This window comes from Barbatula barbatula, assembly GCF_947034865.1.
Source record: "Barbatula barbatula genome assembly, chromosome: 5".
NCBI lineage: Eukaryota > Metazoa > Chordata > Actinopteri > Cypriniformes > Nemacheilidae > Barbatula > Barbatula barbatula.
Window position 1 is genome coordinate 16,900,965 of NC_136769.1, and position 144,179 is coordinate 17,045,143.

At 38.8% G+C, this 144,179-nt stretch overlaps 5 protein-coding genes across 6 annotated transcripts; 4 read left to right on the forward strand and 1 right to left on the reverse strand.

Moving 5' to 3' along the window:
* The first annotated feature begins 6,055 nt into the window (after positions 1 to 6,055).
* tmem184a (transmembrane protein 184a) lies at positions 6,056 to 21,448 on the forward strand. Its single transcript, XM_079457567.1, has 9 exons — positions 6,056 to 6,573; positions 7,181 to 7,429; positions 12,516 to 12,681; positions 13,940 to 14,030; positions 14,283 to 14,358; positions 15,470 to 15,561; positions 15,672 to 15,841; positions 17,363 to 17,560; positions 19,941 to 21,448. The coding sequence occupies exons 2-9, from the start codon at positions 7,181 to 7,183 to the stop codon at positions 20,186 to 20,188; spliced, it is 1,290 nt and encodes a 429-aa protein (XP_079313693.1). The 5' UTR covers positions 6,056 to 6,573; the 3' UTR covers positions 20,189 to 21,448.
* mafk (v-maf avian musculoaponeurotic fibrosarcoma oncogene homolog K) lies at positions 21,345 to 36,454 on the reverse strand. Its single transcript, XM_079457568.1, has 3 exons — positions 36,262 to 36,454; positions 26,555 to 26,632; positions 21,345 to 25,422 (listed from the first exon to the last, which is right to left on the reverse strand). The coding sequence occupies exons 2-3, from the start codon at positions 26,588 to 26,590 to the stop codon at positions 24,994 to 24,996; spliced, it is 465 nt and encodes a 154-aa protein (XP_079313694.1). The 5' UTR covers positions 26,591 to 26,632; positions 36,262 to 36,454; the 3' UTR covers positions 21,345 to 24,993.
* A 3,315-nt stretch (positions 36,455 to 39,769) lies between these two features.
* ints1 (integrator complex subunit 1) lies at positions 39,770 to 61,513 on the forward strand. Of its 2 annotated transcripts, none has more exons than XM_079456535.1 (48): positions 39,770 to 39,889; positions 40,258 to 40,345; positions 40,438 to 40,725; positions 41,100 to 41,296; positions 41,463 to 41,600; positions 41,680 to 41,839; positions 41,917 to 42,022; positions 42,109 to 42,295; positions 42,975 to 43,120; positions 43,225 to 43,366; positions 43,870 to 44,046; positions 44,128 to 44,236; positions 44,319 to 44,439; positions 44,550 to 44,627; positions 44,714 to 44,871; positions 45,122 to 45,218; positions 45,433 to 45,524; positions 45,623 to 45,683; positions 45,771 to 45,968; positions 46,063 to 46,192; positions 46,277 to 46,456; positions 47,288 to 47,437; positions 47,515 to 47,694; positions 47,779 to 47,883; positions 48,046 to 48,213; positions 48,288 to 48,399; positions 48,479 to 48,637; positions 49,665 to 49,811; positions 49,911 to 50,009; positions 50,103 to 50,227; positions 50,325 to 50,582; positions 50,665 to 50,824; positions 50,970 to 51,101; positions 52,316 to 52,496; positions 53,275 to 53,398; positions 54,147 to 54,277; positions 54,353 to 54,440; positions 55,982 to 56,229; positions 58,013 to 58,142; positions 58,236 to 58,369; positions 58,847 to 59,039; positions 59,265 to 59,386; positions 59,491 to 59,600; positions 59,702 to 59,815; positions 60,103 to 60,173; positions 60,250 to 60,341; positions 60,422 to 60,531; positions 61,230 to 61,513. In XM_079456535.1, exons 2-48 carry the CDS (start codon positions 40,291 to 40,293, stop codon positions 61,343 to 61,345), a joined length of 6,579 nt encoding a protein of 2,192 aa, XP_079312661.1. In that variant the 5' UTR covers positions 39,770 to 39,889; positions 40,258 to 40,290; the 3' UTR covers positions 61,346 to 61,513. The 2 variants fall into 2 exon arrangements, with proteins under 2 accessions (XP_079312661.1, XP_079312660.1); XM_079456534.1 differs by having other exon boundaries at positions 59,699 to 59,815; positions 61,230 to 61,499.
* Positions 61,514 to 69,967: 8,454 nt separating this feature from the next.
* On the forward strand, positions 69,968 to 74,381 carry LOC306894658 (uncharacterized protein). The gene is made up of 3 exons (XM_079457373.1): positions 69,968 to 70,432; positions 71,764 to 71,921; positions 72,909 to 74,381. The coding sequence occupies exons 1-3, from the start codon at positions 70,207 to 70,209 to the stop codon at positions 73,320 to 73,322; spliced, it is 798 nt and encodes a 265-aa protein (XP_079313499.1). The 5' UTR covers positions 69,968 to 70,206; the 3' UTR covers positions 73,323 to 74,381.
* A 1,181-nt stretch (positions 74,382 to 75,562) lies between these two features.
* On the forward strand, positions 75,563 to 88,241 carry micall2a (mical-like 2a). The gene is made up of 18 exons (XM_079456557.1): positions 75,563 to 75,925; positions 76,772 to 76,820; positions 79,066 to 79,207; positions 79,886 to 80,217; positions 80,487 to 80,617; positions 81,172 to 81,675; positions 81,818 to 82,011; positions 82,629 to 82,704; positions 84,091 to 84,203; positions 84,279 to 84,347; positions 84,428 to 84,529; positions 84,791 to 84,825; positions 84,915 to 85,038; positions 85,968 to 86,070; positions 86,155 to 86,228; positions 86,710 to 86,824; positions 86,978 to 87,024; positions 87,126 to 88,241. The coding sequence occupies exons 1-18, from the start codon at positions 75,783 to 75,785 to the stop codon at positions 87,239 to 87,241; spliced, it is 2,469 nt and encodes an 822-aa protein (XP_079312683.1). The 5' UTR covers positions 75,563 to 75,782; the 3' UTR covers positions 87,242 to 88,241.
* Positions 88,242 to 144,179: the final 55,938 nt, after the last annotated feature.

Consider the following 144,179-nt stretch of genomic DNA (forward strand, 5'->3'; position numbering starts at 1 on the left):
CAATATGTTCCTTTGTAATACTCATATGTACCTTTTGGCTACAAATATGCACTTTTTAGGTACAAATGCATACTTTTTGAAAGGGTTCTGCCCCAGTGACAAAATGGTAGATAAATTCTTTCTGACAGATACACCTATTATTATGCCCATCCATATTATAAAATGTCTGCAATGTCTACAAATGATTCTCATTTTCACTAAAACATTAAAGAATAAGCAAAGTTGCAGCAACAATTACTCAAAAGCATTTTGTGTCTTTTTTTGTGTTTGATGTCTATCTTCAAATAATAGAAAATCTAATGAAAATATCTAATTTATATGTCTCCAGGCATTTATGATCACACATGGAGTGTTTCAAAATTCACAGGGTTCTATGGGCATTATGGGAAATTCGTACTCATGTGAATTATGTTTGAAAAAGACTACACTTCAGTCAGTGTGTTTAACTATCTACACACGCACATTATTTGAATGCTATTTGCAATGCAGCACAGCACTCTAGTGGTCACTTGGGGGATGTATATGTATTTCTGTTTAGTGTGTGTTCGTGTATGTTTGTGCGAGTGTGCCTTTGTTGGTACACTTACTTCTTGAATGAGCCCCTGACATAAGGCTCCAGATGGTAGAAGAGCAATTTTCATTACATGTATTGTTAAGCTCCACTCACATCATGAATCTAGCCTTACAGATCGACATGAATCAGATGCTAAGCGACTGAGACGGTGATGCCGCGGATGAACCATTGCATTGACTCTTTCTCAAAGAAGGCTGATGATGTATTTCATGTGACGTAGATGCACACGAATATGCGTATATGGCCATTTATGATAACACTCAAAGCAATAGGAAGGAAGTAACTATGGTAATTGTTGTGTGTTTCAACGACAACTTGAAATCAAAATTGACCCGATTTACTTCCTTAATGCACTTTACTGGTTTTATTGTGCATGAATCATCAGTGCATGTTATTTCACAGAAATAAATGTTTGTCTTTATAATCGTCCATTAAAATGTATTAATTTGCTCTGTCTACTGGCTGATGTTACAGAAAGGAATGGGAATCTAAAGAGTCCTGCTTAGCCATCCAAATTCGACTTAATGAATCTTAATAGTTTCTTAATTTCATTAATGATTCCTCTAGCATATTTGCGGAAGGAAATCGAGGTTGACTTCGCATTAATGGAAGAATGCAGACTAGTTTAAGAATTCAACATTTCTTTCTATCCACCGGTCATAAAAACGATTCCTTTAATATCCCAAATTTGCTCAAAAATGTATTTCGCTTTTAAGTAGTAAAATGGGTTGCAAATGCAGTTTTGTGTATGAGTGTTTGTTGGACTTCCAGATAGAGATGAATGCTGCAAAGGGTGGGTTGTCATATTAGTGGAACAGAAAGTAATCTGTGAGGTAACCGACCCATGGCAGGTCTCATTAACCCCTGGTGAGTGCACTCTTTCAAGTCAGTTTTTTTGGGGGGTAGGTTCAACAGATATATACCATGATGAAAAATAAAGTTACGAACACGTTACGAACATTATATGTAGCACAGTACACTAAATAATTCATAACTCTTATCAATTCAGTCCATGGAAATAATGCACAATATCATCAGACCTCTAACGGTTCAAAAGGGTGGCATCTGAGGCTAAGACTATGGACAGGCCAAAGTCAATAAAGAATGTATAGTATCTAACCTCCCCTATAACTTACTTATCCATGCAAGTTTACTTTGAATAAAGTTAACGGTTGATGTAAGTTTTTGTTAATGCATTGGATAATATCGCTGCTTTCCTTCTGAAACCTGGTGATTTTTATTTGTTTCCATCATTTGTTTCGCAAATATCTAACCAATAAAAAGTGCTTGTCAGTTTTGATAACACAGTATTTCATTGTTTAAAAAGTACAGTGTTTTTTCCAATTCCTAAAAAACAGCAACTTTGGACTACCGAGGTTTTGGAAGGATATCGATGATGAGCAACCCATTGTGTTGGAATGGATGGATGCCAAATGATACAAAACTATCAGTTTATGATTTCATTGGCGAAGACAATGTTCAAAGTCATACATCGATTGAATCCTGTGGCTCAGTGGTTAGATCATGGCGTTAGCAATGCCAAGGTCACTGGTTCAATCCCAAGGGTTTGCACATACAATCCATATAATAAGTCGCTTTGGATAATAGTCTCTCCCAAATGCATTAATGTAAATGATTAATTCAAATGTCCAGTAGCATGATTGACTCACTCATTAAACATGCACTTCCATTTAATCCCTTAGGGTTTAAACTTTATATTACAAAATTTACTTTTAAATGTTGGGAGATTTGGCTAGGTACCTTGATGTTTCCCATAGTCTTTTTTTATGTCAAATCAACATGAACAGTAATTAACAACATCACTAAAACAAAAAACTCAATTATCGCATTTGAAGCCACGTCTCCTAAACAGAATAATGGACGTCCATCATGTATGTATAATACTCTCGTCGTTACAATCCAGAGCTGAAATGAAAGAGTCTGAACAAAAGACTGCAGGTGGCAAAATATGAGACTAATGCTGAGAATAAAATGTACTTCTAATGAAATCCTGTCATCCAATCAAACCGCTCTTCCTGCTGTGGGAACAGAAAGAAGCCAAACGACATCCATAATTCCACCAGAACATTAAAGAGATATTAAAATGATAGGTCTCTGCTGTAGGAGGTGTTTCATGAACAATGAATGTCCTTGTTCTTTCATTTTCTATTGGGCATGATTGGCTTTCTGCCTGCTCCAACCTCATTTCTCCCTTTTCCTCCAGAGCACCTAAACCGATAAAGCTTCACACTGGTGCCTCTTTATAGCAGTTTGAAGAACAAATCACCTCTCAGCATGTTTATTGCATGCACGCCCATTTCACCTAATGCTAACAGCTGTGGGAATGATTACTTAATTTCACCGTAATGTCACTTTTGAGATTTGTTTTACCAAATGAGATTCACTTTAGATGATAGCAAAATATTGTTGGGCCATCATATTTCATTGCGCAAGACCTTTTGTGTTAAGAAAGAACAACTGGTGATCTGGACAGTATGTCACTACGCACGTGAGCCATACTGAAATAAGTATTTTTTATCATTACTTTTGGGGTTTAGGGAAACTGGTAGTTGCAGGAGATAATAGGATATAAATTGCTAGGAGAAAAATCTACTGAAAATTAGTTACAATAACATCGCATTACTGATATATTAATTATACAGACCTAATCCTTCAGTCACTTGCTATCTATCGATGTGGTCTGGGAGAGATAGAAAGAGAGGGAGAAAGAACGCTTCTTTTGCTGAGAGGGATTTAAAGAAACCTTGACACTTTTAGTCAACCTACTGACAAAAGTGCAAAGATGGCAATTTCTGATGTTTTTTTCTGATGTAAAAGCACTCTGCAAGACTAGTTCCAGCCTGAAACACAAAGAGCTCAGCAGCTTCAGTGAACATGGCACACATTGTCAAATGGACTAGACTCAGCAAAACTATGACACATACAAACAAGAACCACCGACGGGGCGAGGCAACAAGAGGATAAACTAGTTACTCAGACAAACAGAGGGCAATTATGAATATATTGAAATACATGTCTGCAAGATCTACAAATGTCTGTACGCTGTTTCTTAATCTAAATTTTTAGATGATGAAACCATGCACATTTTGCATATTGTTTCAGCGTGTTAAAGTCAGATAAAACATGCTGAGTGGCAAATGACTACTTCATAATTCAATAATGAAAAACATCTGCATTTACCTAAAGGCAAACACTTAAACTTACCAAAGAATATTATGATGCAAAACAGGCAATGCCAAAAAAACAGCGTGACTGGTAAAGTAGACACGTTTTATTCGATATAATAGATATTAAACTATGAAATGAACATACGACGTTTGTAAAGTTAATTAATAGGCCTTTATATGAAGAGTTTGGTTCCAAAAAGATATCACGCCGTTTACATTGTTTTTCAGCATTCCAATTAATATCCATCAAACTACAGTTGTTTTGTTTTAATTTAAGCAGTAATAACAAATAAATACAACTAACTAACATAATAAAACACAATAGAAACATGATAGCATAATAAAAAACATGATTTTTGAAAATTGAGTTCTCATTTTGGAACCAAACTCTTCTTATGTTATAACTTTATAACATAAAATAACATATATTTTAAATAAATCATATTATATACGTTATGGTAAATACATTCCCGTTATTTTATTACAGGTGCATTGGTATTTTGAGGTCTTTGTAGAATCTCACAATGTTGAGCATCAGCAGTAATCCAGTGACAGTGATATTTTTTATTTAAACGTTGTTATTAAAATTCCTTGATTATCTGCAACGTCAAAACTTTAATCGAAAGTAAACTCAACAGACTTCAACATCACATCTCAGTTCATGTGCGCAGCTGCAACACAAGCGCATGCGTTTATCCAGTCAGAAAATGCTCATTTAGTTGGACCCTTTAGTTCAGCCTAAATAAAACAATTTACGACTTTAATCTAACGGTGAGTAATTACCTATGTGTTTTAACAGTTTGTATGTGCTTAATACATTCTGTAGCGAGTTTTCTCTGTGTTATATCGGGGGATATCCGCTTGGCCTTTGATGCCTCGGCGTTTCCTTATCTTCTTTCCGCTTTTCAAAGCCAGACTCCAGTCACAGAATGCGGCCTACTCTGGTACAGCTCGGTACTTCGGCGTTAGCATACAGAGCTAACTGTGATACATTAATAACTCTGGAGCTAAATGCTAGATATGTATATTGTGTCTCATTTCTATTGGCTCTGTTGTTTTTAGATCTGCAATGCTGTTTGTGCTACTACACAGTTTATAACTTTATTTAATTTTACAGGTTGAAATAAACGATGGCTCCCCAACCTCTCATCAGATCAAACCAAGCCGAAAGAACAATAAACGGATTCCCGACTCAAGTTGTCTGCACAGAATTCAGCAACTATATTTTCATCGTTCTGACACAGTATGGAAAAATCGGGACACTTGTGTCTGTAACACCTGACACGAGGTCTGGTGACATCAGTGTACCCATGTACACTTCCAAAGTACTTTTAGGAAAAGATGAGGTAATTCAATACAAACAGCGGATGTGATTTTGTGGGATTATCATTAAATGGGAGATAAAGTAATTTAACCCATGACTTTAATCTTTGTTTCCTTACAGCCTTTTACACACGTCTACGCCAAGAATGTAGCAACGTTTGTTTCACAGGAATCTGGAAACCGGCCGGTTCTGTTGGGACTTTCACTCAAAGACAACGGCGCTGAAACTATGAAAACTATTAAAGATATGATCAAAAGCTGTCAAGTGTGGTAAACATGTCATATGTGGAGGTTATTTATGCTGTCCACGGACTAGTTTTAGACTAGGACAAGTGATGTACAAATTACCTTTTTGTACATAATCACTTGACAAGGTGATCTGTTGTTATGACTTACTGTGCCTTGTTTGAATGTTAGCTCCGAGTCATTTTCCCTCCGTCTTTGTCTAGTCCTCTGTCTCTGTGTAATGAACTGTAATATTATCAGATTAAAGTTATATTTTCTTAAATCTTATTTTAGTGGTGAATAACCTTCATCCCACATCAGAGCCTGACGCACTTTTCAGCGTCACGTGCCATATATACATATTTTGCAGTACACATGTTGCAGAAATATTATATCACGAAGTTTGGCTCATGCCAATATATGAAGAGTTTTGTTCTAAATGGAGATGCCCATTTTCAAAAATCATGGTTTTTATTGTGTAATAATGTTTTTATTGCGTCAGTTAGCAGTATTTGTTTAGTCATTATGGCTTATGCAGTTTGATTCCTATTTATTGGAATGCACAATAAAAAATAATGTTTTTTGTAAATATTGAAAAACGGAGTCATCTCATTTTGGAACCAAACACGTCATTTGTTTTTCATTTGCATTTACACGTTTTTTAGCTGCTTAAGATATTTTTGACATTTTACTGTGACACACACATCGCAATGAATTATTAAGGACATTTGTTCGTGTAGTACGTATACACCAGGCCATTCTATTGTACTACCTGTGACGTTTTGTCGACAGGTGCTTTTCGGTTCCTTTTGCGTCACGTGACCAAGGTCACATGACCTGGGTGTGCTATTGAAGGATAGACGGTACACCTGCCTAATTTGAGACGTACAAACGAACCTGTTGATGTTGAATTAGAGTTTTTAGGTAAAACAGCGTCGATGTACTTTAAACAAGAAGTTTATTACGATCAGTTAAGTTAGACTGAAGGCGGTTGACCGCGGAATAAGTTGACCCCACTTCGATCAGACCTGTCAATAGTAAAAGTAGGAAGTGAGTGGGACTCGGTGTCGTCGCGCGGCCATCTCTACCCAACGCTTCACGACTTACATTGATCTGTCTTTAAAGGTGATGCATGTCGTGTATTTGTATAAACCTCGGTGCGATGTACGGCGTTAAGTGACGTTTGGGATAAAGTCATTACATTCGGGCTGCGTTTGATCGCAGGAGGACCGAACTCACGCAGGTGTTGACACACGTACCAGGGTAAGCTTCACAAGTCATCTAAACCCATCTAGCCTTCCTGTTAAAATGGATAAACTTGACGGTTTATTAGTCTGAATAATTTATAATATTTACGTATTATACCTTTTTAGAGAAAATGTGTTTAGTTCTACAAGTTAAGAAGAAAATATCATTTAAAAAGATATGCTGTAATGGTGTGCGTCTCACGGGTTTATCTACTCTCGCAAACGCCGTGAACAGTTTACAAACAAACATAGTATGTCGTCACACTTTTTAAATGTAATATAGTAATACTACTTTGGTTTTATTTACTTATTTTTTTTCATGACTATACCAGTTACTGTAGAGTTAGTAAAGAACAGTAGCAATGTTGAAATAAAAAACGTTAGGAAATTGTTGTGTAACTGTGCCGTGATGGGCGTGAGAGGGTTTAAAATGCTTGTTTGTTTTTTCTCAGACCAGTAAATCTGTTAAATTTCATATAAATATAGGTTTCTATTATATTGAATATTATTGACATAAAAGAATTAAAATAACAATTACGTGATCATTTATTAAAGCTATGTGTCAATACATTAGATTATTTAAAAGTTATTATTATTTTTAAAGTTGTTGCTTTCTTCCACAGATGAATGACTCGAGTGAGGCTTTCAGTACGCTGTCAGTGGATTTGGATAAAAACATGAACGATTCAGCCTCTCCGTTGTCATACTCAATGCTAATGTCAAACACCACTGACACTTCTAACCTAACAGTCATCAGGACCGGTAATAGGACTGAAATCGTGGGGGATGACCAGCTCTTCCTCAACACCGCCACTGCTCAAGCTTTGTCTGGAATTTTCGTTTGGTCGGCGCTCCTCATCACGTGTCACCAGGTAGATCATTTAGCAGTTCATTTCATTTGAATGTATCTGAGCATTTTAAAGGCAGTGTTGCACATTCAACACGTTTTCCATGCCACAGTTTAGTACAGTAAATCTGAGCACTGCTGCTTTTAAACCAGTGCCAGCAGATACGTGTAAAAGCCTGTATGGGCAATAAGGTGAGCCACTAAATCTCAACATTACATGGAGAGGATTTGTGGCCTGGGAAAAGCTTGAGGCATAATAGCTCTGGTTCATTTGGAGCACACGCAAATAAAAGCAAATTGGAAGGGAGAGGGAAACACGAGCTGTTACGCACAGTCTCCACCCTCATACCTGACCGCAGGTTCACTATCGGCTGCAAACAGAGATAATGCCATGTGTATAAAGTCTATCTATACCCCACAGTCATAAAATGCAGCAGCATTAACTAACACTCCCTGTCTCTCCAATAGTTATCGATCATCAGAGATCAATAAATGCCTGCCTGTTTGCGTTGGGCAGCCATGCTTGTTTTCCTTGCTTTAAATGATCCATTATCCTTTCAGAGCACTGTTAGCTGTCCTTGACCAGCCTAAGGTAACTACAGTACTGACTGGTGCTGATAAGAGCGCAGTGTACACACAGAATATGGATTTGGTGGTCTCTGATGCTGTAATGCGGAGACACGTAACTGTTCTGCAATGTGCACTTTAGCTTTCGCTCAGTACTTTCATTGTAACAGAAATGTGTACTTTAAGAAATAATTAAGCTTCTTTTAAAGGAACAGTTTTCCCAAAAGTTTAATTCTGTCATCATTTACTCGCTCTCTAGTTCTTCCCAATCTGTAAACACTTCTTTGTTGTGACTTTGGGGGGGTGTCACTTTAACTATATCTGAACTTTTTCTTCAATCCTTGGTATTTCACATATTTGTGCTTGAAAAAGGAGATATGAATGCAGCAGGAAGTCTCTTGGCGGTGTCGCGGGTTCACATGTGTAAAGTGCAAACGGCTTTAGAAACCAACGTCTGTGCGCCCAACCCTTGTTTATACAGGAAGTTGTTTCACGGTTGATAAAAGAGCATCATTCACTAACCTTTACACCAGCTGTGCAAGTAAAAGCGATAAGGGTAGGCTGTCAGACTGTTCAATATTTTTTATGCTGAGGTTTGATCAGTTTTTTGTAGACATAAATGTGCTGATGGGTTTTGAAGTGCTAAGCTTGCGCTGTATTTCCTGGCTTTTTTTTCCATTTATTATAGATTAGAATATCCATTTCTGTGAATACAGCTGGCTGTGTTGCATGGCGAAGTACGAAGTAGTTTTAAGCTGTAATAAGTTAAAGATGAAATCAGTTGTTGTGTATACTTTATGTAACTGTCAGGTAAAGTTCATCTGCACAATGTGAATATACTCATCTTGCGTATCAAATTACCAATTTTATTAGCCGGCATTGTTCAGTTTCGTGGAAGGATGATATTGAATTTCCTCGCCTTTGCTGGTATGTTTTTGAATCTTTTTTTCATCACAGACTATATGACCCATGATGAAATGTAATATAGAATATGTTTCTCAAGCATCTATTATGTAATCGCACTGGGATTTTAGTGATGGGGAGCAGGGGTCAGAAACAATATTTCTTCAGCTCTGAATTGCAGTGCCCGCAATGTGCCCAGAGGACTTTGATTTGATTGCCCTCAAAGTGTGCGGCATACCAAAGCCAGTACCTCTGAAAATCGGCCCCTCTAAAGCAGCCGAACAATGTCGGAACGGTATATGGTGACTGGAAATGAGTCCCTGTGTAGTGATTTTCCTCTTCAAGCCATAATCAAGTCAAAACAGTGTGTTTTGTTTTGTCCCTCAGCATAACAGCGAAACGACTCATCCACCGCCACCTCATCCGTGGCTTCGCAAATAGCAGCCTGTGGAGGGTTGCGTGAGGCAACATATGTAAATCCTGAGGAGATTAAAGGAGCCCTCAGGATTGTTTTAGTATAGGTTCTCGGCTGCGCTACAAAAGATTCTCCCAGTGGAGTTGCTCTTGTGCTCCGCATACTAAAAGCAGAAATTGAGATTGCGTTACTAAAACACCCTGTTCTGAAGTTACTGATTTGCCTGCAAAACTTTCCCATCAGTGCCAGGAACTATCAAAGGAGTCTTTGAACACCGGCTATTTGAAACATAACTACCTTCTGGGCCAGCCCTTCTTAAATCGAAGTGAATTGTTATATATTGAATTGACAAGGTGCCAGCGGCGCTCCTGGGTCGACCTTTTTTTTCCATCACTCTTGTTTCTCCGAGCTTTATTGTCTTAAAGATGGTGCTGCCCCCAGTGATTCACTGGCCCTTCGTTTTGGGACCCCCGGAGCGCCAACAACAGTTCCTCTCATTCAGACAGGTTGTAATTAGTTTTGACTGGGTCTCTGTGACAGCCAGCGGACAGTCAATGGCCAGAGCCATTACTATGAGCACAGATCCATCTCATTGTTAAGTTCGCATTATAGAGTCTGGGACACAATGAACTTATTTCCCCTGCAGGCTGGGTGAAATGGAGGACATCAGTTCAGAGACCAACTCCCTTAGTTTTTCAAGAGCCCAAAAAAATACGTCAAGCTTCCACCCGTGGAATGAAGAACTCAAATAATGTGATTTTAAATGACTGATTGTCCAAGAGTTTGAAAGACACAGAATATTGAGCCCCCTCGCTAACGCAGTTTAAGGGACTTTAACGTTATGGATGGGCCTCACAAACTCCATAGTGCATTCAAAAATAGACTACACAATGGTTGGTTTTTCTGACTATTAAACCTGATTGGATTAGATGTGTTCAGAGCGGTTGTGAGTCCTCCTGTGACCTCAACCTGTCATCAGATGAATAAACGATAGCCATAAACAGCCTGCCCTTCATAAAGTATTACTTGGTGGAGAAATTGTGTTAAAACTGTGTTGATTTACTGTGTTCATTTGAAATGTTCTTGTCTTCACTAGTTTTTTCTGTGCTGTATGTAGACTTGCACCAGTATTCGGTAATAACATTTATTGTGACATGATATCCACAGCGTTGTTACTGGTTACCATTTCAGAATACTGTGATGCATTTTAGAGAACAGAAGAAAATAATTGTTTACGTGTTTCTGAAATCACAGTAGCTTACTTTTTATCGGAGAGTCAAGATTAGAAATGTTCTATCCTAACTCAAGGCTTGCTCAGGGCCGTACGCAGGATTTTAGAAATGCAGAGATCCAGCAGTTCAGTTTGTCCCAAATAAATAATGTTGACTTTCTTGATCTTTATGTGCATTTCAGGACATTTGGTGTGCCAATTAAAAAACAATAGCTACAACCATGTCTGTTTTATCATGTTTATCAGTGATGAAAGTAAACACATGGTCAGTTGATATTTTTATGCGAATAATACCATATTCAAATACTGTACAAAGAGCATTTTGTTCAAGTTAAATGACAGAGTTTTTAGTTTAAGTGAACAGTTTTTTTTATAAAAAATGGGTAAAGTTGTAATAATATAGAAACAGAAGTAAAGAACGAGAATTCATTCAAGTGATGCATTTCAAATGTTTGCAAATAATGTTGTCTAATCACAAACTACAAACACACCCACTGTCAAAGCCACTTTCAAGCCACAAAAGCGACTGCCAATAGCAACTCCTGCTTTCCTCATTTGAATGGACAGTAGTCCTCCCTTTCTATCATTTGATTGGCCAACTCAATCAGATTGACAGGGAAGACCTCTGTTAGACAGCTGAGGCACACCAGATCTGAGATCAGTGATCTAGATGTGTTCTACAATATTGGCTGCACTAAATACTATTGTCCTATAAGGCAATTGTTTCACGACTTCTATTACATACCATGGAAAAGCTACATCGGGACTGCAATGGTGGGTACGACCATGCCCTTGCTCATGGAGTATAACAAAAATATTAGTATAAACAAAAAATATGATCGGACGATTGTAATGGGGTTCCTAATATACCATTGTTGACAATAACTATGATATAAATTGTTAATTCTACACTTATTGTAAATAATTCAGCCCCACGATTTGGCCACAAAGGTTCCCTTCATTTGTATTTTGAGTTATTTTGGCCAAATAAAAGTCTTAAAAAGAATCCTAAAATTGATTTTATAGCATACATTTTTATTTTGAAAACCTTTTATTGGATATCACAATAAACTGTCTTTGTGAATCTTTTAAGTGTGAAACTGGTGAGAATATGATCTGGTGGGACAATCCTAGCATGTACATTTTTAAGGTCAAGTCTTTTTTATGCTAGTCTTATTTTAATGCAATGAATAAATGAAAAGCTACCTGGCATCAGTGTTGTTATTGATGAGAGTAAATATATCTGACTATTAAACCCTATATAAACAATATTGTGAAAATGTAATAGTCACATGCCACGCGTATATAATGTGTATCATTTATCATGTCTATTACATCCAGTATTTTAGTAGATAAAACACATTGAACGTGCCATACTGTCATCATTTACTCACCCTCTTGTCATTTCAAACCTGTATGACTGTATTTCTACTGCAGAACACAAAAGATGTTTTGAAAAATGTCGGTAACAGAACAGCACAGCCCCCTATTCACTTCTATTGTAACCAATGCAAGTGAATGGGGGGGGGGGGGAGTTAACAGCATTCTTCATAATACCTTTTTATGTTTTGCGGATGAAAGAAAGTCATACAAGTTTAAAATAAAGAGGGTGAGTTAATGATGAAAGAATTTTCATTTTGAAGGTGAACAACTACTATTCACTGTAGTTATACCGTACAGTCATAAGACAGTTGGACCTTTACACTGTACTTAATCAATTATTATCCATCTTAACTATATTGCAGTATATCAGTTCCTGTTATCAAACTCACTGCATGTGTACATTTTTTTCCAAACACCTGCTTCCATAACGGATGATACAGAATTTTGATCTTTTGATCTGCTGTGCGGCTTGTTGCCCAGGGCACACTCAAATCATTGCATTTCACTCTTTTTGCGTTAAAGTCAAATGTGTTGTCATTTATTATGAACTGCAAAACAGGCATGTGCAGCTGAGCCCTTTTCGTTTTGCTTAACAAAATCTTTATCTTTCAGATCTACTCGCACCTGAGGTCTTACACCGTACCCAATGAGCAGCGCTACATCATTCGCATCCTCTTCATCGTCCCCATCTATGCGTTTGACTCCTGGCTCAGCTTGCTGTTCATCAGTAATGTCCAGTATTACGTCTATTTCGACTCTGTTCGAGACTGCTATGAAGGTATAGTGAATCTGAGCCACCCTCCTCTTCCCATTACACCCTTTTCTTCTTTCCCACTGGGTGTAATATTACGCAAGGCCAGTGTCATGCTGGTGGGATGACGTGAGCTGTTGTTCGTAAGTCAGGCCTGCAGTCAGGGAGGAGGACGTGCTTCATATAAGTTGGGTGGCAGGTTTCAAAGACGTAAACCGATAGTGTAACTGAACAAGCCTGTTTGTTGTGTCACAGTAAACTATTAGGATGAAGAAAGACTGACAATGTCTCTTAAGATTTTTATGTGGTGAGACTTGAAGGACTATATTTTACATTTGTAAATAAAGCAAAACACACTCTGTAAGCAGTATGTCTGTTAAGGGCTTCTGTAGAAACAACATGGAGAATTCCCTATAAGGGGACCCGTGGTGTATGTAGATAGAAATAGCTCATTCTAAGGTGATAAAAACATAACACTTCATTACGTAAGCTCTTTATACACCTCTGAACACAGAAGAATAAGAAGAACAAGTGGTCATGTTTTCTTGAAGGCATTTTACTAAAAGATTTTTTTTCACGAGAGAGCCAAGGAACTGTATTTATATTTTATTTCTCATGGCACGAACCGATCGTTTGTTGTAAACACTGGAAGACAGTGAGATCTTACCTTCTCTAAGCTGTCCTTAAATAGCACCATACGATTAATGTGGTTTTGCTAAATGGAAAAGTTGCATGGTCAACAAATTTAATTGACAATATCACTTAAAATTGTATTTTCGATAATAAACATCCACTACAAACATATATTCATTTTAACCGTGAATGTGCAAACAAATAAAGCCTGGAACTACTCAGTGACAGATAAGGTGCCCATTTTTCAAGACATTGAGTATAAATCAATATAGAGGCAAGATTTGCAGCAGTCAAGTGTGGTTTTGTTAATTAATGATGTTAATTAATAACTTAACTCATTTAATGAAGTAATTTATTAAAAGTTTGCTTCTCCAGAATGTCTAGAAAAATAGCAAATACTAAGTCTGTCGTGATTTATTGGGAATAACTACAAGAATATTCGAAATAGATAGACACTCGCACCTATTTTAACAAAAGATGTACAATTTAATGTAAATGGGCTAAAATAGCTCCTATTGAGCTTGACCAGTCCTTTGTGCCGCAAGACAGAAGTCTGTGTTGCAATGTGTTTGAACCTCCAAAGGCAAATTTAGCAAAGGTAAGCTGTCATATGCGATTGACTTATGTTGAATTGTCTTTTTTGTGTAAACAGCGTTTGTCATCTACAACTTTTTGAGTCTGTCGTTTGAGTATCTTGGAGGAGAGAGCGCCATCATGTCGGAAATAAGGGGGAAGTCTATTGAGTGAGTGTCATTGCATCTGTTTTTAAGACTGAGTCCAGTTAAACTCTGTAGGTCACATCTCTTACCGTGTAGCTTTTCTTAAAGGAGGACTTCTATCTGGGATGTCAATTTTTCTTTTACTATATCCATCATCTAACTGTTACCATGACGGTTTAAAATTGAATACCATAAAGACATTTTTAAGGCTGTGCTCGAAGCAGAATTGTCAAAGTATCAAGAAATTGCTTCTTAAAAAACATTTATCCACTGTAGGTCCAGTTGTCTATATGGCACGTGCTGCCTTGGAGGAATAAGTTACTCCATTGGCTTCCTGAGGTTCTGCAAACAGGTTTGTTGCTTTAATCTGTCTCATAACTGTATGTCCTATTACCGCTGCAAGTCTAAACATATTATATATGTAAAAGCCTGTACAGTATAGAGTAAATTAGCATGACTTCTGACTCCTCGTGTTTGACCTACCTTATCCTGACCTGTTGAGAAGTGGCAGCTGTTATCATGGTAACGTCTGCTTTCCTGAAAAGCTCCAGCGGTTAAAGCGGGATTGAAAACAGTTGGAAGCAGGTGCAAGTGGCTCGATAATAAACGTAAAAATAGCTGTTTGCCGCCAGCCCTGCGCTGTCTGTGCAGCAGCTGAGGAACCCATTCGCACTTTGAGAATAATACTGATGGAAATTGGATTTGAGAGCACCATCCTGAAAAGGGTGAAAAGAATGTCAACTTTTCTATTGAAAGTGGAATTTCAAAACGCATCATTCTACGTGTGGCATTTTCAAAGAGCCATCTCACCGCGTATCAGACTGTAGCGGAGACAAAAGTCACTTTGATAATTTTGAGATGGATTTTCAGACCGACCTCTTCGATTTGAAAATTGAATTCCACATTGACGGATTAAGCAGCTGATTCACACTTGCTTTAAATGAAGTTGGGGAAAGTCTTCTCAGTGTTGTTATGAATGAGTGCATTTGACAATCATGTCGAACATTGTGTTGGTTATATAAGACACTTCCTGTCAGAATTAAATATGCATTATCCTGTTATTAAAATATAATGATTAGACAAACAAAACAGACTTGTTGAAATATGTCCTGTTGAAACAAGATGCTGGGTGGGACGTAAGGAATGGCTATAGGCTTTAGGTTACATCACTTTTGTGAACATGATTTAAAGGGATAGTTCACCCAATAATACAAATTCTGTCATCATTAACCTCAGATTGTTCCAAGAATGTATAAATTTCTCTGTTCTGCTAAACGCAAAGGAAGATATTTGGACAGTGCAACATGCATCATTAGTATGTTTACTAGATGTCTCAGAAGAGAGAAAGTTTTACTTTAAAAAAAAAAATGATTTAGTTGTTATACTTCGACAGTTGTTATACTAATTTACTTCGATTTGTTTTTTGAAATTCATTTGTTTCCATTACTAATGTCATCATCTAGGCCACGCTCCAGTTCTGTGTGGTGAAACCCATGATGGCCGTCATCACCATCTTCCTCCAGGCTTTTGGCAAATATCATGATGGAGATTTTAAGTGAGCTGCCCTTTCGTCCATGCGTTTAATCTCGTATCAACTTCCCATAATAACACATTAACCTTTATTTATATGACACGCATTGACTTGTAATGTTTATCTTTGTTTAGTGTAACAGGAGGTTACCTCTACATCACCATCATCTACAACATCTCTGTCAGTTTGGCTCTCTACGCCCTTTTCCTCTTCTACTTCGCCACCAGTGACCTGTTGAGACCTTATGAACCTGTGCTCAAGTTCCTCACCATCAAGTCTGTTATTTTCCTGTCGTTCTGGCAAGGTGAGTCATTCAGCAGACTATCAGAGCAGACTCCATAACTTATCATTTATAAAGAGAAAAAACAATGGTATGAGGCTGGGGGCCTCTGTTTTAGGGATGTTTCCCTGTATTAGGGATGTTCATATTGACCGTTTAACCATTTACCGATAGCAAAAAAATGTAAACCCTTTAAAAGGTCAAGTTAAATAATATTAATAATATTTCTTAATAATAATAATTAATAATATGTTTTCAAATAACTATTAAAACATATATGATTTAATAGTTATAAATGTTTCTGTGTGGTAAAAGAAAAATATGCTTAACATCTGTTAACTCGAGAGCATGCGACCAGATTTAAATGCCCTCTGAAACGTTTTCGAGACAGATTAAAATATGATCACGCAAACCACTTGACGAAACTGGACAAGTGTAATTCATCTGATTGTTCAGGCCACATTTGTCAGGGCTTAGCTCCTCCAAACGGAGTGCGTCCCTCGCAGCCTTGCTCAAGTTCGCCGTGTACATTCTCTGTCTTCCCGGCATGTCTACATCGCAGCAAAATGAAGCTCAACAAAGCAAAGCTAATAGCAGAGCTACTGCGAAGGAATGTCAGTACTAGCAATCCATTTATCCTTTACATAAACTTATCTCATGGATGCTTAGCATCGGCAGCCTCCTGTGTGTTTTGGAAAGGAGGAGAAAACTGCGCAACCCGTGGTTTCCCTGCCTTCTTTCAGACGTGATGTAAAACTATGAATGTGAATGTTTTTTATTTTGCGTGGGTAAAGCAGATTGGATTTATATCGGTTTAGCTAAAAGACGTTTATGCCCTCTTTGAATATTAATCCTGGCTGGTGGGAAGCAAATGAAACTTGCTTCCCGAGGTGTTATCTCTGCATTCCCAGGACCGTGCCATCTGAAAAGGTGTTTTTTGCCACGGGTCTAATTGTCTCCAGACTGTCCCCAAAATACATAAACATGTTACTTTATTAATTAAAAACTAGCCAAGCTTTGGATTGAGGTAGGCCTTCTATTTTTATTTGATGAAAACTTTGACAAAACGTAAACACAGAAGAACTGGCAAAGTTTATTTTATGCTTTGGATTTATATTATTTTTGTTTTTCTCCTTTGGCCAAAATGCTGCAGGTTCATGAAAATTTGATGTGTGTATGCGGGTGCTTTTGTTGATTTATTTGTTATGCTGCTATTTGCATGTTAAAGTATATCTGTGAAAGAAATGTTTGTATTTTTAACATGTGTCAAAGACCCTCGTCAACTGTAGCTGTGTCTCATTCGAAATCTGCGTCCTGCGGATGTCGCATGCAAAGGCTTATGCTGCAGCCAAACGCGACCTCTGGTGGACGCCTTCGAAATGAGACGCAGGCACACAACATGTAGTTTTACTTGTTTCCAATTTAATGTTAAAATCTTATCAGTTAACGGTTAAGGTTCGGATAAGGAATCTCGGCTTGGGAAATAAACTGAAATTAGCATCCCTACCCTGTATGAATTCAAGGATTGTTTGGTTGTGTTCCCAGGTATGGTTTTGGCTATTCTGGAGCGGTGTGGTGTGATCCCTGAAGCTCTGGTGATAGATGGACACGAAGTGGGTGCTGGCACAGTGGCGGCCGGCTGGCAGAACTTCATCATCTGCATTGAAATGTTCTTTGCCGCCATCGCCCTCCGCTACGCCTTCACCTCCAGCGTGTACCAGGAGAAGAAGAGTGAAGCACCAGGTTAGAATGATTACAAATCTGACACTTTCAAAAAGCACCATAAAACTTTGTAACTTGTTTTGCCGAAGAAACTTCAGAGGATCTTAGAAACATGTCTCGGTGAGCCTTCATGAGGCAACTGAAGGTTGTCTTCCTCAGGAGGGTTATGACTCAGAGCTCTGCTGCAATGCTCAACACGTAGAAAACATCAGTTTGAGAGAAACTCAGACCTGTGGCAGGTCAAATGGTGCCATTTCAATTTAAAACAAAGTCTTTTTTCCTGTATTTTGAAGAGAATAGTCTGAATAGAGTTTGTTCCTTACACAAAGCTGACGTGGATTCAGAAGTTGAATAGTATTGAAGATTATTTTTAGAGCGCTTATGTTCTTTTGTATACTGATAGCCCATGGCTACTGCTGTTTTTGTTTCATAGGAAAGAATCGCGCAAACATTCTGCTTGTGTTTACCCTCGTAGGTCACAAAGAACACAGTACAATACTGTGCAGGAAATACTGTTTCCTGAACATAGCCTGTGGGCTTAAACCTCACCTCCATATATATTAGTCATATTCTGCTGTCGCTGTCTTTAGATGGTGAAAAGCAGTTTTATTTCAATTACCACCAACCAAAGTCACTTCAGCGGCAAAATGTTAAAAGCTGCATTAGTTTTGTGCTCTGAGAGCGAATGCAAAATAACTCGCCTGCCAGTCAGATGTGCATGTTTCAAACCTTGTGTCATTTTGAATTGTTAATCTTCCGTCTCAGCGCCAGCTGGGAACATTGACACGTTGTACTTGACAGTGACAGGTAAATGTGTGAGGGGATCATAATTGGCTTTCAAACACCTCATCGTACTGCTGGTATACGAATGCGTGGCGGTCTTTTGTTTCGAGCGTCATTTAAAGGTGAGCTCAAAGGGTGAAGCGGCAATTGGTTTCATAACCTTTCGCCGTCGATAAAAGCTGAAGCTTGGATGGCAGAATACTCCTCTGAGACCGCAGAAAAGATATTTGGAAGAATGCTTGTAACCAAACGGTTTTTGGACCCCATTGACTACCATAATAGGAAAATTACAATGAGAGTTTGCTGTCCTACATTCTTCAAAATATTAAAATGATAAAGTAATTTTCCTTTGCAAACAGAGTCTTCTACCACACTAGAGTTTTAAGCGTTTTCCAAATGCTGCCTATCCACTCTGAAACGTGCTGAAACTGAATAGATCTATGCTGCGAAGTGAAACATAAGACTCTAGAGCCTGTGTGTGAGTGTGTGTTTGTTTACTTTCTTTATCACGGCAGAGAACAGAGACTTTTCAAATGGATGGAATGAGGCTGTGATGCTGCTTTGCGTAACACAAAACTAACATTTCCAAAGCGAAAGTGAAACCATCCTCGCGCTCCACTGTCAAACAACTGCAAGTTATTAAATATTCTTTCTTATAAAAGGCAATCTCAAGAATGCACAAACTTACATTCCGCTATCATACTGGAAGGCAGTCAAAACATGATGAGCACTTCTTGAGCTTCTTCTCCTCCCACATTATGTTGATTCCAAGTGTTTAACCTCTATCCTTAAAACCAGGTCCCAAAACACTTTCCTATTAACTCCGGTTTAAGTGCCACGTCTGACGCTTGCCAGAGCAATCCCACAGTTCTGGGCCAGTGTCTGAAAAACACAAATACCTACAAGCACGGTCTTAAACGGGAGTTTGTTCTCGCTCTTGTGGCGCCCTGCCATCATGTCTGGCCAATTTCTCATCCATCAACTACAGGCTAGATGCAGTTTGCTGAAACTCATATTGCAGTGTATCAGACTGTACTCTGTAGCCTCATTTAAGTCATTCTCGTCTGAGAAATGTCTAGAAACTCTTGGATTGTGATTATTATTTTTTCTTATTGCGTGCTGGCCAAACTCCTCCAGTAGATAAATGAAGCTGGAGAGTGGTTTGCAGACTGCGCCAGTCAAGCTAGTACGTTTTTGATTCCTAGTTTTTATTTGCAAATAGCTGGATTAGTCCTTGGTCAGTGCCCGTGGCAACATGTGTACAAAAGGTAAGGATAATGCTATGATGGCATTGTGTTGGAATGTCATTGGATACCATAGATTATGTAATCCAGACAAACACGCAACACAGAAAATATGATATGCTTTGTGTTGGTCTGCTCATCATGACAAATGTTCCCTTGAAGTTTGATAACATTTACCCAAGATCTAAAAAGGGCTTAAATGGTGACCACATTCTTTGCTTGTGATGTCATGGGTTTACATACAAGACATAGTTCCATCTACTAAAACCATTTTTATATATTTGTATACATCCCTCCCAAATCTAAAAGAAAAGATGCCATCGCAAGTATGCCACTTGTTATTTTACGCTTTGTCTATTGTTTTGTTTTGGCAGATAACGTAGCACCCATGCACAGTATCTCCAGCGGCCTGAAGGAAACCATAAACCCTGGTGACATGGTCCAGGACGCAATACACAACTTCTCACCGGCATATCAACAGTACGCTCAGCAGTCCACCCAGGAAGTTGTGCAGCCCAATGTGAACGGCAAAGCAGGAGTCGGCACTACTAGAGTCAGCACCACAAAGAGTTCCAAAAAATCGGACAAAGTGATGCTGATCGACACGGATGATGAGTTCTAGTTCTTCATCAATCCTGATCTTTTTATTTAATCCCCCGCAAAAAACATGACTCATTTTGACTTTAACAAAGACATTAATAATGTAAGTCTGATAATGATTCTTTAGCTCATAATGAACGCTTTCTAGAACGGTTAATTTCCCTCACTCTGCTCATTGTTTTGGATCTCCGATGTACCCCCGGATGATCCAGCCCGGTAATGGAGAGTCCCTTCTCATTCCAAACCATTCTTATGATGCATACCTGATAAATATCAGGCATCAGGAGCCGTTCAGACGGTGTTAATCTGGGTATGGCAATTTCGAAAGCCGTTATTGCATCTGCCCGTTTGAAGTATTTGCTCAGCAGCCCTTTGCTGGGTCTCACCACGAATCGAACCGGCTTTCACAGACTTTGAAACTCGCACTTCAAACTGTTGTCTGTGGCTCTTTTAATGCTTTGTATCAGTCGTGCCATGCAGACATCGATTGATTTGGAGACACATTCATTTTCACACCAAGCCTTCAAAGTGTGCAGGATCTGATGCAAAAAAGGTGATGATGCTGTCATCGTGTATTTAAATAGCAAATAAATCGTATTCGCCCATTGTGCGGATGGTTAAAACTTTAACTTATGATGTGGGGTTTTAATTGTACAGGTTTTAAAGGGGGACGTTAACATGTTAAATTATGTTTGGTTATCGACTGTTAACAATTAAAGGGCATTTTTATATTAGCCACATTACGTCATAAGCTACTGTACGATATGTTTCTCTGTACAGTCCTTTGGTGTTTTCGCATCATTTAGTGGTTAAAAGCTTTTATATACCATCAACGTTGTGTATTTAGTCAAGTATCACACAGAGTTATTGAAATGTGTATATATATATATTTACTACTTGCACACGGGTAAAGTCTTTTTCAGTCCTTCAAAAAGATGTAACGTGTTCTACAATTTGAAAATTACTTGTGGATTATGGTTATGTCTGAATACAAAATTGTTTTCATGATGCTGATATTCTGTTGATATATGTAAGGACCTGGTTGTGCTCTTCAAAGTCCACGTATATCCCCTATTGAAGCAATATTAGAAGGTGGCATTGCCTGACTCCTCAGTGTAACAAGACAGACTTGTGCCAATGATTGCTGCCTTATAAATGTGGATGAAGGAAATTATATAATAACATTTACTTTATATTTTGACAGATGACAGGTCAAGACATACAATGCATGTATAAAGATAACTGAACATTAGAACTATAGATAATAATAAATTCTAGAATTTATTCTATGAAGATGATTTCTAAACAAAACATGATTACATGAGAAAAGCTTTATTTAAAAGTACAAAACAAACACTGCAGACTTTTACAGGAATAATTTACCACCTTATTCAGCCAGAATGGAAAAAACAGAATGATTTTGTTTGTACATGAGGGTTTTTCATTTAAAGCAAACAAAAGATACGTAAATAAAATAATTTAGATGTTGAAAAAAATCTAAATAAATATCCAAGTTAATTAAGGAGGAGAATCATTAATATGATTAATCCAAGCCTATGCTTCGCTGCCTTTCATGTTGTCCATATATACATTTGCCATTTAATATAGAACGATTACAGCTGAGAGGCCTATCAAACAGGCAAACACGGTTGCGTATGGAAATATGGTTTTACAAACAACCACGCCCATTCATACAGTACTTAAAAGATGACGAGCTCAATGTTTAAAGGCACAATTTTTACTACAATTTACATTACTACTTCCCCCAATACCTTTACAGTTTCATCATAACATTGACAAATATAAAGTAACAATTTGGAGCAGCATACTTTATATGTCATGGAGACGTTTATAGGCAAGTGTGTTTTAAAGAGCATTGGTAAAAATTCCTATGTGCGTTCATGGTAAATAGCTTTTAAGGACTGACCTTGAGCACATATTATATACTTTGAAAAATAGATATATTCATGTGTAAAATATAGAATAATTTATCCTATTCAGCCCAAAGGGCCACATACAGCATACATAGAATAAAAGACAGAAAAAAGGTACCCACTTGAGAGACCACCTTCACTATCCAACTGTGTTAAGAGGAACGTTACCGCACTATTCGGAAATCAAGAAATGTCAACAGGCCTCAATCTAGCTGATCATGACATGATATTCCTGGTGTGGAGGTATCAGTAATGGCTGATCCTCCTTTATAAATTACATTTACAGCTATCGCTTTTCAAACTGGCCAAAGAAAAACTGGCAAAACCTTACAGAACAGTTTGTGTCTTTACCATTAAAGTGATAATTCATCCCAAAATGTATTATATCATAATTTACTCTCTCGTCATTTTAAACCTGTATGCCTTATTTCTACCACAGAACACAAAAGAAGATATTTCGAAGAACGTTGTAAACTGGCCCCCCATTCACTTTCATTGGTTTTGTGTCCATACAATAGAAGTGAGTCCAGTGCTGTTCGGTTAGCAACTTTCATCAAAAAATCTTCTTTTGTGTTCTGTGAAATAAAGAAAGTCATACAGGTTTGAAATGACTAGAGGGTGAGTAATGACATTTTTTGAATTAGGGCATTATGACCTGGCAACCGGAGGGCATTTCATTTACGATATAAATAAAAAGAATAAATGAATGAAGCACATAGACCCGGCTTTGGTGGCAGCTGAACAGAACATTGCAAAGCAAAACAGCAATGCCAATAGTCTAAAAAAGAGATAGCAGATCATCAGCTTTTGATCACAGCATTTGAAACAACACAGAAATGTCGCCACCAGATGTCAGTGAAAGCACAGAAAAAGCTGTTTTGTTCAGTCCTCTTACACAGAAAATCCATTCATTGTACAGCTTCCATAAAGAAGTGATTTGTAGCACTTCCTTTCAGGGGAAAACAATTCCACATAAGTATAATATAATGAAGTATCTCAACGAAACTGAGAATGTGGCCACATTATGAAACAAGGGAAATTTCTGGGGGGTTTTCTTCCTCTAAACGGAATTTGTGGCATTAAGGGAAGGTGAAGAAAGTAGTTTTAAAACTCTTTACGTCCAAAAAAAAGAGGATATGTGGTCACTTTTAAAACGAACAGCACATCATGTGTAACTGTGAAAGGACAAAACGGACATCTTGACGTGGTTTGAAATACTGACTGTAGGTTTGACCATTCACCAAAAACAATGCCATTGAAATTATGAATACTGAAATTAAATGTTTTTAAAATCTCAAAATAGAAATCTCTCTAAGCACATTCACTGTGAACACTAATAGTGTGCCGAGTGTATATAGATAATCTGGCCGTAGGGGCTTTTTTTCGCAGAACATGGCGTGTAAGAAAATGACTACATTGGAGTTAAATAAACCACTAAATCAAAGACAGTTGTGTGTTATTCTAGTTAGCTAAGAATTCCTGGATACATATAAAACAAAGACAAAGATCTAGATAGCGTTTGAGGATACGGAGACATGTACAGCACTTGTGGAGATATAAAAAGTGTGCTAATGGAACATCATGACCTCTAAAAGCCGGGGCTTGCAGTGGGCTTCCCAGCAGCACAACACTCTCCTAGTGTTTCCTGCTGTGGTAGAACAGTCATAACCACCAAGATAAAAAACAATCCTGACATCCTGATGAGTTTACTGAAAAACAGCATAAATGCTGTACATATTTTCCTTTTTACATGATGCACTATTGAACTGGTTTAACATGAGGCGTCAGGATTGTTCTTACCAAGAGTTTGTGTCAAAATATCAAATATTTGCGTTTCATAGACGTACATTTTGTCAGGGTTATCCACACCGGCAGTGGCACCTTTTCGTGACAGCAGTAGGAATGCTTTCTGATCGGACGGAATTTTCTAGTGAACCACGTCTGGAGCTTCAATTTGACATCTCAGTTCTGTAATATACAGGCTATATTTTCAACTGCATTTGTTTGCCAAGACAGCTCCTGTTATCGTTTTATCCAATATGGATTACCTACCATTTTATGGTGTCGTATAAAGACAGGAAAGGTCAGGAAAACAGTATATCTTTGAGATAGCTTACGGCACAGATGTGCCGTTTATAAGTCATCATCAACCTGTTATAAAAGACAAAAAACACCATCAAGTGCCCTTTTCCGACGACTCGCTTAGTCTGCGATTTCCATCAATAATATTTACAAATAATGTCAGTCTGCTTTGCAAATGCTTCATAGTATTATACTGTAATAAAACAGTAATATAAGTGCCATTTTCCTATTTAGAAATCTAATTTTCCGATAGTGAATTTCCTCCCGTTTATCAGTAACGTATAACGCTTCAGGATAAGGATTTAACCCTTGATACAGGTATCGCCCTCTGGTCTTTTACAATATCCGATAACCTTTTAAAGTAACATCGTCTTCTACCAGTGCTAACTATTTGAGATCATTTGGGATTTTTTAACTAATGCAACATTTAGTTCAGTTTCTGATATAAATGCAATATGCCACAGGCAATCTGAGCTGTCGGACCAGCGCTACCGTGGCAGGTTAAATCAAGTACTATCTCACACTTAAACAAGTGCGCATCTCTGCTAAGTCTCAGCCTGTTGAGAAGCGGAAAGAGCGGCTGGTGTGCCATGCCGGTGCCGGGAGTTTATAGCACAGTGCACAGACAATATAGATTATGTTGTGTGTATACGTGTGAGAGTGTAAAAAAGAGAGATATGAAACAAAACAGATGCAGCCTATGGTAGTCATTCACCCTCCCTTCAGTCTGATCACTAAGCTGCCAACAGGCCAGTCTGGGTATAAAGCCAGGTTGGACCAGAAGGAGCCGGATGGGAAGGGTCCATCATCACTATGAATGTGCCGAAAAGGGGGCGGAGCTGGGGCTGTGATTGGCGGACTTGACAATGGTGATGACGCTGGTGGTGGCCACCTTACCATGAGGCCCGCGGGTGACAGTCCGGGCAAAGCACTGCAAGGCCTCGTACTTGGCCCGGAGCGCATCGAGCTCCAGCCGCATGCTGGCGTTCTCACGGGCCAGCTTGTCCACTTCCTGTTGCAGCTCTATTTTTTGCCGTTCCAGCTCTTCTCTTTGCGTGACGCGCTTGATGCGGCAGCTGGCCGCGTAGCCGCGGTTCTTCAGCGTGCGGCGGCGCTGTTTCAGCTTGACCATGTCTTCCTTGGTCAACCCGCGCAGGTGCTGGTTGAGCTCCCGTACCGACATGCCCACCAGCTCGTCGTCGCTGAGTGCCGGGGCATTCTCGCCTGCCTCCTTCTTTAGCTGTGTTGTAATAAGCAATAAGATAATGTTTTTTTAATGAAAGTCTGTGCAGTTTTTAAATGTGAAAGGTTAAGGAAATATTAACTTAATTCTCTCATAATTTCCTTTTTTCTTGAGTTTCTTGAGTTGAACACAAACATTTTAATAAAAAATATATGTCACTTTGTGTATATATAGTCCCAAAATGTTGAATCTCTATAAGCATATATATAAACATTAGAAATTCAAATGACTCATCTGCTTGATCTGTTTGTTTTCTATAGCAAAATGACGGGTCAGTGGGAACGATAAAAACTGAGATTATTTAGCCAAACTGTAACCAAAGCAAATTACAATATTAATAAATAAAATATATGATGGATGTTTGTGGTTTAAGAAGCTTCAATATTATGGGACCTATATACAGTATGTATGTGATATTGTTATAAAAATAGTGTTTGTGGTCAACTGAAGGAAAAAAGTCATACATCTTGGATGGAACCAGAAAAGGAAATTATCATTTTTGGGTAACTATTCCTTTCAAACATTCACATTATACAATGGTTAGTCTGTTACATTAAAGTGAAGATCTGAAGAAGAAAAGTGGCATCATTATGACAATAAATACTTTAGTTATAAAAGAGCAAGGTTATTTAGTTTACTACAACTTAAACTTTTAAAACATTTCTATTTATTGAAATCAAATAAATGATCGACTGGTATGGAATATTGAAATCAAATTAAATATTGGAAAAACTAAAGGAAAATTTGAAATGTCTCAAAAATAAACTGAAAAATGTTTAAAGCAATAAAATTATAATAATAAGCAAAAAATGTAATAAAAGTTGTCTCTTACATAGCAACATAAAAAAACAATAAATCATTAAAAGACAAAAGCATAAATCTAAATTACTAAAACCTTAATTAAAATCAACACTAAAACTAAAAACTTATTTAAAATATTAATGAAATATTTAACTCGAAATAATAGTGCAGAAGTATGGTGTAACATGCAGTATATGGAGGAGCCATACAAGTGCTGTCTGGGGTTTTTATGTGTTTGTGAAAGTGAATATTAATAGATATAATACCAGTGTCCTGTAATGCGCTGTAGATAAATGAATCACGTTTATGAACAGTGACATGGTCTTACCTTTAAAGGTTTGTTTGCTTTAAAAAGAGTCGTCATGCCCTGCGTACAAGCAGCTAGTCAGAAATCCTCAAAATGTGTCTAAAACAAAATACCAAAAAGCATGCTTTACAAATCTTAGTTTGTCAATAAACACTTTTGTGTCATGAACATTGCACTGAAACTGCAGAGTAAAATGAAGTTACCGGGAATAAACAGCAGATGTCGCTAGAGCACTACAGCGCCACCTGTTTACTTGCTGATCTCGCGTTCTCACGATGTCGCTCACTTAGACCGTTACAAGACCGCAATATAGCAGCAGGTCAGCTCTCGGCGTGCGGCTGTGTCTGATCTCTCGTCTTAGCGGTTCATGGAAGGCTGTTTTTGCCGCTGCGCTATTTTTACAAAGGCCACGTTACGTTTCAGCAGCACAGCATCAGAATGCGTGAACTCTACTCGAGACCGCTGCCATGGAGACCCACGGCACATGGGTGAGGCGAGAACATGTCACGTGACCAGAAGAACGGTAAACACGCTCCATTCATAATTAGCTCGGTAACAAACACAGGAAGACCCCGCAAAAAAACTAGCTGAACTACAAACTAGCATTAAACTGAAGTAGACACTCTATCAAATAACAGTTAAGTTGATAAGTCAAGTATGAAACAAAAATGCGTCTGTTTATAACGTTAGTACTATATGAAAAGTGATAACTATTAACATTTCTAACGGTTTTTCTGAGAAAACAAAAGTGAAACCCAAACTTGCTACTACTAAGATCCTGTGATGTGATTAAAACTGAAATACATTACTAACTATTCTGGCTCCCCTTACAAAAATGAGAATTCAGTCATCATTTACTCGCACTCGTGTCATTTCAAACCCGTATGACTTTCTTCCTCAGAACACAAAACAAGATATTTTCAAGATTGTTGTTAACTGGACCCAATTCACTTGTCCATACATTTAGTCATTTAGCAGAGGCTTTTATCCAAAGCGACTTACAGATGAGATAAACAATAGAAGCAATTGGAACAATAAGGACAGTAAAAACTGTACTCGTGTAGCCCACTGCAGTATACAGAGCTAAGGATTTTTCGTGTAAGGATAGAAAGAGTAGAAAAGAAATAGAAATCCGTACTAATCAGTCAGGTTACTATAGAAGGGAATGGGGTCCACCAGTGGGCTACTGTTCGGTTACCAACTTTCTTCAAAATATCTTCTTTTGTGTTCTGCGGATGAAAGAAAGTCAGAACGTTTTGAAATGACATGATCATTTTTGGGTGAACTATCACTTAAAATACAACAAAAATGTGTAGACCACACACAAATGATGCGATGTTGAGTTTTACTCATGTCTAGTGACTGTTCTTTGCCCTTCAGTAAACGGAACATTCCAGTAGGTCTTCTGTCACATCACATGGGAACAGTTTCCCTTAAACGGTCACTGTTATATTTATGCTTTTAGACAATGTTCTTTATCAGGTTTAGGACTGTGGCTGAAAGGCTGGATCCTGTTACACTAGGCTTTCCTGGCTCATTTCATGTCCTTATTTAACTGTGCTTGTTATATTTAGCACAGAGTGCTGACACAAACCTCCAGTTGCCAGTGACACAATTTCAAGTGGAAATGTTCGAGCGACAACTCATTAAAAAGGAAAACAAGGGTGGAATTCCCAATGCAAGCTACTCTTTTACCTGCACGAGAGTGATTCTTTCTGTAGTTTAATCGTGTAATACGGAATGAAACATGCATTCCATATCTTTGGAGTTCAGATAGCCCACGTCTTATGTCTCCTGTCTGGTCATCTGGCCCTGAACTCTGCATACCGCAACCATTTTAAGTGTTTGTTTCATCCTGGTGGGAATACTTTGGTGTGGTTACATTAAGTATCACTGACAAGTGAGCAGATTCACTGCCTGTGGCATGATTGGTGAACTTTGAGTCATCCAGTGGAGTCCGTTTTAGTGAACCACACCGGACGTGCATCAGTTGCTGGTTTAAAGATTTTAGTAATGACAGGACAAAAGAGTATAGAACAGAGTAGTTGAAACCAAATGCCACCAAGAAAAAAAAAGATTACTCAAAGCTTGATTCATACCACCTGGCCCTTGATGTGAGGGTTACATGAACAGCCCCTCATTTTGTTTCTATAAAACTGGCAACAAGAAGAGTATGTAATTCATTCATAATTGAAAAAGTGAAGGCATATATTTAATTGTGAGCAAGCATGTCTGGGTTTTCAAAGCCATTCTTTAAAATAACTGATTGAATTACTTTTCTCTGTTGCCAGTCCTGGCAAACTTTGTTTGAAATTGAATCTGCACCGTTCCCATGTGTTATCTAAAACTGTGACAAACAACACAAGGCCAGCTCAGACAAAAAGAGCTTTCCTAGACAGCAACTTGGCTCAGAACGCCTGGTTTTAAAATGGCTGTGACAGGGAGACCCTGTCTTTCTTTCCAAGGAGGACCGTGGAATCAAGTTTAAAAAAACACTTCCCTCTCTATTCATGGGGCCTCCAGCCTTTCAGCTCTTTCTCACACACACACACACACACACACACACACACACACACTTCCTTGAACACTTCGGTACGTGGTCCCCCTCTCCATGTGCAGAGAGAACCGGGGTGAACTGACAGGGGCCCCCCTTTCCTGCTCAGCCCTCAGAGAGAGGAAAACCATAATGTCCCAAGGCCAGGTCCGTGTTTTCATGGTTTCCTGGGCACAGTTTATAGGATTGAATGCCACCTTTGATGCTTAAAGTTTGACAGCCAACCAAAAAAAATGAATCTGTGTTACAGAAAAGGTCCCTGTGGAAGCCACGATGGTGCATGAAGTGTGAATTACTAAGCCACATTCCACACACATGCTGAAACTGAGAAAAGCAAAGGGGCCCCTCTGTCAAAGAGCTGGACACTTAATACTACGCATTATGTGTGCTACTAATTCATTCTTTGTTACTACAACTATCTAAATATAACCAGATTCACTCCACTGTATATTTAAAACTATACGTATTATGGCATGCATATAAAAACACAGCAACAACACATTTTTCACGTAGAGGTTAAAAAGTAAAATAAGCAGGGATGCACTGGTGTGTACATTTTGTCAAATAATGAAAACTGATCATTCTTTATCCTTGGAAGCCAATAACCAATATACTGGCCGATATATAGTATTTAGAAGTCCTTCACCCCAAAATTCCTACTCGCCAAATTCTGTCATCATTTACTTACCCTTAGATTGTAACAAATCTGTATACATTTCTTGGTTCTGCTGAACACACTGGAAGATACTTGGAAGAATGTCAGATCTCATTCCCCATTGACTCCCATAGTATTTATTTTCACTAATATGGCAGTAAAAGGTGGGTGCGGTCTGACATGCTTCCAAATTTCTTGCTGTGCGTTGACAGCAGAAAACAAAATAACATTTACTGTACCAAGTCTACTTTTGCCTAAAGGTTCTTTAACTTTTGTCATTTAAACAAATGATAGATTCTTCCAGTACTGTACTGGATTTTAACTGAGCAGCATGCGCCTGATGTGGTACAAACAGGGGAAATAATCCATAATTTATCTGCTTTTAAATCGCCAATACAGATATGGCTGACATCATGCATCCTTAAAAAATAGCGCATTTAACTCAAGAAATAAATAAGATGATTAATACTTCATAAAGCCATGTGGCCATTAATCACCATAGTGCTGTATGCAGTCAAACTAAATTACATATTGTGCCTTCAACAGTGTAAGTTAAAAAAACATTTAAACAACCATCTGAAACATCTAAAAAACGGTCTGTCTTTGTGTATATTTTAACTAAATTCACTGGTTTACTAAATGACTGTTACGGAAAAGCCCCCCGTTTTTTTTACAAGCACAGCATTTTGACTGAGCAAGACAATACAGATAAATTTTCTTGTAAATGGTAGGGTGGTGGAAGCATCATTTTAAATATGTACAATATGTTCATAGGACAGGCTGAAGACTAAAATAGAAGTAATTTGAAGGAATAGTAATAATACTGTAAATAAACTCCCTTGTTTTCATGGGTAATGCTGTCTAGTCATATTGAAAGACTGAAAATCTTTTAACATGACTTGGGTAACACACCCCTAAATCACTGACTATAACAGCTTTATCTAAAGGGTGAACAAGGGAAGAACTGAAAGTATTCATGCAATCACAGTGTGAAGCTGTTCAGACATGTCAGTGCTATCATAGAGATGTTGGTCACGACACTGAATCCACATGTAAAAAAACATGTTTTCATTCATACAGGCAGATCAACTGTAAATTCATGCTTTGGCTTCTCCGATGAAGTGGAAAGAACTGCCTCTGTCAAACTGTTCAGCCAAACATTGTAACGTTTTCCATCTAATACAAACCATGATGCAAACTACAACAAATCTAGGCATCATATTACTTACGAATAATGACTTCCGTGACATCTGAACCCAATAAAACAAACAAGGCAGATCACTGACTGACTAAACCTCTGGCGCGCGCAAATAATGTTTACTAATGTCGAGGATGACGTTCGTTTTCGGCTCCCTATGCAATATGACTATGTAACCGCATATTTGAGCCTTGAGAACTTTCTCAGAAACAAATTACTAAGTACCTCCCCTCTTATGGAATTCAACGCCACAGTTGCAGTGTTAGCACATGTGAGAATATGAGATTCTCTTGTTTTAACCGTAGTGAAAAGAAGTGAATTCAGGCCTTGGGCTTGGCCAAACAAAACTTTGAAGCCAAGCATGCTTGTGTTCCAATGATAAATGGAGCCCTAGCTTGTCCTTGTTGTTTGCTTGCCTCTTTTGCTCCACTGGTTAAACTGTTTGTGCTCGGCACATAACAGACATGCTGCTCTACTTCACAGCCAGCTGCAACGTTCTTGTGCGAGCGAGCTGGAGAAAGCTTCGCTCAGGGACTCGGCTCTGTTTTTCCACAGGGAGGTGCGGAGCTCCGTCTCCTTTTGGTTCCAGCCCACTGTATTCCACAGTGTAGCTGCGCTTTCACAGGGATATTATGTAAAGGAAATGGAGAGCATAGCAGAGCCGTGAGTCATGGTGTTTACTGTTAAGAGTGAAGACGATCGGCAGGGAATCACACCCTCCCAAACTGAAGTTTCTTGGAAAATCCTGTTGTTTCGTGGGGCGGAAGGAAAAGTATGCGGAACCTTGGGAACGATTGGCGGTACCGCCGGAACTTTCTGTGGACTGGGAGGAGAAGCAACAATAACAGCAAAGCTGCTTTCCACCTGGGGACACAGAGATTCGGAGGAATGTCAAGTATGTGCAAAGCAAAGGCAAACCCGCCTAGGTTTTGTGGATTGAACGTGACCACCCACCACTCATTTTAAGGCATATCTGACGTTAAATCAGCTCTGCTAACACCACCCTAACAGTAAACAGGACAGACATGAGGATTGCGCAACTCAGAATCAAAACATCCAGTTACTCAAATGAGCTCTTGAGAATTAAGCACCAGACTGCTCTTTTAGTCCTCTTCCATCCAGAAACTGGTGAAGGGCAGGGTACAGTTTTGTGGTGCAGACTTTCCATTAGCTTTTGACTGATACAATATACACCAATGACATGTACTTCTAAAGAAATACATCACATGTACCAAAGACAGATACCTCACGTGACGTAATTGACAGAACGTTCCAGTGCACACAGAGACACCTGCCGCAGCAGACACAATGTCATAGTGTGTTCACACCAAGCGCGAATGAAGCGTTAAGAGCGAGTGATTTACATGTTAAGTCAATGCAAAGACACGATAGACCTACTTGCGGTGCGATTCGGGTGAGTTGAAAAATCTGAATGTTTGCGTTAACCAATCAGGAGCCTGCTCTAGTAGTGACGTGATGATGACATAGCGAGCGGAGGCAGAAATCTGAAACAACAATGAAGGACTGCGCCTCCGAAGGATCTGATGGACCCAGACACGGCGCCGAATGAGTCTATGTCTATCTTCAGCCTTCCATAGCACATACTGCGCAGCTACCCTCTCAACAAAATTCATGTCCGCCATTTCGCAATTAGACAGGAGCCGCCTGCCAGAAGCCCCTCCCATGATGCGAATTACGCGAGTAAACTCAAAATGTTCAAGCGTCCAACTACATGCGAATAGCGCGATTTACCGCGTTTGGTGTGAACACTTAGCAGTGTGGAAATATTTCAAAATCAATGATGACGACCCACGCATGGCAATCTGCACGCTTACGTCCTTGGTTTTTCCCTTTGGAGGTTATTGGACACTGTGAAATTTGGGGTTTGAGATTTTGTGATAAGCACATAAGAATGATTTCTTTTTCATAATATGAGTTGAAGTTGTTAAAAATAAAGATGCTGATATGTTCATTAGTCTCATTGTGTTTTGTTCTTAGAAAATTGCCACATAAAAACAAAACTGTACAACAGGCATCGGTAGCGGCGAGTACCAGGGAAAAATATCGGCACTCGTACTCGATCCTTAAAAAGTGGTATCGGTGCATCCCTACATGTGTGGGTTTCCTATATTTTCTCTGGCCCAGCCAAATAGTACACTCTAAAAATTGCTGGGTTATTTTCAATCCAGCGTTGGGTCAATAAAGGACAAACCCAGTCGTTGGGTAAATCATTCCATAACATATTTATACTTGACCAACAATTGGTTAAACAACCCAGTATTTTGAACTGAAACAACACAATTTGGGTTAATTTACCACCCAACGGTCAGGTTTGTCCATTTTTGTTCCAACACTGGGTTGAAAGTACCCCAGCATTTTTAAAGTGTATTCTTTTGGGATTGTTATCTACATTACATTTAAAGACTACTTCAAAATCAATATGACTTTGTTTCATGAAGATCAATGAAAGCGTCACAACATGGCTCTAAATCAAAAAAAACTGGCGTGCTTGTCACAAGAGTTGGGTTTGGAGTTCCCCTGTGTTTCATTTTGACTCATTAACTTACCAACTACCGCTGTCTCATTCACTTTCAAGACCCACTACCCTAACCACAGAGATCACTGTAAGAGTTGCACTTCTCCAAAAAGCGCAATCCAAACCACTGCTTTATTTGTCAACGATTTTGAATTATGCAATCTTAAGAGTTGAGAGTTGCTTGATACTACAACGGTGAACGCCGGAAACCAGATGTAACTCAGATCCGACATGTGACTAGCAAAACACTGATCTAAAAGTGTTTACTCACAGAGCATTGCTTAGTGACAGAGCACAAACGCCTGCCCTACTAGTGACCATCCCACGAGTCTATCTTATGACAGTGCAGCGCGTGCACTTCCCCTGGAATTCTAAATGCGGCAGGCAGACAACGTACTGGTTGTGGGAGGCTATCGCCACAGATACCTCAGCAAATCTGAGTCAGAATACCCCACAGACAAGGTCAAACAATCCCACATACAGTACAAAAAAGGAAGGCCAAATGAGGTTGGCCACCTCCAAAATTTTCCAAGCCATAGGTACAAAGGTCACACCAAAACGCAATACGTGCAGGAAGAAGTAATTATTCATGACTACTGTACATACATACAACCAATAATGGAGCAACATATGGGGGTGGTTTCCTGGACACTGTTTAAGGCTAGTCCCAGACTAATTTAAATGTTGGAGGTTCTTGATCGAAAACAACTTGCGTATTTTAAAATATATCAGTGCGATTGTTTTATCTCAAGATGTACACATGTTTCTTTGTCAAGTATGTTTTGAAAAACACTTTAAATATCCTAATTTAACCAAGTCCTGGTTAAGGCTAATCCCTGTCCAGGAAACCGCCCCAGGGAGGCCCAAATTTAGCTGAGCCAGCAACTGGTCGGCCCTTAACAGGCATTCCAGCAAATACAGTTACACTTCAGTCTGTTCCAAGGCAAAGCCTGGTGCTGATCTAGCAACACTTGATCTTCTGCTGACTCTTAAAAAACAAAGCCAAATTATTAAGTGGTCTAAAGCGGACCCTCACAAATGGATGGCAGGCTTTTTGGTAGTCTCCTTAAAAGGTCACGTTTTATATAGCAGTGGTTCTTAACTTTTTCATTGTAAGGCCCCCTTTGTGTAGGGTGCATTGCTTTGTGGCAATTCCAAATAAAGATTTATAATTAAACTAAAAACATATTTGATTATACAATAAGGGAACATCAACTCTTTTGATTCATGGTCTTGTTTCTGATGTCTGATTGAACGAAATTATTTGATACATTTCTATATTTCATAAAATGCCACAAAAAATCCCCCCCCCCCAGTTTGTAAACCACTGACATATAGACCAATGCATGTTCTCTTTAAAAATAGTACTACTAATAATACAAAAATACTTCTAGAATTTGATAGTCTTATTTAATTAACACTGCATATAGGAATTTATTGTTTGTCTGATATTTGACCTGTGTTTTGACTTCCATAACCTTTTATGTTTTACTTATAGTCAATGTTTTCTTGTACAGCTGCTTTGTAACAATGAAAATTGTAAAAAGCGCTATATAAATAAAGCTGGCTTGACTTGACTTCTCTTTAATTTGGTTTTATCACTTCAAATTAGTTCAGGACAGCTACTTTATTATCCATTGTGGAAATGAATCACATTATCCAGTTATGACTCATTGTTCCTGTGAGGGCGTAGCTCTACTGTTAACCTGCCAGAATAGTGGACAGAATAACTCTGATCCAATCACCTACACAACACAAAGATATATATACGTTGCTTTCCAAGCCATTGTTAGGTGCACTTTCAAACAATGGCAAAATATTCGATTGTGAACTTTATATAAATAATTATTTCTTATTAACTGTAAGTTTTGGATATAGCACTTTGCAAAATAATTATAATATTTTATTTCTAGGAACTATAAGCATTTTTGTAATACGCAAAGACTTCACAGCCAGGACTCCCACTGAGATATAAGGGAAGGCATGCCTTCTACAACTATAGGAACAAGGCATGGTCATATTAACTACACAAGGCGCGTTCACTGCGCCGTGCACTGAGGATTTGACATAACGTCATATTATTCTCGAAGCCTCGTGTTGATTAAAGAGCGCTAGAAAAGCATTTTCTCCGCGCGGCTCAGATGACTCGGGATCGTTATATAGTTGTTAGATGTCCCGGCTTGTCTTTCACTGTCTTTATACCCACACAGAGTGCCCTTTGTCCCAGAATTCCTAAATGCAGAACACGTGTTTTTTTCGTGTGTCGTAATATTAATTCTTTTAAAATTACCCGCAGTTAAAAAGCGAAATCGCATCGCTACGTTTTAATATAACGCTGTTTACATGTATAAAAGTGAAGGCTACTGCCTGCGACCACTTTTACTTATTCCCTTTAAAATAAAACAAAATTACGTATGTAAGCGATATTCACGCAATATACATTTGTAATGTACGTACATATAAAAGTGATCGTTTATACAAAGGCGGAAAACTTGAAGTTGTATTTGTAAGAAAATTCTGTTGTCATGTTGCAAAATTTAACACGTGTCCGTATCTTGATAGTTGTTTTTACAATCGAATGTTCGACACATCAAATGCAACTTTTTTTTTCAATGTAACTTTATAACTTCTTATTTAGCATAATTTAAAGAAAATGTATTCGCGCGCGCTTAGCTCAATAACGCGAATATCGTGGTCAGGCTGAATTCTTATCGGTCATCGTGAGAACATCAGCAATTTCAACAGGAATTTCAAAACATCTCTCAGAAAGGCTCGTACACTTTACCTTGTGAACGCAGAATTTCTGTCGGGAATGCGCAGAATCTCAGAAAAGTGTCCTTCGGTCAACAGGTTGAGCCTTGTCTCGCTCGGGATGCGCGTCCTGCAAGCAAAGCGAAATGTTACCCTGAACTAAATTAACTACAAAACAACAACAATGTATCAACATTCCACTCTCTGCTTCCGCAAGCACTGGCGTCACCGGCTCCTCGTGACCGCCCCCTCCATTCATGAAAATAACTTTATGCTGACGTCAGCCAGGCGGGAAACCAGGGGAGGCCAGAAATAGACGCAACTGGTGAATACTTTGGACGACAAAGTTATAATAATCGCTAAAATTACTTAATTAACAGAATGCAAAGGTTAGATCATACAATCCTCGTGCTACAAAAAGGGATTTCTGTCCTTGCTGGATTAGAAACATGGTTAATAAATATAGAAGTACAAATACAGAAGTCTACCAAAGTGTTTTTTTTTAGATGACAGGTCTGTTATCATATCTTATCTACACCAATGTACTTAATTTTTAAGTCTATTTGCAATGTATTTATCATAAATATGAGGTATGTCAAGAACAAGAATCTAAAGCGCCCTCTGTCTTCCGTTTCTCCTTTTTGCAAGTAGTTGGAGAAAAACTTACGAAGCAGATGCAAACACCTGCTATGGTCACACCTCATTTAGTACCACATGGAAAGCAACTGCTGTGTCAAAGTTAGACAATAAGCCTGTCATTCTGGGTGCTTGTATAAATCCTGCATTTATTTCTAGTCACTAGTTTTGGAAGCTGACTGATTGGACGTTTTACTGTATGTGTCACACAATAAATAAAAACATGATATAACAAAAAGACAAAGCAGGGACTTTATAAATTATTGTATGCATTTGGCAGATGATTTTATCCAAAGCACCCTGCAAAAATTGTGTTCCCCGGATCGAACCTGGACTGTGCTAATGGGTTACAGAAACATTACATATCGCTGCTGTCCTTCTGAAACCTTGTATCTCCATATGTTTTTGCCATAAATCATAAATAATAAAAACAGGGAATTTGTACATGCAAATTTTAGAAATACAGTGATGATTTATTGCATTTATTTGTTTATGTTATTTTGTTTATGTTCATTTTTATTTTTTAATGTTTGTGTAGATGACAGATTTAGTCCCATACATTGCTTATTCCTTCTCTGTCTCTGCCAGTGGATGACTTAATGCAAATATATTTTCCTCTGAGGCAGCATATGGGTTTAATGATATAAAAGTTACGGGAATCTGAGTGGCTTTTATTAAAGTTCCAGATCTGTATCACCAAGTGAATATAGAGTAAATACAATTATACAAAGCATCATCCTTCGTATAGTCTATAGAATTTTAGGAGGTACTGTGTGAGATGTGTATGCACAGGCACAATAAATAGTTTATAGATATTATACGTAAAGCACTAAAGTAAATTATGATGAAGTTTTGAAATTAGTTAAATTGTGTTACAAAAATATCAAATTACAAAAAAATCCCACACCCGATCTTTGGACCTTTTGTAAGGCAGCAAAGCAGCATAACCATTCATCTATATACACACCTAAAAAAGGACTGAAATCTAGCTCAAATAACACAAAAGAAGTGATGGACTGACATGCTTCCCGTGGGATCTGTGGGAAACCACCATGTGAAAGTCAAAAGAGAAATCTTTTTAAGTGGAACCACATCCTCATTTTCTTAAGCTTTCTTGCAGCTTACACTAAACTATAGACAGACCTGCCTTATTCTTATTAAAACTATTTGATTAAAGTTTAGACTTTATGACAATTTGTTAATGTTTTTTTTAATTGAACTATAGTTTCTTCTAAAGAAATCCACAATGGCAAAAAATGTTAATGTTGTCATTTGTTTGTAAACAGTTTGTAAAGTCGTGTTATATGTATGCAGATTGATGAGAACGGGTTGCATTACCAATTAACTAGTAGACAGAATCCACAAATATAGACTTTTTAAATCTTGATAAATAAGAGAAGTTTAATCCCACATGTCTAGTAGAGGCTTTGTAGACAAACAATGGTTCTTTGGAAAATACTTCTATGACACTAAAGTTATATTTGGTGGAATGACTAAGCGTGCCACTGACATCACTGAAAATATGTCTAATACGAAAAACAGTGGGTAGTGTTGTGTGGTGAACACGTTAATAAATCCTGCCTGTTGACTTGACGCAAATTAATCAGTATGCAATGAAAGAATCCATTAAAATAAATATTAATGTCTAGCGAAAACACTTGAGGTAAGGAAACAAGACATATTTTGTTTCTTCCATATACAACATTTTTGAGAGTTTTTATAAAGGACATCTGAAAGGCTTTTGGAGGAGCTTTTGATCACTATTAGAGGAATACATTTTAACAGTATACAGCAACTGTAACCAGGCACATGTGTACCTTCTTTGAAGAGAGCAGATTACAAGCATGTGTTGTTTTTGCTGAGTACCTTACAGTATGTGCTGTGTTTTATTTTCTGGGTGAAAGTTGTGTTTTCATTCGGCTAGCAGACTGGCAGAGTAATGTCTGTTTCCATCTCTGACATCATTCACAAAGTCAAGTTCCTTGGAAACATCATTCCCTGTAGTCTCCAAAGGACCAATAGAAATAGTGCCAAAAGGGGACATTTAATCACCTTGAGTATGTCTTTTAAGAAGAGATTTTGAGACAATTGTAAGCTTGTTTACATGCCTTGAGACAATCATGAACATTGATGAGTCAATTTTGCTATAATTTACAAATTTGCTCAAGACATTAGATTACATAATCAATTTATGGCGCAGATGACCATGGTGAAACAAAATCAAATGATCAATAAAAAAGTATTATGGCAGACTTTATTTAGGCTATTTTGTGCTGACTGCAAAAGGTTTATACTCGATATACTGTTTTGTTAAGCGAAATGGTTGTCAACAGCAAAGAATCCTAATAACACATTACAATTAGGTGTCTTTTATTATCATAAAACATACATTATTAATACATTAGCTAACAAGAACTAACAATGAGCACATTTAAACCATTTTAAGTTTTTGTTACATTTAGTAAATACAAAGCTAATTTTATTTCATGCTGTAATGTAACATATACAACCGCTAATTTAGTGTATGTTAAAATGAACATAAATGTGGTAAAAGTATTGTTCATTGTTATTTATTGCTCATTTCTAGCTCATGTTAATTCATGTAAACAAGTTAAATATTTTTGTATTCAAATGTTGTAGCTGGTTTTGCTTTTAGGATACATTATATTGTATTACAATTCATTTTAATAAAACAATAACATTATAATTCAGCTGACAATGACTATAATTATATAAAAGAAATGTAATAAAAGAAATGTAAAACAACTATTAGTTAAAAGTATTTTCTATCCAAACTATGCATCACTCAACAAACTCAAATTTGTATACTTCCGCATTTTTAAGTCGCTTTGGAGCAAACTGCTAAATGAGAAGAAATAAATGCATGAATCCATTCCCTTTGGTGCGAGCCTGTAGTTAGACTCCAGTGCTGCAGGTGGCGCTGCGGAGCGCATAATCTCTCACTGCAGCCGACGGTGAAACGCATTACACGGCTAATCATGTAGCAGAGCCTTTGGAAAACAGAGGTAGGTTTAAAAATGTAAAATATAAATTTACTCGTTTTACACTAGTGGTCTATTGTATGTCCTATACTGTAATATTATGCATCAGACGATTTTTTTAGCCAAAAAGTTCCGTATAGTATTCTATTGGTGTCTTGCTAATACATTAGCTGTCAAGACAATGTTGTAAAGACCAAACAGTTACAGTTTGTGCACAAATATTTAGTCTATTGAAATGGAGTTAAAGTAAGAAATCTAGATGGACGTAAATCATAAGTTGAATCATGCTTATTCATAGCAGGATTACTAAAGTGAATGCTGTGGGGACCGAAGATAAATAACAAAAGATATGTGTACAGTATAAGTTACGTGAATGTTTTTATGTCTTACAGTTTCACTAAGCTCGAGCTTGAAATTGTGTCACAATGAATAGGCCAAAACCGACAAGCATTAGGCGTCCTAGTAGTACCAAACCATCAGGTAAGTATTTTAACTGTGATTACATACAGTAAAACGCCATAGGTGAAGTAGCCCTGCATGAAGTGTCTTTATTGTCTTTTGATGTTCCTCAGGTCACCCACCTCCAGGGGATTTTATTGCCCTTGGATCGAAGAGTCAGAGCAGTGAGCCAAAAGCAATTCCAGCTCTTCTGAAACCGGCATCTACGGGTTTGCCTCCGGACCGCAAGAGAGAGCCACCCTCATCCCTGCCCTCATCCTCTAGCCTGTCCAGCCTATCCAAACGGCCAAAGCACTCTTCTACTCCACCCAGCGCCCTCGCACGCCTTGCTGAGGTGGCTGCTGTTGACAAAAGATCAATTTCTCCCTCCATCAAAGAGCCATCTGTAGTTCCTATTGAGGGTAAGAATAATGGAGAACTACATATTCTTTAAACTGCAGAGAATCTAAAGAATCTCATTTAAAGGGATAGTTCACCTGAAAATATCAATTCTGTAATATATTCCTCACCCTCAAGTTGTTCCAAACCTGTATACATTTCTTTGTGTGTTTGAACAAAGTCAATAGATAACATTATTTCAAATGTATTTATTTGTGTTCAACCAAACAAATCCTTTTATACAGGTTTGGAACGACTAGATGTGAGTAACTCCTAATTTTCATTCTTGGGTGAACTATCCCTTTAAGAGCTTTCATAATTTCCAGTTTCATCCATGGAAATATTTTAATCCAAATGTTTTGACAGTATTCAGATAACATGTTTGCTTGTGTTTCAGTCTCTCCTGCTGTTCTTCTGGATGAGATTGAGGCAGCTGAAGCAGAGGGTAATGATGACCGCATTGAGGGTGTTCTCTGTGGGGCCGTCAAACAATTGAAGATGAACCGGGCCAAGCCTGACATGACGCTCTACCTCAGCCTTATGTTCCTTGCCAAAATCAAGCCCAACGTTTTTGCAACTGAAGGTGTCATAGAGGTTGATAACATTTTTTCTTTTATAATATAAACATCTTTGAAGGTGCTACTGATAAGGGACCCCATTCAAAGATGGTGCTTTCAAGACCAAGGTCTGGAGCTCAATTCGCATGGAACACACAAACTGATCAAACATATATTTTGTACGTTTGTATGTCATTGTTTAGGCTCTCTGTAGTTTGCTACGCCGTGATGCCTCCATTAACTTCAAGGCCAAGGGAAACAACCTGGTGTCTGTTCTGGCCTGCAATCTGTTAATGGCCGCCTATGAGGAGGATGAAAACTGGCCTGAGATATTTGTCAAAGTGAGTGACAATGTCTGTGTCATATGTCGATATCAGCCTGATCATAGAATTGATTTACAGTCAATGTGTTGGTTATCAGGTTTACATTGAGGACTCGCTCGGTGAGCGTATATGGGTGGACAGTTCGCACTGTAAAACCTTCGTTGACAACATCCAGACCGCTTTCACAACCAATATGCCTCCTAAGAGTATGCTACTACAGACCGATACAGGGAGATCAGGGGGAGATCTCAGTGCAGGTTGGTGTCTGTGAGCCTGTTACTCTGTCAAAGCCTGGAATGTGTTTTACTAATAGTGTATATGTTCTGGATTTTAGGGAACAGCCCCCATCCTTCCACACCAGATGAAGATGAAGGTCAGACTGAGCTTTTAATTGCAGAGGAGAAACTCAGCCCAGAGGATGATGAACAGATCATGCCCAGGTATTGCGTCTGGTTTTGGTGTTTATATGTTTGGATGCTGCAGTTGGTGTTTGAAAGTTTGAGACTCTTGAACTATTTTGCTTCAGGTATGAGGATTTGGCTGAAAGTGTGGAGGAGTATGTTTTAGATGTTTTGAGGGACCAGCTGAACCGTAGACAGCCAATGGACAACGTGTCCAGGAACCTGTTGCGCCTTCTGACCGCAACGTGTGGCTACAAAGAGGTTCGTCTGATGGCTATCCAGAGACTTGAGATGTGGCTGCAGAATCCAAAGGTACATGAACATGCCAAATTGTGGAAAGGTTGATTTCTTTACTAATGTTTTCTGTTTATTTGTTTTGTTAAAAGATAGGGCTGTCAAAACGATTAATCATGATTAATTGCATCCAGAATACGAGTTTGTGTTTACAGAATACATGTGTGTGTGTTTATAAATACAAATTAATATTCAGAGTACACAGACATATATTATGTTAACACAAACTTTTATTCTGGATGCGATTAATTGTTAGACAGCCCTATTAGTAGACTTAATCAATTGAACAATATTTTATTCTTTTTTAGATTATTAACAGCCCTTATTATGTTGTTTTTCTTCGAATCAGTTTTCAAATCTGTTTATAAACAAATTGAATTGATTGTGATATCAACGTTAACCATATTATATCGAACAACCATTAGTCAAAATATCGACACTGTCAAACTGAAAGTGTGTTTATCCCAAACTTCTACTTTTGTAGTAAATAATTTTAACACTGTGTTGTCAAAGTTGAAAAGCTCTTTACAATATTTTCTGTTGGCTAAATATATGCGAAACCTACAGACAAACATAAAGGGTGACCGACAATAATGACTTATGACATATGAAAAATGTAGAAGGTTTCATTCAACACAGACAATATAAAACCACTGGTCTGATGATTTTGTTTGGTGTTGCTTGTGTTGTTGTCCAGCTGACTCGGCCAGCACAGGATCTTCTCATGTCTCTTTGTATGAACTGTAACACACACGGCTCAGATGATATGGAGGTCATATCAAACCTCATCAAGATCCGTCTCAAACCTAAAGTTCTCCTCAACCACTACATGCTGTGTGTCAGGTAAACATCACTTTTTCAGTCCCGTGTTCCTGAGTAGCTTAAAGGATATACAATATGTTATTTATTGTTTTTAAATTCACATTTGTCCATTGTTTTCTCTGCAGGGAGCTTTTGAATGCTCACAGAGATAATCTGGGCACCATGGTGAAGTTTGTGATTTTTAATGAGTTGTCAAATGCCAGAAATCCCAATAATATGCAAGTGCTCCATACACTCTTGCAGCACAGCCCAGAGCAGGCGCCCAAGGTAACTTTGTACTAATCCACCAACAACTGGAAACATTTAGTTAGCTTTGGTCATATGTCTTGATCATTTTCCATTTTTATTAAAAGGATGCTTCACCTAGAAATAAAACTTCTGTCATCATTTACTCACCCTTGCGTTATTCCAAATATGTATAAATGTCTTAATTTCCGATAAAAACAGAGAAAGATATTTGCACCCCATTGACTACCATAGTAGGAAAAATTACAATGGAAGTCAAATGTGACACAAAACAGTTTGCTCTCCTACATTCTTCAAAAGATCTTCTTTTGTGTTCATCAGAACAAAGACATTTACACAGATTTGGAATAACAAAGACAGAATTTTCATTTTTGCGTTCCTTTATGCTCCTTTAATAATCACAAAATCACAATAAATTCAACTTCTGAAAGTCATTATTACATTAGTTTAAGACCCCCTTAGGGGCTTCCCCTGTGTTGACACATTACAAAGTCAATATTCTTTGCCTTGTTTTTGTCTTCCAGTTTCTGGCTATGGTATTCCAGGACCTGCTGACCAACAAGGACGATTACCTGCGTGCTTCCCGTGCCTTGCTAAGAGAAATCATTAAACAAACCAAACACGAGATCAACTTCCAGTCCTTTTGTTTGGGCCTCATGCAGGAGAGAAAGGAGGCCAGTTATGTAGATATGGAGTTCAAAGTGAGCACTTCTTCTTGAGCTTCTGTGTGCACTTTAGGACACTTACGCAGACATGACTCTTATATTATTTTCTTGCTTTAGGAGCGCTTTGTTATCCAAGTGACAGATCTGCTGACAGTTTCAATGATGTTGGGCATCACTGCTCAGGTGAAAGAGGCTGGCATCGTCTGGGACAAAGGAGAGAAGAGGAGTAAGATCTCTCATTGACTTTTCATGTGTCACATGGTGGGAACTGTTACACTCATAAGGATCCACACGTGTCTTTGTTTCAGACCTGGAGGTGCTGAGGGCATTTCAGAACCAGATTGCTGCTATCCAGAGAGACGCTGTGTGGTGGCTGCACTCTGTTGTTCCTACCATCAGCAAAGTCGGAGCAAAAGATTATGTCCACTGGTACGTATGGACCCCTATCCCAAAGGATTTTACTGGATGTTACCGGACACATGTATGTTCAATACTCAAAATGAATGACTTTTTTTTTACTGGTTTTGTTCTTCGGACAGCCTCCACAAGGTGCTTTTCACAGAGCAGCCTGAAACATATTACAAGTGGGATAACTGGCCACCTGAGAGTGAAAGAAAGTAAGAGATCATCTGTCTCTGAATTTTAGTAAATAATACACGCTTTTGTGTTCGACCTGAGCTCAGGCGTCTTGTTTCTTTGTTAGTTTCTTTCTCCGGCTGTGCTCTGAGGTTCCTCTGCTGGAGGACACACTGATGCGCATCTTGGTGATCGGTCTTTCACGGGATTTGCCGCTGGGCCCTGCCGATGCCATGGAACTGGCCGATCACCTGGTTAAAAGAGCCGCCGGAGTTCAGTCTGATGGTAAGATAATCCTGGTTGAGAAGAATGCATTTACGTATTTTACAATTAAAGTTACTGTGAACGTACTGTACTGTACACAGTACTGTACTGTGAACTGTCCAAATAAATGCAGCGCTCATGGCGCCAAACACTGATCAGCAGACACGGCCAAAGGCACGTCCTGTTTGAAGTTTTCTTCTGTTTGTGTGTACTTCAAACACGATAATGTGAACACAAATGGTCATGTGATGACGATTGCTGTTAATTGTAGACCTTGAGGTGTTACGGGTGGAGAGGATCCAACTGATAGACGCCGTGCTGAACCTCTGTACGTACCATCACCCTGAGAACATCCAGCTGCCATCAGGGTATGGCTTTTACCTTTCACCCACTTTATTCTGCTTTTCACTTGTGTTTCGCTATGCTGTGACTCAGCAGCGTTGTATTGCCAAATAATTACCGTGTGTCATGGGCTATTAGCATTGAAAGTTGTGGTTGGACTGATCCTGGCATCCATCACTGTGTTTGGCCGGAATGTTTTTAACTTAGGGGTGGTGAAATGACTTTAGTGTTCCATGTTAGGTATCAACCTCCAAATCTGGCCATTTCGACACTTTACTGGAAGGCCTGGCTCCTGCTTCTTGTGGTAGCAGCATTCAACCCACAGAAGATCGGTATGGGTGGATAATACGCAATGTTTGCATTTCACAATTCATCATATTAAGACCACCGGATTGCTGTGTGATGTTGATGTTATCGCTGATGGTTTTAGGTTTGGCAGCCTGGGATGGATATCCCTCTCTGAAAATGCTGATGGAGATGGTTATGACAAAGTTAGTGTTCTGCACGTGATCCGATTGAAACATGGCTGTCGTTACCTGTTTTTTTTTATTTTAGCTACTTTTCTTCTTTTTCATCAGTAACTACTCATACCCTCCATGCACGGTGGCTGACGAAGAGACCAAAACTGAGATGATCAACCGAGAGCTGCAGATCTCTCAGAAGGAGAGGCAGGAGATCTTGGCCTTTGAGAGCCACCTGGCTGCCGCCTCCACCAAGCAAACCATAACTGAGAGCAACAGCCTTCTGCTGTCCCAGCTCACCAGCCTCGACCCAAAGTATGACTCCCTGTTCATTTCTCTCGAGATTATCACTGAACGCATAAATGCAGGTTGGTGATACACACGTTCTTTGGTTTTCTTCTGTGTTCAGGGGCCCCCCACGAAGACCACCTCCTCAAATACTGGAGCAAGTGAAGAGCCTCAACCAGTCCCTGAGACTTGGCCATCTGCTGTGCCGAAGCCGCAGCCCTGACTTCCTGCTCAATATCATCCAGAGACAAGTAAACACACACACTCACTTGCATGTTTTTTCTTTATATAGAGTTGTGACTAATTGGTTAACGCTCATTTCTGATTTCATCCAGGCCTCCTCTCAGTCTATGCCATGGCTGGCTGATCTCGTCCAGTCTAGCGAAGGCTCCTTGGACGTGCTGCCTGTTCAGTGTCTGTGTGAATTCCTCCTCCACGATGCGGCCGATGATGCTTCTTCTGTTGATGATGAGGAGGAAGGAGAAAGCAAAGAGCAGAGAGCGAAGAAAAGACAGGTAAAGCTCAGGCTAACCTCACATTTCAGTTTTTTATCAATACCCTTCATATCAAGAATCACTTTTTATATAACTTTAAGAGTTAATAATAGTTTTTTTCTGCCCCATGCTAATTTAGTTAACTTGGAGTAGTTCACCTTCAAAATGAAAGTTCTGTCATTATTTACTCACCCTCTTGTCATTTCAAACCTGTATGACTTTATTTCTGCAGAAATACGGTTAAGGGATGATTAAATACCTAAATGCCTAAACGTATATACAGCAGCATCCACCTGCACTCGGCCGCAGGTGTAATTTAAGTTTAACCTTAAATTTCAGAATTCTGAATTACACCAATGTAGAGGGCTGTGTTTTATCTGTTTACATGCACAAATATTCACAACATCATTATTATGGCAATAAACTGTTTCCATCACCTTAATGCGCATTTCAACAAAGGTAAATTTAAGATAAAGTCCTGTACAATTTCTCTGATAATTCTGAGATTATCTTCCCATGTCTGTTTCCATTTAGGCTTTTTATGCACATTTTCAATACATCTAAATATTTGGATAGAAAAACCCTCAGAGATTGCACAATCCATTACTTCTCCCTCCTCACTATCTTGCCGGATCTGACACGGATCTGACACACCTCGGAACTAACAAATAAAGCACTGGCTAATCCGGTTATTTTTTTGCTACTGCACCTTTAAGAATTCTACAAGTAATTTATAGTGTCTAGGTGCACCTGAGGATGCTTTCATTTAACAATTACACAATCATCTTTCATAGGTTGCTTTTAAATTTATTATTTAAATTTATTATTTATCATGGTTTTCTCTTTTTACAGAGACAGCAGAAACAGAGGCAGCTGCTCGGGCGACTACAGGACCTGCTGTTGGGTCCTAAAGCTGATGAACAGACCACATGTGAGGTCCTGGATTATTTCCTACGCCGTCTCAGTTCTTCCCAGGTGGCCTCCAGAGTGCTGGCCATGAAGGTAATTCCCCCATTCACCAACTTTTGGTTCATTTAGATTTGTAGGATTGTGATAAACAAATGTGATGTTTGAATCAGGGTTTGTCTCTGGTGCTGACGGAGGGAGGCTTGAGGGATGGCGAGGAGAGAGATCAGCTCATGGAGGAAGACTCGAGAGATGCCGAGTTACTGCCAGGTTACCAGTGGCTCCTCCAGGACCTACCCAAACTGCCTCTGTTTGACAGCGTAAGAGGCTTGACCGCCAGTGCCCTGCAGCAGGTCAGTCTGTATATGCCACATGGTTTATGCTTATGCATGACGGTGTCAATCGATATTCATTGAGACGTTGATTTTTATTTACAGGCCATTCACGTGGAAACAGATCCTCAAACCATTAGTGCCTACTTGATCTACCTTTCCCAGCATGCACCGGTGGAGGAGCAGTCACACCACAATGATTTGGCCTTGGTGAGGTCATGTGATTTGAACACAACAGGATTTCTCATGCTAAATGAGTTCTCACTTGATTCACTCATGTGGCGCTCTACTGATCTCTCTATAAAATAACTTCTTGTCTCACTTCCTGCTTCCTCGGTCCTGGCTGGCATTTCCTCTCTGCATGTCCCTTAGGATGTGGCACGTCTGATAGTAGAGCGCTCCACCATAATGAACAGCCTGTTTTCCAAGCACTCCTGCAGGCCAGAGTCCGACGCCGTTCTCTCTGCTCTGATATCCATTTTCTCTACCTACATCCGACGTATGAGGAAGACTAAAGAGGGAGAGGACCTTTATAGCTGGGTAAGAAGAATTTAAGCTGGACGCACTTATTATTTTTGGTTTATGAAAAACATTATTCATATGTTACTCAACAGTCAGAGTCTCAGGATCAAGTGTTCTTGCGATGGACTTCAGGAGAAACGGCCACTATGCACATTCTGGTGGTCCATGCCATGGTCATCTTGCTCACTGTGGGACCCCCTAAAGGTCAGTGTCTCTATTCTGTTGGTGGGCTAGGCTGATGGATACTTTGTTTGATTTGTAGTAAATGTGTGTTGTTTTTCAGGGGAGATTGAGTTTTACACGTTGTTGGATACCTGGTTTCCTGACAAAAAGCCCCTTCCTACTGCTTTTCTGGTTGACACGTCTGAGGAGGCCCTTCTGCTGCCTGATTGGCTGAAGTTGAGAATGATCCGCTCCGAGGTGTCCCGATTGGTTGATGCGGGTATGAAGGATGCTAACGTATTTAAGAACAATGATGTCAAAAATAGAACGTAATTATATTACGTGCTATTATATTGATAAATTATAAGTTTAAATCTCTTGAGTTTTTCCTCAACCACAACATTGGATCCCATTGACTTCCGTTGTATAAATCAGATACATTTTTAGTGTAAATCAATTACAGACTTATTATTTTGGGGTAAACTATCCCTTTAAATTAGAGAAAGATTATTCCAAAATATCAGTAACACCAAATCAGTTTGAAATGAAAATCTGAAATGAAGAAATGAAATGAAGTTACTGAATATTTAAGAGTAAATATTTTGTGATTTTTAAGGTCCTACTTTGGTTTCTGGAGTTTCCATTAAGTGTATGTACATACACAGTGTAAAAACACTTATTAACGGCGTTATTATTACATTACTTCTTGACTGACTCTCAAATGATTCGTTCAGCGATTCATCTGTCTAATCCCCTCCTTTCTGTCAGCCTACTCTGATCTGATTGGTCAGATGGTCTGTGATTGGTCTACCGCGTGCAGTGTCTCAAATGGAACGTAGGCGAGCATTACACGGAGAGACACAAATCTGATGCGGAACTGAAAATAGAACGACAGACGACTCGTTCACGTGATTCAGAGTCGACTCCTTTTTTCCCAAGCCAATAACTTTGTCATTCGTTCACTTTCGGCTTTACAGTGTTGGAGACTGCTTACATTCACACATGGCAACATTACGCACGGCATGAAATGTAATTTTAAGGACATTGTAATCGTTACTCTTTCATTACTTATACATTGTAATTCGTTACTCTTGCTGTTTTGGATTCAAGCAATGGATTTGCTTTGGGTTGTAACATGCCATTGTGATTTCTTTTTTTTATATGGAAATATTCTCAGTTTTTACTCGGGTATTGTGGGTTGGGTATTAGACATTTTCAATGTGTTTTTAATTATTAAAGAACCAATTAGCTGGCACACAGACAGCAGTCATGTTTAACTCTATTTGTTTCTCTGACTCTTTCCGCAGCCCTTCAGGACCTGGAGCCTCAGCAGCTTCTGTTGTTCGTCCAGTCTTTCGGGATCCCCGTCTCCAGCATGAGCAAACTGCTACAGTATCTGGACCAGGCCGTATCCCATGATCCTCAGACACTGGAGCAGAACATTATGGATAAAAGTGAGCATGTTTTATTTCACTCTATGCCTCCACTGTCCCATCATTCTTTGTGTGTCAAATGATCTCGGATGTGTTTACATGTTAATGACTCTTCTGTAGACTACATGGCCCATCTTGTTGAGGTTCAGCATGAGAGAGGAGCAACAGGCGGACACACGTTTCATAGTTTGCTCAGTGCTTCACTTCCTCCACGCAGAGGTCAGCCTCTACACCTGTAGATTAGATGTTTTTACCATAAAGTGCCATCAGGGCTTATGTGATAATAATTTGATTTATTCAAATGTGTTACAGACAGTTCAGACGAGAACAAGGCTAAGGTTACTGTTGAAACACCTCATGGCTCTGTAAAGATGAGAGCGGTGAGTCAGGTGTCTGTCATCGGCCCTGATGACGATCTCGCAGCGATTCTACTACAGGTACACCATGTCATTCTGATCCGTGAATTATCTAGTTCTAGTCATAGACTTCCATCAAGTTGATTTTGATTTGTGGATTCTCTCTCTCGCCCTCAAGCTTTTTCCACTGCAGGTGGATCCACGTTGGCCTCCACCCCCGGTCCGGCCCTTGGCTTTAGCTCTGCAGCAGTCTTTGGCCAAAGAGGTGTTACGTGCACGGCAGGGTAACATCCAGCAAGCCGGCGGCGCTGCTGGACGACTCTTACAAGCCCTGGCAGCCCTTTTGAGTTCCACCCACGCTGGAGCTCTGGTCATGGCAATGCATCACAGCCACACAATCTCCTGCCCTCTACTGCGCCAGCTCCATCTCTACCAGGCATGAAATCTACATATTTACTTCATATTCATCGATACAGGTTCTTGATCTCCTGCTCATTCCCATCATTCTTCTCTTGTAGCGGTTGGTGTCTCAGGACGTCGGCTTCTCCACACTGTTCTTTAACGCCGTCATTCAGATGTTGACCTGGCTGGAGAGCTCAGCAGTAGAAACAGGACCACTCCAAAGCCTCCTGAAATCTCTGGCCGCTCAGTACTCTCACAAACATCGCATCACAGATGGTGAGTGGGTCTTTATCATGTTATATTATTAGATTTGATGAAAAAACAGCATTGTAACACCTCAAACTTGCAGCACAGAGCTGGCATATTGTAGTTTAATGTTCCAACTTTCTCTGTGATTGTGTGACTTTTTTTCCCCCATAAGTTCGTACAGGGTTTCTGCACTTGGCTGATGCTCTTGCATACAGACGTGACACTGAGGTTGCGATCAAGGGCATTATTGCATCATTGAAAGCTGGAGAGAGATGCAACGTTGAACCTGAACTCATAAGAAAAGGTATTTAAGTCACCATGTGTTTTTCAGGTGCCTTATGGTGATGAATTACATTTTGATCTTATAAAAAAGAATGTAAACCTGTGTTAATGTTATTACTAAATACTATTGTAAAGGCACAAACCATTTGTTTAAATGCTGTTTGGACAATTTTTACCAAAGGTTTTTTACCATACAAATGTCAATATTTATCCACAAATAATCCACAAAGGCCACACAGGTTGTAATATAAGCGAATCGTTATGTTTATGACGAACGTCAGCGACAGTACTGTCAGACGCAGGCTATATACTATACGTCAGTCTCCGAAATCACTCTCATTTTCATTCACTTCTTGATGTTCACTCAAATGTTATTAGCTTTATAGGGAATACTGAAGGACAGAAAACAAGGGAGCGGTTTCAGACACAACAGAAGTCTTCCTTTCCATGTAAATGAATTCATGTTTTACAATCTTTTATAGTAGTTCTCACTGTTTCGGTGCCATTCACATGAGTTGTGTGTAACTGACCTGAGAAATGGTGCAAAATGGTCATAAAAAACTAAATTAAGACTGTTTCGACACCAGACACACATTGTAAGTAGACCTCGGGCAAACAGAGAATCATAGAGGAAAACATATAATATGTCCCTTTTTAAATGCATTAGCCAAAGTTATTAACTTTAATAATAGCCCCTTTTACAACCACACACCGGGCTTTAAAAACAACATATGCCACGGAAAATATTTTCAAATCGTTTTTATTTGTAAAATATCCATGGCCAACGTAGGTCTGACAGACGAGGAGAGAGGGAAAGTGAGATATACAGTGTTAGTCGAGCTATGCGTGTTGGTTGCCAGCATTAGTCAGTCTCTCCGGAAGGCTGCGTCTGACTCATGGCCGGCATCGCCACTGCTGTCCTGAATGTGTTTCTCTTTATACGTTTTAATATGCCGCCCTAAAAACTCACTCAAAACAAAAACAACCACACACAGCAGGGCCACACATCAGAGCTTGTTTACGTCCAGCGACTGGGTTTAGTTTGAAAGAGACAGCATACCCTCATGAACGTTACTGTGGGGAGGGCTGGGGGCCAGGAGGGCGATTACTCGGAAATGAAGCATTAGGTGGTTCTCATTTTTGCAGTCTGTGATTGGCTTGTTTTTTATTCCTGGACCTGTGCGTGTTTTTCAAGAACACTCTGCATTCGATCAAAACAAACGTGTTTGTGTGTAGTGTTGCAGGGGCTGATGGAGATAAAGTCCCCGTATCTGGAGGAGCTGTTGTCCATGCTTATGACTGTCGGTACGGAGACCGGAGCCCCCGGTAACACAGCGGGCCCCGTCGCCATGGTGATCTCTCTCCTGCTGCAGGAAACAGAGGAGCGAGGGGTGAAAGTAGAGGTGGATTCCAAAATGTGAGTGTGATGAGTCACTTTGTCTCGTCACGGGGCCAACAACACTTTATAGGTTTCCTTACTGTGTGCTGGTGATACTGTTTCTAGGTGGGGATGGAACACAGTAAAAATTGATAAATGCTTTCTTTCGATCGCGCATACAACAGCACAAGTTACCATAGTGAGACCAAAAACAAATTAGTCTGGGTTTACTAGAGGATACTGGTTTTGCAGCAGGGCAACCTTGTCCACCCCTGTAGTTCCTTCATATTTGGTCTTATTTTAATGTTTTAAAGGAATATAACATCTAAAAAAAAGAAAATTATATTATTATTAACCCTCTTGTTATGTCTTATATTCTAGAAAGTCCTCTGAAGCTTCAATAGACCTAAAGATCTTATTTACTTCAATGCAAAAAAAGTCTAACTAAGCACAAAGAGTATAGAATCTAGATACAAAGAGGCGAAACTGGTGCTTTTTGGAAAAAAAGCACGACCACCGTTTTGGGGTGAAGATGGTTTATATGGTTTCTAGCGAGCCAAGGCTTTTGTCATCATGTATTATTATCATTCAGGTTGAATTTCTGCTTAATGTCACGGTGGCTAACACAAAACTAAGATATCTTTGTTTTCATGCTGAAGGACATAAAGTATTTACAAAAGTCACTCTGTAGAGCGGTTTGTCCGTTTAGGGCTACTCTATAACAACATTGCGACCTCCATGTATGTTATATTTTACTGACATTTATTGAGAACACGGTGCATTGTATGGGCTGATGAGCGTTTGTTCTCTCTGGCAGCTCTGAGGCAAAGAAACCTGGCTCGTGTTCAGGGCTGTTGGTGGATTGGCTGGAACTGCTTGACCCCGAGGTGACCTCTGTGTGCTCGGATCTTCAGCAGAAGCTGCTCTTTGCTCAAAACAAGGTAAAAAACGCATTCCAGAACTGTGACAATGTAAGTGGGTGTGGGCAGTGTTGTAGAAGTAGTGCGTTGTACTGATTCAACACACAGATGTTTGCGGGCCGCCTGATGCATGTTGTGCATTAAAATGGCAAAAACTTAATCTGATCTGGTATGGCAATTCGTAGGAGTCATGTGTATTTGTGCTATTTTATCTGAGAATACTGGTCTCAAACCTGATCACCTGTGCGGTATAGTCTGGTTTGTTTTCAGCATGGGTCATGGAATTTCTGGAATATCATGGAATAGGGAATTTTTTGTCTCTTTACATTTTAGTTTCCATTTATCAAAATATAATTTTCTATACTGTATTTTTAATCTTGGTTTCTTAAATTTTTTTGTGTAATGTTGTCTTTATCTTCAGGGCCATTTTATTCGCTTCCAGCTTGATACCTGGCAATCACTTAAGTCAAATGAAGTCACCTGTAGCTCTTAACTGAGCCAAAATGTCATTGCCTATAAAAACGACCTCTTCAAAGACAGGGTTTCATTCATTATAAATCATGGAAATTAAACTTTTTAGTCAGTAAAAGTCAGGGAATTTGACATTTGGCTTAGAGTGGGAACTCTGTTTGAGAGTTATATACACTGTCAGAATCGCTCTTAAACATCCTGTCCAAGCACGTCTTCCTCGCTAAACTTGTGGTTAAAATAAGCGGTAATGTGGACTTGACATTATGCTAATTGTTAACTTTCCCATTGTTTGTTTCAGGTTAAAGGCAGTTGTGTGAATGTGGCCCCCTCCTACAGGCCGTATCTGTTGGCCCTGCTCACACACCAGTCCAATTGGAGCACACTGCATCAGTGCATCAGCTCTTTGCTTAACAAAAACAGAGAGCAGAGGTGAGCGAATACATCCCGGCACTGTCATCTTTCCTATGCAAGACTTTACTTAAGTAAGTGTCATCTGTTCTCCAGGCTGGACCCAACCTCAGCTCTAGACTTTCTGTGGGCCTGCAGTCACATTCCTCGGATCTGGCAGGGGCGAGACCAGAAAACTCCTCAGGTTTGGCTGGACTTGCATTTTCCTCACTAAAAGATTTTTGTTCTGTGTAAACATACTTAAAATTCTACTTCAGTCCACACAGAAAATGGAAAAATATTTACAGTATTGATGTTACAACTACGAGCACTTTAAAAGGTGCCGTTTGTGATTGTTTTTTTTTTGGGGAGGATAAACCGACAGAAATGCTATATAATATACATATGTTTTTATTACCTTAGAATGAACTATTTCTATCTTCATACACCGTGGGTCCCCTTTCATGGAATTCATGGAAATGTTGTTTCTACAGTAGCGCTAAACCACGGGTCTTCAACCGGGGGGAACTGCAAGGGGTCCGCTAAATACTGTTTACTCACAGGCAACTTTTTTGTTCTAATGTAAATCGGATGATTTCAGAGTACGCAGGATAGGCGTTGTGTGCAAATAAAGTGCATTCACATATATTTTTGAACTTCTGTTGAAATTTGTTAAAGCTGTAAAGCGCTCTCCTTAGTCTTATATGATGGCCTGCAGAAATAACTGGTGAATTACGCGTGACAGCTGCGACATTGCTGATCCACGAGAAAGACAACGGAGCTCAGAATTATAGATCTGCAACTCGCAGAGAAGGGGGGAAAAAATTATTACACTTATTAAAAAGGTGCTTTTACAACAGAATGCATAATATCTGCACTGATTTCTTTCGCATCCAGAACCTCTATCTCCACTAGAATAGGCTTTGGGTCGGTCATCTCATTGAAGCCGTAATAAAAACTAAGGTTCAGGATTAGTAAATGTTTAACTGTCCATCTCACAGTAAAAGGACAACGATACTGCAAATCCCTTAAAATAATCAAAGAATCTATAATAACAATAAATATAATACACAGAAAAGTTTGTATGTGCAACAATAACATGCATAATAGTGCTAATTTTCCAAACCTTTTCCAATTTCGTTGTGCTTGTGCAATGACAATATAATGTCTTAACATAATATTGCTGTGACAATAAGGGTTGTTTCTATTTGAGTAGATCTGTTTATGCATTTAGTATAAGGGGGTCCGTGCTTCATGCATCTCTCATCTAAGGGGTCCTTGCCCCCGAAATAAGTTGAAGACGTACAGACAAACTGCTCTACAGAGTGCGTTTCGTAAATATGTTATCTCCCTCGCCAAAGAAGCAACAAAACATGACGACATCTTATTCCTGTGTCGGCCACCGTTGTGCATCGAAAGGGAGGGTGGAGTGAGCCGTTGGTTGCAATTCCCAACCTCACCGCTAGATGCCGCTAGATTTCATACACTGGACCTTTAATTTATATCAGAACCTGTTTTTTGTTACTTCTAGAGCTAAAGCAACTAATACAATTTTAAATAAGTTATTTTGTATGTAGGTTAGAAAACAAGTCATTGTAAAGGTTTTAAAAGTACAGCCTGTAATTTACAGTCATAATTTAGTTTTACATTTCACTTAGAGTCAGATCATGTAAAACTAAATTATGACTCTTTAAGCTGTTCACAGCAAAGTAAGAGGCTCTGTTGGTTGTGTGTATGTTTTCGCAGAAACGCACTGAGAAGTTTGTCTTGAAGCTGAGCCCTGAAGAGCTAATAAGTCTGGTGGATCTCATCCTGTCTGAGTCAGAACTGAACTGCCGTGACTCACCGACCTCCAAGAGCAATCTGGACCAGGTCTCCTGTTCTCTCCTTCAGTCCCGCCTGCCTCTGCTGCACAGCTGTCTTCACTCAGACTTCGACAATGTCAAGAAAGTCTCAGAGTATCTCATCAGTTGTGTTAAAAAGTGGGGAGACAGGTATGTCCTCTCAGTTCCATTTGGGAAATACATTCTTTGTTCAACAGGATCTGTCCTCATTACATGACCAGTGAGCACTTCCTTTTAACATTCACTTCAACTTTTGGAGCCACAGTTTAAGTGACAACAAAGTACACATGCTTTCTTTATTCCAATACAATTCAATTTCGTCTTTATTTCAGTTTCTTATTGGTTGTCTAGTTATAGAGACGGATACATCAGCTAGGTTGATGAAATGGTAGATTTTTTTTGCCGGCCTGCTTAAAAGTGATAGTTCACCCAAAAAATAAAATTCTCTCATTATTCCCTCACCCTCAAGTTTTTCCAAACCTTTATACGTTTATTTTTTCTGTTGAACACAGAGAAAGCTTTTTGGGGGAATGTTAGCCATTTTCAGTTCTGGGACATCATTGACTACCATAGTGAGAAAAACGACCATGGTTGTCAAAGGTGCTGTTTCCTTTAAATTCTTAAAAATATCTAGAAAGAAAGTTAAACACAATCTATGGTAGTGAATGATGTCCCAGAACTGAAAATTGCTCAAATTTATACAGATTTGGAACAAATTAAGGGTGTGGAAATGGTGACAGAATTTTCACTTTTGGGTGAACTATCCCTTTAACTGTCAATACAACACTGAATTAAAAATAAAATACTTTGACCTCCAACCTCTATTGGAGGTTACTCTATGTTCTTATCTTTACGCTGGTTAAGGACAAGTCAGCATTTACCATGAAATTAAGCTTGAATTTGTAAATCATTATTATAATATATTTTTATTTTGTAATCAAAATGATTATGGACTGCAGCTTTAAATTGACATAAAATAAGAATTTACACAAAATCAATTTAAATAAATAACCATCCTAGTCCTCCTGCCTTCATTACATTGTATTCACTTATTAACTATATTGGCATAATATAGATCATCGCCCAGACTGCTCCCTCTAAAAATCAGCCAATGAAAAACCACAAGCACAATAAATAAAAGATGCAACAAAGAGCACGGCCTTAAGCAGAGGTCAGTGTTTGCCCAATGCAACCAAACACACAGACATTCCTAACAGAAAAAACCCTGAACTTTTTTCCTAGAGGCCTCACATCAAACAACAGAAAAACACTCGCAGCGGGCACAATAGTGGGAGGAGCTGTAATTAGCTATTGTGGTGTGAAATGAGAGGCAGTTGAAGTCATTCACCGCTGTGATCTTCCAGAAAGCTCGGCGTAATATAATGAATGCAGGAGGATTAAGACTCCAGCTTTTCCTTTGGCTTTTGTTGTGAATCGCGGCTCAGACCAGGCTGTCAGACAGATCAGACTGCTTGTGCTTCATTTTATGAATGTGCCTTTGGTTATTAAACCCCCTTAATGAGGGGGAAAGCTTGGGAAAGGGTCAGACGAAGACATTGCAGTGTTTTTAAATGGAACTGAGCTGTCTGCTACACAGGGTAAAGTGTGTTTAGTGGGATAAACGCTTGTGTGTTTGTTGGGAGTTTTTCAATCTGTTGCTTGTGAACACAACAGCGGATTAACAGGCATAAACCACAATTAGGCAACAAAATGTGGTTAAACAGCCCTCCGCTTGATTGAACAAGCAGTTGTGAGCGCCTCTCGAGTGTTCTTCAGTGGCTAATAACATGATGGCCTTGTTGTAAACCATCATCACTGCTTTTCCCTAGTTACGCCATGCAAATGTCTCAAGGGCTGTAGCGGGACTTTTTGTACCTTAGTGTTTGTGGTATTCTGATAAAATGACAGTAAAATGTGGTCCATCCGTTTTCAGTATAATGAGTAAGAGGTGTCAGACGCTGCTACTGCAGATCTACCTGCACTTTCCAGAGGTCATCCATCACGTCCGCCTACCAGAGGCCTCGCGGAGCGGAGAGGGAGCAGCCGACGGCAGCACCTGCAAGGTAACACATGCGCCATGTGACACCTGATATCATGAAGTTCCTGTTAACAGAGTTTGTGATGATTATAGTGGGTGTGTGTGGGTTTGTGTTCAGTTTGATGTTCTAGTGCATCGTCTCATCACCCTGCTAGCTGACACAGGAGACTCTAAATCTGCCGAGAACCGTGTGGCCGATGCTAATCTTGCCTGCAGGAAACTGGCCGTGTCCCACCCGGTGCTTCTGCTCAGGTTTGCTACGTGGCACCTTTTCAACAGTTAAAAAAAAAGATCTTTGAGCACACAGATCATACTTGGATTTTGTGTAGCACTTGGTTTTAAAGACATGAAACCTATTGCCATTTATAATTTCCAACACATCGTGACACATTTCCGAGTTGAATTAAATATTCAATAGGTAATAATTGTTGGCAGATTGATATATATATATATATATATATATATATAAAAGAATGACTTTCATTTTTAAATGTTTTCATTATCAGGTCAAATGTCAATCTGCCATCAATGAACTCGGAAATGTGTCACGTTGTGGTGGAAATGATGAATACCAATAGGTTTCATATTATATACATTATAAAAAGGCTTTACAAACAAGCACTGGTAAATTGTGCACAGTAAGATGAAGTACATTTCAAAGTAAATCCTCGTCTGTTCTTGTCTTCTGTGTTTTCTCTAAAAGTGTAATAGAGTGATGTGTGTTTTCAGACACCTGTCCATGATTGCTGCTCTTCTGCATGGCCGCGTCCATCTGAACATGCATGAGATCAGGCAACAGAACCACGTCACCTTCTTCAGTGATGTTCTGGCTATCCTGGAGCTGCTGCAGCCGCTGGTTTTCCATTCTGACCACCAGAGGGCACTGCAGGACTGTCTGCTGTCCTTCATCAAAGTCCTACAGGTAAAGCAAGCCTTCACACTAAATGGAATATAAACCACCATAATTAAATCGAAAATATACATTTGTTTAATGCTTGTAATTAGGTATTTTGCTTTTTTTACATTTCTCTGGGATTAAATATATTTTTAGTTTAATCTTTGCTAATATACTCTAAGCATATCATATCCTTTACTTATCCACTGAAAATATTAAACCGAGCATAAATCTGAAACAATTTTCTTGCAGAACTTTAAAAGATCATCCCGTTTGCCGATCATAAATAGATTCGTACATTTCATCCAGAGATACATTACCTACGATGCAGCATCTGCTGTGCCCTTCCTTCAGAAACACTCTGATGTTCTCCAGTAAGTTTTATTTGTGTGTTTTTGTTTTGCACTTTTTTTGGATTATTAGTCACCCTTTTTAGATCGTGAATGTAAATGTGCTCCTGGTGTTTTCACTCTTATAGGGGTCTGTCCACTGAGAATCCAGACCTGGCGCAGCTCAAGTCTTTGCTTGCTGGACTGACTCTGCCTGTAAAGTCTGGTTCCTCGGAGAGCGCTGCAGAGGACAGAGATGGTGATGAGTCGCACACTTTACATCACAAGGAAACAAACGTGTGATATATTATTTTCCAAAACCTCTGTCTCTTATACAGTATGTACTCATAAATTCAGCAGATGATTCGTCATCGGGTTCCCTCCCGCTGGTCAACATCACGTCCTCTATGCCTCTGACTGCAGCCGACATGACCAAATGCCTGAAGAAAATCTCTAGAGGAGAAGCTATTGAGGGTGAGATCTGTAAAACACTTCTTTAAACCATCTGTTTTGAGAGGGAAAAGGAATGGGTTGGTTCAAACCAGAAATAGAATTTTTCAGAAAAAGATTAAAAGAAAACTAAACAGAACTGGGAGAGCAACACTCTTTTTAGTAAAAATATATTTTTTTATAATTCATAAAATGTATTCATAGAATTGAAATTGTAAAATATATAGAATGTTTTTACTTATTTTTTATTTGAATATTTTACATTTACATTATTAATTATATCATATCAATAATGGTGTATTTTGTTCTAGATGTTTTCGAGGGATTGACGGAAGTGGACGAGAAATCCAAAAGGAATCCTGAAATTATTCAGTATTTTGTGGTTAGTACATGGCAGCATTGCACGCTTAAAAACAACAAGATTATACAGGTACATGTAATATGTCGTGTTTTATCAGAACGATCTTCAGAGGCTGATGAGTTCACCTGAGGAGGTGTGCCGTAACATGGCGTTCAGTCTGGCCCTGCGGTGTATCCAGAATATCCCCAGGTGACAGTCTTAGATTGTATGTTTATAGACGAAATGTATTACAACTACATTCTAACTCTTGTTATATTTGTTGACTCTAGCATGGCTGCTGAATTTCTGCCAACCTTCATGTACTGTCTGGGCAGCGGGAACTTTGATGTGGTGCAGACAGCCCTTAGGAACCTGCCGGAATATGTGCTGCTCTGTCAAGGTATTCTATCGAACTGTTGTGGGTGGATGTACTTTTGCTTCACTGACGTAATTGGCGTGGGTGGTTTTTTTCTGCGCAAACTGTACTTTGTGGATAGTTGTGTCCATCTTTTTTTTTTAAGTTTTAAACATTTATCCTAAAACAATGCATTGACCTATAGGCATGTGCTTGTTTTTAAAAAACTCATTCTATGGTAGTCGGCAGCATGCCACAGATGTTCTTGATAATGTTTAAGGTGTGTTGAACCTGGAATATTTTCTAAGGGTGTGGGTTTCTTTCGGACACAAATGTGACTGGGTCGACGTTAACTTCCGGTCTGTGTTTGTTGAACGGACTGGCTAGTGGCTAACAATATAACTTTATACGTTTATATTTTATTTAACTTATTTTATTGTACGATAAGTGTATTAAATAAACAATTTGTTGAATGGGTGGTGTAACTTTGTCGCATTTAAGTTTAGCCAAGTAACGGCACTTCTACTGATTAATACTGGCTAGAAATACTTTTAACCCGCTAGCTAGTGTACTTTCCCTTGCTTGTTATCAGAAATAATCTACAGGCACTCTATTATTTGCGGATGTGCACCGGAAGTCAAGTTTGGGCTCAAAAGAGTGCATGCGCACGCAGTAATGTTTGTTTATGTCGTTGCAGTGAAACTGTATCTAAAAGGAAACCTCTTTGCGTTTTGTCTTTCCAGAGCATGCTGATATTCTGCTCCACAAAGCATTTTTGGTGGGCATCTACGGTCAGATAGACACCAGTTCTATGATTGCAGAATCCATGAAGGTCTTGCGCATGGAAGCAACAACATAGACATCCGTTTTAACCTTTCGTTTTAACTCCGTGTCATGCGCTGTTGACACAATTCATCATCATTGATCAAAATTATGATAAAAATGTGCTGTTCCTCCGCTGGGAGTGTTTGTCATTTCTGTATCGCTTTAAATAATAAAACCATGAAACCATAAAAAGCATCGAATCTAGTTTTTCTGTTTGCTTTTAACCAGCGTGCCATAACACCTACTGTAAGACTGTTGTTGTTTCTTATCTAAAAATAACTTTCTATAAGACAATCCGGGAAGGCTGTACTCTTTCCCCGCATGCTGAAATGAGGGTTTCAGACCCCCTCTTCCATCGCATTTTATTCCTAACAGATCTCAACTATGCTACGAATGCTTTGATAGACTTCAATTTACCATGAAAGTGCAAGTTGTTCATGTCCAGTGTCACTGATTTCATCTGAAAGCCTCTGCGAGATCGAAGAAGAGCGCGCCGTCATGCGCGCATCGCTCTCAGGAGCGGCTAAATTAAGCGTGGCGGTAATTGTTCAATCATACCGACCAAAGCTCTGTGTGTGGAGGGGGCATGAGGGCAGTTTGTTTCGAGCAGGTCGCTAAGAGTGAGTGTGTGGGTGTCTGGTTACCCTGGGCTCCGATGAAGCGGGTTTCTGTGTATTGTAGAAGGAGACCGGCGGACATGCCCGCACTGGTGATTGGGGAACGTTGTCCTCCGCCCCGACTGACAGCTCTCAGCGAGCGCAGCGAAGTCTGCCTGATGAAAGCCGTTTCGCGGTTTCATGCATGTTCTCCCCTCTGCTTTTAACATGTCATAAGTGGAATTTGGGGATGTTTGTGAAAACTGTCTCCTTTGATTTGTGGCTCCTCATTTCGAAAGAACAGAAAGACACCCATCCGTTTAACCTTCCCGATGATAAACGCTCAAATTTGACGGGAAACTTTTTCGACGCAAGGGTGCAAATTGTCTTCTCGGGTCTACTTAAATATCCCGCTAATTTCCTCAGAGAGACGGTGATGTTAGTCAATTCTCGCCGTCATCTGGATGCGCTTGATCGGTCATAATTGCACCTGTGAGGTGTCACGTAACGCGCATTTCTTTCACAAGCTCGGTTAGCGGAGTTTCATCGGCTCGCCCCAGATGCTTTAACCGCCTTTTGGTCAGATTCCCAAGGCAAGTTCTCATACTCTGGCTGGCACTGGGGCGGAACGGAGATGAGTGACAGAATGGGTTGGGCGGACTTGATGGCGTATCAGTGAGAAGTGAGTGTGATGAGTCACTGACATCAATAAGCGCTATATCATTTTCACGACATGTGCAATACAGCTGCACGCGTGTTGTGTTTATCGTTCGTTTATGTGAACTGGTATGCTTGTGCCGTTTTCTATTTTTGTGGGGTTTTTTAAGCTACCAGCCGTGACTAAATGTAACTATGCCAAAATTCCTATCGGGATGCCAATGTCAGATTTTATGGGAAACACCATTAAAGTAAAAAAAAAACTATAACTGAAATGCATTGTGTGAAAGCATCTGCCAGCCACTTATTCGTCCTCATGTCATTCAAAACTTGTATAGCCTACGACCCTTCATTCTGTGGAACACAAAAGAATATATTTTGAGAAATGGTTTTGTCTCAAGTGGAAGCCAATGAGGGATAATGTTGTTCTGTTACCAACAATTGCTCTTTTTCATGACATATCGAAATGCTCCCTGAACTCTTTGTAAGTCGATTTGGATAAAAGCGTCTGCTAAATTTACATTTAGGCATTTGGCAGACGCGTATCCAAAGCGATTTAGCATTATCCTATATATTTTACATAGGTATCTGCAATCCCTGGATGGAACCCACAACCTTGCGTTGTTAACGCAGGCCCACTGAGGAAAGTGACTAAATGCTAAATGACTAAATGTTAATGTAACAACAATTTCTTTAAAATATTTTCTCATCTTACTGCAGAATCAAGTCATACAGATTTGAAACGAGTTTGAGTAAATTATGAATAAAGTATATGATTTTAATCTATTAGCGATGCAAAATAAATAGTTTCAATTTTGAATTGGCATTTAAATGCAATACATTTCTTGATTTATGTTACATTTCAACATATTGCAGAAAGCTTTTGTTAACTTTTAATAAGGTTACACTGTAAAAAACTGACATTTCCTGGCGGCTGGGGCTCCAGAAATATTCTGTGATGTGGTTTTCTCAGTTTTTCTCTGTAATTTGACGTTTTTTGACCATATTAAATAATAGACTGTAAAATAAGAAAATTTTCCTGCAGCTGGGTTGCTAGAAAAATAGGCCTACCGTAAAAATAACACCTTAAATGTTTTTTCCTGTTTTTTTTGTTTATTTGCGGTATTTTCTGTAATTTAACTGTTTTGACCTTATTATAATAATACATGAAAATCTGTAAATAAAACTGTAAAAAAACCTAGGTTCTACAATTTTACAGTGTAGTTTCAAGGTCATATGACCCCAATATCGGTAATGGACTAGTTAAGGCTGCTGAAAAGTTTATTTTAGATACAAGGGACGTGAAAGAATTGTCAGGAAAACTACTTTTATACGTTGAAATCGGGGGAAGAAAGACAGATAGACAGTGGTTTGGACTATATCGGGTGTTTGTGACATGAATGATCAAATTATGCGTTAAAAAGCAATGTAATGCTGGGTTGACAACAAACGCAACAATCGCGTTCCACGCACTTTATTACTCGCGGGAAACGTTCGTAATTTTCGCATGAGTGACGCGATCTGACGGATATTTTCAACCTTCGCGGAATGCGCGTCAATCGCGCCGCCTGCCTCGAGTTCGTGTCTATTCGCGTCTTTGCATTGACTTTGTTTGTAATTTACTCGCGCCAAACGCTTAATTCGCTAGATCGCGTCACTCACGCGAAACTTTTAGCGCGAGTAATAAAGACCGTGTCCGCGAATGAAACCCGACAGCTTAAACAGTCACAAACATGTGATGATACGACTGAAGTGGTAAAGTAAAACAGCTCGATTGACATGCATCAAATGCTATTTTTTTACATTTAAGATCATAAATCGTTTTAACTTTGTTGGTTGTCCTCACCATTGCAGTTTATCTGTCTTTCCGGTTTTATTCCCACCTGTGCCTCGCTTTTGATTTCAACATGGCGGCTGCGTGAATCAGTAATAGGGTCTAAGATGCTTCCCTTATCAATGTGCTAAAATTGATTTTCAACTATTCAATTCTAAAGGCTAAAAAAAGTATCATTTTAATACGAAGGTAGATATCGACTTAAATATAGTTGGCAAAAACTACATAAAGCTCTGTGTGTAATTTCATTGTATGGAATTAAAAGGTTAAACCAATTGGCGTCTGTTAATAAATATGGCTAAACCTTTTCTAAAACTCTTTATATCCTTATCTTTATCCATTTTCCAATTCCATTTAAGAAACTGATCATCTAACTTCCTTTTTATGTCAGTTCCCCTCAAGTTAGTTACACTAACTTTGATAATCGAGTGTTCAAGTACATTTTGTTTTAATTTGGAACACTTAATCTATTGTTGTATAGTTTAAAACGTCTGCTGCGGGAGAGGTGGAGATGTGCCGGTACCTGCCCATGCACACCTGTCTGCTCTGTGTTCCTCAACAGCACCCTCGCCTTAGATCATCTCCTCTTCCTCCACGCATGAGTTGCGCCTGGCTAGCGTGGAAAAATGTGGACCGGCTCTCGCCTTCCTTTTCTCTGGCGCTTTGAAGTGTAAAGTGTGATTGCTTTTGGATCGCGGCCGTTCTCCTTGAAGGTTTTGACATGAAAAGCTGCCTGGGCTCTCAGGTTTATCCCATTGCAAGTGATCCTAAACCAATCAGCTCACTGCCTGAGAGATACAATTACTAAAGGAGTAGAAAGAAGCACTAAAGATATTTATCTTTAAACAGTGTTTTCCCTTTTACTGGAGATCACATTGTCATGTTATTGAATGGAAATCTGCTTATTTTACTAAACTATCTTAATAACCAGATTATGACCATTAATCTGACAAGTTTTCCTCATTTAAAGGGACAGTTCAGCCAAAAGTTAAAATTCTGTCATCATTTACTCACCCTCAAATTTTCCAAATCTGTATAAATGTCTTCTGTTCTGATGAACGCAGAGAAAGATGGTAGTCAACGGTGGCCGAGAACTATTTGGTTATAACAAGCATTCTTCCAAATATCTTTCTCTGTGTTCATCAAATCAAAGAAATTACACAGATTTGGAAGAATTTAAAGGTAATTCATGACAGAGTTTTGTTTCTTTTAAGTGAAGGCTTGTTTATGTGAAATGAGATTAAGCAAACAAAGTCATCCAGTTGTAACATTAGTCATAATGGATCTTCATTTTCACTTGCTCTTCGGACTTGTAAGTGTACAACGGTTATTCGTGTCTGCAAATTAAAGCACTTTCCCATGACTCATGGACATCATCCATCATGTTAAGCTGTTTCAGGTGTTGTGTATTCTTAAGTGTCACTCAAATGAGTATTAATGATATTATGCATTGTTCCCCATCTCTGGCATCTGAGAGCTTGTGCTGGCGTATCCTCTGTAGAATTTGGCAATGTCAAAGACCATGTGAGTTGACTTTTCTTTTGTAAAGAATTCTTAATTTAGTATTAAAGGGACAGTTCATCCAAAAATGAACATTCTGTCATCATTTACTCACCCTGGTGTAATTTTAATCATGCATTACTTTCTAAAGCAGATATTTTGAAGAAAGTTGGTAACCATACAACATTGACTTTATTGACTTCCAATGCATGGACACAAAACCACTAAGACAAAATATCTTCTTTTGTGTTTCAGAAGGTTTTGACCAACATGAGGGCAAATAAATCATGACAGAATTTTTATTTTAGGGTAAACTATCCCTTTAAAGACTTTATGTGTCGTTATGTGTAGTGGTTTATCCAATATAGTTCCATTTGTTTAGGAAAATGATATCAGAATATGAGCCATTCAATGTCTTTCTGTGAGTTTTAATCATTTTTTACGTGTTACACTTCCTCCATCAGTTAATGCAAGATGGATTTCCTGCTGCCGCAGAAGCAATTAACCTTCTAAATGATGATCCCACATCCAAAATTCATCAGTCAGGAATACCCATGCCACATTAAGAAAGTCACCTGCTCATTTACATGGGTAATGGCGTCTTAAATTAAAGAGCGTATCAAATAGTGTGTTGTGTTTTTATTGTTTGCTGTTGTTGCCGACCCATTTAGCCAGTCTATTTCCAATCTTGTTTCCCAATGATTTGCTTTCATTATGATTCTGAATTAAAACAATTGAGATAAGCAGCGTCATCCTCAGTGGGATTGTCACACTCTTGTTTCTTTGTCTACCTCACTTAAGAGGAATGAAATCTCAGTTGTCCTATATGCAACAGAGACACATTTCCCTGCCAAACATTATAGTCCTCAGTTGATAGGCTACCTTTAACTTGTTACAAAGCCTCTTGTGTATTTAAATTACTACAATATGATAGAGCTGTGAGCCTAAAAGATCAACATAGTCCTGCAAGAACTGCCGGTATTCTTGCTTCTCCTTCATTTATATTCAATACGGATTAAATTGGTGTTGGATAAACAATATATTTGAATCCTGTCAGTCTGTTGGTGCAAATGAATGCAGTATAAAGCATGTGCAAGTTTTTCATCATTCTAAAGGTATGAGGAAAGCAGGATGGTTAGGACTTAGATCCCTAGATGTTTTGACAGATGCCTGAAAAGTTTTTGTCCTGTTTTGTCCTTGTGGCCTACAAAGAGAGTGACTCACTCAACCCAGATCAGGCCAGCTGTGTGCCGTCAATGTTGGATGTGATCAAAGTTAGCAGGATTAGCGGTTAGCCGATGCTGGTGACAGCTCTTGAATCTCTCTGCAGTCGGATCTTATTAGCCTATAGAGCAGGTGAAGATGGTTGTGAGGTGAAATGTTCTTCAGAATTAATTGACACACCTGCGTTTTGTTCTTATGAAGATTCCTCTCATCCTGCAGCGACAGGAATGCAGATGTTGTGGGATGAGAGTGATTCTGTCAGCTTGAATTGGGAAATTCAGTTTTTAATCAGGTTTGTTATCATTTTAATTACAAGACAATTCTTAAGGGGGCAATACATTTGTAAATTGTGTTTTGATAAATAAAGTTATGCTAGTTGGAATTTAATCAAAGTTGTATTTTTCTGGTATAGAAGCATTGGATTTAATAACTATTCTCAAAGGTGACAGAAAGAGCATCACACGTATCCTGATAGCACACAAACATCTGGAAGACATCTATTTGATGTCTCCGTTGACATCTGCAGGATGTATTTTGGATTGTTCGTTCATTTGCAAAACGTCAATGAGACCTCTGCTGTCAGATGTTATATCGAAAATGTTTGTAAGATGTTTACGATTTAGAATGTATGTAAAACCACTCTTTCTAAGATATTCATCAGATGTTTTCCAGATTTCAAGATCTTTCGCAGACATCTTACCTGCTATCTGGGTCATCTGCAATACGTTTCTGGGATGTTTCATGTCAGATGTCATATATGCATTAAAAAGATGTTTGTATGATGTTTATGATTTGTATTGAAACCACTGGTCAAAACATAGCATTTTCCAAGAAGTGGCTAGTGGATGATTGATAACCAGTCATTTCAAAGTAACAAAAACTAGCAACGCTTCCAACTGAACTGCTTTTTTAAGTTTTTTTGATGATTTAGCATGTGTGTAAAATTTATTTTTTACACCATTTTTAGATTTGTACACAGCAGATGTTTTCCAAATCTCCAGATATTTGGCATACATCTTACAGACAGCAAATTTACAATAAATCCAATGATTAACAAATCTACAGGAAATTTTCGGCCAAGATAGTCAAAGTTGCTTCTTAGCCAGTGTCTGCCATGCTACGCATTTTATTTCTAAATGTGAAAGCTCAAATCAGACTAGCACTCACTGGACCAAGACAGTCCTGTGTTCGCATCAGTTTTGTGTTTAATATACAGCGACTGCAGACAGTTTATTTGACAAACTAAAACTAGCTGTGTAGTTAAACTGTGCCCAATGATCATACAATGTGACATTAAAAAGTAAAATAAACCACAGATTTATCACAGTCAACGTGTTTTTATTACATTAGATTAATTAACATTTGTCTTACCTTAGTTTTACTAAAAATGCCATTGTTATTTTACTACTATTTACCTCAGTAAATTTTTGGTAACAATGGTTTGACTAAACAAAAAATTGTTAAAAAAAAGAGAGGTAGCCATTCCGCTTATCGCTGGAGCTAGCTTGTTACTAGCTCCGTAAAAAAAGCCACTCTTTGTTAAAAACTGAAAAAAGCAGTTCAGTTGGAAGCGTTGCTAGTTTTTGTTACTTTGAAATGACTGGTTATCAATCATCCACTAGCCGCTTCTTGGAAAACGCTGTGTTTTGACCAGTCGTTTCAATACAAATCACGTCTCAACAATGCCATTGCACCTCCTTAAAAGTTGTATGATTCGTCACCACAATATCTGTTTATAAATGACTCACAATTTCCCTAACCTGTTGATGCTGTAGTGAATAGCTCTGCATTCCTCTCAAAGTGCGCTTTGGGTTTAGCTGGGAAAGTGATCTGTTTTCAAAGGCCAGATATCTGTGACCCAAATCCAATGTTAGTGAACTCTGTCCGGAGCTCGCAACTAAACAATACAGCTTGTTTAGACAGGTGATCTTATTCCTAAGAAGGCATCGAGTGAGATAACAGGTTTAGGCGTCTATTGGAACAAAGGCATGGGTTTTAATCCGACGGCAGAATTCCCAGTTGTTCTGTATTTCCGACACAAACGGTTTTGTCGAAGACGAGCATGTTGATTATGAAAACTCATCAAAGCTTTTCCTAAAGGATTTTTCATTCAGTCATGTTGTATCGTAAATGAATGTCACACAAACATCTAAATGCTGAAAATGGGCTTGTAAATGAATGTCAATTATGTGGCCCAATTAGTGTGATGTGTTTACTGTGTAAACAGAGGCTGTTTGTTTGTGCTCTCCACAGATTTCTGCTAAAGCTCTGTTTGTGCTGGGGTTTCTTATTGAACATTTCTCAGCTGCCAAACCTTTTGATTTTCCCTTAATGATTTAATATCCATCTGTTTTATCAGTGTGTTTTAATGACTAAACCTGACGATTATAGCAACAAAGCGCACGAACAGGTCTCGCCGGTGCTTGTACGTGCCTTTGAAAGCGTCCGCGGCTTTCTCCATTTCTTATCGCCACACTCCAATTCCAAACGTCAGGTTTGTCATATTAATAAGTGAACGAAGAAGCTGAAGAGTGCCTGGACTTGTCTATGGAACATTTCAGTATGACAGGCCTTTCTTTATCCCTCCCCAAATGGAAATGGGGGCTGTTACTCATTTGCTCCTTCAGAGGAGCTGAGGTGTAGATTAGAAGGCATTAGGTGTCACTATGGACAACTGCTGAAGAGTGATGCTGTGAGAAGCCTCTCTTAAATCAAGCGTGGAATCTGTGGTCTCTTATGATTGGGTGATTTCCTCGAACCCGGCTCTGTTTTACTTGGATGAGTGGTCATAGGTAAGTCACGTGATTTGGCGAGGGGGTGGGACACCCATGAAAGTGGAACTCACACCTGACTCAGGTGTGGAAAGTTGTCGGTGCTGTGGAGCATCATAAGTTCTCATGTCTTGCATCTGTGGACAATTCTGGTCTACTAAGAAGTTCTCTCCTAACTGGATTTCTTTTGATTTTCAAAAACTCATCAGCATCTCAAAGGACCGAAACACTAACCTTCGATATTTCTCTGCAGATTTTGATTTGCAGCTGAAATTTGTCCTGAAGGAGGGAGGATCTTTGCTGAATCTAGGCCATGTTTGGCACTGGGCATCTGGTTTCTCCTCTGTCTCCCGCCGTCTTCCACTCTTCGGCTGCACATTTCTTCCCGGCCTTCCCCAGCAGGTTAGGTTCACCGCAGATCTTCATCCCCGGTCCCTTGTTCAGCTTTGAGCTACTGCGCAGCTACCTGCAGCCTGAGCCCTGCAAGCAAGCTTTGCTGTTGGCCTCTCAGGCCTCAGGGCACCATGCTGAGAATATTGGTAAGCACATTGTAACCTTTGATAACCATTGCTACCATCTCAAATGGGCACATTTAGTTCCATATATTTCTATCCGTCTGAACAAGAAAAGCAAAATATACAGTTAATAATATACAGTTACTCTCAAATTTGAGAGTAAAATATACTCTTCAGTTAGAAAATAAGTAATAATTGAATATATTTTATACTGTTTATTATATAAACAGTATATACATGCAAATAGTTGTGTACGTATATAAAATTAAGAGACCATTTCAAAATAATTTTTAGTTTTCATCATTTATTATTTATAGGTATGTGTTTATTTGAAACTGTCGTTTTTGTTTCATTCTGTAAACAAAATGTCTCCCAAATGTCAAATATTTTTATTTATTTATTTGCAGAAAAATGAAAACTGGAGAAACATGTCAAAATAACAGAAAAGATGCCCTGTATTTTTTCAGACCTCAAATACTGCAAATTCACTTTCAAGCCATACAGCAATAATATTTCTACATGTACATAGGAAAAGTTCACAAATATTTTTTTATTTGATAACCTGGATTGTATCACAGTTTTAATGTGTCTTGTCATGCTGTCAGTCTTTCACATTGCTATTGGATGACTTTGTCACTCCTGAGGTTTGTTTTGGTTGAAATTCGAGGCTGGAATGACCACAATACATCCAGAAATGTCGATTACACTAAATTTGGAATGGTCTCTATTTTTTTAGGGGGGGGAAAGATGTGTGTGTGTATACACATATGTACTGTATATACAGTATATATATTAGTACATATGTAATGTATGCAAACACTATATGTACGGGGATAATGTACAGTCAATTAGTTTAGGTAAAAACTTTAATATGAGAGAGACAAGCACAGCCATGTCGGAAATTGGTGAATTATATAATGCCACAGCCATTATACAAAACATTTGGTGTGATTGACCACTATCAAGTATTCCAGAGAGCCGTGTAATAAAATGTAAATGAAATATTTGAAAGGATAACTAGCCGTTTTATATGTTAGTGCTGAAGAGAAAATTTATATTTGCCAAGGCATTCGGGTATCATGCTTTAAATAATCCATATGTGTAGCGTTCATTAAGGGACGCCGTTTATGAGTCATATTCTCTCATAATTATCCATACGCATTTAACAGTATTTAATAGGATTCTAAATGTTTACAAAGGATTGGCTAACAACTTGTAACTAACAATCAATTATCCGGCTCTGCTGAAGAGGGCTTAATGAACATTGCACTAATTATCCAATCTAGAGCCATTAGTTCCTTGTCAGTGGTAGCCTCTGGCAATTGTCTAATTGGTTGCTGTGATGTGGCTTCCAGATGAACCCCGGCCAGTGAAACAGCGGCGATCGCGGGCCAACTACAGCAGCTGGCAACTGGAAGAACTGGAGAAGGCCTTCGAAAGCACACACTACCCCGACGTCTTCATGAGAGAAGCCTTGGCCCTCAGACTGGACCTGATCGAGGCCAGAGTGCAGGTTGGGCATTGTGACATTCTAATTTAATATTGTAATGCACATAACAATATTATATTAAGATTATTATTTCACCAAATTAGCTGTGTCGACCTTAAAAAATGCTTTGTGTTGCCCCAGCCCAACATGTTGCAAGTTTGTTACCGAGCACATGTTGAACATTTCACACGTTTTGAGAGATGATTGCTACTTCCTAAAGTCGACTCATTTAATGTGTTCCCACTTTTCCATATTTATATGGTGCTACACTAATACTAATATTAATAGTATGAATACCATTACCAAAGCTAAAATTAATTCTTATACATATACTAAAGAACTTTGATGTAATACCTACTGCTAACAATAATGCAAGTCTTCACAAAATGTTGTAATATTTGCAGAATCGATATGAAGAAAATTTCATATATTTGCTTATTTAATATACATATAACATTTAAGATTTAAGATTCAATACAAATACAAAATATAAAAAGCCCAAAATTGCAGCATCTGCGGCTGATACAAAATTTGACATCTCAATCTTTTTGTGATTATTAATAATAATTTATATATATCTTAATAGGATAAATTATAAATATAAAGTTATTTTGCCCGATTAAAAGAGACATACAAAAATTAGTGCAAAAGCGAAGTGATTTTTGATAATGACGTTTTTGTATGAGGCATAAATGAGGAGTCAAATTGCTTATTGGAGCATCTGAATTTTAATAATATTCAATATGATCGATATTCTGTAATTTTATATCTTTAGCTAAATTATATTGATCATATTTAAAGGTGGCCTATTATGCAAAATTCACATTTACATGGTTTGAACACAGATGTGTGTCCCCAAGTATCCAGCCCATAATACTAAAAATCCACCTACTGTTTTTTTTAAATCCCCATCAGTCAAACACATTCTGAAAATGAGTTGGATACGATTTAAGCAGGTTTAAATATGATTTATCAATACATCAGCAATCTCCTTTTCCTTTGTTCCATCAGGTGTGGTTCCAAAACCGCAGGGCTAAAATGCGCAGACAGATGAAACTCCAAAGCCAGCCAGGTGAGCAGTGTAGCAGGCGTGACAGTGACAACAGAGCTGCTGACTCGTCCAGCAGGAACCCCGGAGGTCCAGAGCTCCACAGCAACAGCAGCAGCCCATGCTGGGAGAGGAAACAGGACAGAGGAAGCCCGACTTGGCCTAAACCCACCTCATCATCTATCCACAGCCCTGTGAGTAACATACAGGAGAGGTCGGAGGTGTCCAGTCCTGAGGACTTCCGCTGCTGTAGCATTGCCAAACTGAGGGCGAAGGCCAGGGATTATGAAGCGGAGATTCACAGCAGTGTGGCCAAAGCCAGCAGAGAGAGGCAACTGAAGACACAAGAATCTGCCACAGTCCTGGAAAGAGACTAGACAGATGTGACAGTATGCAGTATCACACCGGACCCGAGGATACATTCCAAATCCCTTTAAATAGATAATTTATTGTCATTTCAACATCATTTTGCTCGATACACAGCCATGACGGAGAAAAGCAAAACACAAATTACAAGGCTCTCCATTGTTTTCTTATCTGATCGTCACAACATCATTTATTATCTGTGAAGTCAATGTGTTCTATTTTTTGTTCAATTTTATTTGTCTGGTGGTGTTGCAAATGTGATGTAAGAGTGTATATAAGGCATTCTGCACGTTTGCCTTTGTTTTAAATAACTTCGCAAGAAATGCATATGAGAGGTGACAAATTATGAGAAGTTGTACTGTATTTTTTTGGTAGCATCTAAACTGGTTTCACTGAAGTCATGTCATTACATAAAACAATCCCCTAATTTCACATGATTTCCAACGGGGCTGGGAAAAACCTTTTGGTGGGTTGCAGATATAAAGTGGGTCTCTTTGCATGAAAAGTATTGCATTTAAACATATTTCATTAATATGATGACAAGGACAATAAAAAAAACTACTCCAGTATTTTGGTGGGTTCTGGAATGAAATGTTTAGGAACCACTGATTTAATGTCACTGAAAAAAGGAAAATAGCACACTACTGTACATAACTATTTGATGTTTCACAGTGTACATTGTATTTTTGTATTGTATCTGAGATGTTTTATCACATTTAACGCTTACATTTTAAAATTGAAACATCAATTTGTACAAATTCTGATGTTGTTTGCTTTAAAGTTTGTCTGCAAAGATCAACATTAATAAAAGTTTTTGTTACTTTGATACCAACATCTATCAGCTAGTGAACAGAAGGCGCTCAAAAGAGGAAATGCTTGATGATGTCATTGATGGCCAGCTCTTCAGCTATCCTGTTACCCGGTGTGGAAACACAGGATGTCTGCAAGCTGCCACAAGCCCTTTATAAACAATGAGAATGTCAGAAAAGTGCCTGCCCTTTTTTGACAAACATACAAAACACTTTTATTTGTATTCTTCAACAAAGGAATAAACTTTGTGTGCTGTGTCTATATTGTTTATATGTTTATTTGCTTGTTTTTTTAAAGGTATGTTTCGAAACCGTGTAAGATACAGCAATACTGGGGAAGGGTTGTTGCCAGATCAGAACAAAAGGACTTCTAAATTGTAAGAACCCTGCTGAAGTATTTGGACACAGCACCTGTTCCACGTCAAATCGATTTACTGTAAGCGGCCACCCAAAGGGTATTTCCTGTGGTCTCATAAGTTTGGCAGGGTCTGCATCAGTGCGTAACAAGCTTTGGTCATGCAATGTGCATGCAGTACAACTAATACCATTGACTTAAAAAGCCAGCAATTAGACTTGTGTTTAGTTCTCCTTAGAGTCACAGTAGAGTCAGAGTGCCCTCCTCTGGGCAGCAGGTAATGTGGCTTTTCAAAGCCTGATTTGTCTCAAGTAGGTCTATTTTTGACGGAACAGTATGGAAGTATATGCATGGAGATATTGTACATGTAAAATCAGGGGGATTTCTTTATTTTCAATTGTGAGAGTGTCTCCATACTATTTCTCCACCAGACTCGGGTTTCTATCTTTATGAAGTTCAATGTCAAGCTTTAAACAACCCCTCTTTCCCCATCCATCCACAACTTGATATGCTCACCATAGTGTAGGCCTTCCTAATTCAAATGTAAAACATCTGAAATTACAGTGAAAAACAATCTCTATCCGCTTTTGCAGACGAACTGTTCATTCTACACATGGTCACTCTGCTTTGCATCTCAGAAAAAAAGTGTTGTGTATTTGAAAGATAATGTTTATTACTTTAAACATAAGACATATTTTAGTTTCGTAATTGTTAAAGTTGCATGTCAGTTCTTTTTTTTCACAGGGCCTTCCTGTTATCATATGCACATGAGAAAACCCCTTTTGGAGGCCTTTGAAAACACTCACATCAAACAATACAAAAACTTAAAACTTACTGTTTTAAAATACCCCCCTGTGGTTTCATTAAAAATACATAGTAGTAGGTTTTTTTAACCGTTGTTAAACCAACACGCCTTTGTGTGCTATTCAAATAATACATGCTTCAAAAAATAACATTAAATAATAAATGAGTAAGTAAGTTAATAAGCAGACGTCCAACAAAGTAAATGAATCAATACAAAATAAACAAATAAAAGCAATTAGCGTTAATAATGTGTAATTTCAGGCCCCTCCTCCTGTATATCCACAGGTGCTGCTGCTGCTGCTCTGCTAAATGTGACCGACACTACAGTGAAGGACGCCAGCGACAAACTTCAGGTCCGTTTCAACTTTTTATTACGCTCATCTGGACTTCCTGCAATTCACCCGACGTGATTTCATCCACTGCCCTCGTCGTTATTTCTCCGAGCAAGCGACTCTTGTTTTCAGATCAAGTTTTAACGGTGTTTTTGTGCGCTCGTGGAGAGGATGGCGGCGATCAAGGCTTTGCAGCAGTGGTGTAAGATTCAATGCGATGGATACAGAGATGTGACCGTCAGCAACATGACAACATCATTCAGAGATGGACTGGCCTTCTGCGCTCTTATTCACAAGTTCAGACCTGACCTCGTGTAAGAGTCTCTTACTTCTGACTGTTGTCTATAATTATGTTTCGAAAACTGCTAAAATCGATAGTTTTAAGCCCAAAAAAGTTTATATTGTTTGAGCTTTATCGTGGTATTAATACTGGTCGGACAAATATTTACTATTTGTTCGTACACTGAGGGTTTTAAATGATGATAAAACGTATGTGGTTTGAATTTGGTCGCAAGTTATTATTATTATTATTATTATTATTAGCATTCGTGACACTATTAAACCTTCTGGCATTTATTTTAAAGAAATTATTTACAAATGTATTTAAAAACTGTTACTGAAGTAAATGTGTTTGACGCATCCATATTTTATGTGACGAGCTACACCTGTTGCTACTTGGTTACACCTGTGTAAAGTTGAGGGGCAGTGACATTATACTGTACAACTCCTGAAACATTATTAAAAGTAATAGAAGAATGACTAAGAAAAGTGCTATTATTTTGTGAAAAGGCCTGTTTACATTTGTTTGCCTATATGCAGTTAATGAAGTTCATAAATTGTGGATTAAGTGTCCAAATACATTCCAGAGACACCGCTGGAAAGGAATTATAATAACATCAGCGATGATAACTCTTGCGACCCTTCAGCTTTATAATATTTTAATATTGTATTTGCTTGTGACCTTTAGAATATGTTCATGTCTTCCTACATGGCAATTTCTAATGTAGATAAATGTAGTGTGTGTGTATATATATATATATATAGCCTGTATGTGTGTGTGCTTTTGTTGAACTTTGAAGAGCTTGATGCAGTCTCTGCATTGTGACAGTTATCAAGACTTATCTGTCTGTATACTGACTCACATCCTTGTTTTCTTTCAGAAACTTTGAGTCCCTCTCCAAGGACAATGTGTATTACAACAACCACTTGGTAAGTTGTTGAATGTAGGGAACTCTGAAAAAACCTAAGTGTCCCATAACGCGTTTTGTATCCGCATTTAGCTGCTTCCTGTATAAATACGCAGTTGTTTGTCTCATGATAATGCACACAACGAAGTTTTGCCCCAAGTTGTCATAACATTTGTTTTCCACATAATTGTTAATGGGTGTGCTTTGCTTTTCCTCTTTCTTTGGCAGCAAGTATTCATAGTCAACATGAACAATTATTGGTAGTTAAATTTTTTTTAAAGGTTGTGTTTCTAGGGAACGTCTAAATATACAGTTTCTTAAATAAAACTTCCATGTTTGGGGTCACTTGTTGCAGCCAGAGCTGTTAGCACAGTTTAGGGCTTTTCACACTGCACTTAACCCCTGGGGTTATCTTCATTCTAAACCCCGCTTTTAACCCGGGGTAAACGATCGTTTCACACTTGTAATTTTGAAGCAGGGTTATCCCTGCATTTTACCCGGATTGCAATGCCAATGTGTGAAAAAAAAGCAAAGCTTTTTTATCTGAGTAAGTTAAATCGGCTTTGGCTTAAAACGGCAAAAAAGGATGTGCGATGATTTTATTCAGTCAGTTTGACGCTGCAGTATTTATCCAATCATGACTGTTGACGTCACAAATAAGAATGTTAACCTGGGGTTTAGTGTTTTATAGTGTGAAAAATCAGGTTATGAATACTCAATGTTATCTCTTAACCCCTGGTAAATTAACCGTGAACCATGAATATCCCAGGATTCTGTTTACCTGGGGATAAGAACAACCCGGGGTAAGCTATTTCAGGTGTGAAAAAGCCCTTTTGTGTTTGAGATGTTTTTGGTGTATTATGTCTTTTGCTTCAAATGTACAAGAATTGACACGGGTGTCAGTTACTAAATTAAATAAAATATATTACGCTCATCTCTGATTGTGACTTTCTTCCGTAGAACACGATGGAAGAATTTTGTTAACCGGCACCCATTCGCTTGCATTCATTTTGTGTCCATACAATAGAAGTGATGGGTGCTGGCGCTTTCTGGTTATCACCATTCTTCAAATATCTCATGTGTTCTGCAGAATAAAGAGAATGTTACAGGTTTCAAATGACAAGAGGATGAGTAAACGATGACAGAAGTTTTATTTTTGGGGTAATCTATCCCTTTAAATAGGCACTAAATGTGTGTAGCGCGTTCATCAGTTTGCAGCTATATGGGTTTAAATGCCAAATTTAATTTCTGTTTTGTGTGTAGAGGACAATGCCTGACCAGGACTGGTGACCTAATTATTTTTCAGCCCAGAACGTGCTTCTGTGAGAATGAGGCATTGTGATGCGTCACAACTGGGACTTTTCTTATAATGATGAGCTCTTTCTTTCTCTGCGTCCTCTGAGACTTCAGATTTTAGGCTACACATTTGGAGATCTGTACCATACAACTTCTGTAGGCAGCATTAGGTTGTAGCTGGAACTTGAGTTTTGTGGTGTCTTTCCGGTGCTTGCATTATTTAGAAGGGTGATGGCCAGGCCACCTGATCCTCATCATCAAGATTAACTTACTTCTGTTCTACTACTGTCTTTACGAATGGCAGTTCATGGTGTGTTTGAATGTCAAAGGATGGGCCATTTCATTTTGCTGCTTTAACATTATCTGTAAATATAAACTGGATTTACAAATAAACGCTCAACACTGAGTGTACAGTATCTCTCCAGTGATGTGGGTCATTTAGAAACAGGAAGCTGCAGCTGCATCATGGAGGATATGCACCCCCCTCGGCTGTCCTGTAAAGTTTAATAAGTGTGTTCCGGTCAATCCCAAACAATGCTCTGGTATCCCCCCTTTCTGTCCTCTTTCACAGGCCAAACACAGGAAACATGCTACTCATTATGCGCTCCTGTCCAGACCTGCTTGATGTAGTGCCAGATCTTGCTGCGTACTGGCTTTTTCTATTTTTGACGACTCCTTTCTTTGTGCCTCGTCTGTGTTTACAGTTAATTGGGCAAGTGCCTTTCCCCAGAAAACCGTTGCCACAGCATGATATTGGTACCCTGGATAAATATCATGTGAGAGAATTTTGAGTGTCTTGACTCTTGACCAATGGTGCCGAGTACAAGATATTAAGATCTTAATGCTGTGCAATTAAGTGTGCTTATCTTATTTATCTCAACATCCTCAAGGTAGTGGTAGTGGTGGTGGTGGTAGTGGTCTTGTTGTTAGAGATGTAAATTTGATGGCATGTCTTTTGTGGTGTGCTTCAGGCATTCTGTGTGGCTGAGGAACACCTTGGAATTCCAGCTCTTCTGGATGCAGAGGACATGGTGGCTTTGCCTGTCCCAGACAGACTGAGCATCCTCACATATGTCTCACAATACTACAATTACTTCAATGGTCGCTCGCCAAGTAAGATTACATTCATCCATCACCTTGTAATATTCGGATTAAGGTGTTGTTTGAATTCTACACCAATTATAATAGAGTAAGAAGTAATTTGGTGGTAAAATATAGTCAATACACTGACAATACTATGAAAAATATATTTGTAAATTCTATTGGACACAAAGATATTTTGAAAAATGTAGGAAATCAAACCATTCTGTGACACTTTTGACTGCCATTGTCATTTTTCCTATGGTAATCAATGGGTTCCAAGCACTGTTTGGTTACAAGCACTCTTCCAAATATCTTTCTCTGTGTTCAACAGAACAAAGACATTTATAAAGATTTGCAACAACTCAAGTGTGAGTAAATGAAGACAGGATTTAGGTTTATGGATGAACTTTCACTTTAAGAACAAGTAACTTTTGCTTAAGTGAAATTGACTTTAATCATTTTGTTCTTTAAAATGGATAACTAGTATATCGCACACTAAGTGTAATTAAATATTATGAACGCTGAATTATGCGGTATGAAGCACTTTTTTTGGTGTTGTTCTGAAACCAGAACAAACAATGTAGTGGCTTTACCTTCAATGCATGCCTAAAATTAGCTTGCTACAGATTACAGTTGTGTTCCATTGAAACTGCTTGTATGCAAATCTCAACATAAGCATAGTTTAAAGACCTAAGTTTTTTTCTCCAGTCGGGGGTGTGGGAGGTGGTATCAAGCGCCACGCAGAGGTCTCAAAGGAGGTGCCATCAGAGAAGAAGAATCTGCCTGTGGTTGCCAAAAATCACAATTTCAAAACAAATACAGAGAATCATCCTCCTAAAACCGAAATGCCAAAAAATGTCAGAGACGACATTCCCAAGTCTCTTAACATCCACAAAACTGCTCCAGAGAAGCACGCTCCAGCTACTCCAGCACAGCAAGCTGGCACTGAATGGCACAAACGTCCAGGGACAAAATGTGTGCAGACATTGGTCACAGCACTCAGGGCAGGATCTACACAGTCACATAGAGATGCTGAGAAGGTATTGATTCAGTCTGCCTTTTAGATATTAATGTGTATGATGCAGCTGATGTTAATTTTTTTAAAAACCCTAAAGAATGGTGCCAAGGTTGCAGGTTCAAATATTAAGATTTGCATGTACTGATTAAATGTATATTTAGTTTAATAACGTCATAAGTGTTTGCTAGATGCCTAAATGTTAGGAAAATAAGTTTTAACAACGTTTTACCCAAAGGAAAATTTACTTTGAGGATTATTCACCATCATTTTCATTTATCTGCTCATTTACAGAAAACCATTTTGGTGGAGATGTCAAATAAAAGCGGCACTCTTAAAAGTGAATGTACAGTATGTGGAAATCATGTACATCTGGTCCAGAGACACCTGGTGGATGGCAAGCTTTACCATCGAAACTGCTTTAAGTGAGGGTTGCATGATATAAATGTAAATCACATTAATAAGTGTATATTCTGTCAGGTTCACTACCGTCAAAAATGATTGACAATTAGCATACGGTTTAGATTGACGGTATCGTTCTGTTCTGTGCAAAAACTCCCTGCCCATCCATGCAGCCAGCATGAATAAGAGTAGGGAGCAGTAAACAGAACGGAACGACATATGTCATTAGTTCTTGATGATGACATTTACTGTAAGTGTAACTCATTATGTAAAGTAATTGAGACTTATTAAAGGTAATAACAGAAGTCGAGTCATTATTGTAAATGTTAGGTGGAGTTGGGGATGGAGGAAGGTAATTTGCTCCTGAGCAATGCGTTAAGCTGCTGTTTAAATCGGAAGCTGTGATAGCGTCTTATTTCTATAGGTAGATGAGTATCTGCTGATGCGTGACTCTCGTGACCTGTCAGAATTAACTCCATATGCTTGTCTTTTAGTGACTATGGAATCAGTATGACTGCATGGGGTATGTTTCAACTGTCAGAATGTTAGACATTTAAAGATTTGTTTTTTTTAATAGATGTAGCGTATGCTATGGCACGTTGAAATCTGGTGCATTTAAATTGGAAGCGGAGCCTGGATCGCTGGTTTGCAGCATTCACAAACATGCACAAACTGCCTTCAACCCCACTGTGAAGTATTTTAAGAACAGCGGCATTACGCTTTCAGAGCCAACACCCAAATCTGAGACTGCAGGTCAGCCATCATCTCAGCGCTTCACCTCATTATTGTCTGCACCCATCAAGCCTGTGCCCAGACCAGCAAACCTCAGTTCAGCCACACAGTCATGGACTGCCTCCGCTCAACGGACTCAGGCGGCCCGGCAGAAGTTCTTCCAGTCCTGCGGCTCGGCAGCAGATCATCGCCCGACAGCGAGACAGCCCTCAGAAATCTCCACTGATCAGAATGCCAGTCTGACAGTGGTGGACCAAGACCGGACAAATGCTCCGATCAACAGGAAACAACCTGAAGGAAACAGCAATAACAACAACGCGCTGAATTCTGACATAGGAACACCGAGGCAGTGAGTGACTACATGTTAAACTTGATGTTTGTCATTGCGATTTTGTGTGTATATATATATATATATATAATTGTTTACATCCATTCGGGTCATGTACATGGTGCAAATGCTGATCGTAAAATGTTTGTATGGTTTCTTTCAGACTCATCACTTCTGAGTCCTCCAGCTGGAGGCAGGAGTTACACAGCAGAAGTGTGAGAGAAATAAAGTTAAATCAGCCCGCTCCATCCTCCCCTGCTATCAGCTGCAGCCTCAGCTCCAAGGAATCCCTCTACCGCAGTGCCATCAGCAAAGAACGAACCAAACCTCCATCCCTGCAGCTTTCCTCTGCCAAAGGTGCCGTTCGCTTCCTGATGACCTTTGCTTGTGCTTTTTAAAATGGTTTTTAAAGGTCACGTTGGAAATATTATAATAAAGATACGCAATATAGGAGATGTGAACAGAGGCAGGAAGTGTATAAATTAAACCATGGTGCGACATTCATTGTCACATTCTTAAACGGGTTTTCAATTGATTCCACATGAATAATAGTGAATCCTAAAGGGATTAATAAATGAAATTATTAATATTTCTGGCCATTGCAAACCTGTTTGTGCAGAACACAAAAGCAGATGTTTTAAACAATGTTTGTAACCAAACAACACTGGCCCCCATTGACTTGCATTTGTTTTGTGTCCATACAAAAGTCAATGGGGACCAACGGTTTTTCTGTTACCAGTTTTTTTAAATATCCTTTTGTGTTCTGCAGAAGAAAATCATACAGGTTTGAAACGACAAGACTGTGGGTAAATGACAATTGTCCCTTTGAAGGTGAATTATCATAAGACAATGGTTTCTGCTACAGTATCTTGTTGCATGCAGTGTGGTATTTTATCCATCTTATTAAATGCGATGGTTTTAAATAGCACTGTGATTGTTTTGGCCATAATGTCCCCCTCTCGTCTCCACTTCAGCCCAAGATGTTCAGAGCTGTGACGCCCTGGCCAACCGGAGATCAAAGCCGAAGGCTCCAAATGGACAAAGACTGAAGTAAGTTCGATCAGTCTAGTTATCTCTAATGCTGTCTAATCCACAAGGGGAAACCAGGCTGAGTCACTCGGGTGTGAGTTGCAATGACACTTGAGTACTGACAGTGGGGCCTTTCATGTATTTGTCCTCTAGCCTGCTGATGTCTCCAGCTTCCCCTTTAGTGTTTGACTGCCTCAGAGTGCATTCTCTCACTATGTCACCAATGCTCACCAGTCCCAAGGAGTGCTGCGCCTAAACAAGCCCCCACTGAAACGCTTTACTCTTACTTTGTTCAGACATTTTGTTTTGCTTGCATCTACTTTACTGTAAAAGGTGAGGCTTTGAGTTTATATTCATCGTTTTTGTTTGTTGCTGGTGATCTGTTGCTGCCTCTTTGGAGATTTATCTGTTTAATAGGGATAGTTCACCTAGTGTCATCATTTACTCGCCCTTTTGTCATTTCAAACCTACATGACTTTCTTTCTTCTGCAGAACATAAAAGATATTTTGAAGAATGTTGGTAACCGAACAACAGTGGTACCCATTCACTGGGAGTGGTTTCGTGTCTGCACATTAAGGGTCCGTTTACACGGAAACTGCCTTTTAGGGGACTGATAACGCAAACCTTTTAAAACTGGTTTCAAAGTGAAAGTTTCTGATAACAACAGTGTTCTCATTTCCGTGTAATCCCTGAAGTACGCAAGAATGAGAAAACGACATTGTGCGCATGCGTATTTGGTGTGGTATGCGCGTGTACACCCAAACACAACGAAGAAGAAACAAATACAACAATGGCGGATTACATGGGTTTTTTTGTGCTGCGCAATAGTTTGTTAACGCTTCTCCAGCAAAGTGTAGATTTACTACACCAGTGCTATAACCACCAGCAGAGACCTACAGCAAAATCTTAACATAGAAGGAAAAAGTTTGGAAATTACAAAGTTTCGCAATCTTGTTTGTTTGTATATGTGCGCACGCTTCTCTTCACTATGAATGAGGAGAAATGCAGCGCTCTGTATTGTATGGACTCTTTAGCAACGAAAGTTCGCCTTCCAATAAACCGTCAATCAATCGTCAGGGACTCTGGTATTTTTTCTTTACAAACTGGCGTTGCATTCGTAATACAGTGTTTGTCATTTTGCGGATCTGTGTAAAGGCGGAATGTTTTGATAACGTTGTCATGTGTACGTGAAACTTTTCAAAAACGCAAAAGAAAAACATTTCCGTTTTTCATCGTGTAAATGTGGCCTTAAAATATCATCTTTCGTGTTCTACAGAAGAAGGTCAAACAGGTTTGACTTGACAAGAGGGTTAGTAAATGACATATTTTGGGTGAATTGTCCCTTGTTGATTATGGGTGAAGGACTATGCTAGCCTCACGCCTGATGTGTTTATATATTTTTTAAGAACTGAAGAGTCTGTTGAAGGTGTCCTGTTGTCTCCTATAAAACAAGAAAGTGATTTAGATGACACCTGTTGTTCCAACCAACAAAAAACAAATAAACAACCCAGCACCTGTGGTAAGGCTTAACTTTTAAAAACCAATATAAATACATATGTAATTTATGTTTTAAGTTTATCAACTTGTTTTACAGGTTGGGTTGTGAACTCCTCTCCCGTTCAGACATTCAATCCTGTTGTCTCGTGTGTGGGACTGGCCTATGGTGGGTCTCCTGTGTTGTTTAAATCCATCATGGGACATTTGTGATTTTGGTTGAGGATAATTTGTCTCTTCTTTTCACAGGTTATAAAAGTGAATGTTCAATGTCCTCATGTGTTTCACCCTCTCAGTCTTGTCACAGACCTTCCTCTCCGACACAAGTTCCCCGCTGTCCGGCGAGCAGATGTAAGCAGCTTCTTTAAACAGATAAAAGCGGAAGTGTATCCAAAAGTTTTAGGCATGTTGTGTCTCCTTAATTTTTAATTGTGAATTAAGCAATGTGTTATGATGTCATGATGGACATGAAATGTATGAAAGACTCAAACTTATTTGTGCGTGAAAAATGGGAGATTGTCTGAAAATGTCATATATAAATGTAAGTTATGTATGTCATCTATTTAATAGTTTTGTTTTGTTCTTTTAAATATAACGGGAATGAAACATCAGCTGAAAATGGCTTGAATGAGACAAGATCACCCACTGTAAGTTCACAAGCTTACAATGATCTTACAGGAACATACATTTGCTTTGTGCTAAAAAACAAACAAACAAAAATGTTGTCTTTACTCAGATCAAATCCCACCACGTCCCAGCAGACCAGATCACCAAAGAATTGCAGGACATTGAGTTCAATCTGAATGATTTGGAGAATAAGGGCGTAGAATTGGAGTGGAGACTTCGCGTTTATGAGGAAGGTAAGGTATAAGGATAAAATTACATTTCTCATATCCCAGGATTCCTCTGCAGGGGTTTATTTGGAGGATTGTTGGCCAATCCAAACGAACTAATATAATACACAAGGTATTTCATAACTTCTGAAGTGCTGAATTTTTTTGACAATTTCTGGGGAAAAAAACTTTGGTCTGATCATTCTCTTCCTTTTGGTGCAGTTTGAGAGCGATCTCTCAGCTTTTGAACATCATGCTTTAGGTGACACGTTGTAGGTGTGTGTGTGTATGTGCGGTTCATGGAGTCGCGCACTCATTCCAAACCTGTTAGCTGAGGCCAGCCCCCTGAGAGTCCAAATTTCCGATGTAGCCTTTAGGGGAAGGCCGTGGCCAATAAAAGGGCTCTCGTTTCCAGCAGCCAGGGCCAAATGAGGCGAGGCGCAGGGGAAGCTCCCCATCATCCTGTGGGATGCTGGGAAGGGAATGGAGAAGAGGCGGCAGGCTGCTGCGAGAGCCTGCTAGCCGAATGGGGAAATGTCACCTGATTGGCTGTTTTCAAGGTCACAGTAATATCATCTCTAGACTCACTTCTCCAGTCACCTGTCTTGCTTCTAGCAGCAAGTGGGATTTGATAGATCCTAACTGCCTCTCGGTCCCACCAAAGCCACGACCACCACTTGATCAAATTACACAGACGCATGTGTGCGGCGTATGATTGTACTTGTATGTTTTTGTACCACCTCGAGGCAATGTCAATGGAAAACATGCTTTTTAGACAGTATTACAGCGCTCTATTAGGTGAAATATAGAATTCATCATAATAGCTCAAATGGAGGTTGAATGTTGGTATTTTGAGATGCTTGTCTCCAGAGCACTTTAAATTGCGGCTGGAGTGTCTAGATGTGAGCGATGCAATCACAACCTGTAGCGTCTTTTGACATTGGCCTGTTTTACAGAGGGTCACGGGGACCTTCTGATGGATCCCCTGATGGTCGACTGGTTTAACCTGATTCGGAAAAAACAAAGCTACATACGACGGGAGTCAGAGCTCATGTACATGTGAGTAACCTTTTTGCAAAAACATTTGCTTTGTAAACGTACATGTTTTGCATTATGCATTCAGTGCAACCAACATGTTTTAAGCATGAGGACGCAGGATCTGGAGGAACAGCAGCCGGGAGTGGAAGGAGAACTTAGGAGATTGATCAATAAACCAGGTAACCGTTAAATGTACAGATCATTCTTACATTTACTTAGTAGGCACTTTTATTCAAACCCAAATGAGAGCGTTTGCCATTTTATCTACATTTTCGCAGTTAGAAAGAGCAGGTCAGTGGCCCTCTAAATGCATATCTTAATAGAACATTTCTGTAACTGTGCTTAATTTTATGGAAATAAATGGTGTAACTTCACCCTGTTGCTATGGTAAATCTACATTATACACGAATTATGAATGTGATGCTAATTTATAGATGTCTTGTGACATGTGGAGGCAATTGTTTGACACTTCAGTGGTATGTCATATTGATAATAATTTTCATTATGTACGAAGCACTGTTTATTTCCAAAGCAATTATGTACATTTCATACACCATTTCATAAAGGGTTAAATGTCATCACCTTATTAGTTTAGATGTCTTGGTTGTATTTTTGCACTCTGGAGAAATGCAATTAAAAGAAACTCTTGTTTGACTGTAGAACATCTGAAGAGTCTGGTTGAGAAGAGGAGAGAGAACACGCTGTTGAACAGATTGATGGAGATTGTGAATGACAGGAATGCCATTGTTGAGGGACTTGAGGAGGACAGGATAAGGCGAGTCTTTGAATTAAAACCAACTATTATTTGACTATTAAAATTTCAACACGTTTTATTATTCCTACAAAGTGATTATCAAACCCTTTTCAAAGTTGCTTAAGCATTTACAATGTGTAAATAAATGTATGTTAATATTCGTCACATCTAAAGGGAGGGTGAGGAAGATCAGCAGTTGAATGAGATGATGCAAAGGCTGGGTGAGTGCTGTGCTTTTATTTTTATCTTGTGTGCTCTGAACTTGACTGAGCTTTATGTGCTATAAACGTAATTGAACGTTCTGTTCTCTGTGTCTGTGCAGGTCTTCAGATGTTTAAAAACAAACGCAAGTCATCGTTCTCAAAATTGTTTCGACGGAGGAGTAAAAAGCATCAGTTGGAGAGTGATGTTCAGAAGAGAGGAAGTGACGTCATCTAGATGTTCTGAATGAAGATGAATGTGTTGAAGTAAAGATGTTACCTCACATGGTTGCAAGGTGGGACTAGAATTAGGAGTGCACACGGTCGGTCAGTTTGACAGCAAAATAATGTTTTGCTTAAACACCGCTACCCTTTTGGCAATGTTCTGATTATTTCTCATGTCTTCATGTCTTTTTATTTATTTTGTTTCATATTTTTGTTTAGCAGTTTGGTCACATGTAAATGTTTTCTTTGTCTTGAATGGTTAGGGTTTAAACTAATTTTCAAATAATTATTCAAACTCTCACTTGTTTTGACATAAACCATACGTTTTTATTAATGGATTTATACACAGATGTTTAAAGTACTTGAATGTGTTTCCTGATCTCAAGAGCAACCCCCAGAAAGAGAAAAAAAAGTTTGTTTTAGCATTCTGTTACTGGTAATGCTCACCACTTCTGGTAATACTGTAGTGCCTGCAGTTTGCTGAAGGGGGCACTATGAGCTCACAGGCATCTGTGTTTCACTTCTCCAGTTTTTTATTTCATGTCACAGAATGCTAAATCAAACTGGAGATTAGCCAGCAGAGGATCTCGTGCTGGAAAGGCACGGATTGTTGGTTTTATTCCCTTTTTAAGTCCTCTTACCTAGTTCAATTAAATGCGTAGCTCATTTAACTAAAGAAATATTGTCCAAAGATGTCTTTTTCATGGTGTTTAAATATCAGTATATGGCTCACTGTTTGAAAACATACTGAAGGTGTTTTAAAAGTTTTAAAAAGTTCTCTTGAGAGATGCTTACACAGATGTGCTTGTATTTATTTTATATTTGCCTTCAAACTTCTTATTCAATAAATCCTAATGTAAGTTTTTATTGTATTATACTAAACTGCTTCAGATCTTTTATTCCGAAACTGTTTACTGTACTGCAAAGCAGTCTTGAAATTCAGAATGTGTACCTTTTTGTATGCATAAAAATCGTGAGGCCTAAAATGTTTGGTCCCACAAACCCAAGTACCCAAGATGTCGTCTTTGTTCCAATTTTGCAGTTGAATTCCCTCTCGTTCCAAATTAAAATACACCACGCATGCCACAGCGGCTGTAATTGTTGCTCACGCCTTAAAAAAACGTTTACATAGTTATCGTTTAACATGGGTTTTAATAAAATGCATTGCAATAATTTTCTGGCGTTTAATACCACGCCGCTGCTTAGTCCATCCATCCCCAATTTAAGATGCATGAAATTATGATCATGAACTTGGAACACCATCTCTCTCTAGCCGAGGATGATATTGGTGCAAAACGCCACGCGTGGTGCGGGTGACAGAGAGACTGAATACGTGTGATATTAGTTAATTAAAGCTTTGCGCCCCATCTCCTGCAAACGCTCGTACTCCTGCAATTAAGAATCAAAGGCGAGGGCTTAGTGTCAGGGGTGTCTAATACACGGTTTTAACAGGAATGGGACCTGATTCGCCAAGCTCCTAGCGACAAGCATTAACAACAGCCTCAAATTAGGCGGACATTAATATTCATAAGTAAAACAATCGGTCCCACCAATGACTGAAGACACAAAGCTCGCACCGCCTGTGTCCATCAAAAGATGCCATTAATGGTGGAGTGTTTAATGTATACGGCGAAATTGGAGACCGCTTGGGTTTGTTTTGTGGCACTGTTCAAAATCACCCTGCCAGCTCGACTGCGGCCTTCCTAACCTCGCATCTGTATCTCGCATAACCGAGTGGCATTTACATATTTGCTTGATCAAGGCCAGCTAAGCGTAGGTCAGTAATTAACTGGAAATGGATGTTTTCACAGTTCTGTTTGGGTGATGCAAGAATTGCACGCTAATGTGTCGCTCATTCGTGGTGCGTCTCTGCGTGGTGTGAGGCTTTTTAATTGTTTAACTAAAAGCATACGTTTCACTTATCTAGCATACATTATATTATAAAGGTTAAACTCTGCTTGTCCAGTGATAGACACTGTGTGCTTATCTGTTTGTTCTCTTTCTATTTGGGCTGTGTGTGTGTGTTGCAGTCGTTGCCAGTGTTTCTGCCACTCGCCCTGTAATTATGATCCTCAAGGTAATTTTATCAGCCTCATTAGCTCTGATGAGTAAACGAGAAGCGTGCTTCTAATTTATTAGCCATCCAGACTAGAGCCATGGCTCTCATCAGACAGATCATAATATTTGTATAGAGAAGCTGATGTATTCAGTGTATCATCAGACTGGAAAGCGGCTGGAATCCTTAATTGCATTGCAAACTGCTGGTTGATCGAAAAGAAACTGGTTCTGTCGTTTGCTGTACTGTTTAATCTAAAGCTAAACGTTGGATTGCGAAGTAAAACAGTTTTTTTTCATTTAAAGATGCGCTTGCTTGACTGCAATCTCACTTAGGGGTCACCATGTTTACTTTGTGCTTTTCATACTTTTCATACATTTTCTATTATCCGCTCCCACCTATTTGACTTGAATACATTTTTGTGCGGGCAAAATTCATTTTGTCTTTGTGTCATTTGTTGTGTTTAAAGAGAGAGTGTAATGTGCTCACGATTTCACTGTGCGAACATTCGCATTGAGTGGAAAATATGCACGCTGGCTACTGGGAATGAGATGGAAAGTGCATGACTGGGAGACTTGACAAGTGCAGCTTTTCATCCATCTCAAATGAATAATTTTCTCTTCCCTTAAACATCACTAATCCAACCATGTTATCAGCGCCAATGCAGGATTGCGCCCGGCTCTGCTCTGCGGCACAGCAACTTTTCCTTTACACGTTAGGCTCCTGCTCCTCACTGGCACGGAGACTTCCTGCTTTATCCTTTCCGCTGGTTTTGTGGATCAGTGGAATAGGGCCCACAACAGAAGTGATACATATGGAAACTCTTCTCAAATGCCAAAGTCTCTTTTCACCCGCAATCTAAGCTGGCTCACTAGATGTCCCGCGTTTGGCACACAACTCCTGACAGAGATATCACAGCCCTGTGCAGAACAGAATAGTGTCATTTTCATCTGGTATCACATGTTCGGTGAATGTTTGCAGGCTGGCTTGAAGATTTTTTTCCATCTTAAAGTATTTTAACTGAATATATTTAGCTTACCAAGAAGCAGGAATCCTGGGGCGGGAATCTGTTAATGCATTAAGTTGATATTCTCAGCATGAGTTCTTCTGTGACACTTTGTAGTTTTACCGTAGTGAACAGACGCTTTGATGGTATTCAATTAAATAAAAGCTGTTTAGATCTTGTAGCAGGATCTGCGATTTGTAATGAGACATTATTGAAAGGGTTTCGTAATGCTTATGACATGATAACCTCGGTTCCAGGTAACTTTCGAATGCCACATCATCTCGTCTTAAAACGATAGAGGAAGGTTTTAATTTTGTCATTTAGTGACATTTTAAGCCTTTTAACTGAACCCAGACAGGGATTTACAGTTCCCTCCCAAGAAAAATAATTTAGTTCTCTTCATAGGAAAATGAGGGAAGAGATTAAGAGGAACATGCTGCGTTAGATGAGAATATTTCACACTCGTATGCTTTAGGTGTAAAATTTCGTTGGGGACACACTAGACATTGTGGTGTCTACTATAGCTTTACCAAGTTAGCATTGCGTGAATCTCCAAAAATTCCTTTGGTGTAAGATGTTTTGATTTTCATAGTTACACTTTAAAAACCCATTCCTAGAAACCATTAAAATAAATTCTGTCAAAGATGTTTTGAAGAATGTTGGTGACTGGAAAATGGTAAAACTCATTGACATGCATTGGTTTTGTGTCCGTGCAATAGAAATGAATGTGTACTGCCATTGCTCAGTTACCAACATTCTTCAAAATATCTTGGGTTCTGCAGAATAAAGGGTCATACAGGCTTGAAATTATATAAGAGTTAGTGAGGGATGACCTCGAATTTACTTTTTGGGTGAACTATAACTTTTTTACCTCATTGGAGTCTTTGGGGCATAAAACAAAAGTAAAATAAGTTAAAGCATTCAAGCTAAACTCAGAACTAAAGGGTTAAAATAAATAATGCACAAACATTATAGACTTTAAAAAGGTTTTTTAACCTCCGTTTGGACAGCAGTATAATAGTTTCATTAGGAAAGGTCTTGAACTATAATCCCGATACTTGAACTATATTGTTTTTGAGCTGTAAAATACTCATGGATCGCAACAGAACAAGATAACTTGTTGTTTGTGTTTGGTTATAATATAAAACTATTTTTTATAAGTGTATATAAATGTAATATATTTTATATTTTTCATTGATTTTCGATTTTATTGAATTAAAGTGAAACTACTCGACCGTTAATGATTCTTTGCAGAGCTCTACCGGAAGTGAAGTTTAGTCCAAAAAACCTGTTTGTTGCTGCGGAAACGGTCTATACCAAACAGGTTGCCGATAAAACCTGATTCTGTAGGTTCTCTAGACATATCAACACATGCATTTAGAAACGTACCCGTCTCTTTCCAGTGCTAATAATGGCAGGCTCAAACGTATCCGTGCGAGACTAAAGAGCCCACTTTGTGTTTTGCATGAGTGTGTGTGTGGCTGTGCTTGCTTGTTTGATGGCCGCTGTGTGATGTGGTGTCTGTACTCCCCTCTCTCCGTAGGCCGGCTACTTTGATGCTCTACCTCTCTTATCTTGAGCCTGGCAAGGTTAATGAAGTGCTAGCGCTCTTGTAGGAAGTAAAAATGAACTGACTAGCAGAGACCAGAGGAAGCTCGCAGATGAAACGCACATCTTGGAGCGACTCTAAGTGGCAATTTTGGTGAATTACTGAGACAATGAGAGGAGGAACAACGGCTGGGGATCAGGATTGGTCGATTGGATCTCTTTAAACTCGGCTCATGTGGAATTACATTAGCATTTTAGCCTTGCTTGTAATATGATCTGTCACACCTCTCCAACATCCAGTGGTTGTTGGAGCCGAATGCTGTTTTTTTGGCGAAGGTCTTGGTGTTTTAAGGAACTGGTTGTGTATTTATGTATTGTACACAGAGCTATAGCTATCGATTATTTTAGTAATAGAGTATTAAACTGATTATTCCACGGATTAATCGAGTATTTGGATAAGTATTTCTTCTTTATTAAAGAGCAATACTAAATATTCAAGTGAAAATAAGACAGGTCACTTGAAATTAACTTGTTTTCTTTTTGAATTTTTTTTTTTTTTGCTGATTGTATACGATTATTTGAGTCAAAACTAAACCCATTTATTACATTCCATTGTCATATTACACTCAAAATGCAATATAATACAAATGTTTAAAAATAAAAATATAGAGAATAATTTCAAACGTAAGCAGCTTACCTCAGCTCATGCATGATGCATATCCTTTACCTTATTTAGTTTAAATTTTCAAAGATCGGTTTTTAATCGTTTTAATATTAAACGGTAATATTTGTCCACATAAAAATACTGTACTTAATCCTGTAGTGTGTTTTTGATGATAGCTTCACTCAAACAGGAAAATGTTTGTGAAATCATCTCCAGAGTTGCACTAGCATTCATTCATTCATTCATTTTCTTCCGCTTATCCGGGGCCGGGTCGCGGGGGCAGCAGTCTAAGCAGAGATGCCCAGACATCCCTTTACCTAGACACTTCCTCTAGCTCTTCCGGGGGGACACCGAGGTGTTCCCAGGCCAGCCGGGAGACATAGTCCCTCCAGCGTGTCCTAGGTCTTCCCCGGGGTCTACTCCCGGTCGGACTTGCCCGGAATACTACCTTCCGGGGAAGGCGTTCAGTAGGCATCCGTAACAGATGCCCAAGCCACCTCAGCTAACCCCTCTCGATGTGGAGGAGCAGCGGCTCTACTCCGAGCTCCTCCCGGGTTACAAAGTTTCTGACCCTATCTCTAAGGTATCGCCCAGCCACCCTGCGGAGGAAGCTAATTTCGTCCGCCTGTATCCGGGATCTTGTCCTTTCGGTCATGACCCAAAGCTCATGACCATAGGTGAGAGTAGGAACGTAGATTGACCGGTAAATCGAGAGCTTCGCCTTGCGGCTCAGCTCTTTCTTCACCTTTCTTGCTAGTTGCACTAGCGGTTTAAGTTCATGTACTCATAGGGCATATGCAGATAGATCATCATATTTGGAACTATTGGAGGCTCCATGATGCGTTACTTCCGCATTCCATTCTTTCTATGGAGGTCTATGTGAGACTCGTAACTCTCATATTTAATGCCTCTGCTGTAAACATTATGGGATGTGCACTAGTCAGACAGGATAAACCTTGCCTGCTGAAGTCCTAAATGTTCGGTTTAAAGATAAGGAATGTGCCAAGCACAATGTTTTCTAACCATTCTAACACACACAGTGTTTGTCGCTATTGCACGGTTGTCAGAGCAGAAATGAAAACCTTTGCCTTCCATTTTTGTGTAATTTATTCTGAAGTGTCTTCTGTTTACATAACATGTCCAGAGTTTAGCGGGCTGTACGTCATTAATAATGGTCTGTGGGGAAACACGGTGCTCTGTGCGTACTGTAGTTAAATGGATTAAACGAAGCTTTGAGACGAGTTATTAGAATACAAAAATTCATCGAGGCAAATTTTTCAAGTTACTTGAGGAATCGTTTTGGCCCTTATTGTACATTTAGCAAAGTAACATTGCAATGTTGGAAGTTTGAATTGATTGGCTTTTATGACTTAAAGATATATATATATATAATGGGAAAAACATTTCAGATATATATATATATATATATACTAGACTCTATTTGGTTAATTTTCATACACTTTAATATTGTTTGTCAGAAACGCATGATACAAACATGCATATTATTAACCAAAATCATTTCGAATGTATGATATAGACAATGTTTTGGCCATTATACAATGCATTTTATCCAGATTTAGATTTTGGTTAAATCAACATCAGTAGCCTAAGGTTATTGTCCTGTCTCCCTAGGCCATTGGCTGACGGGGGCTAATATTCACGTGTGCTCTATACATTATGATAATTTTCTGATAAATGCTTGCGGTTTTGTAGGAAAAATTTATTTAAAAAAAAAAATTTCTATTGAAAACAAGATATTTTGAAGAATGTATGACCGCATGCATGTCTGGGGCACTTTTGACCACCATTTTCTTTTTTTTTCTTCCTTGATTGTCAATGGTGGCCAAGAACTGTTTGGTTACAAGCATTCCTCCAAATATATTTCTCTCAGATCAACTCATTTTATACAGAGGGCGAGTAAATAATGACAGAATTAAGATTTTTGTTTGAACTGGCCCTTTAAGGGCTAAAATCAAAAGCAGTTATTAAAAGTACATATTTAGACAGTTGGCTTACTATCGACATTTGGACTTTTTGGTCCTCCGTCAATTCCCCCCCAAAATGGTTGTTTACTGTATGCCTTGAAGCTTGGCTCTTGGGTTCTGCTTAAAAAAAGCCGAAATGGCTCATAATATGAGATTAATAGAAGGCAACATTCTACTAATACGTTGTTGCACATAACCTCCCACCCACCCCCATTTGCAATATTCTAATGTCCCTTCGCATCTATACGCACTAATAGGTAAACATGAATGTGGAAGGTCTACATTCCAATGAATTAGCATATAAATGACTTCATCTTATACAAATAGAGCTCTTTTGCCCATAAGTCCCAGCGCTAAGCGAAAGATTGTGAATGTAAAATATGTCAGGGGAAAATGTAAATTAATCTGTCCCACTCATCGTTCAGTCTAATGAGAAAATGGTTTTACCTTTAACCCGACTTTTCTATTTCCAACAGCTCGCTGACATCACTTTCACAGATATGCGCCATAATTGTTTCAACCGAGCATAGAGCAGCTGTCAATAGCGGCCGGGTCTGGCGGCAACGGCGCGACATATCAAAGTCCGAACCGAGTAAACTAAACAAAAACGTGCGTAATATATTCCGCTTCGTACGTCTACGTGCAATAATTCTGTCGTGGCCCTGCTATTCTTCTGCTTAAAAAATAAATGGATGTTAATAGTCTCGGACACAAGAACGTTGGTACGGCGCCGGCCGTCTCATTTAGTTTCTTGCACTGACGGTTGTAATTAAAGCGGTACTTTTAACAGGAATTCCAGCTATTTGTTACATAGCTTGAGTTAATATGTTAGAAGAGGCTTATCGAATTGGGTCAGCTAATTAAGCAATTAGCTTATTTCAGCTCAGTACTGACACTTGGCTAATCTAGGCCATTGTGCTCACTGATACGCCAACAGCGAGACTGTTCGTCTCTACCACAGCAGGGCTCTCTCGCCCATCTCTGCCATCCCTCAACCGTTAGCTCACATTCTAAACTTGCTAATGCTCCCATTTCTCATGCAAATCCCTGGAATTGAATAGGTTGTTTATTGTGCTGTTAATATATTGAGACATTCATGCCGTGTTGTTGGAGTGTTTGCCTTCTTCGTTTGTAGCTGTGTTAACACACGTGGAATCCCAGACAGATTACAGTCTGATAGCGGTAAAGCTCTGATGAACGTCTGCTTGCCTGCTTTTCCATGGCATTCGAAACGTTTGACTCTGAAGTTTTTGCCTTTTTACGATCTCCGTTTCTAATTACAACCTCTTGAGTCACTTTTACGAACGCTCCGATTTTGAGTATCTCAGGGTTTGGTGGCTTTTACCAGGCACTAGGATGGCAAACAAACAGTTGGGGTTGTGTGTTTTGCAGCGTGCTTCCGAACGTCAGTCCAAATAGTTTGATCTGAATATGCTACACGGCACACTCTATTGGCCTACATTAACTTTAATTGGCCATGGCTCGCTGAGAAATGTTTTCTGTTCAGATGTCTATCATAAAATGAATGCTGCGAAGCAGCGTTTGTTTAATGAATGAAAAGATTTCCAATTAGAGCCTATAGGCTAAGGAATGGGAGCTGAGGCTCGGAAAGCCCGTTATTATATCGCAATAAGCATCTCTTAGCTGCATTCTGGTGTGAATGTGCAAAACTGCGTTTAAGATGAGGAAATATTACACTTTCAAGTTCAAAGCACACTATTACACCTTTATCAGCTGGATTTGTTTATTGCACGTAGTGCTTCTTTTGACGTCTCATGCGTGTTGTTTGGTTTTTGCTTCTCTTATTTGTTTTTCTGTATGTAAACACACAAAGGCAGGTTAAAACTCTGTGGATGAGCCATTTTTACTATAGAAAATATCTTTGAACAACGCAGGCTGATTTGCCTTTCAACAAAGGCCATTTAATTACGTTTGTATATTAGTGTCAAATGGGCTTGACCTTTCTGTAGAGGACAAATGTGCTTTGGTTTAGTTTAACATGATCAGTACATCAGAAAAACTATGAAAATTTACGTTTTCGCTTTGTGTCATTTCCTCATACCTCTCTGCAGTATTTAGCGGTTTACATCAATGTTTGGATGCATGCATTTAAGTGTGAAATAAGGGATTTTTTTGATGCAACAGTTTTTGTGATCACCTGGTGTTTTTTGACTTGCGAGGACAGTTTCCCAGACGGGCATTAAAACTCTAGTCTAAATAAATTGTATAGCCGTCTAAACTAACCTGCACTGACATAGCTTATATCCGAGCCATTGTTTTGGACCTATTGGTCCTTGCTCAATTTAATTAAAATTTTCTAAGACCAAAGAATAGATTTGCAAGAGAAACTAACTGAATTGTAAATCAGTGGCGGCTGGTGAAAAATATTCTCGGTGGGGCTGTGCCATACTTTTTTGTTTCCGTAACCATCGCAATAAAATTTAACACAAACTGCAGGACAGCAGTGCTCAGTGAAATAGTCAGTAATTATTTAATGCCAATATTAAAAAGTTGAGGCATTCGTACACAAAAACATAAACATCATGATGCACAAACACAAGCCTTTTATTTGCATTTAAACTGAACTTGTAAACAATTGACTATTTCTACATATAAGTAACATCTTTTGGAAAGGCTGTTGGTGCCATTGGTAGTAAATAGGCAACACAATATGCATGCTGTCAGAACAGAGTGGAAAGTGGACAATAACATTAAATTATTATAAAGTTTATAGGAATTCTTACACTGTATAAAGGATGTATAATATAGAAATGGATATCAAGTGGCTGAACTCAAACCTTTGACTGGAAGAATAGCATAAAGTATTTTATGATCAAACTAAATGTAACTAATTGTTAATGTGCTCCAGAACTGCAACAATTAATTGATACAAAACATATATACAGTAATATTAGCAAACACACTATTAACATTTTTTAGAGTACCATATATAACTGAATGATTTTTATGCTAAGCTTCCCTTTTTCGCTAGCCTGCTGTTTGATTGAGAGGTCAGGTTGATCTGGGCCCAGCTCTTTCACCCGAACTTTCTCCGACAAAGTTCTCCTCTCAAACGGATCTTGGAGGAGAGATTTCACCGAGTTAGGGTTGGGTCTTGGAGGAGTAACGTCCGCGCTCGCCATTGTCGTTTAGTAAAAATGGCGCCCCTAGAGCCCAAGTCCTTATTTTATCAGGGCTTGGGGCGATAAAATGATCGCCCTTCTTGGATTCTATTTAAGAACGCTGATTGGCTAAATTTTATGTCATACATTCATATCTTAAATTAGCAATTGGCTTAACTGCTACATAGACCCGCCTCCTTGGGGCGCTTTCTCTATCGCCCCAGAGCTGATGAAGCGGTCAGACAGGCAGAGGAAAGGTTGCAAATATGATTTTGTATCATATTTTACATGTATTACTGGGTGCATTCCATATTTAAAACACACAAATATTGACATACTGATGTTTTTCTCATTATTATTACTATTTTTGTTTTAATTGTTTTAATTTTTTTTTTGTGGCTTAAGGGGGGCGGCGCCCTAGCGCCCTCTATTGGCCGGCCGCCACTGTTGTAAATCATCATTCACTCTGTGGATCTTCTATCTAATATATTTAGTAACCAAATATTAAAATGTGATTGGCTGTGAGACAGCAATGCCGTGTGGTGTCATTGACAGCAAATGTGGTATTCTGTGTCTGTGTCTGTTTGAACTTATACAAACACAGGTTTTAAAATATACTGTAAATTGTAAAAAGTCAAATGTACTTCATTTACACTAAAAAACAAATGTAGTTAATTTTTTAAGTGGTAGGATATATTTTCCGAAAATTACAGAACACAAAAATGTGATATGTGGCTTGGCTTCTGTTGAAAATAAGTAGACAACAACGACAGAAGATAAAGTATACAGCCGTTCCTTTATTTAAATACTCGGATTTTTCGATTGTCAGGGGTTTGATTTTTCCATATAGACAGTCTGAGGAAGTCTGCATGGGGGGTAAGTAGCCACAGCTGATCACAGACGTGCAGTAGGACGCCTGCGGCAGGGGAAATACATAATGCGGGTCATTGCTCTGAGGTGACATTTATCACATGCTGTGCAATGATCTCCTTTTTGAATATGAGAGAGCCAGCGCTTCAGTTACACGGGTATGGTAATGCGTCCAATACGATCCACTTATTTCCCAAAGCAGAACCGAATCCAACATGGCTGACTCGTGCTTCCCTTGAAAGCATTGATTTGACATGGCAGAGCTGTGAAAACCCTGCTGAATGGATCATGCTTAAACACACGTCTGGCAGCTCTGTTTGGCTATGCAGAAAAAACAGCGTACAGCATTTTCTTTTGTAAGAGTCAGGGGAACAGTTGTTTCTGCACACGCCGTCTACAGTATAAGGCCCTGAGCGCCGACTGTTCTCTTTTAAAGCTAGCTGAGATTTTTGTAAAGCAACCCTTTTTTTATTATTTCAGAATCGATTCCGATGGATTAAGTTGTTCTAGGCGGATTCGACACCAGTTAGGGCTTTGGCAATGCGTAACGGTCATCTTGATGATTTGACCTCCCGGGAGACTGAATGCGGAGACATTCTGGAAATGACTCTCTGACAGATCACACATTAACAGGTTTAGTTCACCCATAAATTTAAATTTTATGTTGTGTTACCAGCTTGTTTTAGCTAGACCTTTAATCGCATATTTGGCTAAATTATTGAAATAATCTAAATTTATGAAGTATGCAATTCCAGCGTTATGGATGTGACGTTTTCGGTCAAAACTAGAAATGTTCTCAGAAAATGAATTTAATACCAATAAATTGAACCATCAGTTTGTATTTTACTAAACCCCAGATAATAGAGTTCAGGCCAAAGAAATATATCAGTCTATGCTTTAATTTGGCCAATCTTTTTTAAATGGAAAACTTGTATGTGACAAAAAAGGATGCATGTTTTTGAGACAACATACTTTGCATGTTTGCAATTCCCCAAAAAAGGGATGACTCTTTATAAAACACAAAAAACTTTATCGTTTTCATGTCCCCATTCATGATGAATATGGACCGTCATGGATGTGACAATTCAGTCAGGTAAGTGAATTGTCACCTCCGTAACAGACATTTTGCAATGCAAGTCAAAGAAATGTCTTTGTAACTAAACAACAGTTGACTTTGGATGCAGTACACAAAACCAACCTTCTTCGTATCATCAATATAATCTTTTGCGTTCTAGAGGAGAAAGTCAATCATACATGTTTGAAATGACATGAGGGTGAGTAAATGGTATTCATTTCTGGTGAACTATTCCTTTAAGGACGTACTGGTTCTCTCCTTTTGTCTTAGACAAAAGCAGATGCTCTAAACTAGCGTGATCGTGGGTGAACGCCTCCCTCGCCAAATCTCTTCCGTCAATTCTTCCCCAGTCGTACGTGCAACCTCACCCTTCATTATTAGTATGATAATGCTAAAACAGCGATCCGCTCTAGTATATATGTAGGCCATGGTGCCCCGAAGCCTAAGTGATAATACGATTTTACAGACTAACCTGTGCGTTGTAGATATGAGATGTTCAATCATCTTGAAGTTGCTCTATTTAATAATCCATCTGCCAATTAAGGCAGTCAGTGGTGTTCAGGCCCACAAAAGGTTAATAAGCCTCAGCTGCTGTGTGGTTATCCTGGGTAAATGTCACTTAGATGAGGGGCACACCGGGTCAAGATCTCCCTCCAGATCTAAATTTAATCACACCGCGTGTCCGCTGGCCTCCTCTTCACCCTAATTAGTGGCTGGCCTGAGCTTGAGTGTGATCGTCTCTCCTCGCCCCACTCCCCCCTCCCCCCTTGCACATGTGACCGGCTAACAAACTACGCTCAAAGTCAAGCACAAAGCCACCGGGGCCTTAATTGCCTGTTGGGCCCGAAGGTGTCAGTATCTTCATAGAGGTTGTGAGATCATCAGTGGGATTTAAAAGCGGACGATGTGGTAAATCTTGTAAGTCGTTGTGTTAGAGGTTTGTTTAGTGCTTGGATTTGCTCAGCTAACTTCATTAAAGACTTTGTCTGAGTAGTCGATGCGGGCGACGGGGGTTAATGCGGCCATATTGTTTGTTTGCGAGGGAGGTGATGTTGCGTCGTTTCGAGTGTGCGCTTCGGCTCACCGCGTGTATGTGCTTTCTACTGTATATGCTGGCGAAACAGATGGAGCGTGTTGCTGAATGATTTAATTCTGAATATTAATATAAATTAGACGCAAAATGGATAATCATTCTCCTGCCCTACAGAAATGATTAACATAATTCGGATAAATAACCAGATGGGAGAATTGCAGAAGTGAGGTAGATTTATCTTAATTAATATCTTAAATGTACTTGGAGACAGGTAAATCATTCTGCTGGCGTGGAGATGCATGTCTATCTGCAAACCTTTCTTAATTCGGGCTGTATAGAGGCAGCCGGGAAGAAGTCGGCACATTCTGTAAGTGCGTCAATCCGGCTCGCTCGGTGCACAGATTTTCTCTCTCTCCGTCTCCACCCCGCCCTTCAGTTTAATAAGCCACACAACAGTGTCTGTCAAATCATTTTAGCCTAATGGAAAGGGGATTTACTGTCGGAAAAGTACCTTGGAAACTTGCCCGGTAATTGCTGGTTGGTGCATACAGGTGTATTAGATGTTAAAGTGCTTTTGTGTGCTTAATTTACACAAAGGTCTTTATCTTTTACATTCTTTTCCAACTCTTATCGAGCAACTTTTCACACTTCTATGCTGAAGCCATTTGGACTTTCTTCATTCCGTCTCAGCAAAGCTTATTATTTATCTTCATTCCGTCTCAGCAAAGCTTATTATTTAAAGTTAATCATCTTAAAAAAGCCAATACATTAATTTTTTTGGCTCTATTGTACGTTTCTAATTAATTCATTTGGTTTCATACCGTGTTGCATAATTATACTTAAGTGCTTAATTACATATTTAAATGGTACCTTCAATTACTCTGGCTTAATAAAATATCATTAGCGCGTCTTCGGAGTAAGAAGCTTCAGCGACGTGTATTGGTTTTGCAGGCTAAGAAAATATTCGATTATGGACAGGCAGGGCTTTGGCAATAACCCAGGTTCAATCTACAGTGAATCTCTGTTAACATAATGCAGAGGCTGCTGCTCACATCAAAAATTGACATCGGAGTTAACAAACAATGTGAAATTTACATATTAATTAGCAGTGGGGTAGTGTGGGCTGAATTTAAATATCCGCGCTCAGTGTCTGGGCCATGTGTGCAGTCACACTGCCGCCATGTGGAGGTGAGCTCTGGATCTGATGGAGATGAAACCCAACCTTCACAACCTCTGTCGTCATATAACATCTCACACTTCACCGCATTCAAAATGTTATCGTCTTGACCCACTTTGTCATGAATGCCATCACCTGCAGCTGTGACTCGTGTTTTAGGTGTGTCCTTTATTCAGTACAGTAACTACTTTAAACATTCTTTTCAAAAAGCTCTTCAAAGAAATATTGATTCTTTAGTTGCTCAAATTGACAATGTGGCGGTGTTATCAGAATCCAAGAAACAAAATATGAAAACCCAATAATGTATCATTATGTACTGCGCTTTCCATGTTGACATGATTATTTGTTCTGGCAAACCACAGCCCACTTAGGGAGTTTCTCTCTTTATGGTCACTTGTGTTTTCTGTAGTTGGGCAACTGTCTCTCCTAATTTGCTTAAACGTTCAACAGGCAAATTGCACAGGCGAAACTGTTAAGTTTGTATGAACAGGCATTTGAGATCAGATATATATCCATTTTGTGTAGACACCATTATGTGGCCAGTCAATCGGATATGTCAATCGAATACCAATACATACATTGTGTGGCTAAATGTTAATATACTGTCAGGCAGTTATAGTCCACAGGTGTAGTCTTTGCGTAGGGATGAGTTGAAATTGTTTTAACCACAACAACAGAGAGGCATTGAGAAACTAAAAATGACGAAGTGGTTGGATTTTGCAACAATAGTCTCTAAACATTAGCCTATTAACCTATTTGTATGACAATATGTATATACAGCAAAATTACCAGTGTTAAAAAAGGTCAAATGAACTCTCACAGTGTATATATACCTATATATATCTGAAGTTTAAAAAATGATTTATGCACAACATTGCTTTCTATATGTACTCTTGGCAATGTTCAAAGCAGCTTATGTTTGCAACAAGACATTGTAGTGCTGCTGTTCTTCAGTCATGGACCTGTTCCAGTGGTTGCCCTCGGGTCTCTCACTAGTTGTGAGATTCGACTCATGCAAACGTAAAACTATAGTACTATTATTTCACACATACCAGTGAAAAAACATCAATATGTAACAAATCTTTACAAGTGGGTTTTGTGTAAATCCAGTCAATGAGATTAGAGTTTGGCAGATAAAGAAACTCCTCCTTTCATTTAGTCAATATTGTGCATCATTAAATTACTCCATAACAAGGGAGAAAGTCCTTGCTTTCTGCGCTCCTAATATTCCCTAATATTCATTTAATTTATCAACCTCAAAGGTGCACAAAACTGTTGATTAAGTTCCTGCAGTTATGGTGCAGAATGCATAATAAACTTTTAACGGCGGTTCACATATATCTACATGTCTTTTCATGTTTAACATCTAGTCGTAGAAGACTATGAGCATGGAACAAAGGCTTGCAGGCAAATTGTTATAATTAGAATGCAGATCAATTGGGAAGCAGGTAATTTACCTTTAGGGAAGGAAGTCTAATTATTGCCTTTGAAAAGCTAATTTAGTGTCAAACACTTCAGGTGTCTTTGCCCCTCTTTCGAAGAGGGGAATCTGTCCCGGAGCGTCGCAGGAGCTCTCCTCACTCTTTGTTTCCGCTTGCTCGCGCTCTGTTAACACGGCTGATGAAGGTAATGTGAGAACCCTGCCGGAGAACAAGGCCAACTTGCGCGTTCTTCCTCGCTTTCCTCCCCTGCATCTAGCTGTGAACACAATCCAAGTGAGTAGACGAACTTTTCCCTTACAGTTAAATGCTCCTGGCAGGTACTTGACAGATGGTGTTTGTGAGTGATGTCTGTTCCCAGTTGATCGGGGCCCCAGGAAACACCGGAGGAACAGTCTCCACAGAGCACCCCTCGCCGCCCGACGGCATATGCTCTGCAGTGGCCTACACCTGCTGAAGGATGGCGCTCACACCCGCGTCCCCAAGCGGCCCAGCCAAGCCTCGGTGTTAATCACATCTCATCCCCTCACTCGCACCTCAAACTAGTAAATAAACCAAACACGCTACGGCTTCCACCTGGACGGGGCTTTGGGAAACATCTGCGTGAGGTCCGGCGTTATTTCACGGTGGTTTTTGCTTGATCTCTTTCGAGTCTGCAATCTGCGGAATGGAAGGTCACCAAGACGTCCTAAGATCCTCCAACCGTCTGCGGCTATCCGTGTCCAACTGGAAGCTGTCGAGGTGACAACACAGAAAGTGGCGATTAGGCCTTGCATGTCTGAGCCCATGCCAATTCGGCACTCTCCGCAACCTCGGGCTAGGGAGTGCGAGCTGGCGTTCTGTCACGGACTCGTGCTGTTTCCAGCTCCAAACCCTTTCCGCAATCCAAGCGGCGGATCTTGGCCGTCTTCGGTCCCTGCGGGCAGCTGGAAGTATAATATGTTTTGTCTTTGTGCTTGTGTGTATTTTGTGCCTTTCCCGAAGACAAATACGGGCTGCCTTCATGCTATAACAGCCATTAGTTAATTGTGCCGGATTTAGCGAGCAGAGTGTTTCTTTAATTAAGCAGCTAATTGCAATGTAGTTCTTGATTAGCTTTGGGGGATGGGAACGTTCAGGCAGCCTGATATGTTGTGCACACTTCAGAATCATTTACAGCAATTGAAGCTAATTTCGCTGTCTGTGTCTATTGCTGCATTAATTTAATTTGGGTTGCTTTTAGCTCATTAACACGTCTAATTAATACGTTGACATCACCATTAAGATGTCTCTTTGAAATTGGCGTCTCCAGATAATCAGGATGGAGGAGGCTGACGGATAGCGAGAGCGGAACCAGAGGAAAACTCAGAAGGCTCTAGAAGGACAGGAACTCCCTCATGCTCATTTGTAAATCACCAGCAGTGTATGATTATGGACACTAATAGGGCTTTGTGGCAGCCTGCTAAATTGGAAATGAAAGGAAAGTTGATTGTTTTAGATTTGACGCATTTTTTCCTTTTTTGTTTGTGCGTGTGTCTGAGATGCCTGGTGCTGGGGTTGCCGGTACGGGCCAGATGCTGTACACAGCTGAATCTCACGCTTGACTGGCTTTGTGTTTGGGTTTGTCACTTTAATGAGCAGAATTTAGTGAGTGTGGGAGTGAAATCCTCGGGTGAGTCTGATATCCAGTTCATCACACTGTCACCGCTATCCACTCTCATTTCCACAGCCTCGGATCAAATAAATTTAGCTATGTATTTGTATTTAATTTTCAATGCTCAAATGTCTGTAAATGTTTGCTGAGTAAAGAAGCCTCTTTAGCAGTGGGGAAGCCTGTTCGTTTTGCTGCTCCCAGTGAGGCCTGGTCTTGGGAGGAATTCTGGAAGTTTGGCGATGACTATTTAATTAAAATCTGGTGGAGATTATAATGTAAAATGTGAAATTGTCACCCTCAATCCTATGTTGTGGAAAGTAGATGTCATTTATGAACGTGGGTATAGAAACAATGAGTGGGGAAATTGGCGTCATGTTTATGTGGTTTTGTTTTCCATCGAATGTGTTGGAAAACAGCTTGAACGATTACCAGTGTTATATGAATCATGCCCTTTTAGGTGTGCTTAAGCAAAATATCGCTGCTGTCCTTCTGAAACCTCATGTCTCCATATTTCTAATACATTTTTTGGTGCTAATTTCACCCTTTCTTATTTAAATTATCTGACCAATGAAAAGTGCTTGTCAACTTTGACAGCACCGTATTTAAGCGAAATTGGACACAAGGTTTCGGAGGGACAACAACGATATTTACATTTCAAATATCAACCTTCCATTGAGAGTGCAAAATATATACGTTTGTCTTTGCAAGGCACATTTTTATCATCTTGTATGTTCTCCAGCAAAAAAGTGAGACATTGTGTGTGATTGACTTTTTGTTGGTCCTCCATGATGAGCCACAAATCAACAATGTGACGGTGTGGTAAAAATTCTTTTTTAACACACAAATCGATGGTCATCCACCTTTTTCTTTCTTAAAAGCCCTCCTTTAGGTTTGTTTTGATGCATTCTGCAAGATAAAAACCTACTTGTAAAAGCCTTCTGTCTTAACACTTCATTAAAAAGTGCCTTAGAATAAGAGTCACAGGGGAGATGAACCCGGCGTCATGTGTAAAAGCTATCAACAGCTGCATCAATTAACCTCTCGGCCCCCTGGGGCCCATTAGCAAGAGAAACACCCTTTAAAACTGCATATGCTTCAAATTACACCGGAGCAACTTAGCCCCATGAATGGCCTTATTTGTTTTTCCTATAGTTTGCTTTGTAAAACAATTTCGTACCAACAAGAGATCTTCATTACTGGTATCTGTGTGGGTGTGTGTATACGTAGCCTATATGTTGGATGTGTAAATTTATCATGTCTCGCTCATTGCTTGGAATGGAAAAAGGGAAATGTTTTACTAAGAGAGAAAAAGACCCTGAAGACCACAGTCTAGCAATGTGCTTATATCTGACCTATGACTCCTTTCATGTTGTTGCGCTATTAAGACTATTCTAAGCGCTTACTGAAGTCTGTAAAAAGCCAGTGCTTTAGTTTCATTGCCCTCTACTTGTGAGCACTGAAAGGTTTTATAAAGGAGTTATGGAAAATTGTTAAAGTTTGTTTTATGAATTAGAAGGTTAGCCAACACTGTGATCGTTGTTAAATAAAGAGATCCACACTTTAATGTTAAATAAAGAAATAATAATGTGATGTGTAATAAAAAGTGATTTCTTAAATCATGTATTATAGAGGCTAGTCATATCAAAATGTCAGTACCACATGGGCAAAATAATTAATGGACATTGCGATACTATTTTTATCATTAATGTACGTTTTTTTTCTTTACTGTAAGGTTTTAATCTTAGTTAATGGTCTCTTCGGCATTTATCAATACATTTTTAAATGAAGTTATATCCGTTAATATCAGTTCATTAACTAACATTGCCTAAAGTTAAGCTTTGTTAGTGGTAAAGAAAAATAAATGTTCAAATAAATCTTATTGATTGTCAACCAGAAGCTATTGATTGTTTAGTTGCAGTAAAAGATATTATATTAAGGATATATTAATATGCATATCTTAATATCCTTTAAATAATTCAGCAAAATTAACTTTTATGTCCACTATAACCATGTAGGAAATATAAATGCGATATTAGTCATCAGTTAATTACACTGTTATTTAATATTTATTCTTTAATATTAGAAGTATAATTTAGAATAATATAGCGAAATCTTACGTTGATGTTTTTTTGCCTCTTGAAACAAAATTTTAAATGGGTGCTGAATTATTTATATGGTGTGTGTAGCATCATATTTGTTTTTAATGTTATGTGTATTGACACCCCCAATAGGCCACAACAATGTCATAGACTTGCATAGAACTACTTGTATATAAAAATCTAGCTAGGAATGCTTTACACTAAAAAGACCAATAAGTAGTTCTGAAGCAGCAATGGCAATGACATACTGCTAGTCCTTTGTCACTACTGGAAAGACACTAAGAGAGACTGTTGTTAAGAGTTATAACCGGCTTAATCCAGTGATTGTCCAATCTTGCAGAATGTTATTGAAATAGTAAATACTATGGAGCAGTGTGTCAGCTCTGTGGGGAGCTGAAATATATACTCTACAGTTTGGCGTTCCCCTGCCTTTCCTGACAACACGAATGATTTAAAACTTCATTTTGTCAGGCATCTGTACATTTTTAATTCCACTCAAAACGCTGAAGAAACCGCTATATAAAGATCCACGGTATAAAAACTGGCAGATGTCCCTTTGATCCTTCAGCTTAAATATTCTGGATATTTCGGATGTAATTAATAGTCACTTATTCTTTTTAATCCAAGGTGATGCTCATTAATTCAACTCCTGTTATATATTTGCCTTGTAAAGTGATTTCTAAAGAAGAGGTATTTTGAATGTTAATACGGTGCCTTGCTCTAATGCAACAAGACATTTTGAGGACACCTTGCTGCTGCTAGGGTGGGTTAGAAACTCTGAAATCTCCGACCATTTTAGACGAGGAATTAAAATGACACGCCTCCATCTCAACAGTTCCCCTTTAATCCCGAGCATTTTGTTTCCACCTTATTTTAGCACCATAATTCAGGCAAGTTTGAATGATTCTGACTGATCCACGGCTATCATCCGTGCTGTTCTCCACCAGTGCTCTGTCAACTACAGTGTATTTTAAGAGGCCACCATCGTATTTGTCTGTTTTATTTGAATGTTCCTATTATGTGTGGTATCTCTGACTTCATACCCTGAGAGAAGATGGGGGCGAATAAACAAGCCCCCCAGAATTCTGTTTATCCAATGGTAATGTTTATCTCTCGGTTTGCATTGACGATGCAACCCAGATGCATTAGCAAACCCCAGACCAAATCAAGAGTAATAAAATCATTCATTTTGGTTAATGAGGATATTAACAGCAGCAGTTGTGTTTAAGCACAAACAAGAACAACAACATTAATAATTGCAACTCTCTAGCGCTCGGCTGATGCAAGCGTTTAATAATTAACATTGCTGTGTCTTATCCCCCATAGGTTCGCATCCTATTATCCAACTGAGTTACGAACGGCTAATTACGACGCCACAGGATGGTCAAAACACTCAATGTCTGAAGGTCCGTGCTATCAAAACCCTCGTTCAATCAATTCACGTGACGTTTATTGTTATAAAGTAGAGAATGCGCCTTTCTGGTTTATTTATCTCCTGTTTTTTTACGAGAGGATTACATTTTACCTCCTGTGTTTACATATTAGTGATAATCCAATTGAGTCAACAAGGGCACTTAGCATTGACTGTGTAACTGAAGGGCGGAGGGTGGTTATTAATTTAATACGTATTCCAGATTTTAAGCTTTCGGGGAAATAGTTCTGAAACATCTGTTATGACAATCCAGGCAAATGGCTTGTTTTCTGGGTTAATGACTCAGCCATGTCAGGGCGGTCTACTGCGGGCGGCCTGCAGAGGGTGCAGCGGAGTCCCCTCACCCCTGGAGAAATAACATCAACTGTTGTTTTGACATTAGCACTGGGGCATCGGGAATAAAGAACGGACAAACAAGCAGATGAAAGAGAGGATGTCTGGGAAAGTCTCTGTGTGGATGACAAACACGGGGTGTGTGAGACGGGCTGAATATCTGAGCTCGGTTGCCAGGTTGATTTAAAGACAAAGTGTCCCTGTAATGAGGATTGTGATCCCTGAGCTTGACCACGACCCTTCCGACCATCATCAACTGGTTTCGACCTTTGACCTGAAGGACACGCCCTGTCAGCTGAAACTAATTAGAGTTTGATGACGTGTGACCAGAACACAGTCTAATGACAAAATTTGCAGTCTCGTGAGAGATACGGAGACACAAATGAAATAAGGAAAGTGTCAAATGCTGTAAAATAATATTAAAGGGTGACACCAAGGTGCTGACAAGCTAGGGTTAAATATGGTTGAAATTAAACATTTATTATTTTGCCTATTTTTAAATTAGCATTTAGGTGTAACTGCAGATTTTCATCCTGCTTTACAGTAGCGCACTGTAAAAGATTGACTGTATTGGTCAGTACATTCTGTTTATTCTACAGCCTAAAGAATATATCTAAAATGTTCCTTGATATTGATACAGTACATTTTGCCTTATTTACGTTTTCTGCATCGCCTGGACAAAGAAATGCAAATGTATTTGTCAACTAAAGTCTGCAACATGCCATCTTACACATCTGGATCTGTAGGAAGTCCATCAGACGTTTTATAAAAATAGTTTGCATTGATCCAGGTACACAGAGCAATGATTTACAGATCTCATTTCATTCTGAAACATCTGACGTCTAAATGGTTTGCACAGTTTTTCAGGGAATGGAAAAAACACTGTACTTCATAAATTATTATATACTGTATTGTCAAAGTTGACAAGCACTCTTCAATACTTTTTATCTCCAGTGACAAACGAAAAAGTGACTAATATAAAATAATTTATTAGATAAAAAAAATATCTTAAAGTTTCAGGACCGCAGTTGACAATCTACCAATAAAAAGCAGGTTAAAAATCTGCTCTTTGTACACGTTGTATATCCCATGCAAGCAATAAAGCATAAACAAACATTAAGTGGCTACTTTACCAGTATACCTGAAACAAATACTCAACCAGAAGTCATCTTATACAATATATTGATGGATCGGGAATAAATAGACACAATTAAACGGACAAGTGTACCAAATGGCGCTCTCATTTAACTATGCCATATAAATCTCTTCTGTAAGGTTCCGGGAAATCAAGTAAATTCTCAATGAGAGCATTTGGCTGACAGATACCCTCATAAGCCATTTAATTTAGTTTAGTGCGTGTGCTAACAAGTCTTGAAACGCCTGTCTGACACCTCTCCGTCTATTGCTGAATTTATGCCGCTTGCAGTCTGTGGGCTCATCAATGGACCAATATTTGTGTACTTCAAGCATTTATCCCGGCCTAATTAGTCCCGGATCAATAGACCAATTGATTTAGCAATACACTTAGAGCTTTAGAGGAGATGTCATATACCAGACCGTTATAGCCTTAATGTAGAGAAATACAACATAAAAGCGAGAATCATCCTCACTGTACTACATGTGGACTCCACTGAGACGTGTGTGACATGCAGTGTTGTGTCAGCGGTTGTTCTCAAATGGAGTTTTATCATTAATCATTAGTCTTTCCGTCTCTCTCGTTCACCTACAGGGCCAAACTGATTCTGGATAATTAAGCAGTAGCGGGTGTCAGCAAGGCTGTGAGACTTCCTTATCATAGCTGTGAAACCACTCCAGCGAACACGGCTGTGAACAGAGTGGGCTTTCATCGTCTTTCTGTTTCCACAGGGCCACCAAAACACTCAAGTCTGCTTTTTTCACAAAACGTGAAAGTATGAATCTTTTGAAATGAATCGTATCCAATATCATGAGATCGTATTGACCACTTTGAGAATTAGACAAAGCAATAGGAAAGTATAGTCAGTATGACGTGCGGTATAGTACAAGTCTGCTAACACCTTGCGATAGGTTAGTGAAAAACAGACCTGTACATAATACAAAATCTTGGCACTGTTTAAAAATGATGTGTCGTGTTTGGATACTACACCAACGGGCACTGATGCAATTTTGTCATCAATGTCGTCTGTATAACCTTTCAAAGGTTTGGAAGAAAAAAGAACTCGTAATTTACTTATAATATAGTTATATGTGTGCTACTTTCAAGCTGCTTTTTCTTTCCTCCATTGAAGATTTGACAATAAAAGTAATCCAAGAAGAAACCACTGATCAGGTATTTAAAACCTTTTAGGGGAGAATGGCCTGTATCCCATAGATACCCTTATTCCAGTGAGTATAGGAAATGACCTTGTTTAGTACCTTATTGGAGTGGCGGTGTGATTGCAACCCACAATTACTTACTTGAGCAAAAGTGAGAGGGTGGTGTTGGTGCATAAAACATCTTTTGTGCACTAGCAGGGTAACACCCATTAAAAGCTCATTTGCACGGGTAGGCAGTTCATTAATGCAAAGGATAGTGAAATCACACCAATAGAGCCAAGTGTAACCCCAGGGCACTGGCAGAGGCCGAGGTTCAGTGTGCCAGCACACTCACCATCATACCTCATTTACACTGGGAATCACAACCATGCCGGGGTATTTGTTTTTCTATTGACTCACATGTGAGCAGCTTGGGTTTGAGACATTAGTCATTATTTTTCACACACAATTTGCATGATAACTGTTGATATTCTGACAGTTTTGTGGTGGGCGAGTGAAACCACATGAGATTTTCCACCACTTAGCCTAGAGGAATTAAATGGATCTTTAACAGTTTTCATCTTTATAAAAGAATGCTATATCTGTGTCTCTAAAATGTGCTTTTAATTAAATATATGTAATAATATTTCATTTACATAACAAATTGTATTATTTAAAATATGGCACGAACAAGACTATTTATTAAATGGTGATTAATAATTATTGTTAATAATTAGAGCAACGATACACTTTAACTGTATTGTGTTAGTATTGGAAGTAATAATAACTTGATAATACTAAGACAGTTGTGTAATCGAAATAATATTTTGTTATACTATTTTTATTGTTTCAAAATATGTAAAACACAATTTTTTACAATAAGAAGAAATATAATACTAATCATGTTATTATTAGAGTGCTTTTAATATTCATATAATATCTCTTATATGTTTCAGTATTGTAAACAATAATACTTTGCATTATTATTTTGTTGTTGTAATTTTTGTAAAAAAAAGAAAGTGATTTTTTGCAGGACACAACTGTCTTAGATTTCTCTGACTCTTTCAGGACCTGCTGCAGTACGGTTATTGTCCAGCAGATGCCATGTTCTCTCTCCGAGGCCTTTCTCCCTGTCGCTCCCCAGCGGACCGTTCTGTCGCGGGTCTCAATGAATTTCCCTTTCTTTTCATCACTCTCTGATGTCCAGCTGCTCCTGTCAACACCTTCTTACAGCAGGCAATTCATCGCTACACACTGGCAGCTGAGACCCCTGTGATGAACTTCAATCTGCTATCCGCAGAGGGGGCTGCACCCCGAGTTGGGCTAATCAAGGGAAACACCCCTTAAAGGGGGAGGGGGCACACAGACAGATTGAGCCCAAGTTACCCCCGTAATTATCCTCTCATTGCCCCTGTGCCGCAAGCTGGTGCCGATGAGTGTTGTGAGCATTTACCCAACACCATTGTTGTGCTCCCGTCCGCGCGGCTCGCCATGCAAGTTCATGTGTTTCAACATGCTTTAGTACGAAGCGGCCATGCAGCAATTTTATTTATATTTTAAAGGGCTCTGATATGGTGAGGCATTTACTATGCTCTCTACGATAACACGCCGCAAATGTCTCTTGCCGCGGGTTTTGATTATTTTCAAGTTGGTAGAAAACACCCCCTGGGGCCAGTTCTCAGGCCCTCCGAATTTTATTAAACCCTTTCTACAGCTGATTACTTGCAGCGAGGTGCACAGTTGACGCGTTTTAGGAGTGGAGTGCAGGCCTGACAGGGTCATGTTTAACATGGCCACAGGCAATCAATTCACCTTAACCCCTCGTGGTACTTCAGCCTTCTCCACCTAAGCTGTCCTTAATAACCAGGCAATGGTGAATTTCTGATAAGGTGTTAGGGTCTGTGACCTATATATCCGTCCTTATATATATTGGAAAAATCCATCCAAGAGAGAAATGAACTTTTTAAAACGCATGTCCTGAAATTAAATAATTTTACACAATGCAAACAGGAAGGCTGAATGCATTTTATATCACATCTTTCTCCAATGTGTTCATTCACCAGTTATTTCAGATATAAATATACAACATATAAATGTGCTTAAATTCTTCTTTGATGTTCATATAATTTTATTTTAGCTGTATATTTCTGCATACATTTTAAATGTAAATATAAGGTTTGGTTTATTTATTCATTTATAGAGCACATATAAAATCAACCTTAGTTGGCCAAAGTACTGAATATAATCTTTAAGAATGGCATAGAAGAAATGAAGAGAAACAGAGAATTCAAATAAACTGTAAGATCAAAGAAAGAGCAGCATTAAAAAGGAACACAAACTTAAAATGTATAAAGGCACAAGAGACGATATAAAGATCATATGATATATAATACCTAAAGAATGTTTCTGCATTTTAGAAATTAAAGATTTGATGACTGCGAATGTCAATTCTATTAGATTATAGTAACAAATAAAGGATTAAAAACACTCGTGTGAGATCTTGGTGGGGTGTCAGATACCAAAACGTAGGCGCTCTGAGGTTCTCTGTAGGTAATTGAAAAATCTATATTTCAAAGTGAGCAGAGCTGCATTGCAAGAGGCAGTGACATTTATTTTGGAACGGTGTACTGGTGAAGTGTTTGATTTCCAGAACAGAGAAAGGACGGAAGCCCCACGTGTGGAAATAAGTCCCTGTTTTTACCTTTCACAACGGGTTGTGAGATTGAACTATATTAAATAGGAGAGTTATATTATTTGTATGACTCTACAATAAAGCCATAAGACGGTCAAGCGTCTTCACGATCGGCAAAACTCCAAAAGGCCTTCTGAATAAAATATATTGAATGAGCTATATTTTTTAATTAATAAAAACAACACGTATTTTATTCCCGTGATTATGGCGAGATCATCCTTTCGAGCAAAAATCTTTCTTTCGTGTTTCTATATTTTTCTGCGGTAAGAAAAACTAAACCTTTTAGGCCATTAAAAAATGGTATTGTTCCTCGAATGAATCGGTGGGTAACGCTGTATTTTTTCCTTAGTGTCACTGACCTCTGTGTAGATTTTTACCTAACAAGCATGTAGAGAGTGCTACATTTGCCCCTATTTGACAGTGACTAATTGCTGAAAGTGTGCGTTGTGCTTGTTAGGCCAGTGGAAGTTTCACAGACTTCGCAGCCAAGCTAAATTCATTATCCTCTCTTTGCTATTCACTGCACCCCGTCAACTCGCAGCAACCAAACCAGCCTAATTTAAATAAATCTACTAACTCCAATACGGGAAAACCAAGTCGGTCCGTTTGGAAAAACTTCAGAGTTACGGTGGGTTGCTTCTTGTTATTGTATTATAATCTTTTTCTGAATGGAATATTTCTTTTAACCGAGTTACCTCTGCAGATGTCAATGTTGGGCCCATTTAGCAAGTATGGGGAGTAAATGGGGTACAGGGTACCAGCAGGATAGGTTCCCCCATCAATCTCGTCTTCCGTCCTGCTCACTTATTACCTGCCTGCTGTTTGCCTATTTATGTCCTCTGTTTAGCCAAAACACACATAGGGGGTACACCAATTAAATCAGGGTGGGATCCAAGCTGTGGATCATTGTCGGTGAGTTTAGCAGCGATGCTACGCTGTTTGACCCAGAAAGCGTCAATGAGGTGACGTAGCAAACAGATGGCGGGCTGAGAGAGGGTGGGAACCAAGTCTCTGCCAGACTGTACCTGATAGGAGTGTCATAATGCATGATGGGTGCCAACGTTCTTCCTCCAAAAAAGCAAAACAAAAGCTTTTCTCTCGTTCTCCTTCTCTCGCGTAGCTCTCGACGGCATCTCCGAACACCCCACTTCCCCCCCGAACCTGCATCCCTGGACAGGTTTCAGCGTTTAAATTTGAAAATGATTTGTCCTGCCCTCTTAATAATAGATGAGAGCATGAGTTGGGGTCCCTTCAATAAACTCCCTCCTTGCTTTAATTAGTGAACAAAAAGCCCAGCCTGCTGAGGACTGGAGCTCGGGCGCTGTGTTGGTAATTAAAACTGAAACCACCAAAAGGAGAGGAGGGGAAAGGCTCTATTTTTATCGCACAGGCTGTTTGGTGTTGAGTGCCCATGGAAGGTTCTGCAATAAAGGGTGATAATGAAGGTGTGAGACCTCTGGGGGCCAACCGGGCGCTCGCTACAATGGTTGCTCTCACACCAGACTGAAATACAGGGAGCAATTAGTGAAGGCAGCACATAGACTGGTCACTGGAGATTAGTTAACACCTCAGGAGCTGCGCTTCAGGACGGGCACATGCTTGTTTTCCCTCCGCACGATTTGCTTTTTAAGAATAAACTAACAGCATAATGATGAGAGAGAGTGTAATTTTCGATTCGAAACTGTATTCTGTCCAAAAGAATGGCTGGGGTCAGTTTACAGGTTACCGTGTTGCCGTGTGTCTCGATGTAATGGTGTTGGTCCAGATTGCTATCTGGACTGGTCAAGTTTGCAATCACTCTTTTAGGATTACAGGAACGTTTCTGAAGGCCATCCTAGAATCTGTGATGAGCTACAGCTCGAGGCCAGAAACCTTAAGCCTGACTGCTAATCCAGAAGACATTGTTAATAGAGGCCACATACGAGCCGCTAAGCCTGTACGTTCGTAATGTTAAATAATTGAAGTCATAAAAAGCCAATTAACTTTGCCCCGGTCACGCGCGTTCTCGCTAGCACACGCATGCTCAAACATCCAAAGATTGCGAATTTAGCCATTGAGACTGGCTTGTTTCGCATCGGTGGAGTTTATCGGTAAGATGGCGTGTCGGGGTGAACGGACAGAGTGGACACGTGAGTCGTCATTTCCTCAAGAAAAAAAATTCTGGGGAAGAGAATGAATACATACAGAAATTGCGAAGAAAAATACGCTTGTTCTTTTTCTCTTCCCCTCATCCACATCCACCTCAGACATATTTTCTCGCAAGAAAGGATTTTCGCCAAAATATTTGCTTCAAGGAAAATAACAACAGTCAAACGCAATTCTGGATCAGCCAAATTCAAGCCATTTAAATTTGAATGCGAGTGAAGTGGAGGAGGCAGACGTTGTTAAATATGATGCTTGAATGAAAGTCTAAACCTTCCAATACCTCTAAGCAATGTACCTCAATGAGATGAATTAACTGTAAATGGCTCCCTCTCTGTGCGAGTGTCTTCCAATTTAAAATCTCATTATTCGTAGAAGATCCAGAACAAGGTGACTCTTAGGATAGATCGAATAAGTGAAGATAATCTTACCGGCCAGTTTTATGCAAATAGGAGATGTATTGAATCAACTAAAGGAAGAAAGGCGAATCAAATAAGCTAATAAAGCAAGGTTAGGTTAAAACTCAGCGTGAATTGTGCTTCTGACGGCGAGCACCTCGGATTGTGGCTTTGTGAAATTGTGTGCAAAGTTGCAAAGTGTATTACGGCTGTCATCTAAGTTTTACTTCCTCTAGTCCTGCGTTTAAAGTATTAAGGAAATCGTTGCCAAGAGCTTCATGAGGATTTGAGAGGGTTTCGGTGAAAGAATAGGGTCGCTCGTGGCTGTTCAAACATTCATTCGACATGTTTGGGAGAGAAAGGTACACAATGTCATACGCAATATCCAGTCCGATAGCTATAATGAACTTGCAAGCAAAGATGTGGTGCACGGCTCAGATAGCCGACATGTTAGGGTTCAAGTTGATTCACCATTCCTTCATTAATAATGCAAGATTCATTACACAGAAATGTGAACTTGCATTTTTTACACCCAGCCTGAATATAAAGCTTAAATATTAAGTGATGTAATTTGTTCGTGACCCAAAGCGTGACCTAAGATGACAAATACAAAATCCTATATCATATCCTTCTCGCATATAATGCCAGACAATGAAAAATGTTTTGAAGACGGTTGTTGGACTTATAAGATTAGCTTTGTTTGTTATATGCGGTGTGCATTTACATTTAGTCATTTAGAGACGCTTATATCCACGTCTGATAAATGTGCCCTCCACTAATATTGGCACCCTTGGTAAATGCAAAGCAAAGAAGGCTGTAAAAATAAATCGGCATTGTTTCTCCTTTTGATCTTTTATTTAAAAAATCTACAATATTCCAACATTTCATTAAAGTTAAACAATTTTAAGTGAGAGGGAATTTAACATTATGAAAATAAAATCTTATACTCCCTGGTCACAATTATTGGCACCCTTCTTCAATTCTTATGAGTAAAATATCTCCCAAGTATATTCCCATTGATATTTACATTTTCTTAGCACACCTAGGTGACTAAACATGACATTGTCCAGTCATGACTTCTAGTTGCACAGAAGAATACATATTAGTAACACAAAACCCAAACCCCCTTAATCATTCACCACAATGGATAATACCAAAGAATATAGTTCTGATGGTCAATATGGTTCTGTTGAGCTAGACAAAATGGCTTCAAGGAAATAGTTAAAACAATAAAAAATTACATCTCCAACATAAGGGAAATGATCAAGAAGATTTAATGGACTGAAGATGATGAAAATCAGCTTGCAACAGGATGTGTGTCTATTCTAGATGCACAGCGAGGAGAAGAATTTGAGTAGCCAAAGATCCGTCAAAATGTAATCAGTTGAATCCTGGGGTCATTACGCATTTAATAAAAATAAAGGAAAACTGTACCTCCATCACCACAAGTTGTTTGGGACACTGTTCAAGAAACTCATCTTCTGCTCTCATGCAAAAACAAACTTATTAATCTACCATACTGGAACTTCGAGCAGGACTGGGGTCTATGGCCATATGAAATGAAAAAGTATTTTGGCAGCAATAACAGAAGATAGGTTTGGTGTATAGCTGTTAAAGGCTTGGGTAATGCCACACAAAGAAGCCTCTGGAGAGAATTTTTTTGTCCTTTCTGTCTTTTTTGTACTGTGGATTTACAAGATTTATTGCAAAGACAGCTGTGTGTCAACCACTCTGAGCTCCTGCTGGCCCCCATCATTCCATATTACAAGTCCTTTGAACATTAGTGTTCTTCCCTCTGAGCTGCTGACATCCCGTGTGAATCTGAGGATGTAAAATTATACACATTTAAGCACAACTGCTCGGCATTAGGGTGAGATGAGAAACAGCAAAGATGCATTGTGGAGTTTTCTCAACATCCAGAGCCATATCATTCACCATGCTGTTAAAGATATTGTTGCGGTACATCCTCTTCGTTGATATGTCAGAAATGTATGATGTCTCACCATGCAAACTCATGTTAGATGAATGTCTGAGAAAGAAGTGATTATGGTTGTAACTGACCTGTGCTGATTCAATTTATAAAAAAATGGTTTATAAATCCTCAAAACCTAAGAATACAGGTATAAATAGGTTAAAAGAAGATTCATGCCATTAAAACAAAATGTCTACTGTATAATGCAACAGACCAATACTTTCGGTTCATATAACACTAATGGAAAACATTTAAAAATCTCTTATGTGCTATATGCATATATTGATCCTATGCTCAAGGAAAAAAAAATAAGATTGTATATAGCTATAAGTAACAATTGTTTAAGATTGTATAGTGCTATAAGTAAACATGCTAGAGGTAAACATTTTAAGATCGTATAAAGCTATAGGTAAAAATTGTTTAAGATTGTATAGTGCTATAAGTAAACATGCTAGAGGTAAACATTTTTTAAATCGTATAAAGCTAAAAAAAAATTAAGATCGTATAGTGCTATATGTAAACATGCCAGAGGTAAACATTTTAAGATCGTATAAAGCTATAGGTGAAACAACTTAAGATCGTATAGTGCTATAAGTAAACATGCCAAAGGTAAAAATTTGTCAGATCGTATAAAGCTATAGGTAAAAAAAATTTAAGATCGTTTAGTGCTATAACTAAATATGCTAGAGGTAAACATTTTTAAGATCGTATAAAGCAATAGGTAAAAACATTTTAAGATCGTTTAGTGCTATAAGTAAACATGCTAGAGGTAAACATTTTTAAGATCGTATAAAGCAGTAGGTAAAAACATTTTAAGATCGTTTAGTGCTATAAGTAAATATGCTAGAGGTAAACATTTTTTAAATCGTATAAAGCTATAGATAAAAAAAATGTAAGATCGTATAGTGCTATAAGTAAACATGCTTGAGGTAAACATTTTAAGATCGTATAAAGCTATAGGTAAAAATTGTTTAAGATTGTATAGTGCTATAAGTAAACATGCTAGAGGTAAACAGTTTTTTAAATCGTATAAAGCAATAGATTAAAAAATGTAAGATCGTATAGTGCTATAAGTAAACATGCTTGAGGTAAACATTTTAAGATCGTATAAAGCTATAGGTAAAAAATTTTTAAGATTGTATAGTGCTATAAGTAAACATGCTAGAGGTAAACAGTTTTTTAAATCGTATAAAGCTATAGATAAAAAAATGTAAGATCGTATAGTGCTATAAGTAAACATGCTAGAGGTAAACATTTTAAGATTGTATAAAGCTATAGGTGAAACAACTTAAGATCGTATAGTGCTATAAGTAAAAATGCCAAAGGTAAAAAATTGTTAGATCGTATAAAGCTATAGGTAAAATTTTTTAAGATCGTTTAGTGCTATAACTAAATATGCTAGAGGTAAACATTGTTTAAGATTGTATAAAGCAATAGGTAAAAAAAATTAAGATCGTTTAGTGCTATAAGTAAACATGCTAGAGGTAAACATTGTTTAAGATTGTATAAAGCAATAGGTAAAAAAAAATTAAGATCGTTTAGTGCTATATGTAAATATGCTAGAGGTAATCATTTTTAAGATCGTATAAAGCAATAGGTAAAAAAAATTAAGATCGTTTAGTGCCATAAGTAAATATGCTAGAGGTAAACATTGTTTAAGATTGTATAAAGCAATAGGTAAAAAAATTTTAGATCGTTTAGTGCTATAAGTAAATATGCTAGAGGTAAACATTGTTTAAGATTGTATAAAGCAATAGGTAAAAAAAAATTAAGATCGTTTAGTGCTATATGTAAATATGCTAGAGGTAATCATTTTTAAGATCGTATAAAGCAATAGGTAAAAAAAATTAAGATCGTTTAGTGCTATAAGTAAATATGCTAGAGGTAAACATTGTTTAAGATTGTATAAAGCAATAGGTAAAAAAAAATTAAGATCGTTTAGTGCTATATGTAAATATGCTAGAGGTAATCATTTTTAAGATCGTATAAAGCAATAGGTAAAAAAAATTAAGATCGTTTAGTGCTATATGTAAATATGCTAGAGGTAATCATTTTTAAGATCGTATAAAGCAATAGGTAAAAAAAATTAAGATCGTTTAGTGCTATATGTAAATATGCTAGAGGTAATCATTTTTAAGATCGTATAAAGCAATAGGTAAAAAAAAATAAGATCGTTTAGTGCTATAAGTAAATATGCTAGAGGTAAACATTGTTTAAGATTGTATAAAGCAATAGGTAAAAAAAATTAAGATCGTTTAGTGCTATAAGTAAATATGCTAGAGGTAAACATTGTTTAAGATTGTATAAAGCAATAGGTAAAAAAAAATTAAGATCGTTTAGTGCTATATGTAAATATGCTAGAGGTAATCATTTTTAAGATCGTATAAAGCTATAGGTGAAACAACTTAAGATCGTATAGTGCTATAAGTAAACATGCTAGAGGTAAACATTTTAAGATCGTATAAAGCTATAGGTGAAACAACTTAAGATCGTATAGTGCTATAAGTAAACATGCCAAAGGTAAAAAATTGTTAGATCGTATAAAGCTATAGGTACAATTTTTTAAGATCGTTTAGTGCTATAAGTAAATATGCTAGAGGTAAACATTGTTTAAGATTGTATAAAGCAATAGGTAAAAAAATTAAGATCGTTTAGTGCTATAAGTAAATATGCTAGAGGTAAACATTGTTTAAGATTGTATAAAGCAATAGGTAAAAAAAAATTAAGATCGTATAGTGCTATAAGTAAACATGCTAGAGGTAAACATTTTAAGATCGTATAAAGCTATAGGTGAAACAACTTAAGATCGTATAGTGCTATAAGTAAACATGCCAAAGGTAAAAAATTGTTAGATCGTATAAAGCTATAGGTACAATTTTTTAAGATCGTTTAGTGCTATAAGTAAATATGCTAGAGGTAAACATTGTTTAAGATTGTATAAAGCAATAGGTAAAAAAAAATTAAGATCGTTTAGTGCTATATGTAAATATGCTAGAGGTAATCATTTTTAAGATCGTATAAAGCAATAGGTAAAAAAAATTAAGATCGTTTAGTGCTATAAGTAAATATGCTAGAGGTAAACATTGTTTAAGATTGTATAAAGCAATAGGTAAAAAAAAATTAAGATCGTTTAGTGCTATATGTAAATATGCTAGAGGTAATCATTTTTTAGATCGTATAAAGCAATAGGTAAAAAAAATTAAGATCGTTTAGTGCCATAAGTAAATATGCTAGAGGTAAACATTGTTTAAGATTGTATAAAGCAATAGGTAAAAAAATTAAGATCGTTTAGTGCTATAAGTAAATATGCTAGAGGTAATCATTTTTTAGATCGTATAAAGCAATAGGTAAAAAAAATTAAGATCGTTTAGTGCCATAAGTAAATATGCTAGAGGTAAACATTGTTTAAGATTGTATAAAGCAATAGGTAAAAAAAAATTAAGATCGTTTAGTGCTATAAGTAAATATGCTAGAGGTAAACATTGTTTAAGATTGTATAAAGCAATAGGTAAAAAAATTAAGATCGTTTAGTGCTATAAGTAAATATGCTAGAGGTAATCATTTTTTAGATCGTATAAAGCAATAGGTAAAAAAAATTAAGATCGTTTAGTGCCATAAGTAAATATGCTAGAGGTAAACATTGTTTAAGATTGTATAAAGCAATAGGTAAAAAAAAATTAAGATCGTTTAGTGCTATATGTAAATATGCTAGAGGTAATCATTTTTAAGATCGTATAAAGCTATAGGTGAAACAACTTAAGATCGTATAGTGCTATAAGTAAACATGCTAGAGGTAAACATTTTAAGATCGTATAAAGCTATAGGTGAAACAACTTAAGATCGTATAGTGCTATAAGTAAACATGCCAAAGGTAAAAAATTGTTAGATCGTATAAAGCTATAGGTACAATTTTTTAAGATCGTTTAGTGCTATAAGTAAATATGCTAGAGGTAAACATTGTTTAAGATTGTATAAAGCAATAGGTAAAAAAATTAAGATCGTTTAGTGCTATAAGTAAATATGCTAGAGGTAAACATTGTTTAAGATTGTATAAAGCAATAGGTAAAAAAAAATTAAGATCGTTTAGTGCTATATGTAAATATGCTAGAGGTAATCATTTTTTAGATCGTATAAAGCAATAGGTAAAAAAAATTAAGATCGTTTAGTGCCATAAGTAAATATGCTAGAGGTAAACATTGTTTAAGATTGTATAAAGCAATAGGTAAAAAAAAATTAAGATCGTTTAGTGCTATATGTAAATATGCTAGAGGTAATCATTTTTAAGATCGTATAAAGCAATAGGTAAAAAAAATTAAGATCGTTTAGTGCTATAAGTAAATATGCTAGAGGTAAACATTTTTAAGATCGTATAAAGCAATAGGTAAACATTTTTAAGATTGTATATTACTATAGGTATACATTTTTAAAATCGTTTAGAGCTATAACACGTTTTAAGATCATATAGTGCTTGATGGTTTGGAAAGTTTTTTAACATGAAATTCCCTTACATAACAACTTTTCTTAGTCTCTTATTGGACAACTCTCGCAGAAAGCATGCCGATGCGTCAACCACTGAGAGCGGGAGAAAGAGCACGGCCACGGGTTAACCAAGGAGAATGGGAGAAAGATCACACCCATCATTGTACTCATTGGTTCGTGAAGTTCAGTGTGTGTTTGTTTGTTCACTGCATTTTGGTGAGGAAAGTTATATAAACGGTCGATATAACGCTCGATTTGGATATAATTTGAAACTGATAGATGGAGCAGTCTGCTTTAAGATCGTATTGTGCTATAGGTAAACATTTTAAAGATTGTGTAGTGCAATAGGTAAACATTTTTAAGATTGTAGTGCTATAGGAAAACATTTTAAAGGGATAGTTCACCCCAAAAATACCTTTTACTCACCCTCAGGTTTTTCCAAAAACTATATACAACTGTATACAAACTGTAAGCTCAATGTTAGCAACTGAGCTTTCTGGCGCACCATTGACTACCATAGTAGAAATAATTATTGTATGTTTTTGTGGTGTTGAACACAAAAGAAAATATTTTGAGGAATTTAGGAAAACAAACAGTTCTGTAGCACAGTAATGGTGCCCCAGAAATATAACGTTCTTCCAAATATCTTGTGTTTAACAGAACAAAGAAATGTAAACAATTTGGAACAACTTGAGGTTGAGTTATTCATGACAGAATTTTTATTTTTGGGTGAACTATGTCTTTAAGATCAAAGAGTGCTATAGTTACAAAAATGTAAAGTCGTATAATACTACAGGTAAAATTTTTTGAAGTGGTCTAGTGCTATATGCTAATATTTTTTTAAAGATTCTATGGCTCTACAGAAAAACATTTTCAAGTTTCTATGCTATAGGAAAACATATTTAAAGAACCCGAGTGGGCTCTCTAGAGCGATATCTCGAATAACATGCTGATCTATACTTTTATATAGCCAGCTCAAGTGGTATATAGCTAAATAAGGGTTTCTGGCTCATTTCTGAACCTTATGCTACGAAGCCATTAAAGAGAAATGCATGGGTATAGCTACAGCAGGAGCAGAGAGAGGAAGAAGAGGGAGAACCGGCAAGATGATTGATTCTTCAAGCCTGTCAGCACATTAGTGAGGATGAAAACAAATCCAGGGTCAGAGATGTACGGTGGGCCGTGAAGAATCTTCTCTTCCTCTTCCTCCTGCCAGGGAAAGGATCAAAGTTACAGCAGCGGCTCTATGGCTTCGACGTCCTCTGTCAGCCGTGATGAAAAGTCACGATTTTATGGGTGAAAATGAGATTTATGGATGCGTTCATTGCAAAATACGTTCCAGTGCGTTTGCGAGTTACAGTAGCTGTGAATTTGGCAGGGCGGGTTGCTATCTGCGAGGAGATGCCAACAAAACAATGACAGTTACATGGCAGGAATTTGGTTAGAGTAATCCTCGCTGTTTATTCTTTTTTTTGTTTAATCTGGCCAATGGGTTGTAAAACTGAAACGTATAAAAAAACGTACTCTATGCGAGCACTACACTCTGTCCCTCTGACTGGTTATCCTGTTTGATTTGGCAGGATATTAATCATTTGTGTCAATAAAAAGCGTAGTGAATGCAAATATCCGGCTAGCCGTCAATAAGTAACCATGAAACCAGTGCAAATTAACCTCTAAATGTCATGGGAAAACCCAATACCAAATCCATTATCTGCTGATAGGTAGAAAATGCTCATATTACTGTGGTTCTTCACAGACTGAAGAAATAAAAGAGCACTTGAATGCCTCCGAGGTCTGTTCAGATTCCAGCCTCTGATGCTTCTTCATTGCAACCTTGTAAATGCCACCAAAACTTGCTGCTTTCATTATTTACGTCAACATGATGAAACTATGGGCAAGCGCAAAAACCAGCAGTCCAATATCGCTGTGGTTGATCACAGAGCAGATAGCTGTGTGTGCTTGCTAGACTAAAACAGATTTTCTTAATCTGTATTTTTTTTTTTAAATAAAACTATGGTCTTTAAAAGGGTTAGTTCACCAAAAAATGAAAATCTTCCTTTGCGTTTAACAGAACCAAGAAACTTATAAAGGGTGAGTAAATGATGACTTTTTATTTTTAGGGTGAAGTAAAATTTTTTGCTGAAAAAGCAAAAAAATGATACATTTTGGTAGAATTATGCTTAAAACATAAATAGATAAATACATTTGCGGGAGGGCTAAGAACAATCAAATTAATTCAATCTTTATTTTCTGAATACAAATCTTAATATGACATTTTACAATCTAATGTAAGTCTCATTTATAGAAACTGAGACAAAAAATATTTTTTACAGTGCAAAGCTTTCTGGCATTAAATGTACAGTAGAGAAGAGCATTGTTCTTCACTAAACATGTGAACTTTTGCTACGATCCTAAGCTATTAGACGTTTCGCTCACATGGCGTCTATTTACGAGCACACCCTCTAATCCATTAAAAGGGGTTCATGCGCAAACCAATGTTTCTGTGCATAATTGTAATGGCACAAAGCTCTTCAGTGTTAACCTCACTACCAAAGCTTTATTTTAAAGCAGGTTAGAGCTTCATCCCATCAAGTACATTTTATGGAAATTGTGTCATTTAGAAATCCAGCTAATATTAAAAGTAATGTCACACACCAAGGTCCTAATATTCATAAGCGCTTGTTTCATGTGTCTCATTAAGTGTTTATACTGTGTTGCGTCGGCGCACAGAACGACTCCAAAGTCTTTGATAAGGTCACTCAACTTTAACAGCGCTCGAGCTGTCACTTTGGAAATGTTTGGTAAGCTGCGATACGTCGGCCGACGACAAGATATCTTAAAAAAACATTGAAATGTTGATGATAAGCCTTGAAAAAGAAGCACAAATCCTTGTCACTGCTGTTCCCACAATGAAAATATCAACACAAATGTCAACATGAAGGGGTTAGCACACGCCCGGGTGGGCGAGGATGCAGCTGAGTGGCGAGGTATGACATGGGGGGACTGAGCCAGTGGGCTTTGTTTTTATCTAGTGACCACTATGCTGCCCGGTTTGACCATAGAGAGGTTACACACATGTGTGGTTTGTTTAGATGTATCCTTAATATGCACTGCTGTTTTCGTGCACGTGCTTATACTGTATGCTTTGCATTACGCTGCAGGGTTACTCCAAATTTCGCTGTGACATTTTAAGATTGATCCCTTGTTTCTTCTCTATATGTCTCTTCTGGAGTTATTAAAGACATACGAGTCTATTTAAAATGAAGAGGGTGTGTTATGCTCTTTGGAATTATATTTCATTATACTCCATATGAGAAATGCAGTGTTTGTTTGCCGGGACGGCCAAGCTCTTGAGCAATACAGAATTCTTTTGCATATATTACTTGAGAGTTTTACCCACCGAGCCAACTTTCTCCCCCATTCAAACAGGATTTACACTCTCTCAGCCACTTAAAGGAATTATGACAGATGAGCTGTGGCAGAAGAACATCATTTAGGTGTTCATAAGACATGCAAATCGTTGGCTTCTCATTGGTTTCTGTGTGGCATTAAAAGCTCTCTGTTTTCCGAATCGTCCTGCTCATGTATTTCGCTTGCATAGATGTTCATATTGACAAACTTGTTTGCCTTCTATTGATAAGATTTTCTTATTATTTGACAAATAAGAAAAAACATATTTGATGTTTTCAAGCTCAATTCTAACTACAGTAATGGTGTCGGAGCATCTTGGTGGCAAGCTTTCATATTACTCGCTAAATCTTGAGTAAAGAGTATATTATTAAAGCAGATCCATTAATTCCTGCATGTAGACACAGGGCTTGTGTAAAAAACATTGCCGGGCTCATTTGTGGCATTCCTCTTGTTTTACATTCAGCTCTCTGTGTGTGCAAAAGTGTCTTTGTACCGCTGTGAAATACATCCTGACATTTCACAAATCTATTCGTTATGAGAAAGGTTGTTTAGTTTCCTTTTTGTCGGCTCATTGAACTTCACAGGGGCCACCAAGCACTCCAACCAGGCAAGTGTTTTCTTACCACCTCCAAAGCTTTTCATGTTCCTGTTGACTGTGTAGATGTCTAATTGATATGTCCAGATAAGACACTGGATATGTATTCTACTCACGTGGATGCAAAGTTTTGAATATTATTTTAGAATCATAAAGCTCCCACAGAGGCAATGGTCAAAGTTGGCAATATTTAACACAGGGAGGGATTTCTCCCTTTGAGAGTGCTAATTACTAACTGATGACAACTCCGTCTCCATCACTCACTGTGTCACTCAATATTAATACAGCCGCTCATTGATGTCTGGCAAGCTGTCTAGACATCACCTGAGCCATTAATCAGAGTCGTGTTAAAGCAGAGTCACATCTACTGTAGCTGCGGCACAGGCTTCCGCCGGATAACCGGAACAGGTCTCAGTGACACAACCAATGAGTGACTAATACAGCCCTGATCAGGATGTTCAAAGTCCCATGTTAACATTTTAAATCTACGCGTTGATAAAAGGTGAATGCGAAGAAATGTTGCACTTGCGTTTCTCCAAATCACAAACTCCTTGATTTGCAATTCGAAAAATCGAGTACATAAATAGAGCTTCACGGCCGTGGCGTGAAACCAACTAAAAAACCTTGAATAGATTGTGGATTTTAAAGTCAAGATCAAATGGGAATCGCACAAAGGAGGCAGCAAGTGGAATTGAAAGTGAGATACAGAGGAGGGGGGGTGTGTGGATAAATACAGGATTAGACTCCGCAGGCCTGGTTCCCACAGATTGCCTGAAACGGGGGTTACAGATTTAAAGCAGGTAGTGGCTGTTGACAGGTTCAGTTGTGCACAGGCATCCCCCCCTCCCTACCCCATTTTCTGCATGTCTTACACATTAAAGCAGACCCATGTCAAAACCTGTTTACATGTAATAAAAAGGGCTGTGACATGTTCTAGTCTGCTAAACTATACCTGGATGATGTGACAGTTTGACTCATTGTTTATGTATGGGAATGACTCGTCTCAATTTGCTCTGATTTGATCCAACCATATGATGTTAGTTTGACACAATTTTCGTTTTTTTTATGAACACTTTGCCTTCGTTTCTTTACACACAAACAGGTTTGAACGGTTGCTTTTGTGTGTGTCAGCAAGTTTAGCAGCTCCATGTTTAATGGGATAAGGATGGACATGTGGCTCACTTCAATCCCAGCCCAATTGAGTGTTTTTAATGCAATTTGTGGTCTCCCTCTGCTAGTAGGATTTGTTCCGTACTGTTAGATGTGGAGTCAATTACACAGTATCTCTGGAGTGAATTTGAAGGAATTGCTCATCTTGCTATAAAGATACTTATGACTTGAATATGTGAGGTTGCAATGGCAGTTCCTTACTTGGTGCTATACAATGTGCCATGGTTAACGATATTTCACATTATTATCGTTATTTATTTATCAATTTTAATTACAACAGCAATACATTGTTATTACTCAGTAGTTACAATGTTATTACATGATGGTTAACGTGTGATGGTGTTATTTCTGTGTTAAAGCCCTCTAACTGTACTCTTTATCTTCTCAGCAAGTGCACCACCCTGTAAAATGCCTACAGTATGTGTCTGTATTCTTGAGAAGAGGTTCCCTAGTGCCTTAAGTGTTATATCACACACATCTCACACACCCCAGCTGGAGCTCTATACATTAATGTATAAACTGCTTGTGCAGACTCAGCTGTTGTTTGTAAGCTGGAGGCCATATCAGTCGGGAGCACTACAAGCATGCAAACACACATTCAGATAGAGGTTTATACGTGCATTTTCATGACATTATATCATTCTGGTTTGGTCTATATTTGGTCGACTAAATTAGTGTGTAATGTTATTCCATGCATTGTGTTTTATGCGATATTCCAGCTACATTTAGTTTAAAATGCAAATGTTTACGGATTATTCGATTTTCTCAGCTGAACAGAAAAGGATTAGTTAAAAAACTTGAATGTGAGCTCAATGCAAAGAGAGAGAAAGAGAGGGAGAGAGAGAGAGAGAGAGAGAGGCCCAGGGAGTGTGTATGAATCACCAGCAGAATCAAGGCACTTATTCGCTGAATGATGGTCTATTTTGTTTAGACCCGGCAGTAAATAGAAAGCCTTCACTCCATAATATCGTTATTATTGAAAATGTTCTATATGATTAATCATAGATTTGAAGCACCCCCAATGACTTACTGGATAATGTTAACAAATAATTCTCCCTCGAGGGCTTCTATTAATAATTTTCATATTCTTTCCAAATATTATTCCACCCACCTGCTGGGTGAGATTCATTTTTTTCCTTCGTTTTGTGATCATACATTATTTAGTCCCGTGCCACATCTAATAAATGATGTTGACATATGCTCTAGGAGGGAGCAGAGCTTGGAAATGTTGGATGATAAGCTTCTTTGCATTCACACTGGATCCAATTTTGTCATATCAGTGAGTGTGTGTTGGGCTGCAGACATAGTCCACTAGGCCCAGAGATGCCCTGGGGCTTGTGATTAGTGAGAGGGGAAAAAAACGTGAGGCAGAATCACATGAGATTCGAGAAACAGAACTTGCAAAACTGCCTTATCAAGACTGTTATCAGCTGTCCCGGTAATGTTCCCCCATTGCTGTCGAGAGCTTGATTTCCAATTTCCTTTCAATATCTATGTATATTTTTGTGTTTTCGTCGTGCTTTCTGATATCTTTGCGGATTTACCCATGGGATGTTATTACATTGATCTGCAATTTTTTGCTTTTTGTGTTCAATTGATTCAAACGTGCTTAATTGCATCCAGAAATAATGATTATTTTAAAGTCTTATGTATGTAAACAAAAATCTTTGTTTAAAGCATATTATGAAATTGATTGTCATCATTTACTCACCTTCATTGTCATTAAAAACCTGCATGACTTTCTTTTTACTGCAGAACACAAAAGAAGATATTTTGAAGAATGTTGTTGACTGGTTCCCATTCACTTGCATTGGTTTTGTGTAAATCAACAGAGGTTAATGGGAACCGCCACTGTTCGTTTACCAACATTCTTCAAAATATCTTATTTTGTGTTTTGCGGAAGAAAGACAGTCATACTTGTTTGAAATGACAAGAGGGTGAGTAAATGATGACCGAATTTTCATTTTTTTATTTAATCATAGCCACAACCATTATTGGTTCATAATTGAATATGTCCTCCCAACACCCCTTGTAAAAAAAATTTAATGTGTTGTGTTTTATTTACCTCACATGTTAGTAATGCTCATCCATATACAGCAAATAGGTGCCATGATTTATTACTCTGATAAAAACGTTCAACAACCAGTTTAATTGTATCTTCCTCTGTAGTCTTAAGCAACCATATGTCTTAATTTAATGAACCTTCAGTGATTTCGGTTTGAAGTTGCTCACAAGAATCTTGCAGATTGAACCCATTGTGTTTTCCTTGAATGTGCAAATGTGTTCAGAGATGTTCAGGGAATTTGGTTTCAAAAGCCTCGGCGGCGAATCAATTCAATCAATTCCTCTCCACCAATTGTTTGTTATTTTTCTGCTGACCACACTGCAAGGATTAATATTTGATTAGCCTTTATGAGAAGTGGAAAGTACTTATTAACCTTATTTGTCATCTGTCAGTGCCACTCTGTGTATTGGTCCTTGCTGCAGGCGGTGTGGAGGAGGAGAACAAGAGTAGGACCATTTTAATTTCCTCAGATGCCTCACAGGGATGCTTGCAGGCATCTCACAGGGCAGCGGCACCTTAATTAGCCACTTGGGCGGGAACATGCATCTATTTTCTATCAGTAATCTGATATTTTAAAGCAGCTGTCTGCTGCGGCGTTTGAGATCAACAAATCAGAAGAATAGACACAACAGATGATAGTCTGTGTAATGCTAAAGGGTTTTTCAAACAGAGCCAATAAAACAAAGGCAATTAATAAACATAATATTTTAATTCTCAAAACAGTAAAAGATTTTAGTTTTTATCATAATGATTAAATTCAACCAGTCAGTGCTACAAATAAAGTTGTCTCTAGGGACATGGCCTCCAACAGTTTTCTGAGTTGTTGTGTGGTGTACACACCATTTCTTCCACATTGGATCAAAGTGATGTGGAGTGAATACACATTGATCCACACTAATGAAGAAATCCTCAGCCCACACACGGATATAACAGCCTCTGAGACCCAAGCACTCTGCTGTCTCAAAGAGCACTCTAGTATTCAAAAGCCAACTTTCCGTTATTATCTGATAATATGGACATTAAAAACCCTAAATTTAAACCCTAATAAACCCTAATTCTCTTCCCTTTCCTTCTTTATAAAAAAAAATGAAAAAACCTTACTAACCTCACTAACCTCACTATTCTTAGCTTTTTATACTGTGCTAGGCTTTAATGGACTAGTTTGATGCACTTATGTATTTTGTGGCCTATGTTGTTATAATTGCTTCCAATGTTTCCTCATCTGTAAGTCGCTTTGGATAAAAGCGTCTGCTAAATGACTAAATGTAAATGTAAATACCATAAACTTAGTGATATGACGCTACAGAATGAAGAGGTATCGTCGTGTCCTTAAAGAGCAGAAAGGATGGTTGAATAACATTCTAAGGTTAGCTCTCTCTAAAAAGAAAACATTTGCAGCGCATACGAGGGAATTTGTGTAACATAATGAATAATAGTTTTCATTTTCATGCATTATACATTTCTGATATATTTAAATTGGGCGTCTGGGCTCTATAATTAATAATGCCTTTAATGTTTCCATTTATTTGTAAATAAATCACGCTTTATTGCAACTAAGGTCATTTTCATTACCTTGCTAAAAGTAGAAAGGCAAAACATTTCAATTCCCATATTTGAAAATTGATAAGTACGTCTCGCTTAGACTCGCTCATTTTTCATTACTAGTTTTAATTAAGTCGTCTGCGCAACATTGAAATTGACTGTTTGTATAATTGTTCATTATGGGTCTTGTTTTCCTCAATGGGTAGATTAAAATTTCCCTAAATAGAAGAATTTAAGAAATGATTAGTCTTTTCATCCCAAATATATAATTGCCTGCTCCGAGAGCAAAGGCATTGTGAAATGAGAGTAAATTAAAGATATTGATAGCTGTGGCTAGACAAAACCAATAATGAAATCTGATATAGCAAATATATGGATTTCGCAAATTGCTTCTCCATGCTTCTAATGAGACAATGTTCCCTATTTGTGACAAAGAAAGAGATTTCCCCAATAACTGTTCGGCACTGTGAAGAGTTTCAGTGAATCCGATTTAACATTCTAATTACACGTCTGTGAAAGTTTGTAAATAACAAAATAAAATGAAAAAAATAAAGCACTTTGCAAAGTGTCCACTGATTGTCTATATGCGGCGTCCCAGGTGCTTTTATTTATCTTAAGTCTGAAATATGCTCTTCTCCGCATCGCGATAAGCCGTCCTCACTTTCCCTGAGCTCACTGGAGGCCTCATCTGCTCAGCCGAGTTTTATCTGGGATCATCCACCCTCGTACGGTAGCATTGGGCTAAAGACCGTCCTACAGTTAGCCGTCTTAATTACAGATCCTTTGATGTGATAGAGCACAGCCCTGTTGAGATTGATTACTGTTTGAGCTAAGTTGTCTACCAATTACTTAGACAATTAGCCAACTAATTAAAATACTTACCCGGTGCATATGAAAAGAAAGAGGAGCTGCTATGAGAAGCTCCCCTGACAGATGAGCTGCCTGGGATCCTCCGTAGTGTGTCTCACAGACTGAAGTGAAGAAAAGAGGGCTGCGAAGTGTTTACACGTGCCATTCACCACATGGTGGCTAGCGCTAGTGAGCTAGCGAGGAAGACCCGGCTATTGGCTGTCTAAAACTGAAGGCAAATTAAAATGAACGCTGGTTTGAGTATGGTAACCATAATTTTTGTTTTATTTGTAGTAAAACTATAGTATACACTAATTTGCTATGGTCTCAACCAGGGTCGTCATTTGAGTATTGCAATGGCTGCCGGCTGCCATACTTTGGCTGTCTGGTCAGGTCATTTCAAAGTAATATTTTCTTGCAGTATTTATTGCAGGATCATGGGCTCGGAATCGCGAAAAATGTTGGTGGTTCCTCCCCCAGAAAAGAGTGTAAAAACAGCACTGCTTGATCTGCAGCTTTATTGGTGTAGTGCCAAATACGCGTGACATATTTGGACTCTGTAGTGAAGTTCGAATCCGCAAATTCACTCTTCTAAATGATCACATATCAGATCTGCTTCCATTTGTTTTTAAACGATATAGAATATTATTTAAAGCGTATTGTGCTTTATTATATGTGAGGATGGCTGCAGCATTTATGATCGGGTCAGGAATGAATAATGTTAATAACTTTTTATGGTATTTATTGCACATAATTTTTTGGCAAAAAGTAATAGCATATCAGGGAATATAGGTTTTATTTGAGTATACAGAAAAATGTATGTATAACAAAAATCTTAGAGAAAAAATAGCAAACATTGAGGACAATTCAATCTGTTATTTATATTAGTTTATCTGTAGTAATATTTTGTAGATGTTCTCCTGGGATTCGTCTTTATTAACTTTATAAATAGAAATATATAGAAATATATTTGGATGAATGTTAGCAACTGACAGTTTTGGGGCGAAAAATTTAAATGGTAGTCGAAGGTGCTCCAGAACTGTTTGTTTTACTAAATTCCTCAAAATATCTTATTTTTGGTTCAACGGGTAGTCAATAGTGCTCCAAAATTTTCGGTTGCTAACATTCTTCCAAATATCTTTCAGAGCAAAAGCATTTATACAGATTTGGAACAACCTGAGGGTGAGTAAATGATTGCAGAATTTTCATTTTAGGGTTTTGGGTTTAACAATTAAAACTTTCTTGGCATTTTTGCCACTTTATAGGTGAAGTAGTTAGTGTAGTTAAGACAAAGGTAAGAAGAGGGCAAACAGGATCAGGAAATGTTCAGGTTGAATTAAAGCCTGCAAGATTGCTTACAAAAACAGCTTGAGGCTTTTCAGGTTCACAGTTGATTTAGTCTTGCTAAACCAAAACACTTCCAGCCTTCCAGCCAGGCTATTTTTATTTTTATGAGGTATTTATATTTGTACATTTTATATTCAAAGCAAAAGTACATTTTGCCCTTACTACAAGATTCAAGTCACATTTTCAAACAATGGTAATTTGCCCAGCTCAGTCATGTTTAAGAGTTTGACGTCATGCATTGTAATGATTTCTTCCACCAATTTCAGACTGGTCATTGTAACCACAATAAATACATTACCGCTATTCGTTTTGTCGAAAATGATAGTTGACACTAAATGTTCAATTGTCCGCTGCCTTCCCTTCATTGTTTTCATACCTGAATGGCCTGTCAGACTCAGGTAAATGGCAACGCATGTCTGATTGAAGTTGCCAGGGCAGGTTGGATCGAAAGGCCCCCGCTGATTAGAAAGGGTGTGAACTCTTAGCGATCAAACTCTTCAGCTTCATCCTCTAATCACAAGCAATATAAAACAATCTAAGCACCACTTAACCTGAGCACAAGCCCTGTTATGACTTTGCAAGCCCTGTCTCCATTAATCAATCCGACTCCGTGTCTGGAGAGCAGAGATGCAAATTCATGGTAATGCCTCCTCCTGGATCATTCCCCTCCGTTTGACGCTCTCTCTATCCATTCCTGCAATGTGCGGTGGCAACTCCTGGTCTGGAGAGCGCGAGGTGGTCAGATCTTTATGGTGGTGCTTCCTGAATAGTGCTACTGAATGTATGTCCCTGTTTACTGAAGTGTTTGAGTGTTGGAATGAGTCTGTAATGAGGCAAAGCAGAGATGTCTAGCAAGATGATGCCTTACCCTCTCTCTGTTCAGCCCGATCTTGCCCGGGCAGCAGGCACCCTGCTGGTCATGGGAGGCAGAGAGCTTGTCCAAATGGCCGGCTGTCCCCAGCACCCGGGCCTCTTGCCGTGCTGATGTGCGGCCACATAAACAAAGACAGAAAAACAGCCTTGCCTCTCAACGCAGCATCTCCTCGAGTTTTCCAGGTGCTTAGGCATGCTGTTGCTTGTGATGGCAGGAGTTATTTAGTCCTTACGAGAGGGCAGGATGTCACTGGTGTCAGCGGCGGGTGATTAATGAGGGGGAATGGTTGCCTCCTGCTGCTGTGGAGCACACGGTCTAGACCGAGAATACCGAAGCAGCCCTCCTGCCCCACCATGGGAAATGCTTCAGCTGAACCCACACCGGTGGCCTCTGGAATAACTTAAACATTTAGGGTTTTTGAGCGGAGCTATAATTGATTTGTCAACATGGCATTAATGATTTTATGATTCGTTTATCATTTGCGTTTATGCATGTGGCAGATGGCTTGGTCCTACAGTGCATTCAATGCTTTATCAGTGAGTGTGTTTCAAACTCATGACCTTTGTCCTGCTATTTCAATGCTTTACCAGTTGAGCTACTAGCACCACACATAAAAAACAACATAATGTGACCAAAGACAACAAATTTGAGATGTATACATCATCTGTAAGCTACATAAATACACTTTACATTGATGTGTGGGCTGTTTGGGTAGGACAATATTTGGCGGAGATACACATATTTGAAAATCTGGAATGTGAGGGTACAAAAATTCAAAATCGTGAGAAAATTGCCTTCGAAGTTGTCCACCAGAGGGGCTATAGCAGGCCGTTGCTAAGCAGAAACAGGTCTCATTTTTTAACACTCTATACTGGCCTACCGATGAAATTACATTGATGAGAATAGATAACCCCAAAAGGGGAAATTCTAAGCTTTACATGAACTCGAATGGGTAATTCCAAAGGTTTTTAGACATGCTTCTGGCCATTTTATTCACGATTTTGCTGCATCCACTCACAAAAATAAAGTTTTGATATATAAACGGTAGGAAATGTACAAAATATCTTTATGAAACCTGATCTTTACTAATATCCTAATGATTATTGGCATAAAAGAGAAAAATCTATCATTTTCGACCCATACATTGTTTTTCAGGCTAGCGCTACAAATATACCCGTGCTACTTATGACTAGTTTTGTGATCCAGGATCACACATTTTTTCCAAACCTAAACATTTGGCTATACACTAACAGTAATGTTGCATGTACAGTATAAACTGTAAGAAAAACATTTTCCACTCAAATGTATTTGTACTGTGGCAACTTTCCCAATATATCTTGTTGAAAACACAGCTGTACAAATACTGCCTTACAAACCCCAGTGAGTGAGAAAAAGGGAATGCGGACAGAAAATCTCACTAAAAAGATATAAAACAAATATAAAACAAATCTGTTAAGTATACACGTTTAGAAATAAATTATGAACACTATGGAAACATACAGTAGACAGGAAACATTAATCATGTGCAGTTAGTAGAATTTTACAGGTTTTCCTTTATCTTTTTCTCTGAAATTTTTTGGATATGCCTTCTGGGAGTCCCTGGACCCCAGTTTGAAAACTACTAGTCTAATGTAGGACTGTCTTGAGTCGTGTCTTATTTAGCACTGTTTACTGGGGTATGTTGTGTTGCTATATAGTACCTTAGTCCTGGAGGAACATTGTACAAGTTGTCTATGACTGGAATAGCGGTTCTTCATAAATAAAATCCACCATCATGTCATGACAACTGTTGTTGTCATTATAGAGCATGTATTTTGTAATTTCATTTCGTGTTTAAAATATGGGTCATATTATACATTTGTTTCACAGCATGAATTTATGTTGAAAATATGAATCTCATAACATGCACACCGCCGGTGTAAATACACCTTAATGCCAGATGTGTTATAACAAGGCATTCCATGGGGAAAATGTGCAAATTATGCTGATTACATGTAAATAGGAATGTTAAATAACAGCTATTGAGCTATTATTTATCTTTCCCAATCAAATGTTTCCCTCTAGATAAAGAACATGGACATAACTCAGTAAATGATATGCATGTTAAAGTAGTCATAGTGTAAAATCAGCTCCCGTTCTCACAGCTAAAATGTGACTGGTGTTTGCCTCATCACTGTACTAAGAACAGCTTAGACAACCTCTGCACTCCACTCGCGTGTAGACGCAATAATGAATACAATTTTAATGGGAATTTGTCAGAATATATTAAATGGCACAGGCGGGTCGTAAAACCAGGCGCTTGGCCTCTCACCACTCGTAATAGTTATCCTCTCTGGCGTGGACTCATTTGCAGGAGTTGTCTTACACTGAGGCTATTTATCACCCAACCACCGAGAGCTTTATGACAGTGAAATACCAACACTTTGATTTATTGAGTTTCGAGAAATCCGTCTGCGAGCTTGTCAGCGATGTCTCGCAATTGTTCCTCAAATCTCCTCTTACAAGCCAGGAGCACACAAGCTGCTCTCTTGAGAAATAAAAACTGGGTCCTTTTATACACAATGCATTATTAACAACAACATTACAATGGGCACACTGGGTAAGAGATTGTTTCTGTGGGACCGTACGCGGGATGTTTCGATGAGGAGGCCACGCTGAGAGCTACTGTCTTGCCTGACCTTTACCATCAAAGCCTATTCTTATTTTCAATTCCCTCTGAGCGCATCCAACGAGCACGCTCTGTTGGGGACCGCAGGACTTACATTATATCATTTGTCCAATTTGCTATTGTTTCATGTCAGGGTAATTTGCTTTGGGTTGCTTTGTTATACCTTGGGTTTTAGGCTCCCCCCAGAGAGCCTTCTTCGGAGGTGCGTGCCCTAGATAGTGTCTGTTTATCGAGAACCCTTTGCTCCATCACGTTCACTTCCTCAACTGTGATGTGCAGATCAAATGCACGTCTCCATCTCCCGGCAAGTCTCCTGTGCGCTAACCTGCTGATCTCTGAATGGCCTAGCTAGCGCGGCGTGTTTGTGTTGTAAGCTCGGGGAAAATATAGGCAACACTAGATGAGAGGTCATTTCCCCCATAGCTGCTGAATGATGATCTCGTAGCCTGACATTTCTCTCTCATTTTCTAATATTAGCACAAGGTGATTGTCGGATCATTGGTTTTTATTACAGTCCTATTGGAAAACTAATTCATTTAATGTGTCGTTACGCTTTCCCTTTGGTAGACCCTCAATTGAACGGCCATTCCATGTGCTACTGTACATCACCCGCCTCATTTTACGGGAAATACTCTCTATTTGGGCTCCTGGGGCTGTAATGTAGAAACATCCTAAATCAGAAACCTATCTTATCTGTTTAGCAACCATGGTGATTTTAACCAGGATCCAATTGAGCACATTGCACCTGTCAGATCTTAACAGAGGACGTTTCGGCCCCGGAACCCTGCTGAGAAGACCTTAGTGAATGCTGGTTTATGCTGGTCTATTCAACTGGGACGTGTATTTTATAACCCTGCAGTAGAAACACATCTCTATATGCTCCTTCAGCAATATGCAGTAGCTATGACGGCGCCTTGCTGTACCTCCTCTGGCTAGAAGTTCTCAAAGATGAAAAACAATCGCACATCCAGCATGTGGGACCGGCACAGTTTAAACATAATGTCACTTTGTTAATGAATAAAGACACCGCGATTCCCGTTTTGAGGGAAACACCAAATTGATTTTCAATGAAAGTGTGTTATAAGGCCGGTCCTAGGAGAGGGCCGGCAGCTTAACAATCGGCGTCATATTTTGACGTGCGGCGGTCGAGGGCTCATTAATCACCTTGTGAACCCAGTCATTTTCTGCCTGTGGGTTCACTAGTCACATGAGTAATAGACAGCAGCCACGCTACCCGGACGGGCCTCTGACAGCTCCGTCTGGCTTCCCCAAACCATACGGCAGCTTCTCGCTTTCTCCGCAGCGGAGACGGGCGGGATGCAAGCGTCTTTGTCATTAATAATGATGAAGTGCTGAGAGCTCTTCTCCTCCTTCATCTTTAGCAGCGCCGTGTCATGCTTCCTCCAATAATTGCTTGTGTTCCAAATGTATCTCGCCACATTATCTTGTTCCATCTTTTGATTGCACAAGGTTAATCCTTATCGTAAATGACTCTGTTGCATGTCGCCACTGGGCCAGTCATGTCTCATACCAAATTAGGCTTAAAATTGTTTTGCCGTGCTTTTTGCTTTTGATGCTGCCTCTTTAGCTATGAGTTTAATATCATCACAGACCCAATTACATGCTTCCAGACTGGATAATCCCAAGGAAAAGAAACGAGGAGAATGACGTGGCAACACCTTGGAATTGTTTTGGCACCGATTCGGATGCGCGCAACTCGTGCCTTACATCATCATAAAGAACCTCTACATCCTGTATGATTCCGGTCGTTATATATGGCACCATAAGTCAAGGAAATAGCACAGGAGCCAAAGCAAGTGGAAGAGTAATGGTGCACATCATTAGCATGAATGGAATCCGGGGTAATGGAGCACTAGCACTGTTATTGTTCTGCTTGTTCAGGCATTGCTCTTACAATAATGGCTGTAAAAAACACTGTGTAAATTATGGAATGAATACAAAAAGCATGGGAGGCATTTCCGAGCGTATGAAGACGCAACCGAGTTTAACTATCCAATTTTTCCAAGCCTTGAATGGATCTCGATAATGTTACATGGCCAAGAACAGCTTTAGAAATAAAAGATGTCAAACCGCAGGTCAACACTTTCTGGATTTTTTAGTCTCGCGTAGTACGTCGGTATCTCTTTCAAAAACTTTTTGAAATCAAGAGTTCAAGGTTTGTCTGGTTAGCGTGGCCCCCTTGGCCCCTGCTGGTAGATGCTGTAACTACACCATCTGGCAGAAAACGCATAATTTCCCTCAAATGTAGCAGTGTATTCTGGATAAATAACACTCTTGGCAACATTTAAATTATTGTTTTAATTAAGGTGGATGCTGTTTCAGTGCTTAATTTGCATTTGATGTTGGGGGACATTTAGGATCATACAAGCATAAAACAGACTTTGTGTTTAATTTGTGCCATGTACACTACTGTTCAAAAGTTTAGGATCACTTGACTGATATGCATTTTGTGATCTTAATAATTATTTGATCTAAAGGCATTTTAAATTATTTTGTAGACAAAAATATAATTGGGAAAACATAACTTCTTTCATTAGAAAACTAAAATGTTATTTAATAATCAAGTTTTTGAAATGAATGATTTGGACTAAATTATTAGGAAAAGGCACTCCATAAGAGTCCAATATAGGTGGGGACTACTTCAGTACTCATTAAAAAGCATCTCAGGGTGACACCTGAAGAAACTGGGGCAATTCCAGACATCAGAAAAAGAGAGAAAGATTAATGTGTTATGAACGTGACAAAAAGGACATTCATGTTTTTAAGAGACAACATAGCCTACTTTATGAGTAATATGAACAGTTACTGTATGGATGTGACAAAATTCATCAAAGAAAACATTTCAAAACTTTAAGAGAGATTTCACATGGGTTTCTAAACCACCAAATTTTGACATCTGACCTACAGTATCAGTATGGTGAAAACCTTTGGTAAAAACTAAAGTTTTTCATCTTAAGGTTGACATTTGCATCTGCAATAAGGGATACTAAACTCTCTGAACAGTTGAGTTCTTTTGTTTTTACTTCAATGTCGCAAACACTTCACTAGCGATTATTGAGCCGTTTAAGAGAATATACTTAATGACTCGGGCTCAAAACAACCTGGTTGGAACAAAAAGTGTGCAAATAAGGCAGATTTAAAATCTCACAAACATCTAAGGGGTTTCGTTCAATTAGCTGAAAGGAAATGCTAACTGCTAGTTTTTTCCAGGTGTTGTAAATCCTCTTTGCTAGCATCTATGCTGTCCGATGCTGTGTAGTGAAGGTGACACGTAGATGTGTCGCTAAATAATTAGGCTGTTTATTGTGTCACAGCAGTGTGGAGTGAGCGAGGCATCTCCTGCCCACTGATTTCTATTTTGTGCCCATTCTGTCCAAATGATCTCAGCCAACACAGCTCAGTAATCAGCCTCCCTGGGCTAAATGACTAGCAAGCATCCCTAGAGCATTTACACAGAGGTGCAGACACTCCTCATGAATGACAGCCGTCTGATGCCTCAGTGTTTTTTACCCCTCGTGCCATGTGCTGCCAAATCCTTGCCCTCCCTTTCTGTTCGAACACTTACAAAGAGATCTGAATGGCTTTATGATGCAAAAGGACGAAGGGTCCCACCCTCTCTTCATGCGGCTGAGGACCAAGAGCATATTGTCAGCTCAGCTGGCATCTGCAGTCAAAACTCCAAGCATCTTTTTTTCATGAGCGACTGGACGGCCGGCCGGCCGCTGCGAGTGGTCTGGAGCAATTACTGTGCCGTGTTTATTTTCTTATTGGCCCCGGCGCTCCAAAAAGCATGCTGTTTGGTAGCAGCGGTTTAATACCGCCTGTGTCTGTGAGTTAGTGCGTTGACGTGTATTGTTTTAAGGCTGACTGTCCTACTGTTACAATACCGGTTTGGGCAGTAGCTGCTGTCTGCTGTAGTCTCAGCAGAGGCATTGTCACACACAATGTTTGCCTTGTTAATTAAATTTCTTCTCGGCAAATGAGGTCATGGGCTGCCATGGGTGTAATGTCTCTCTCTTGTACAACAAAGGGAACGTGGGGAGCCCAGGAATCTTAACTGAAACAATCAAGGATAAATCTCTTTATTTGTCTGCGGATCTATATTTTTTCTCCAGCATCACTGCTGAGATATTTGATGTACAGCGAGTGGTTTTTATTACTTCAATTTTACAGACAGTTGGGATTAATGACAGGCTCTATAGCTTCCAGGAAGAGCTGGCAATAATGCAAGGGCTCTTCCCATTATTCACACGATGCCGAACGAACACGTTTGCTCTGATGTCACTCAGCGATGGTGACCAGATTGTAACTGTACGCTGTTTAAAATGTCTCTCGTATTGATAAATGTCGCACGGCAGTCCCCGTGTTCAGTTTCTCGTGGCATGTTCCTCGTAATGTTTCCAGGGTCAGGCTGCCGTTGAGGATTATTTTATCTTTTTCACCCTTTATCAGTTCAGTGCTCGTAATAACTTAACGTTAAATAAGGAGCTCGTATGCAGATGCACAGTAGCATGCTAAGGCGCAAATGAACAAGTTTCCTCTCAGAGAAAGGCAATTGTTTACAGAAATTCTATCCCGTGGTCCAGAAAAAAAGTGGAGAGCTCTCGCCTTTTGAACTGAATTAGAAATAGTTATTTTTCGTCTCTGTGGAACAACTTACTTAACTTATCTTTTAAAGGCCCTCTCCACAGTGTCAACTCAAAGTGCTTGTCCAATTAAAAATAATGGGAATGTATTTTTCTCCATTTCTTTATCTCCTACTCCTCTGCTTTTGTTGAGGAACATTTCAAGTTAAAATGAAATCAAAGGTTTGCACAGAACTCCTGTTCGCTGCCCATTCTTTCACAAATCCCTCTTGCTGTCTTGCACAGATATGATAATGTAACTTTGAGAATACCGCTGCCCTGCACATATGTTTAATTACTTCAAAATGAAGTGAGACTGATAGTATTACAGTGTCATCTCAATAGAATCCGAAATTGAACAAATTAAACTTGCGCTAGCAGTTATCATAATAAAAACAGACAACACAACAAGCACAGCTTTTCACACACCTCAGACCTTCATTATTATGATAAATAATCTGTGTTATATGGTCGGTTTATCTTCAACTGCACTAGTTTTGAGTCCAATTGTTTTATATGCTTTAGACAAACAATATGCGCTCTCTTTTTTCAATAATATCATGGCTGTGGTGTTATAATAAAAGACAGTCGTAAGCTTTAAAACAGAATAGGTCAACGCCACGTGAACACAAGTGTCGTCATTTGAATTTCAGGGACGTGCTGTAGGTCTGTGAAGGGAATGTGCTTTATTGCAAAAGCATATGTGAACGTCTAGCCCAATATTTCGAATCAAGCTTATTGTTGTTTTTAATGTTTTATTCACCCCCAAAGAAATGAGCTCACACGCTTGAAGCAAGGGTACTGACATGCCTGCGGCCCTGTTGTGATCCGTGTATGTGCGTACACGCCTCACACGCGTTCTGTCCCCCGTTAGGTCCTTAGCTCATGTTTGAAGCCAAAACAAAGCAGATTAAAGCGACCAATAGGAAATCTCTAATAAATTTGCATTAACACATTGTGTAAAGCTGGTGCTGATTGCCTCCCTGAGACCCCGGGGTCCGACATGCCATCCCGACTCCTGTATGCCGGCCAGATGGTCACTTCTGAATGAGATTGACACACCGTTTCAAACTGATTTCATGCAAGCCCTCTGGAGGGAGAGACAGACCATCGGCTCCACTGGGAATCAGGATTACAAAATAGCCAATTAAAAAGGAAAGTGTTGAAATCTTGGCCTGATAAGGTGGAGATTAAATCGGTTATAGTTTATTAGGCAAAATTAGATATTAGAATCCACACCTCTCCAAACAGATTTCCATTACCAGCTTCTGAGCTTTTATCTTGCTCTGTCCATCTGATATTGAGGGCCGCTGTAATTATAAAACTCAAGAGCGACATAAAGGGTCATCAGTCATTGGTTGGTCTATGGCCTTGAAACAATGGAGTTCACGCAGCTAAAGGCACTGTCATAGTATGTTCACGTTTGTCTTATATTAGCAAGACTTGATAAGAAAAAATCTTTAATTTCATATGTGTTTTCATAATCTGTCCCCATTCAAAGGTACTTGGTTGAGGAAGCACTGGGGGGTGACCGGTGTGGAGCAAGTCATCTGCTCAGTGGGTGTGAGAGGTAATTACTGCAGGAGAATGGTGAAGCAGATGTGAGGGTCCCGTTTAAAGGATGTAGCCCAGGAGCCTCCCCCAGTCTGCTTCTGCTGCACTTCGTGCCCGTCCCAGAGCCTCTCGAGCAAACCGGCCAGGCTCTGGAGGCATCTGTGCAGCACCTGTGGGACCGGATCCGCCCTGCCTTTCGACACTGGCCGTGCCACAAAAAGCATCGCCCCAGGTCAGGCAGGATCATGAGAAAACAGTCCTGTAGACCTTCTTCACCTCCCTAACTTTAAGCGCTTCCTCAGCTGGTACGAGAATGACGCGCTGCCTGGACGTCCCGTGACCTTGGGCCGACCTGACCGCGACCCAGACCTCTTGTCAATCTCGCACGCAACCCGAAGCCCAACAGAGGTGCTCGGCCTGGTAGTGAAAACAAAGCTATTTATTTGTATTTTTGCTCAGATAGGATCTAACGTTTTGCCGCATCTGAAAACTGCTGATGAATCTAACATACTGTAATTACATTTTATGCCAGCCATGAATTTTTAAATAAAATTATTTTAATATTTGGCAAAAACCGTTTGGTTATAGTTTATCCTTCTTTCTGTGGAACAAAAGCAGTCACCTATGACTGACCCATCGTGGTTTTGTTCCCTATATTTTTGTCTGGTTGGAGTTACAGCAAATAAACAAATTGTTTCAAATAGGAAATCTTAAAATAAATCGTGAGAAAATCCATACCCTTTTATATTGGGTTGCTTTTGTTTTCCTTTGTTTTTCTTTCCTGACGAATTACGTCCAGTT

Bases quoted from the DNA above. Each gene is read 5' to 3' on its own strand.
- tmem184a (XM_079457567.1), top strand. From the start codon at position 7,181: ATGAATGACTCGAGTGAGGCTTTCAGTACGCTGTCAGTGGATTTGGAT. The intron at 12,682-13,939 runs GTATAGTGAATC...TTGTGTAAACAG, and splicing joins TGTTCGAGACTGCTATGAAG to CGTTTGTCATCTACAACTTT. The intron at 15,842-17,362 runs GTGAGTCATTCA...TTGTGTTCCCAG, and splicing joins TTTCCTGTCGTTCTGGCAAG to GTATGGTTTTGGCTATTCTG.
- mafk (XM_079457568.1), bottom strand. From the start codon at position 26,590: ATGACGACTCTTTTTAAAGCAAACAAACCTTTAAAG. The intron at 25,423-26,554 runs GTAAGACCATGT...ATTACAACACAG, and splicing joins AAGCAAACAAACCTTTAAAG to CTAAAGAAGGAGGCAGGCGA.
- ints1 (XM_079456534.1), top strand. From the start codon at position 40,291: ATGAATAGGCCAAAACCGACAAGCATTAGGCGTCCTAGTAGTACCAAA. The intron at 40,726-41,099 runs GTAAGAATAATG...CTTGTGTTTCAG, and splicing joins ATCTGTAGTTCCTATTGAGG to TCTCTCCTGCTGTTCTTCTG. The intron at 50,010-50,102 runs GTCAGCCTCTAC...AATGTGTTACAG, and splicing joins TTCACTTCCTCCACGCAGAG to ACAGTTCAGACGAGAACAAG.
- LOC306894658 (XM_079457373.1), top strand. From the start codon at position 70,207: ATGTTTGGCACTGGGCATCTGGTTTCTCCTCTGTCTCCCGCCGTCTTC. The intron at 70,433-71,763 runs GTAAGCACATTG...TGTGGCTTCCAG, and splicing joins GCACCATGCTGAGAATATTG to ATGAACCCCGGCCAGTGAAA. The intron at 71,922-72,908 runs GTTGGGCATTGT...TTGTTCCATCAG, and splicing joins TGATCGAGGCCAGAGTGCAG to GTGTGGTTCCAAAACCGCAG.
- micall2a (XM_079456557.1), top strand. From the start codon at position 75,783: ATGGCGGCGATCAAGGCTTTGCAGCAGTGGTGTAAGATTCAATGCGAT. The intron at 80,618-81,171 runs GTGAGGGTTGCA...TTTTTTTAATAG, and splicing joins TACCATCGAAACTGCTTTAA to ATGTAGCGTATGCTATGGCA. The intron at 87,025-87,125 runs GTGAGTGCTGTG...GTGTCTGTGCAG, and splicing joins TGAGATGATGCAAAGGCTGG to GTCTTCAGATGTTTAAAAAC.